Below are 128,275 nucleotides of genomic sequence, written 5' to 3' on the forward strand. Positions count from 1 at the left end.
CCCTCCTGACCGTCCCAAAGCAGACGGTCGGGGGGCATCAACCCTGCCGTTTTGCCGAAGAAGAGGAAAAAGGGTACGAAGGAGAAGAAGACAGAAGAGGAAAGATGGGGTTAGGGGCGTACCTGGAGGTCACCGACATCGGTGTTGACAGGCGAACGAGAGAGAGAGAGAGTCGCGGGTGAGGGGGGTTCGTCGGACAGGAGCTCACCGGAGGTCTGCTGGCCGGAAAAAGGGTGAGAGCGGGAGAGAGGATCGGGCGAGGGTGAGAGCACGGGGAGAGAGAAGAGGTGGGGGACTGAGAGAGAAACAACTAGAGTGAGGGAGCTGCGGGAGAGAGGGAAGGGTTTTCGAATGAAAACCCCTTCCCTCCTCATGCTTTAAATAAGCATGGGGGAGACATGTACCCAGTTCAGGTCCGGACCCGACCCGGGTCGAACCCAAATTAAATTTTTTTCAATGGATTTTATATATACCATATTATATAAATATAATAAATAAATTAAAATATATATGCGCACGCATATATACTCATACCAATTATTTCACATGAAAAAATTGTCCATCTCGAGAGACCGAAATTTTTTGGTAAGAAAAGGAAACCTTTCATCGTTTGTTTGAAAAGATGAGAAAAAGTGTACATTTTCTTTCGCACCTTCACTTTCCCACTTTCCAAACGCGCGAGGTGGCAAAAGTTTGAGGGTCACTTGGCAAACGCAAACAAAATATGCTGATCTGTGTGCGTTTGAAAATTATCACGTTGGTTATTATTGCTCTCTGAGAAAGCCGCCCTCTTGGCCTCTTCGTTAAACGAAGAAGAAGACGAAATTTCTAGGGTTTCTGGTTTTCCTTCGCTTTAGTTTTCTCCTTCCTTGGATGGTAAGTACGATTCGCTCGGATCTTCGCTGGTTTGTCCGCTTCGGCAGAGAAGGAAACGGTGGGCCACCGCCGCCGCCGCCGCCGCCGCCATGAGAGCTCGCCTCGTCGTGTTCCCCGTTCTGGGGAGGAGCTGGTGCTTCGCCAGAGCGGCGGATCGCGCCACCTCGGGGCCGGGATCGGCCGGCGATCCGCTCACGCTGAGGGACCTCTGGAGGAGTATCGCGTCGAGCCGGGGCGGGGTCGGCGGGAGCACCGAGCTCGTTGTGGATTTCGTTGCCGAGAAGGTGCGGCTTTTCCTCCGTTTGAATCCTCGCTTCTATCTTTTTTCTCTTTTTCACTGTGTTCTCTTGTTTTTTTTTCCTGGTTTCTGTGGAGCTAGGGATAGGAATCTGGAGTGTTTGGTGGTTCTGGATATCGGCATTGAGTTGAAACCCTGGTCTGCTCGCATTGTGTTTCTAGAGTTTTTGAAATTGGGATATTTTGGTACTCGAGTTCGTCGCGTGATGCGTTTTTTATATGGTAGAAATCGATTTGGAGGACAATAGGAAATTTGGAGAAAACAAATTCGGATATATGTACTAAAGTCATCATAAGATCATAGATTGTGATGCATTAGAGTGCGGGAATCGAGAATGAATGCCAATGTCGATTTATCATGAGAACTTGTAAACGTTTGTTGGGAATAATCTCCATGAACATGTAAAAAAGGAAACCTTTTTTCAAGTAAATATCGAAAAGGAAACCGCGGAAAGGTGAAAATTCAAGATGCAGTTTTTTTTTTTTGTAAATTGCGATTTTATGAAAAGGTGATTGGAGAAATAGATAGAATAATGAATTGAGAAAAATAGAACAGGACTATAAAAAAGGAGAAATATCTATATTTTTTCAAGTTAAATTTGCTATATTCTGAAAATAGCCAGGGAATTGGTATTGCTAGGAATTTCACTTGGTTTCAATCTCCTAATGAAACTCTACTTGAAGGCGATATCCTGTTGTGTATTATCTAACAGACAGAACTAAAGAGCATCTGAATTGAGGTCCTGATACCGAGAGGGACAAGTTGCACAATAGTATTACTGAAACTCTCCCCAAGTGGTAACAGCGGTTAGCCTTAAATTTCTTTAGTTTCTGCTGGTGATGTCTTTCTCCCATCCATAGCACAAAGATATGGCTTAATGTAGCATCTCACAATCAATAACAAGTGTTTTTTTGCTTCCAATCATTAAACATAGAGGAGCATAAAACAAACCCTTATTGTTAGATCTACCGCTTTATGAAATTGTCATGTTGCATATCTCTGCTCATCTTCTCAACACCCAGCTGACCTCATATGAAAACGATTGAACGGAGTCACTTCCCTGGCACTTCTTTCCACACGTTTGTAGATCTATCATTCCCAAGCACATTCTTGAAAAAAAAAGGCTTTCACAATATGTGTAAATAAATATAAGGTTAAAGACCAGTTACATATGTCAAAAATAATCAACCCAAAGGCAGTTACTTGTTTGGTTGTGTGTTTCTATATGCCTGTGCTTATTTCCTTGGAGGTGAGTTTGATATTAGTTTATGGAGTTTGTTTTTAGATTTATGAATTTAAAGGATGCACAACATTTATGCAGATGCACAGTGACAACAGCTTTAAACGGCATAATTAGGGCTGGGAAGCAAGCCAAGCCGCTCATGGTTTAGCTCACCATGAACTCGTTCGTGTTCGGTTCATGTAGCTAGTGAGTCGAGGCACGAGCAGCACAAACAAAGGGTGCTCGTCTCGGTTCAGCTCGTGTAAGCTTGTATGATTATAATATATAAAATTTTAGTGTAACATCTGTCATAAAAAGGTATCTTTGTGTTGTTGGTAAGGATAAACAAGGGGTCTGCAGTTCAAATCTCACTGCTTTCATTGTAATATACATGTTTTTTTTTAACGAGCCAGCTCGTGGCTCAGCTCATTGACGCAAGCTCGGCTCGTCTAGCTATGAACACGAGCCGAGCTCGAGCTGACTTAAATGGTGAATGAACCGAGACTAAACAGGCCAGCCTCGGCTCGTTTACCAGCCCTAGGCATAATAATGGCAACCAACATCTTGTGAGAAATTGAGAACTTCTATGTTCCTTGAATTTTTATCAGCAAAATATCAGTTGAGATAAATAATTTTAAAAACTAGAGAAAATATATGTAAAACAAATAATTAGTAAATATATAAAAATATCAAAATGTATTTCAATCCCGTTCCCCCGGTATGGAGCCACCGTCGAAGTCCAATATACAACTGATAAAAACATAGAAATGATGAAATTGTTAGATTAAAAGGATATCGTGATATTATGTTATTTTGGCCATTTGAACAGCTGACAAAAATGTCACAGGATTTTCATGTTATTAAAAAAAAGTCACAGCATTTATTATTCTGTGCAGATTGCATGTCTTTTTTTTAAGCCATCCATTTCTCTTGCCTAGAAAAGAAATCTACTTTGAGTTTGTTGAGTTTATTAACTTTATAAATTTGTTATAAAACAAAATACATGTGCCTTGTTTGTACATTGTAATTCATGTGATCTTGCTCCCATCTTGTTGGGAATGTAATTAGATCCTGAGTTGCTGGAGTGAAGACTATGAGTCAGAGCGTGACCCAAATAGAAGAATCAGCTGGCTGCATCCTATTTTTGGGGATGTTCAGGATGACAGAGTGGATGTCCTCTTTTGAGTATGGGTATGAAAAAGATGGTCAAAATCACACTATTTGAAGCTAAAACTCAATCAAAGTGTTCAGAAGATTTAAGAGAGAGAGAGAGAGAGAGAGAGAGAGAGAGAGAGAGAGAGAGTTGGCCGAAAACATGACTTGGTTGCTTTAAAAAAAGAAGTCAAATAAGAGATGAAGTGTACCATGTGATACATATTGGGGTAATCCCAAGCAAAATCCTAGTATATAACTTGTAAGAGCGGGCCTAAGTGCATTCCGGTGGTCCTGTACCAAGGAATAGTGGATTTGAATGGATTCTTGGACTAACTGGTTCTTACTGTACTTTAGATGGATTTATTTCTAGCCCTAGTAGATATGGGGATTGAAATTTAGGTCATATGGTGGATTCAAGTGAATTTCAATTGACCAATGGTTGGCCCAAGTAGATCTATTCGGATGTAGATCGGGATGGTTTGGTTGGAATTTGGTTAAAATCTGGTCAATTTTGGTGGGACCTGTGGTTTTGCCTTTATTTTTTTCTGAAAGTGATTGACTCACTGAGAGTTTTAAAAGGGCTTGTTGCATTTTTGAATTTTAATATTTCTACAATGTGTCATGCCTATTAGTATGAGTCTATGAGATGTTAAACAAACTTCTCTATTTACAGAAAGTTCAAGATGCATTAGCTAATACTTGGACTTGAATCTTTTTCAGTGGCAATGAATGCACGAATTTTATAAAATGCCACTATTGAACTAGTTATATGACTTTTTACTTTAATAATCTAAACTCTAAAGTCAGGGTTGGCTTTAAATATAATTATCTTTTTTGACATATCATATAAGTTAATTTGGATGATTTGTTTGTTATCAAATGGGTTTTGACATTTCTCGCTTTCCAGATGAATCGAGCATGGACTGCTCTTGGAAAAGCTCCAGTTGGAAGCACCAAGCATAAGATATATGGGTATTCTTCTTCTTGCTTCTATTCATTATATATGGCTGTTGATATCTTCTTTTCATAGTATATTTTCTTGCAGTTTTGGGCAGCGTCTATTAGCACGTGTTCAACCATCAGAACTATTTCTTAAATCAATATCTAAGGATATTACAGGGTTGGAAATTATTTTTCCAATAAGGTTAGATTCAGATTTACATATTATATGTCAGATGCTAACTTGTTAGGCACTTGTGATTATTGCATTTATTTATACTTTTTTGTGTATTACCAATTCTATTCAACCGATTGATAATATGTTTTTTGTGCATGGTACCGGTATTTGTGATTTTTGCATTTATTTATACTTTGCATATATCTATTTCGTTCAATTGCTTGATAATCTGTCCATCTGCATGATGGCTGGTTCTTGCAAGAGCAGCTTCAAAATTGCAACTTCCTTTTCTTCTCTCCCTTCTATATATGCATTTTTTCATATTAACTTGTCTTGGAGTAATTTCTAATATTGATGTTGCAAGATGATATGCAATAGCTTTGGAGCTATCTATGTTACTTGTTTCTTTTATGAGAATGTAAAATCATGACTCTGGTTCCTTCTCCAGGGATATTTATGTCAATATCTTGAGCATAGAGGTTTACTATGATAGGAAATATACTTGACATTTAATCTGGAACTTGATGTCCACTCCAAATTAAGCTTTTGAAAGATAATTAGACTTCTCAGTGGGTCTCTTTATTTTTCTTTGGGTTGTGCTTGGTCAAATATTTCAAAATCTCATAAACAAACAACTTGCATCTAAATCCAGATAAATGTTATACATCTTTTAAATGAAAAATACACAAAGGGAAGAAGCAAAAAATAGATTCCACAATGTTTCATTTCATTTTCTTGTGGTGGGTAATTGTAGAAAGCTTGCATGCAAACATGCCTAAAAGTGTACTTGCATACTCTTAACTTGTCCTGATCCTACCACATGGGTTGCATGATTAAATCTACTCAGTACACCATTATTGTAACAATTTTAACAAATCAAATTTTTCTGGTTGCAGACATAAATATATATTTATTCTTATTTAGTGGCCCTATATTTTAGATAATAAATTGTGCTATAGTACCATAATTGTCTGGATTTTCAGTTTGGATTATGTTCCAACATTCAAGTCATGCTTTTGTGAATCGCAACAATGGTTCATGCTTTGGCATGCTTCCAACCAGATGATTCGAACTTAATTGGAACATGCTCCACAAATTCTGCACTTATAACCAACAAATGAGTATTTTGTAACAATCTCATCATTATTAAAAACTATACGTTTTTTCCTAAAATAACTTGTATATCTAGAAATTTGTGTAACCTTGGATGCACATGGGTCCATTTACAAGAGTGAGAGGTGCCTGAAAAGTGAAAAATCAACATTGGAAACTAAAATGTGTAACAATAATACACCTATATTCAAGACTAGTTTTCTTTAATTGTCCTTGCAGATGTAAATTATACTAGACAAATACTAGGTCATTTAGCTTCTTTTGAGCCAATCTTTTTTTTTTCTATTCCAATTACACTCACATCCCAATGAAGAACATATTTGGCTGAGTATAACAATACTTTGAAGATTAGGAGAAAATATGCCATTCATGTTCTACCTAGGGTTGCCAGAAGCGCCCATTAGGCATGGGGAAGCATGCTTCAGAAGCATGAAACACGGTGCTTCCGAAACGTGTGGGGAAGTGCGCTTCCCACACGCTTCCCACTTGCTTCCCAATATCAAGAAATAAGCTTTCTTTTTTTGGAGGGCTTGGAGCCTTTAACAAAATTTTTTGCCCAATATCGGGAAAACTTAATTCCTATTCGCTTCCCACTCGAATCCTAGGTCGTTTCCGGTTTGCTGCTTAGGTCGCTTCCTAGGTCACTTCCCTTCTCGCTTTCGAGATGGTTCTCTGTTTGCTTCTTTGTGATCTGCGCTTTTTGCTTCCTAAAATTTTAGAAGTGTCGCTTCCCGAATCGCTTTCCGCTCCTGCTTCCTCGACTGACAACTTTGGTTCTACGTCATTGCTGCAGACATAAATGTTAACAGGTAAGTATGTCAATTACAAATTTATAGCTCTAAAGTGGAAAACTGGACATGAATAAAAGACTAAGAGCTATTTGTTAGCTAGCACAATCAATGAATCTATTTCTCATTGTCACCTGGTTTATGTTCATCTCTGGTGATAATATCCGTCAAAGTACCAAAGTCTTTACTTTCATCCTCAAACATCTCAAGTTAAAGGTGATCATAAAGAGTGACTTGTTTTAGCTATAATATTGAAATTACTTGCTTTAGTAAAATATAAAAAAAAATTAAACAAACAAGTAAACACAAAGATGCACCTATTTGCACACCCTTCTTCTGGCATGCATATTTGGCTCCAACTGCTCACTACATTGAGTTAAACCATGTATCTCAGGACTGTTTAGTAAAACACAAGAAATAATGTAAAATATATGTTAAGAGAATTAAAAAAAAAGACATAAGGCATAATGCAATAATGAAACAAGATGTAGTTGCAATGTTGTATACCTTGGAGAAGTGTGGACTATCTTGGTACTTAGGGATTCAGATCTTATGCAGCCACGTGTAGTGGATGTTCCCATCAATTGTTTATTGCTTTTCAATATGGTTTATATATTTTTTTCATCAGTACCATCAATATCCTTAATGGCTTTGGCTCTGAGCTTTCCTCTTTATCAACCATTTTTACAACATTGACAAGAGGCTCCATCACCCTCCAAAAGCTAATATTTAAAATAATCTCCTCCATCTCTTTCCGATCAACACATTCTGGACCTGCTTCATTCTTCTGATGTGTCCATTTTCTTAAGAAAAGTCCAATATTTCAGCAAAGAATGAAGCATTGTGAAATCAGTTGCAAATCTTATAGTAATAAGTCTTAGAATCTCCTTTTTGTTGGCAAATCAAGTCCTCAAATTCAAAATAGATGTATGGTTATAAATAAACCTTGTCAGTTTCTTTCCTTTTCTGTCCATGCAGCTATGCTTTTAAATTTGCATGTCTTTAAGCATTAAGTCTATGCAATACTCCGTGCATGTAGTCCAAAATAAAGTTTTCCTTCAATCTCCAGCATCTTTCTATCTGCTTGATAAAGTTTAAAATTCTGCAACAACTATTAAGGATATTTATGTTGTTTGTTATGCATAGTTAGTCTCATTTAGCAGTTTATTTTAATTTTATTTATGGAACATTGATTGACCTAGTCGAAAACTCCTGCAGCTTAAATCCACGTCTTGTGCGTAGAAGGTTACGACATGTGGCAATAAGGTGAGTGCTTAGTTTAATAAATGTTATCTGATATATGATGTATGTCGCTACTTGAGGTCCAGGTTACTTGGAGCTTTACATGATAATTTTAAAAAATATATGCATGAAAAATACATGAAAGAACATTGCAAATATGATATACTAACAAATATAAACAGGGTATTGTAATGAAATGAAGTTCTTGCAAAACACAACCCAATAGGGTTCATGCACAGGAGATAGAGTCATTCACACAACCCACATATGGGTTCACTCTGCCTTCTCGTTACTCGCCGCGATCACTCCATCGTTGGTGATCCTTAGGTAACCCCTTCCTCTTCTTCTTCGTCTTGGTCTCGTTCTTCGTCTTGTTTCGCCAGGCCGACAGGGGCGTCGCCCCTGCCGCTTGTCATTCCGTTTATGGCAGACCGGCAGGGGCGTCACCCCTGCCACCTACGTCTGTCCGGTAGGGGCGAAGCACCCATGTCACCTTTTTCCTTGGTCAGTTCGCCCCTGCCGCATTATTTCGTCGGCGGGCAGGGGCGAGGCCCCTGCCTCTTTCTTCTCTATCCGGCAGGGGCAGAGCCCCCTGCCTCCTTCCTTTTTGTCAGGCAGGGGCAGAGCCCCTGCCGTCTTATTTTGCCGGCAGGCAGGGGTGAGTCCCTCTGCCTCTTTCTTCTCTGTCAGGCAGGGGCGAAGCCCTCTGCCTCCTTCCTTTTGATCAAACAGGGGCTTCACCCCTGCCGCCTTATTTTTCTCTGCATGCAGGGGCAAGACCTCTGCCTCCAACCTTTTCGGTAGGCGAGAGCTTGCCCCTGCCTCTCCTGGACTCCTCCTGCAAGGGAGGGCACACTGCCCTCCCTTCGTCCTTTCTGGTAAAGAGAGGGTGTTGCTGCACCCTCCCCTTCCTTTCTGGTTGGGCCAGGTGCCCCCTGCCCCTGTTTCTTTTGCAGGCCGGACAGTGGGCAGAGGTTGCGCCCCTGCCCCTTACCTCTTGTTTGATTTGGCAAGCAAGGGCTGCACCCCTGCTCCTTCTCTTTTCCTTTTCGTTGTTTAACATACTGACATATTGAACCTTTCTCAGCTTGCGCAACGACGCCCTCCCGCGCCCCGTGGCTAGAGACCGTCATCACTTACGCTCGAAGACGTACTCAACACCATGACTCCCCAAGGTAGGGGAGAGTTGCACAAAAGGACAATGGACAAACTAAATTAAGTAATTAATACTAAAATAGAAAAAAGACTATATATATGTACGCTTTTAACTCAATGATGCAGTTTCGCGATCCTTTTCCTTTCTGTCATTTACTGCTTTCTGTTGCCGCCGCGTTTGATGTGCACAGGCTTTTATTTTCACATTTACTCTCCTGTCCTTACTGCTTTATGTTGTCGTCGCGCTTGATGTGCACAGGCTTGCTTTCACATTTACTTTTTGTTTTCTGTCATTTACTTTGGCCGCCACACTTTTGTGCACAGGCCATTTACTTTTTGCAACTATTTGCTTATGCATTTTATTTAGTTTCATGTATCAAACATTGCTTTTTGTTATTTACTTCTGCCTCCGCCCTCTAGTGCACAGGCTATTTGCTTTGCGCATTTACCTCCTTACACATTTGCTTAGTTGAGGTACGGTTTCGTACCTCGTGCACTGTCTTACGCATTTACTTGGCGTATTTATTGGCCGAGGGATGGTCTCGTACCTCATGTCTTGCTTACACATTTTTACGCTCATTACGCAGTTTCGCACTTTGGGGATCTATTGCACCTTATCGTCGCACTGTAATGTGCACGAGCTCGCTTTTTGCTGACTTGCACTTGTATAAGTGCAACCTTGAGCGGATACTGTTTCGCTCATTTGTTTTAAAAGATATAACTCACATGTATGCATTTCAGTTCTCTAAAAAGAAGATTTTTAGGCGTAAAACCGTTTTTCAAATGCGTACTTTTGCAAAGCAGAATTTGAAAGTCCTTCCTGTTGTGAGATCGCAACCAAGTCTCTCAAATCGACGTATTTGGGAGGTGTTTTTACTACTTCGGTTTGCATATCCGATACGACTCAGATAACCCCGATTAGGAGCATGAGCATGTGTTTGGGTGTAGTTCTGTTGAGAAACCCTTACCCCGTTTATCGAAACCAGTATCGCGAGATATGCGCAACATACAAATACTGTGATAGACGAATGAAAGATCCGTGGCTATCTCATTTTGTGCAAGTTGCATAATGATGTACCCACGGTTCGAAGGATAAATCATGTCAAAATAAGATATTTGGTTACAATGTATTCTATTTATGCTCTTTTTCGAAAGATACTGGTTTGTGCGTGGGCGCTAAAATTCTTAAGAAAAGGATTTCTTTTTGTGAATCCAACTTTCTAAATATACAGTTTTGCAAAGTAAAGTTTGAGAGCCTAGGTTGCGAAATAACAACTAAGTTCTTCCCAAGTCTGCGCATTTGAGAAAAGTGTTTTACATTTGTGGTTTGAGATTCCGATACAACTCGGATAACCTCGATTAGGGGCACGGGCATGAGTTTGGACAAGGTTTCTGTTGAGAAACCTGTATCGTAAACAATATCGCAAGACATGCACAACATGCTGATAATGCGATAAATTGGATGAGAGATCCGTGACGATCTTGTATCGTGCAATTTGCACAATGTTGTTCAAGGGGTTTAAAAGATTTGATCTTGTCAAAACTAAATATTTGTTGCATCACTTCTTTTACAAAACAATGAAATTGGGGTTTCTTTTGAGAAACCAATGCCCCTCTCATCGTAGCCATACTTTTAGACAGGTACAATGTGTTAGTACTACGATGATTGGATGAGAGGTTGTGGTAACCTCAAAGCATGCAAATAACACATTATTGGAATCACATAAAGATGATGTTCGCTTCCACAGACAAGATTCTCAAGTCGGTTTGAAAGACCAGAGCATGTCAAGTCAAACTAAATATTTGTTATTGAAAGATTTCCAATGTTCAAATCCTTCCACGCGTGAGAGCTGAGAAACAGAGAGAGAGAGAGAGAAAGGGAGAGAGAAACTGCAGAGAAAACCGATACCCTCTATTTTCACAGGGTCGGCTGCTGTATTAACCCCTTTATAATAACATACTATTACAAAGATTAGGGTACTAAAGTACCCTCATTACAAGAGAATAAATTACACAGTGCCATTAATGAGAAGGTAATGATCATGGGTCTGGATCTCCAGACCCGTGACCCGTAACAAGGGGAATACACTTCTTTTCACCCTCCCTCAAGTTGTGCATGATTTTGAACCATGAACAACTTGCCTTTTAACATCCAAAATCTGTCTTTTGTCAATCCTTTTGTAAATATATCCGCCACTTGATCTGTAGTTCGTATAAATTCAGGCTTAATCTCTTTCTCTTTTACCTTTTGTCTCACAAAATGCTGATCTATTTCAATATGTTTGGCACGACTGTGATGGATTGGATTAAAAGACATACTAATGGCACTCTGGTTGTCACACAAAAGAAGTGATCGAGAGATCGATTCTCCTACTTCTGTCAGTAAGTGTCTAATCCAACTAGCTTCAGCAGTGGCGGCTGCCATTGACCTATATTCAGCCTCTGTACTGGATCTGACAACAGCCATTTGTTTCTTACTACTCCAAGAAACCAAATTCATCCCAACAAACACACAATAGCCGGATACTGATCTGCGTTCATCTCGGTCTTCCGCCCAATCCACATCAGAATAAATAGTGATCTCATGTGCATTTTGTCCATTGGTCTTTCTCTTATATATGAGGCCATCCCCAACCGTTCCCTTCAGGTATCGAAGTATCCGTTTAACTGCTTCCATATTGATGAAGAACGCTAGGAGTGCCCAAGGGCTTGCAGTCTTTCATACCCGCTTTATTGAGAACATCAATGGTATACTTATGTTGAGTGAGAGTCATCTCTTCAGAAGTACTGTCGACTTCAACTCCAAGAAAGTATCGTAGTTTGCCAAGGTCCTTCATTTTGAACCTCTGATTCAAGAGATGCTTGACTTCTTCAATGTGCTCATTGGAATTACCAGTGATGATGATATCATCTACATATATCAACAACAGAGTAACTATGTCTTGGTTCTTAAATATAAATAAGGAGTGGTCAAGAAGAGATTTCTTAAAACCATATTTTTGTATTTCAAGCGAAAAACTATCGAACCAAGATCGAGATGCCTGCTTTAATCCATATATCGCCCTTTTTAGTCTACATACATATTTTGTAGAATTGCCTTCTGCATAACCAGTGGGTTGTTCCATGTATACTTCTTCTTTCAAATTTTCATGAAGAAAAACATTCTTCACATCAAGTTGGCTAATAGTCCATTGATGTTCAATAACTAAAGAAAGTATGACTCTGATTGTCCCCATCTTCACCACTGGACTAAAGGTTTCATCATAGTCCTGTCCTTGCTTCTGTGTAAAACCTTTGGCTACAAGTTTCACCTTGTATCGCTCTATAGTCCCATCTGGTTTATACTTTATTTTGTACACCCATTTCGAACCAACAACATTTCTGTCAGGTGGTCTTGATACGACATCCCACGTACCACATTCATGTAGAGCTTCCATCTCCTCATTCATTGCTTCAATCCATCTTCTGGAATTTGATGCTTGAGAGAACGTTGTGGGTTCATCTTCTTTATTAAGGCTGTTAGAAAGAGTTGAAAATCTAATGAGAAATTTTCATAACTGACCCACCTTTCAATTGGATGGCGAGAACAGGTGGATCTTCTAGTATCAACGATGTTGGATGTAGAGGATGTGTCCATGTCTCAATTAACTATGGTGGGCGGCTCTCTTTCTCGTCGAGTGTAGACAAGACCTTTATACCTTTTTGGATTCAAAGTTGGGTCTGTATTTTCATGGGCAATCATTTCATCAGTAGACACAAATTTCTTATCCTTTTGAGTACAATTTGAGCAAACATCACTAGCTCCGGAGAGAAGTTCATAATTCAACCAAGGATAATAAGCCTCGATTTTGGGTTTTGATTCTGAAGAACTAGTATATCGATAATCAAAATTCAATTCATCGGAGATGACATTTCTTGATATTTTGATGCCCTTGCTCACCGGATCATAGCACCTGTACCCTTTATAGTCATTAGCATAACCCACAAACCTGCACTTCAGGGCCTTGTCCTGAAACTTATGTCTCATTAAACTATCAACATGAACATAGCATAAACAACCAAACACATGCAAATCATGGTAGTTGGGATGTACACCAAAAAGAGACAAGGAGACTTGTTTTCCAAAATAGTCATGGGCAATTGATTTATCACATGAACTGCAGAATGAAAGGCCTCTGTTCATAAAATAATCGGAAGACTACTGTCATGCATCATGCTCATCGCACTCTCAACAATATGGCGATGCTTCCTTTCAGCAATCACATTCTGCTGAGGTGTGTGTGGGCAAAACACCTTTTTCCTTATCTCGTTACTTTGAAGAAAGTTAGTAAAGTCAATGGAAGAAAATTCACCTCCTCCGTCACATTGGAAACTAAAGATGTTTTCAGAAAATTGGTTTTTGACAAAGGAATGAAAGTTTCAGAACAACTTGAAAGTCTCAGATTTGTGTTTCATGAAAAATATCCAAGAATAACGAGAATAACTGTCAACAAATAAAAGATAATATATAGTCCCAGATATGGAAGCAACCGGGGCAGGCCCCCAAACATCAGAACAGATAGTCTCAAAAGGTCTTGAAGCTCTTTTATTGATAGAATGAAATGGTAAGACATGACTCTTACATAAGAGACAACTAGAACATTTGTTGTCATTGACATTTATTCCTAAACTTGACTTGGGAATGAGATTATTTGAAACAAGCTTTTCAATGAAACTACTACTGCAATGACCTAGACGACCATGTCAAAGATTTGACTTATTGATTTCAGAGACATTGAAAACACAGGTAGAATTTTCAGAAGGCAACGATGAGTGGAGCTTCAAGTTTGGGTCTGCAGAGCGAATATGTGCTGAAGGATCTTCTTGAAAGACATACATATTGCCTTGCCATTTTCCTCTAGCGAACGTCTCCTTCGTGCAGAGATCCTTGACAAGAACAGAAGATGGAGTAAATTCAACTGAGGCTTTGATATCATCAACAAGTTTAGAAACTGAAATGATGTTTTTCTTGATATTAGGAGCATAAAGAACTTTTGAAAGGTTGATAGAAGATTCAGACAAGGGTATAATGGAGTTTCCAATATGAGAGATAGAGTGGTGTGATCCATCTCCAATAACTATACTACTTCTACCAATGTAAGGAACAAGTTTTAGGAGCTTACCGGCATCACCAGTAACGTGAGTCGCTGGGCCAAAGTCCACATACCAAGTACCTTGCTCATTTTGTTTCAGATTCAATTCTGCTAAAGCTGACAACAATAACTCCTTTACTTCTCCGTTGGTCCTTATACTGTCTGTGCCTCTTTTTGCTTCAGTTTGTGTTGATTTTCCTTTATTTAGGGGATTGAACCAACAGTTAGCTTTGATATGCCGCTTTTTATTACATAGAAAGCAGGTAGGAATTGACCTCTGTCTTTGTGGATTGATATATGTGTTGGGTGTAGGCAATAATCCACGACCTCCTTGACCACTTCTCCCTTGTCCTCCTTTTCCCTTGATATCATAGCTTCCTCGTCCTCGTGCATAAGTAACCCCTGTAGCAAGAACTTCTTGTGCCCCAGTATGCATAGATGATTCTTCAGAAAATCCCTTTAGATTCATCTCATATTGTAACAATTTTGCACGCAGATCTTCAAAGTTGGGCAGATCAGGTAAACATAACAAGGAAGTAACAATCATATGATAGTCGTGTCCCAATCCACTGAGAGTTTGTGGTACCAAATCTTTATCAGTTACTGTACTTCAAACAACTGCTAGTTGATCTGTGATAACCTTCATTTTGTTCAAGTATTCCATGATGGTCATGGAATCCTTTCTTATCATTTGAAATTCTCTTTTAAGAAACATAATCCTGGCCTGAGAAACCTGTGAGTATGTCTGAACAAGTTTGTTCAAATCCTTCCACGCGTGAGAGCTAAGAAACAGAGAGAGAGAGAAAGGGAGAGAGAAACTGCAGAGAAAACCGATACCCTCTATTTTCACAGGGTCGGCTGCTGTATTAACCCCTTTATAATAACATACTATTACAAAGATTAGGGTACTAAAGTACCCTTATTACAAGAGAATAAATTACACAGTGCCATTAATGAGAAGGTAATGATCACGGGTCTGGATCTCTAGACCCGTGACCCGTAACAAGGGGAATACACTTCTTTTCAGTTATATCGTGTAACGACCCCAACTCACACCCCTTTAGAAAATGCGGATTTTTTTTAAACCGTTGCGGAAACCATCTCAGAAACCCGAGACCTTTACAGTTTCATTCCCAATTGGATGACACAACCAACCACTGGAGAAACTTACACCTATCGTCCAAACCAAACTAATTCTTTATTGAAATACTGATAAATAAGTCTATAGACAATTGCATAAAAGAACTATTTAGAGTGTAGTAATAACTAAATAAACGAAAATAAAACAAAAGTAGAGCCACGATGCCCATCTGTAATCTGTCTAGCAAGTGTGTGACACCTGTGACTTTCTCAGACGCCAGTCGCTTCACTGATTTCCTGCTTTTGCGAAAAACCATAAAAAAAGGAGGTTAAAAATTCAAAGAATTCTACGTACAGATCCCTTTAATAAAAATAAGTGAGTATAAAGAACACAAGTACAATTTTATGCAATTTTTCAGAGGAATGCACTTATGACAATTAACTAATCCAATTTAAGCATTCATGCAACATTTATTAAGTATACAAGAACCTTAATCAACAACATGTATTTCAATTTAAGTAAACAAGGTATTCCACATGCATTAAAAATTAACAATCACTCATCCAACACATATAACATTTAAGGGAAGAAGTAAAATATGCATGTCCTAATGCATAGCAGGATTATGCATGATTTATGTGCAATATATGAATACCTTATTGTCTTTCGTTAAAGTTTTACTTTTCATATGCATACCCTATTAAATGCATACAATTTAGGTTCCTCTTTTTAATTACCATCACTCGCGGATACACCCAACAGGTACAATCCTCGAGGTCAAGTTAGGTTCTCAAGGTAACATAGCACATAAATTTGTATTTTATTACTGTGTTCCAACTTAGCCTTCGACCGAATCACCTTCGGAACATTAGACTTTCACATTTAATGTCGGGGACACCCCCACGCCCACAAGTGTCACTTTTTTGGTACCTTAAATAACAGATGTGTCAAAACACACCACTCTCGGGTAAAGTGACGGACTCTCCCTAAAACCGTGACCAGGAGAAAGAACCTAAATATCGGATTCAAAGGACAAAAATAAAGCACACTGAGTTTTTGTATCCTAACAGTCTCCCCAAGACCAGATCTCTAAGATCTCCAGATGGAAGATCTCAGAATATATGTTACATTGTTCTTATTTTTTATATTTTAATTAAAGTCAATTCTTTAAGTTTACAACACCATATTCAAAGGTAAAGTGAAAACCCGCATCCTCCCTTACGGGACTCCAGCCTGTATAAACACATAGAACAGTGCAATAAAAGTAAATATGATTTTTGCGATGCCTTTAAAAATAACCAAAGAAGGAGCAAACTAATGCTCGAGGCTCTCCAGGACTACGATGATTCATTTCGATCGTCGATGCATCATATTCAAACACCATAACAACTTGCAATGTATGCAATGATGCCATCATGCTTCCAAATGCATATTTATATATGTCAATTCAACCATGTACATGATATGTCACATTCCTATGCATGTGCTCGATGTGCATGTACCTTTATGTGACCAATTCACCAACATGCTCCTATCCACGAATCATCTTAAGTTGGAAAAATGAGCATGTATATACAAAACACACATAGATTTTATATATGCCCATGCACTTAAAGCAAACTTTATCATAGAATAATGCTTAAGCATGCCACATCAAACATATAAGCACTTACAATCTTAACATGTAGTGAAATCAAAGTGCATGTACATCACACGTTCTTGAAATTTATTATGCATAGAGAGATTAAAATCCCCAATTTCACTAGTCACATAACCAGGCACCGCTTACATAAGCTGAAAAACATCACATCATTAACAGGGTATGATTCCAATAAGAGATGATCTTTGTAATTTGACTAAAGTGAGGGACTACGTTCTCTCAATGTGTGTTGCCTCAGGTGGCCCCACAGACATAGGGTATTCAATAAATACTCATACCCTAATATAATGAAAACACACTGAACTCTTTTAACGTGTTATTTTCTGCAGCCTCTTCTCCCAATATCGTGTTTCTTCTTCCTTGCACAGGTGAACGTGGAGATCATTGTATTTTAACAATTACATGTTAACAGGTATTTTGGCCTTCAAAATGGTTATTTGAGGTATGAAGGGCTACAAATCATGTGTGTGCTGGGAATGAAATGAAAGCAGACAAGAACTGGACTTTTGGATGAAAGTGGGATTCAATTCATTGATAATGTTGATCATTGCGATGCATTTTTTTTCATTCAAGTTATGGAATTACATCATCAGCTGTTTGATCTACATAATTTGAACATCACCTTGATTAGATATTTGTGTTTTTCCTTCTTTCATTTCATGATATCTATTGCATGTAGAAAAAATGTAATGGTATGCTATTACATTTCCAAAGGTGAGCTTTCATTTATTTGAAACAATACAATTGTAATTTTTCTATATCTTGTATAATCCTTGTGCTCACTCGACATACCTAGGAATGATGCTATTCACACACGGTCACTTATTTCACAAATTCTCATTCATATATATTTAGGGATCATGCTATTGGTCACCTACTTTATCTCCTTATCTTAAACATAATAAGAAAAGTTTTACTAGCTGTGTTTGGTTACCTTTAGGATCAAAATATGACTGACAATCTTGAAAATTGAAATTTCTGATACTTTTAGTTGTGATTTAGGTGGCATGCATTTTACTGAAAAGAGCTGCTCCACTATCTGGTTTCAGGGGATCAGTGTACCATAGGAGATGCTTTTATGGTTCGGTTTCAATGATTCCATTTACAGCTGTATTCACTGTGAGTATATCCTTTGTTTTTGAAGTTGATGACATACAAATACTGATAGCTATTCTAGGTGAAAATCAGATAAACCCCTGCATTTGGTTTTAAATATATTCATAAAAGCTTCCAACTTGTATGGCTACATGGAATGTTCATTGGATGTGTATATTCCATCTTAAATTTGTGATTACATAGATAAATTTTTATATAATAGCATTAAAGTTGTTAATATTAAAAGAAAGCTCTAACAAATCCGAGATAGATAGGATAATAGAGTTTTTATGTTTCAAGTTGAATTTGAATATCATGCACATCACCCATATCTTGTTAAAAAAGAAAAAAAATGTACTAAAATATAAAATATCAATTCTAGTCAGTTTGCTGACTGAATCCAGAGATTTTGGCAAATTTTGTAGTGGAGGTTCGTTATTGACAGATACAGCTTTGTATCATTTACACCTTTCTGCTTCTGAATCTACAACAATTGCATCATCTTTTGAACCATGAGCCTCCCTTCATGGGTTATGATGTCTGTGATCACTTTGTTTTTCTATCCATGCATGAAATTTGAACCTTTTGTGATATATAAGAATTAACTGAGCATGTTCTTAAAATTCTTGTAGGTTTTGCCTTTACCAAACATCCCATTCTTTTGGATATTATTCCGTGCCTATTCCCACTGGCAAGCGCTTCAGGTGTGTAATATTATTTTCTTAAATAGCAGATTTGCAGTGTGTGTCTTGTTCAATAAGTCATTCATGACTCTCTCCATGTATGGATTATTTAATTGCTACTTTTCGTTCAATATATATACACACACACGCGCGCTACTAATTGGAAATCTGTGCCTTTCATGTCATTGCTAATTTTAGTGCTTAAGTTGCTTCTCTTGTATTGGTTTATTAGCATTTGGATGGATATAGCTGGTGCCTTTTTCTTTTATATATTTATTTATCCTAGCGCATCTACTAGATGTGCATAATCTAGGTGGCATACTTATTTCTTTCATGCAAATTAAGGATATATATTGGAATCTAAAATATGTTTTCCAAACAAACTAAAGTGATTTTTTTTTAAACATCTTGGTGTTCAAAAACATCTCCAAATTTGCATTCTTGGTTAGCTCTTTATTTGAGGTTTTGATGCATAAGCAATTCTTTACTTCCTGCATCCATGGAACTTGAAACCAACCTAAAAATCAGTTAGATCAAAGTGTCATAGGTATGGGTGGTTTTCCATTTTCAGGCTCCAATTGAATAAAAATTATGAAAAAAATCACATTTAGGTTGTGATAGTAGCAGTTTGTAGCTGTCACACGGATACTCCATTTTGGCTCCCATTCCATATCCCCTTTATATACTAGTCATATTGAAAACTTTATAAAAATGGCTATCTCCGTATATGCAGCTGTATCCATGTGACAGGTTTGTAGAGATTTGATGTTTTTGAGTCAATTGGCTGCATTTCTGTTTCAATATTTGAGACCTTTATGAAATCCAACTAGAGCAAATAACACGGGATTGACTATTTTCTTTGTGAATTGTCCTCGATCTTTCTAATTCTTTGGGGTTAATTTTTTTTTCTGGACATTTGATAAAGTTTTCTGTATGATCTCATGCCTCCTAAAGGTAAGCATGTGTAGGTACTCATGAACATCCATAGTAACTAAACCAAATCAGGCCAATTTCAGAATGATTTGGCGTTTCTGTCTCTCATTCATCCACAAATGTTGATCAATCCATTCATGAGAAAAGGGTCTTTAAAGACATGTTTTGGTGGATGGTAGTGATTACAGGTGGAGAGTTGGATCTCTTAATTGTTTCACATGATGGTTTGGACCTGGGCAGCAGAATGTTGGCAGTCCCTTTGATGGGTCCGCTAACTTCTTGTATTAAGGTGAAATCACAGTCTGTTTAGCCTACTCGATCTATGCTCTTGAAGTCTACACCTGATTTATGGTTGTGATCATCAATCCGGATGTTTTGACTCCACTAGTAATGATCTAAAATGGATCACAAGTCACAACAAAGCTTGGTGTTTGAATGTGTTGATCGGTATGAGTGCATGACTTATCGTTCTTGGCTCCCAAAGGGTAAGCGAAACTTGGCATATGGCATTTTTGCAGGCTTAAGCCTGATGCCTATGTTAAAATATGTACCTAATCATTTAAATGTAATTTATATATTTTATATATATAAGGTAATACATATACATATATATTAATATATATGTATATGTATCTACTTATTATATATATAAAATATATATTTCTACTTTGTTTAAGCCGTAGGGGTAGTTTAGTCTTTTTCCCTGTTTTACGCACATTCAATTTATGAATGTGATTGTAATTTAGTTTATTTTTCTTTTTCTTTTTATTTTTTATTTCTTTTAATTCTAGTACCAAAAGGTACCTTGGGGGGCCCACTCAAATACGCGTTGGGCCCCTCCAACGGTCACATTTGTGACCGTTGGAGGGGCTCCAACGTCTATGAGTGGAGCCCCTCCAAGGCTCCTTTTTGTGGTTATAAATAGGGGCTCTCCCCTTTGTATTTCTTCATGGCTTTGAGTCAAAGCCCAAGTGTTTAATAAATTGATTCCATTGTTTTTATGCCTTTGTGCATTTGTGGGTTATTTGTGAGTTGTGCACAAGTGTTCTTATTGTGCATTCGTGGGGGGTTTATTATCAATAATATTAAGGTCTTGATCTTAGTATCTTGGTGGAGATACTTCTACAGCCTAGTGCTTGAGACAAGAAGGGTACAGTGCAGGTTTTGGCTAGTGGTGATTTGTTGGTCCAAATATTTAGCCTACAACTTGAGTAGCGAAGAAGTAGGCGAGAGGAGATGGTTGTTGCGAGATGCGAGGTTAAGGTTATGATATATGGATGTCGATGAACCGGATTTTATCCAATATTCAACCGAATTTGATTCCATTTAGTTGCATTTGGTAGGCCAAAACAATATCCGATTATAATCGGATGCGGATTTGGTTTTGATTTTTTGCTACCAAATCTGAGAAATATCTGAATTTGATGGATATCCCAATTCATTACATATAAAAAAGCGGATCTGGTATGAGCTCGTCACCATCCGAAACCAAATCCGTTTAGTCAACATCCAATTAGTCAGATCTGGTATTAGCCACATCCGATCCAAATCCGAACTGTTTGCATTCCTCTTAGGATATGACACAGGCTAAGGAAAGGTGGCTAAGTTAACTAGGTTGGTTAGCGTAAGGCTAAGTTAAGTTGGCTAGGCTAGGGTGGTTAGGTGCATTGTCTTGGCACTTGGGTTGGGCTATTAGGATAAACTATGTGCAGGCTGGGTTAGAGGTAAGGAAGTAGGTGGGTGTGATTCAGTTGGATTATGCTCAGATAACTTAGCTAGGTTGGCTTAACCAACCAGATCAGTTAGAGAGGAGGCGGTCTAGGTTAGGCTCAGTTGAGTGGGGTTAGTGTAGGCTAGTTGACTAGGTTGTGGCTGGGCTAGATAAGATTTGGCTTGGTGAAAAAGCTTCAACCTAGGGAGAGAGACGACTAGGTTTAGGTTGTCAAGGTCAAGCTAAGCTAGGTTGGGCTCAGATTGGCCGTGCTAGATTAGGCTTGGGAGATAACCCTCGTGGGATTTGAACCTGAGACCCCTCAGTTAAGATAGTATGGCCTAACCATCCAGCTTTCTCATTCAACCCCCCAAAAAAATTTATAAGCTGTTAACGACCAATGAATAAGATAGAAAAATATAAAAAAGCTTGTGCTTCTTCATTCTTTCCTATTATTAAATAATAAGTGCAATAAGTTGGAAGATAAAATATAAATAGTTTAGTGAGATGCTCAGGAACAGCTTTGTTAATATAAAAGTATTTAATGAGAAATACTTAGAAAGTTCAGAGTCTTCAATTCAAACTAGCTTTGGTTTATTCTAATTATCTTGATTTTCTGATAGAAGTAAATGGGAACTTACTAAAGCTTCAAGCCTTTCACGAACTCCAAACAACTGTCAATATATGTAGTCTACAAAAGTGTGGAGGTATCAAATATCAGTGCCAACTAAGAGAAATGGATAGTTGCAAGATCACATTATGCGTTTCAAGTCTACCATATTCTTGTTTGTCTTGCGGGCCGCAAGATTTTAGTTCCTTCAAACTTCCAGTTGTCTCATCATGTTCAGTATTTAGACAATTCATATAGTTCAATTGTCTCATCTTGCCCAGTATCAATGGCGATTGATCTAAGTGCTAGTTTCTGCGCTATGTGGAAAAAACTAGCTTGAATCATCTAGTCTTCTTTCCCATGAGCTTGTCCTGTTCCATGTATATTTCATATGTGTGACTTGTTTTGCTGGTGCTTCTTGTTTTACAGGGAAGTGCTCGGCTTCTGTTACTAGCATCAGACTGTTCAAAGGCATGGAGTTCAATTGTCAGCAAGAGTCTCAGTCATGGAACTGTAGAGAAGGTTGCCATCAATCATACGCCATTGCAGACATCTTCTTGTCCTTGGGTAAGGATATTTTCTTGCTGCCTTGACCACACAAGAACATTTTCTTTTGTCTGATGTAGTTGGGTCTTTCACCTGGATTTGGGTGCATGGGAATATGAATGAAGCCAGTTGATTCTGGGCATATCTCAAGTAGTCGTTTGACTAAGTTTCCTTCTGATTTTATTTTTAAATCTATAATTGATATATTAGGTGTTGATATTCTTAGCAGCTTACTGTGAAGTTTGCAAGATGGGTTCATTTCTTAATGGAACTATTATATTACCTAAAGCTCATTCTTATCAGCTGCTGGATGAGTTCTCTAAGTCTCTTTTTTTTTTCTGGATACGCAAGCTGGGGGGATATATGTCACACAGACAATTCACTTAGGCTTCATTTATTTCATTCCCATGTAAAGGAAATGCTTTTCATGGGAATGGGCATGGATCTCCTGCCAGCTTAGCCTTCCCATGAGAAAGCTTTCATAGGGGGGGAGGTATGAAAGGATTTGTGCATAAAAAGTGGTAGGTGGTGGGAAAAACTGGAGCCCTTCCCACCATGATGATTTGATGTTTGTTTCATTCATGGTGGGAAAAGATTACATCAGGATTGCCAGCTCAGCACTTTCCCATGAAAGTTGCATGAAGCAAACGAGCCCTTATCATGTGTATCCCATGTTGATACAACATGATACTTGGACACACCACGACACTTCATGGACACAGTCAAACTAGTGTCGTACAAAGTTAACACTGTCCTCATTTTTATCTATTTCTTTTTATGATCTTGAATGCATATTTTGTATTTTTTTACATGTTTTTTCTTTTAAAATTTGTCATCAATTGCATTACATTTCTGTTTTGATTCAATTTTTTTATTTGATATTTTAATCATAATAATTAAAAATTATTGTTCAAGAGTTTTCACTTGAGATGATATTCATGTTTTACTTCTTTCTTTATATTAAGAATTTATAATTGCACTCACATGTGTGTGCACACACACACACACACACACACACACATATATATATATATATGGGTAATGTTTGTTGTCCTCATTGGTAAGGAACCCCTTAGAGAAAAACTGTAAATTTTTTATTTTGTTGCACATTTGACCCTCCAGATGTGTACACCTAGTCACAAATATCGGTATTGGGCCTATTGGCTATATCTCGGCGAGGCCATTTCTCGCGTTATTATAGGTTTGGTGATAAATCCCAAGAAAATCTCAGGGCTTAAAAAAATATAAAAGATAATGAAAATAAGTAAGAAAATATTATGTTTATACAAAAAATACATAAATAATAAAATAAATAAGTAAAAAATACAAAAGAAAGAAGAAAAACATATTTAAAATGTAAAAAATAAATAAAAACAGTAAAACTAATTGATAATATCATGATAATATCACGAAACATGATATTATCAAATTAGCGATATTTTCAAAATATCACGATTTTTTACCTATATTATCGTTTGCTGAATTTACAGTGCTAATATTTTCAATGTTTTGAAAATATCGCCGATATCTATGACTGGATGTACATGTTTGGTTTAGTAGAAACCTGCCCTTGGATCTTGTTTTTTCAATTTGTGTCTGATTTTTTTAGGGTTGAAAAATCAATGGCCTACAATATACCGAATTTTCAACCCTCGAAAGATCATATTTTTGTGTGTGTGTATATATATATATATATAGATAGATATATGTGTGTGTGTGTGTGTAATGTTTGCTGTCCTCGTTGTTAAGGAACCCTATAGGTAAAAACTGTAAATTTTTTATTTTTTATTTTGTTGTACATATGAGCCTCCAGATGTAATGTACATGTTTGATTTAGTATAAACCTGCCCTTGGATCATGTTTTACCAAAATATACCGAATTTTCAACCCTCGAAAGATCGTATTTTTGTGTGTGTATATATATGTGTGTGTGTGTGGGTAATGTTTGCTGTCCTCGTTGTTAAGGAACCCTTTAGGTAAAAACTGTAAATTTTTTATTTTTTATTTTGTTGTACATATGAGCCTCCAGATGCAATGTACATATGTTTGATTTAATATAAACCTGCCCTTGGATCATGTTTTACCAATGTGTACGTCTGATTTTTTAAAGGCTGAAAAATCAATGGCAATATACCGAATTTTCAACCCTCAAAAGATTGTATTTTTGCATTAAGAAAATAAGATCCAAGTGTTGATTCCTACTATTTTGACCATGACACATCCATGCGGTCAGATTTGGTCAAAAGTCTCGAACCAACTTCAACCAATGAGTTCGAACTAGGGGGTTCTTATTCCTTACCCACAAAGGTAGCAAATGCTTTCCTATATATATAAACCTCCCAAATGGACATTTTATTGGATTTTTGGTATGTTTTTCAAAATTCTGACCTTACAGATGTGATCTTTATGCTTGTTTTTATATGAATCAGTTCTTGGGGCATTTGCTTCTTATGCATGGATAGGTTTTTATAAGTTTCAGACATCAACGGCATACAATTTTCATAAATTTTCAAGGCTCCAAATATCATTTATTCTATCCAAAATTTATGATCCAAGTGTCGATTTCTAGTAAAAACCAATCATGCTGAACACCTGTACTGTCAGTTTTGAAAAAAACACCAAATTTTTTTCATTTGGTAGGTTTAGGACCTATTTCACATGGATGCGGGTGCGGGGATTCGGCACTTCCAAAAACCCGGGTGCGGTGGTGCGGCAGGGGCAAAAATGTAAAAAATAATATATATATAAGGGGGTCCGGGGGTTCCCCCGACGCGGGTTTTTTCAAATTTCATTTTATATACAGCTGCACGATAGCGCACCAGGTCATGTAGATCTGAGTACAACCCCAATATGATGTTATTTGAAATCCATGTCTAAGAATAATATGTCAGATTTGGATCAGAGATCTAAACAAATCCAATCCATTTGCAGCCCTAGCATTGGATGTTGGTTTGTGAGATTTTATTTCACAAGTTTATTAGTCTTCATAGGCCACGTCGATCTGTAACAAGTTCATGCTTAAGAGCAGATCTTGGTTACTGTGGCTTCTATCTCGTCAAGGGAAGAGTTCGTCAGGAGAACAGTGAATGCTAATAGCCAGCAAGGCTACCATCATCATATTATCATTTATTATGGAGAGAGAAAATCCTTTACTAAAAAGAAGGATTAGCAAGGCTACCACCATCATTATCATTTATTATGGAGAGAGAGCAAGGCTACCACCATCATTATCATTTATTATCTATGTCACACGGACTCGGCTAGGGAGGTGCCGCACCCGAGTCGACACGCCCCGACACGGGTGCGGACACGGGTGCGGCTTCGGACTCGGTCAAGGCCGAGTCCGTCCACATTTTGGACTCGGTCAACTTTGACCGAGTCCAAAAATGTCCATTTTTAAGACAAAAAACAAAAAAAAAAACATTTTTTATATATCTTTTTTTTTAATATATAACCAGACTGTGCTGCAGTTGCACAGTCACGGACTGTGCACAGTCACTGCACACATCCTGTGACTGTGCACAGTCTGTGTGACTGTGCACAGACTGCATTGCACAGACTGTGTGCACAGTCTGTGTGACTGTTTCACAACTTATGTAAAAATATGTATAAAACACGATAAAAGGTAACCCAACCATTTGAGGTAGCTAAGTAAATGCTTTTCCAGTTTAAAAAAATACTAGTTTTACAAGTATTAGAAAAGCTAGCTTAAGAACTACCATAAAGAAATGGGAGTGCTAAATTGAAACTTTCGAAAAAATTAAGGTCATAGTTTTGGCTACTTAATTTACTGCAGACTTGAAGTTTACTATTACAAGTCAATTTAAATTATATCTGTACAATGATAATATCCTTTTATCTTATATAGTTTTGGCTACTTAATTTTAATTGTTTACTAGAATTATTGTTATATATATATAGCCGAGTCCCCGTGTCCAAAATTTTTGAAATTGCGCCGCACTCGTGTCGCACCCGCACCTGCACCCATGTGACATAGTTTATTATGGAGAGAGAAAATCCTTTACGTAAAAGAATGATTTTGAAAAGGCAGGAGCAGCAGCAGCTGTCAGCAGAATTTTTTTTAAAAAAAATTCCGCAGCCCATTTCATAGGGCAATTTTTTTTAAAAAAAAAAATCCAAAAAAAAATGGACCTAAATGATCTTGGGTGTAGTCAACGCACCCAGGATCGGGTTGACCGCACCCGATGCCGCACCTGCGTCGAGTCGCGTCGACGCGGGTGCGGCACCCTGCTAGCCGAATCCCTATGACATAGTTTAGGACCTCTTTTTCATTAGGGAGGTTTTCATTCCCATATATATATAGATAGAGAGAGAGAGAGAAAACCTACAAGATAAAAAATGTACCAACCCTACCCACTAAGAATTTTTCGGTGTTTTTTCGAAGCTCTGACCTTACAGATGTGTTCAGCATGCTTGATTTTCTAGAAATTGACACTTGGATCATGCATTTTGGATAAAAAAACAGTATTTAAAGCCTCAAAAAATTATGAAAATTGTAGACCGTTGATTTTTGAACCTTATAAAAATCTATCCATGCATCGGAATCAAATGATCCAAGTGTCAATTTTTAGTAAATTAATCATGCTGAACACATCTGCAAGGTTAGAATTTCGAAAAAAACACCAAAAATTGATGGTCCCAAGCAATCGGGTAGCTTCCCACTACCCTACATCATAGTTTTGCAAAACTCTTGTGTAGTAGCTAGTGTATCAATAATGTCTCATACCCATGTCTGTGGGACCTAGTTGGGGGATAACTCCCATAGGATTTGAAACCAAGATTCCTTCATTTGGCTGGATGACTTCTCTAAGTCTTGTATCACGGAGTCTCCGATCCTTTTGAGAAAAATCTCTCTGTTTGGGAGCCAAAATGTTTCTTCCAATGGCAGCTTATTCCCAGTGCTTGCTTATCAGAAAAGAAAAAAAACAAATTGATAGGTGTATGAAGAAACCCCATCAAATGCAAATATTTCTCTTTCAACTATACTTTGATTGTTAATATGATCTCAAGTCAAGGACTGATACTTGAAGCAATGCTATGCCTTTGATGATAAAATATCATTTGATTGTTGAACCTCGTATGTTACATGAAAGTAGGACACTGCAAGTTTGGGGTTATGGTAATGATATAGTGCACCGGATGCACCTACACCTAATATGGATTGTTGGTTGTGCTATTCTAAAATAAAAATATGCATTGCATTTGCAAGGGTTGCCGTGCTTTTGCATTTATTATGGAAGGTTTCAAAGCTTCGTGCTAATAAATGCAATGCATTTTTTTCCACAATATCATAACCGTTGGATCTTAATCCAACGGTCTACATTAAGACATTATGGAGTAGGTACGTCTGGTATATATATGTTTGTTTATTTATTTATTTATGGTGACTGCACTTGATTCTAATATGGAGTCATAGGTGTGAGCTTCATGTGGTCGATCTGACACCACACACTTTAATGGTTCGCTTATTAAGCATCATACTTTGGATTGAGTGTATCCATTGTAAAACATGATTTTTGAATCATAACATTTTGGCTCACTCTGGATGTTGAATTTTTTAAAGCTCTTAAACAACCTGCTAACTACACACAATAGGACAATACACTTTTTTTTCCGGCTAAACAGACCTTGTAGATTATATCCATGGGGCCTATTGGAGAAAAAAAATCATGAAAATAAGGAAAAAAAAAGATGGTTTCTAATAGAAAGGGACAATCGAATGTAACAAATATTTTCCGTGTGCATGCACATGCGTGTGTTGATTGTTACAACCTAATCAATTAAAAAGCTGATGATACTGATCCACGTGAAGTTAGCTAGTGCCTCTGTTAAGGGCCTAGGGCACAAGTCATGAGAAAAAGGCCCGGTTTGGTATGAAATGGACCTTCTCCTGTGGGTGCTGAAGCAAATGCACCCACGGTGGGGATTCGGTGGGGCCCGCAATTTCAATCATCCTGCAGGAGAGTACCTTTCGCCTTAAATGCCTTTCCCACAGGTTTGTGTGTAACAACTGGACATTTAAAATATGCAGGGATGACCATATTGATCTCTCATTGATGAAATTGTTGAACTGCATGTGTTTTCCTACTGTAATTCCCCCCGGCTCATACGGGCAGTGACAACACTAGATGACTCTTAACCTTGTCCTTTGACAAGGTGGTAAGGCATGCAATTTTTCACAGAATGCCAGCCTTTTGGATGGAAATTGCTCCATTTGGTAGTTTATTTCCTCTTTGAACTGATTGAAGGTAGTATTTACTTCCTAGCTTATGTGATGTAACTTCGTGCTTTGGTTAATGTGTTTTTCTTTCCTTTTTTAAATAGGTCTTGGAGCCCTCATGTGAGCTTCAGAAACTTCTCGTGCCTAGGGATGCAAATTCTAGCATCAGCAACATTACTGTTACTGCTATATGCAAAGACTATGAGTTGGACGAGATACAAGTGCTAAAATTCAGAGATTACAAGTCTGTATGATCGGTTGGTATGAGTTTATCACTGCTGGTGGAGAAAAGCCTCCGCTCCCCGGCCCCCTCCAAAATCCCCTCCTTTTTGGTTTCTTCTTTTTTTTGAGGGAGAGAGAGGTGGTGGAGGATGGGAAGATGTTTCATTGTAGGGATGGCTGGGTTTTTATTTGTTAGTGTTGGCAGGGAGACTGAAGCAGCCTTTTATGCATTATTTGTTCCTCCTGTCTCAACTGGTAAAGGATGGGAAAGTCCAACTAATGGGTAGAAAATGAAAAGTTTGGCTTGTTGGATCCTTTAAACTTTGAAACATGCTTCCAATCCTGAGGACCCCTCTGTGTGTGTGTGTGTGTGTGTGTGAAAATGGCATATGCGTCCCAAGATTTGGCACCTCAATCATTTTGAGATGCTATTACTGTTGTTGCTATAAGGCTTTTGTGAGGCTATGTGCCAAATGAGGGTCGGCTCCATATTCTAAAAGGGCCAACAGCCAAACTATCATGGATGGATCATAAAAAAAATTTGGGGCCGCTGAAAATTTGCTACACGAAATAGCACCTCAATCATTTTGAAGTTTGTCTTGGTGGAAAACAAGAAACTAGCTCTATTTCGACCGAGATGATGTGACCACCATGTGCTCTATAACCTTCTGTTTTTTTTTTCGACAAAGAAAGCTGAGGTGAGGTAGTCCCCTACCAGTTGTACAATCACACCATTGGGATTCTAGTTTGCAACGTCCCAAGACAAGGTGACGGGCACTAACTGCTAAAAAGTTTCTGCTGGTTCTTCGTTTGCTAATGCACAGCTAGAAAGTTACTGTTATGGGCGCTAATCATTCAAATAGAAAATGACAGTACTGTCCTTGCAAATTGTGTATTTTTTAAAATTTTCAATAATTTGACAAAATCCACCATATATCCAAAATCTTTGTTCGCACATGCTAACTTGTTGAGGTTTGTGTGATATATAGGTATGCTTTATGAAGTTTGCACCCTTTATATAAAAAAGATTGCCTGCTGAGCTTTGCAAATATAATAATACATTCACAAATATAGTATAATATTTATGATGATACCCCCTTTCTTAAGTACGCTCTTCATGGAGTTTCACTAATGTGTGCTGAAGTTTGCAGTCACCTGTTGCAAATGTTTCTAACGTTCACACTTTGATTCCACCTTTACAAATATAGTATGACATTCACTTTCACATTCCTGAAGAAAATTGTGAACCTTCTTTAACTAAAAACTCCTCATGTATGTCCGCAAATGTTTGTTGACATTCATGAATATCTGGTGCGAAATGTTGTTGCTCATTTGCGGACGTGCTTGTTACGTTTGCAAGATGATTCATCAACATCCTCTATATATTCGGATCTTTTGACCTCATTTACGGACTTTCTGAACATTTGCACATTTGACATGAGATTCACAAATTCTTTAAGACTTTAATGCAAATTTTTTCATTTTTTTTTGTGAATCTCTGTATGACCATTAAATGCAACACTTCATTTTTTTAAAAGCAATGCTTGTTACGTTTGCAAGATGATTCATCAACATCCTCTATATATTCGTATCTTTTGACCTCATTTACGGACTTTCTGAACATTTGACATGAGATTCACAAATTCTTTCAAGACTTTAATGTAAATTTTTTCATTTTTTTTGTGAATCTCTGTATGACCATTAAATGCAACACTTCATTTTTTAAAAGCAATGATTCACATTTTAGGGTTATTTTTTAATAAAGGAGAGTTTTTGTGGTCTCCAACCCATTTTCTCCCAAATGTCTCCCCCAGTAAAAATTTTTGACAATTATTTTTTGGCAAAATTCTTCGACGCTACTGTTTGCTCTTCGTCATGTGGCAACACTTCATCAGTGAATATTTTAGCGTCATGAGAATCATTGGTGGTGAGATATTTCGGTAAGCATATCTTTAATGGCTAAATAAGTTATTTTTTCAAAAAATTGGCATGAATTAGTTATTTTTTGAAACATTGGCATGAATCAATAATTTTGTAAAAGAATTGCATGGTTATCAAGTTATGTTTGCATGTTCAATAGTTTATTTCTTTTTTTTTTGTTTAATTCATTTTCATGTGAGTTTTCATTTCTTGCTTTGTTTACTTAATTTGATAAGATACTCATTTTCATGTGGTTGTTTATCTGATGTGGTCATAAGCTTTACACAATAGAAATTTTGTATTTAGTGCATCCACTCCACTTAGGCATTGTTACATTTTTTTTCTTTTTCTGATATATATGCTTCTGTATGGTGTTGACTCTTATATTTTGATTTCTTAGATCTGATACTTAAGTGGTGATTGGGATGAATGTGATATAATTAAAAAATAGGATTTTGATGTTTAGTCTACAGTATCAAGGTCATGATTTCTTTGAATTGATATTCAAGTGGTTCTTATATCAATGTATCAGATGTCCTTGTGATGTTGCTCATCATGCAAAATACTTATATGTTGGATGCCCTTAGCTGCAGTTGTTCCTATTTGGTTTTTTAGTGTTTTGTTTTGCAAAAATAATTTTGTTATTAAATTTTTTTCTTAATGCATAACTTTGTTGTTGTTTTGGATATAATTATGTTCTCAGTTGTACCCAAGTACATCATTTCTTCAATAAAAAATCAAATAGCAATGTACTTGAAAACAGTTTCAACTTTGCTCCTAATTTTTTTTTTAAAGGCTTCATGCATTTGTGACCATTAAAGGATATTTATATGGATGCTCTACGGGATTGAAGAGACTATCATGGAAGCAACAACACATAGTGATGAAATAAAGTAAACAGAGGAACATAGACATTACACATTGGTTGATTCATCCTATTATGGAGTACGAAGGAGGTTTGACACGTGGATAGAGAAGAAACCTCGTCTATGGCCAAAAGTATGAGTGTCTTAGCATCACTAAGAAAAAGCCCAAAAAAATATCTATATAAAAGGTTGATGAGTTTGTAACCCAAATCTTGTCTCTCATACCGAAAGCATCAAATGAAAGGGATCCATGTGCGCAATCAACAATGAAGAAGTTGGAGTCATTGACTGAGTATAAGGTAGTTACTAACCTCAATGCTCGACTAGAGGAAGCAGAAGACATGACCACCTGCAGTGGCAGTGGTGAGATGAAGAGAGAGAGAGTATGAACACCGTAAGGGTAAGAAGGGCGGAGGAGGTACATCAGTAAGGAGAGGATGCCAAGGTTGAGGTGGAGAATATTGATGGTCTTCAGCCGAAAGAGGAAAGTGAGGGTCCTTTTTCATAGGAGGATCTTCAATAAAAAGAGAAGGCTAAGGTGGAGGGTATGCAAGATGAGTAAATGTGGGCTGATGTGGAGAGATCAGAAAAGGATCCTCAGATGGAGCATGTATGGAATGATGCATAGAGATAGAATAAGGATCCTCAAGAATCTGAAGAGGTGGAAGATCAACCCTTGGAAGAGCAAGTGCATACTCTGAGGAAGAGGTCATAGTGACATGTACTTTCTTTATTTGTTATTATATGTAATATAATTGTAAGATGTTTATAATCAATTAGTTTGAATATAAACCTACATTCATTAATATAATTGTAGGATGTCATAGTCTCTTAGATTCTATAGTGTAGTTATGAAATCCGGCAACCAACATGTTTGAGTTCTTTGATTTTGAGATGATCACCTTGAAAGATGTGACACACATCTTTGAATTGAAGTGCCATGAGGAGCCAGTGAATCTACCTCAGTTTGCAAAGTCCAAGAGTCTGTGTCAAATATATTTGGGAGAAAACGAGGCTTCATTCGAAGGTAAAAGGTTAAACTTTCCATGGTTGAGAAACAATTATAACAAGGCGAGAAAAATGAATGGAAAGTTAGCTTGTGTTGGAGGGAATGTTGGTCATAGAGTAAACAAGGAGTTGAAGGCATTCTTGATATACCTCTTTGGTACTTGTTTATTCATCGACACTACTGAAAAGTTGATCCATGCATTATATGTGCAATTGCTGCAAGATCTGGATCGTGTCAGTAAATATGCATGGAGAGCAACTTCACTTGCACACCTGAATGCAACTTTGAGTCAAGTAAATCATGGAAGAAAAAACTTGATCAGCATATTGGTGTTGTTAGAGGTACGGTATTGATTTGATTTGACTAATATAAAAACATGATTTTATTATCTTTATGTACTAATTTTTGTATTGATTCTTGCAGGTTTGGATATGGTAGCACATATCCATTACAAGGCCCCTTGGACGTAACCCATTCTCTCAATTTTCATGTATTTCTATATGGAGTAAGTCACGTATTGGAGAAAACTTAAATATAGAGGAAGAGAAGAAGGGGATTGATGAAAGATGCATGGGTCCTCAGTTGGTAAGGGCCATTTGCATTGCAAAGTTGTGTGTGTTGTTTGAAGCACATATAAGTATATGTGAAAGAAGTGATTACATTTTTAAAAAAAATGCAATATATGACTCTAACTATGAATGAAACCTCAGTTTGTAATTAACGTGGTGTCCCTACGGAGATGATGTAATGGAGGAGGCTGTGGTTGTCCAAGGCATGAACCTCACGAGGAAGAATATTTGGTTGCATAACATGAATGAAGTTGAACATCAAATGGCCAACTGAGTAGTCTGGCAGTTTGGTTATGCTCAACAACTTTGTCACCCTTCTACAGTTAGCAAAAGTGTGTCAGCCTGTTTGAAGGATTGGAAGAAAGATTAGCCCACATTGTTCTCTTTCAAACTTGAAAATGGGCACGGCAACGATGATGACATCGGCTTGCATTCCATGAGACTCCATCACCAGGCAAACGTAGCTGCTGACAACCAGCAATTGTTAAGCAATTCCAACACAAAGAGGAGTATTGAGATGATAATGCACTTATACAATTATCAACTCTGTTTACAAATTTATTTTTATTAGAAATATATTACGTCGTACACTTATATATATATATTGATTACAAATTAAAGGAAAATAAGCAAATAAGGGCAATGAGACTGAAACTTAGAAGTATTGCAAATGGAAAGGATACAGATTTAGCTCTTGTAAGAGCTAAAACCTGTAGGCTGATTTAGCTCTTGTAAGAGCTAAAATCTGTAGGCTACATGATCTGCTTGAAGCAAAAGATGTCATTATACGTAATCCATAAGAGCTTTTGTGAACTTAGAGAGCGCTGCTTTCTAGTAAGGATAGGGAGCTTTCTAGCAAGGACAAGGAGATCTCTAGCATGAATAGGGAGCTTGAGCAGTTAAGAGCATGAGGACAACAGTTGAAACATCCACAAAAGTCACAAGCCCTAGATTTCTTGCAATTGTGATAAAATTCACAAACAGTTTTCTGTTGTATAGATATATTCACAAACAATTATAATTTGTATATTATTTTGTTTGTATAAACTTTTTTTTCATTGTTTGAATGTATATATTATGAATGTGTGAATATATATATAAATTTAATAGTTTTTTATTATAAATATATGGATGTATATACAAATTGTAATAGAGTTGTTTTTATTGTTAATATATGGATGTATATACAAATTATAATAATTTTTTTTACTGTAAATATGTGAATGTTTGAATGTATATATTGTGGTTGTGTGGATGTATATACCAATTGTAAGAAATATATATATATATATATTGTGAATGTGTTGATGTATATATAAATTGTAACAAGTGATATTATTGTGAATGTGTAGATGTATATACAAATTGTAACAGGTGATAATTACTATGAATGTGGATGTATATACAAATTATAATAGGAATGTAACCTCAGGACATTCGTACATCAGCTTTGTGAACCTCAAGACATTCGCAACCTAAAATTTCTAGACCTTATCAATTGGATGACATTCTCGCATTAGAGTGTGTGAACCTCAAGACAATCACAACTTTTAAGAAGTTCGCATACAATCAGCACATATTTGTGAATCAAAAGCTATATTTGTAAAGGTTGGCACAAATTTGTGAAGGTGGACACATATTGTCAAACTTTGAGGGTTGCAAAGGTCAGGACATTCGCATAGCATATTTACGAACTCCAGCATGTATTTGTTGTTGTCATGTTCAATTTTAAGATATTTTATACTTAAAGGATATACACATTAAATTAACACATGAAGGTCAGGATGTTCACATCGCATATTTGTGAGTCATTTTTAATAGAAAGGAAGTTTGCATACAATCAACACATATTTGTGAACCTACAACCATATTTGCTAAGGTGAAAATGTATTGGCGAAGGTAGACATATATTATCATTCTTCGAGAATTATGAAGGTCAGGACATTCACATTGCATATTTGTGAACTCCAACATGTATTTGTGGGTGTCATTTTTAACTTTGAGTTATTGTATACTTAAAAAAAATCTACATGTAATTAACACATGAAGGTCGAGATGATCGCATCGCATATTTGTGAGTCATTTTTAACAAAAATATATTTGTGAAGGTGAACACATGTTTGCGAAGGTGGATAAATATTTGTGAAAGTGGATAGAGAATGTCCTCTATTTCGCATTAGCTGCAGGTTGTCCTCCATATGTAAAGCATGACCCATATTTGTGAATCTACATTGTTTTGCATGATGCTATATGTGAACATCATTGGTCTTATTAAGGTAACCTACTCTTATCAAGCTAACCATTTCCATAAACTAACTATACAGTAAATTTTATGTAAAGAAGGTAATATACAATAAAAATTCATTTGTAATCACAGGTTAATGTAGTGTAAATACAATTTGTATGTTAAGTAAAAAAAACTTTTTATAATTTGTATATACATCCACACGTTCACAGTAAAAAAAAATTGTTACGATTTGTTTATACATATTCACAATAAAAAAACACTATTATAATATGAATATATATCTATAAATTCATAATAAAATTTTTGTTATAATTTATATATACATTCAAGCATGCAAACAAAAGTTTATACAAAGTATCCTTGCTAGAGAACTCCTCAAACCCTTGTGCTCTCGTGCTGTAGTAGAACCTGAAACCATAAGGTAACTACACAATGAATTTTATATAAATAAGGTAATATACAATAAAAATTCATTTGTAATCACAAGTTAATGTCAGTGTCAAATTTATAAAACATTTGATTACATATCAAAAATGGCTCAGACAATCCCACATTTCCTTCATTTCAGCTTTCTCATTAAGGTCCTCTGGTAGCTCCTCTTATACTTTCTTTTGTTTGTCATCCTTTGTCTTTTGTTTAGCCTCTGGACCTTTTGTAATTTTTCGCTTCGCTTCATTTGCTTTTGTTTTATGCTTTGGTCATTTTTGCTTCTTTGCCTTCTCTTCTGCCTTCTTTTGGGTTTCCTCTTTTTGTAATCCCTTCTTCTTTAATTTGTCATAGTATTTGTGCATATAATTTTTGCAGAACATTACATCAGACTGAAAATAAGGTTATTAACAAATAATTAATTAACTTATATCTAAAAAATACAACAAAATAGGACATATAAATATATAATTGTATAAATTTGAGTTTCATGTTTTTGCCCAAGTATTACATGTACAGTAGAACAAGTATATCACAATCAATCATGTAACAATCATATACAAAGTCAAAAGCATATAGATGTACATATTGAGTTAACAAACATATGCAAAGTAATTACTCGTTATTGAAGAATATCATCCACGGGACATGCCACCCAATCAGAGGAAGCGTTGTAGCCAACGTTCTCTATAAAAAATAAACATGAAACCCAATATTAATTATACCTAATATGAGAGAAAAATAGAGATATTATTGAATAAGTAATGAATTTATAGTAGATCAATGATGTTGTCGTCTGCATTTGTTGTGGTCCTCAAGGAATTATACAACCTAAACTTCTTGGCTTTCATACTCATCTCCCAAAGAACCCAATGACAATTGCCCAAATTGAGAGGAATTAAGATCTGCAATATAAATCGAGTTGAATATAAAAGCACACATCGTATGTGGTGTAAACATAAATGTAAGTATACAATGTTAGTCAACAGATACCTTGTCACATTCCTTAAAAGGATACAAGTTTTAGTTCTCCAAGAAAGAACGAGGTCCTTCTCACAAAGTGTCACTTTTAACCATCTGTTGTGAACATTGTTAAATAATTACCTTTTCCTAGTTGATAGAAAAATATGAGGACTATCGCTTTCGAGACTCATCGAGAAATATGAGGTAAGGTAAATGGTTTTGGGGAGTTGAGTTCTTGTTATCACGTCTAGTGCATGATTATCAACATTCTTTGTATGAATCTTTCTAAATTATACATAATCAGCATATGTGATATGTTCATATTAGCTTCAAATTAGTCAACATACAAACATAACAAACAAACAAACATGCAAACCTAACACTTACAACATTGGTCAATAGTGTTCATTCGAAAATCATGTTCAGACTGCTCAACAAAGTATCCATGTGACAAGTTGTCATCAACCTTGTTTTCATGGTCAATTGTAATTGAATATAAACATGTACATGTAGCATCACTAATTATATACCCACATAACTTGTTTTATTATACATCTTATCACAACTGGATTTGTGTATGAAGGTGGGTTTTTTTTTTCCCTTTATACTATCATGTTTTCCTTTAAGTGGCATATCGTGAAAGATCTAAGATATACATAAAAGACATAAGACTCGATAAATACATAGAAGCAATGTGGTTCAACCATTCTTAACAAATACACACACATAGAAAATCACATATAAACACAAACTCATTTCACGACAAAAGGTACTCAAACATATTATTATGAGTGCTTCCACATGTTGTGACCAACCTCACCACATACAATGCACTTGTATGACACAATATAATTTTGTGATATTTTTTTGTCTCTTCACCTTAGGTCGCTTTGGTGGATGCATTACCTTTGGTGGATAGACTAGAATAAGAGTAAATGTGTTGTGTGGAACATTATCAACTTTAAAATACATGTAATAATCCTCTGGTAACTTGCCCTCGTACAAAATGCATGCAATTATATGTTTGCATGGAATCTCACTAACTTGTCATTGTTCACAAGAGCATCCCATATTCTCAAGATCAATATTTAACTGTGAGATCAGCCACGGACCTCGTATAGATATTAGTGACAATGTACAATAACCACACATAGTTGTTGTATCTTTTTCTTCAGTGCCTCTACTTTTTCTCTTACCTTAAGCACAACAACGTCTAACATTTTCTGCTTGATATTCTTTCTTTTCTCAAACAATGTCATCAGCATGAGACAAAGTCTTGCCATAAGAGACACTAGGGATTTTTCACGTATGGGGAGAATCTACAAATTGAAGCACTCTACTATATTAGAGGTCAAATACCCATATTTTTTTTTTCTGAAAAGTGAGATATAGCCCAAATTGTGGTTTCATGCCAGTGGCAATATAATCATATGTGATAGTATTTTGTGATTTTTTTCAAGAAAATAGTTATATTGTGGTTTCGTAGTTGCTCCGGTTGTGCTCCTCTAAACTACATTGAGTGGTGAATCAAATTTCTTAGAAAAGTTTTATGTTAAGTGCTTCATGCAATATCCAACATGACATTTAGGAAAGGTGTGGGAGATGACATACTTTAGCTTAAGGTGCCTGTCTGAGATAATAGTCAATTGTATTCTCTGTCTAAACTCAGCAAAATGTATGAATTTATACTTCAGATGCTCAAAAAACTAAGCCCATAACTTTTTGAACTCTTTATCTACAATGACAAATGCTACCGAAAATATCTTATCACAATGATCAATATTATGAGCCGACAACAATATACTTATGTATTTTTCTTTTAAGAATGTATTATCTACCATAAAAACTGGGGAGCACCATTTTAAAAAGCCATCGATGGATAGATGAAAGGATCATAACAGGTACTTAAATCGATCTCTTTTATCAATCTCAATGATCCTTACCATTCCTAGGTTTCTCATTATTAAATAATCTAAATAGGCAGAAAACATCTTGAAGGACTCTTCATATAAACCATATAGCTCTTCCTTTGTGTGTTCTCGTGTATGTCATGTTTGTTTGTGACTAATTGCCACACTTTTCTTGCAACTTATGTCATAAATAAATTTTCTTAGAGTCATCTTTTGGGTTATTATGCATGTGTTTGCGACTAAAACTTGTAAACTACGCAACAAGCACTTTTTTCACTCAAAATTGCCCAATGATCCGCCACAAATATGCTCTATTTCATACTTATTCACTTGAAAGAACAATGCTTTGTTCACCTTTGTGTAATGGATTTTTCATGGGCAATCACCCATAGTCGATGGGTTCTTTCTCGTGCATACAACAATCACTCTATTATTGCAGCTCCTCATGAATTTTACTTTATAGTTATTTCTGATCACATAATCATTTAAAAACTCACAATAATCCTTTAAATCATTAAACCTTTGAGCAACAACAATGTCACCATCATTTGACCTTGTTAGCTACTGGAAAGATTCTTCATTAAGTTTTTTGTTTTGCAACTCGTCAATTAACTGAGATGTCTCTACTTTAATGATCTTCAATTTCTCTTTATTATATCAGAATGCATTACGATAACCTATTCAACCACGTCTCATGAGTATAAAAATAAAAAATAATTTTACTGCTCAATAAATATTCATATACAACATACCAAGGGTTCAACTTTTCAATTGTCATTTGTGCTTCATTTTCATCCACCATTAATTATCTCATGTCATCAGTGTCTTAATCCTCTCATATCGTTTCTAAGTCATCCTCATTCAAGTTGGTATAGTCATCAACATGATATGATTTTCCACTGTCAATATGATTACAGATATGACTAATTGATTGTTCGAATGCACAAACTAAATAAAATTTTTTGGATTTTTTACTTCATTTGCTTTCATAAATGCAACATTTCTGCAATTTTAAATTTCACCATTAACCATAAAAATCACCTGTATCTCAAGAATGAATTACAGAGTCCAACAACTTGTCCTAATTATGTCATACGCCTTGAAAGGCTGGATGTTATCCAAATTACTACAGTGAATATCAATAACTCTGGTTTGCTAACATAATTTTTCATCCTCTGTAGTGATCCTCTCTTCATGTAGAACGTCAATTGTTTATAAAAGTTCTTCATTGCCTGCACGTTGAACATCTATATCCCTTCTTGGTTCGAGCAACTACATGCCCTCTACATGCATGTTAAGAACACCAATATCACCGACTATTTGGGACAGTTAGATGTATGCTAAAAGATTGAGTTCAATAGATGGTTTCAAAGTAAGTGCTCCTTGTTTAAGTTTGCAAACATCCAAGTAAGCATCACCATTAAATAATATTGCTTCTACATCATCATTGTCTAAAACATCTATCCATATTTGTTTGATATCTGCGGTTGGAAATTAACTATATAGGAGGCTCAATAACTCTTCTATATATCCGGTTTTATGAGATATCAAAGTCATAAATTTTTTAAAGTTATTATTTTTTAAAAGCACTATAAAACTCCAATTAGGGTAATGAGTGTTATGGTATTGTACTTTGACCCTTTTAGAAACCATTATTAACTGTCTACACCAACCACACAACAGATCATTCATCTAGTGAAAATAGCATGTGACAAAGAGGTAATCCATATATCATTAATGCATTTAATTAACAAAACTACCTATAACAACCACTTAAAAAAACAACTACCTACAAAACCCTAATGCCTATTGATTGTTTGTACACATACAACCCTAACCCCATCAAACTAATTGAATGCTTGCCCTATTATCCTAAGACAAAACTATAAAATATTAATTAAAGGACAAGAAAACAAACATAAATCATCTATAACACTAACATATATATATATATATATATATATATATATATATATATATATATATATATATATATATACCTAAACATAATAAACCCTAAACAAAAAATTCAATGTCAAATATTAAATAAAACACTGGCAAACATATATAAATCATCTACAACAACAACCAAACATAAATACTATAAAGTCGTATTATATATATCTACAAAAAAAATAACTTAAGAATGCAAGAAAATATATATATATATATATATATATATATATATATATATATATATATATATATATATATATATATATATATATATATATATATATATATATATATATATATATATATATATGAAACTCACTTTTTAACCTAACCAGGATATAGGAAAGTTACCATAAGGATGTCACAACCTCGTCGGAATGCTGCAAGATTATTTCATAGGAATTGTCGTAAAGGGGTGAATGTCAACATACATTTGAAAATGTATGTGAAGAGTATTTAATTAAATGAGGTTCGCAAGTTTTCTTTGTAAAGGTCGTGCTATATTTGTGAGGGTCCTACTATATTTGTGAAGCTCTAATCAGAGTGCGAACATTTGCAATAGGTATTTGTGAATGTCAGCATACATTTGCAGACGTACATGAAGAGTATTTAGTTAAAAAAGGTTCACAGGTTTTCTTCGCGAAGGTCATCTTATATTTGTAAATGTTGTATTGTATTTGCACAAGACGAATCAAAGTGCGAACATCGGAAACACTCGCAACAGGTGACTGCAAACATTGGCACACATTTGTGGAACTCTCCGAGGAGGAATTACTTAAGGGAGGTTCGCATGGTATCTTAGCGAAGGTTGTACTATATTTGTGAAGATAGTGCTATATTTATGAAACTCCACAGGTGATCTTTTTATTAAAGGTTGTGAACTTTCTACAACATATCTATATATCACGTGAACGTCAACAGGTTTGCATGTTCAAAGGGCAAAAATGTCCTACAAAAGTCAAGAATCAAAGATTTTGGATATGCGGTGAATTTAATCAAATTATTGGGCATTTCGGGAAGCACGCCATGTTGCAAGGACAATATGATCATTTTTCGTGATTCAAATGTAGGGCTGAGGTAATGTTCCACTAGAGTTAGTTTCTCTTAGTTGATCATACTTAGGCGTGATAGTAGATAAACGGTTTCTGTTATTTTGAACTTTTCAATTACCTGTTTCTATTTTAAAAAAATATGTAGATTGGATTTTCTAAGAGTTGGAAAAATCAACGGCCTACAATATGCCAAACTTTTACAACTCAAAACATCATGTTTTTATGTTGAAAAATATGATTCAATTCTTGGTTCACTGTTTTAAGAGAGAGGGCGGGTATTATATTAACTATTATTGAATTAATTGCGTAAGGCCAACTGAATGAACAACTGCTCTACTCATTCCCATTGTCATATCCCATTTGGTGAATCGCATTGTTGAAATTTGATCAAATTTGACCCCATAGATGGATTGAGCATGGTCAATTTGATATGCTTAAAACTCTTGGATTGCACCTTTTTGACAAGAAAAAATATGATTTTCTAAAACAACAAATTTTAGCATTTTTAGCCATGTCTGGTAATTCAAATTGTGATATTCACTAAATAAATCATGTACATCTCTTATATGGGTCATATTTGATCAAGACAACTTGCATTGATGAGATCCCAAGATTGGCGTATGACAATAGGAATGATATAGGAGATGAGTGGTACTGAAACGCCGAGTGAGCAGCCTCCATAAAGTGTCAAAGATAGTCTTGAACCCTGCTCAGCTATTCTCTTTTTCCAAATCCTACCTGGTTATTGTCGTCTCTTCCCTCCATAATTGGATTTGAGATTGGTTTAGTGGCATCATCAATCTCTATTACATAGGGATCGTCAAAAAAAAGTTTAGACAAAACCCAAAAAATGGGTATCTCCATCTTTCTTTTTCCCCCTCCTACATTACACTTATATGCATACCTAGCCACTACCTCTCTCTCTCTCTCTCTCTCTCTCTCTCTCTCTCTCTCTCTCTCTCTCTGCTTGGTTAGGTGCAGACTAACGGAAAATCAGTAGTATAAAAACAACCAAACAATTCTAACTGCTAAAATGTATTGAAGATATATATATACATATATATCTTTTATTGTATTTAAACTAGAATACCATTCAGGGTTTTTTCAGTCATTTTGGCATGTAATAGGTGTAAGTCCACTAGGAACTTATAACTTTTATCTTTATTTTTATTTTTATTTTTTATTTATTTTGTTACCTGTAGTAAAAAGTGAACAATATTGACTTGTCATAATAGTGAAGAATCGGGTCATATTAGGTCATTTTATCTCAAGTTCAAAGGAAAAGGACAAAAAAGTGGCATCAGCGGGAGCGTCTCATAAAAAAAAGTGAAATCAATGAATATTCAAAATCTATTGGAACGATGTTCTCTCAAATCATGGAAGCCCTTCATATACTAATCAAAATTGTTCTTTTTCCGGTATCGCAGTCTCAACATCATCACCTCTCGATAAGGTTTTATGGCTTTTAGAATATTCTAGAGTCTCATTTCATATGACTCCATATTTTTCTTTACTTTTCAAGTGTTACACTAATTCATCGCAAAAAAATATTTTTACCGTTGATGAATTCTCGCTTAGCATAAAAAGCATTGGAAGTTTTGAAAGTACTTTAAAATTTTCTATTTCAAAAGTTAGACTTATCCCAAAATTAAATATAAATATGTATTCTGTTTCATAAATTACAGATCACGAGTGTAATTTCTTATTCTCATCCAAAAAGGATCTCCTCTGGGAAACATATTGGGAAAGGACGTAGAACAAGAGACATTTACTACATAGTTCATCTTATTATCCCAAAAAGCAATTTTTTTTATAATGTTCAAAATCTCAATTTAGCTTTATGGCAACAAATATTGGGACATCTTAGTTTGTCAAAATTATCTCATGTACCTCATTTAAGCAAATTTTGTAATGAAAAATTCTATTGTATTATTGGCAAAATGAAGGTTCTTTCTTTTTCAAAAAGATCATTTTCTTTTAAACAATTTAAATTAGTGCACTCGGATGTATGGATACCTTCTCTTACTTTATCTGAGGTGGTTTCTCATACTATGTAATATTTGTTGATAATTATACAAGATACTCTCATAGATATACTTATGCACAAAAATGAGTTTTTTGAGAACTTTAAAAAATACAATAATTTTATCAAAAGTCAATTTGAAACAAATGTTTATCTTCCCCTCTGACTCTGTGGAAGAATTTATGTCAAATGATTTCAAAAAATATTTTAAAAATAATAAAATTATTAATAAAAAATCATGTACCTATACTCCTCAACAAAATGGATTAACTGAGAGAAAACATAGGAATATAATTGAAACTATTAGAAGTCTTTTAATTGCAAAAGATGTTTCAAAATATTTTTGGGTTGAAGCATCTGTATATTTCATCAACCAACTTTTGTCATCTAAACTTCAAAACATCTCTCCTTATAAATTTTTTTTCAAAATTTGTCCTAATTATCTTAGATTATGACCTTTTGGATATAAGTGTTTTGTTCTCACCAACAAAATTGATAAACTCTCTCCTAAAGCCATATTGTGTGCTTTCTTTGGATATGGAGAAACTCGGAAAGGGTTTAGATGTTTTGATTTCAAAAATTGACAAACTATATATATTACTCTACCTTAGAAAATCAACAATTCGAATGAGTAAGAAGTTCATATAGGACGGAAGGATAAGATATTGGGGCACCCTTTTAAAAAGCCATCGATGGATGGATGAAAGGATAAAAAAATATACTTAAATCGATCTCTTTTATCAATCTCAATTATTTCTACCATTCTTAGGTTTCTCATCATTAAATAATCCAAATAAGCATAAAATATCTTGAAGGACTCTTCGTATAAACCATATAGTTTTTCATTCGTGTGTTCTCATCTATGTCATGTTTGTTTGTAACTAAACTCCACACCTTCCTCGTGACTTATGTCATAAATATTTTTTCTTGGAGTCATCTTCTGGATATTGTGCATGTGTTTGATAATGATAGTCAACAAAATGTCTTAAAAAGATACTCTACTTTAGAAAATCAACAATTCAAAGGAGTAAGAAGTTCATATAGGACTTCTAGATCCCTTAATAGATTCTTCTCATATGAATTTTTTTCACAACAATATAGGGTGTGTTTATCTAAAATTTGGGCCTATTTTGAATCTACCATATATAAACAAGCAAAAGAATATCCCAAATAGGTAAAAATTATAAACGAAGAATTAGGAACACTCGAAAAATATATGACTGAGGAAGTATCTATTTTTCTAAAGATAAGAAAACTATAAGTTGTAAATAAATGTATAAAGTCAAAACTAAGAGTGATGGGACCCTAGAAAGAAACAAGGTCAGGTTAATTGTCAAAGGGTATGTACAAGAATACAAGATAGACTACGATGAGACATTTGCACCAATAGTTAGGATGATTTCAATTAGAACCCTTATTTTTGTTGTTACTATTAAAGGTTGGCCTATATATCAAATGGATGTAAAATATACACTTTTAAATAAAAATTTAAAAGAAAAAATGTATATGGATTCACCTCTTGGATATGAAATCTCCTCTGATAAGGTACTTCAATTGAAAAAATCTCTTTATGGTTTGAAAAGGGCACTCGGCCTGGTATGATCGCTTTAGTTCAGTTATACCAAATTTTGGTTTTAAATCTTGTTATATCGATACTGCTATGTTTACTAAGAAATCTGATGCATGAATTGTTATGTTTCTCCTTTATGTTGATGATATGATCATTGCAGGTGAACACAAACATAGAGTAAAATATATTAAATGTATCCTTAAAAAAATATTTTGAAATAATTGATCTTAGATTTCTTAGATTTTTTCTTGAAATTGAGGTTGCCTACTCTCCTATAGGATACTTGTTTTCTCAAACTAAGTTTGTGAATCAGGCATTACTGATGAAAAATGGTAGACACCTACAGTTATTATTGTCAAGATGAAGATTGATGATGGGACACCTCTAGATCATCCTATTTCATATCTCCAAATGATTGATGACCTTACTTATTTAAGCATTATTAGGCTTTATATTGCGCATGCAGTTCATACTACTAGCTAATTCCAACATTATCTCACCATAGTTCACATAAGTGTTGTGATGAGAATTGTTACATATTTACAAACCTCTAGAGGTCTTTTGTTATCATCATCTTCCTCTCTTGAGTTGATTGCTTATTCTAACTCAAATTGGAGAGGAGATCCAAATGATCAACGTTCAAGTATTAGTTTTTGTATTTTTGTAAGTGATTCTTTGATGTCATGAAAGTGCAAAAAAATAACAAAAAGTATTTTTATCATCCACTGAAGCCGAGTATCGTGCAATGGCTACGACAACATCAGAGATTGCAAAGATTATTTAAAGATATAGGTGTTTATCTTTAGACACCTTCTAGACTGTGTTGTGATAATAAGAGTGCAATATACATAACTAATCATACATTTTATGAAAGAACTAAGCATATTAAAATAGATTGTCACTATATGCGTGAAGAATTTCTGAAGCACATCATCATTCTACCTTATATTACTTCTAAGTATCAATTAAGACTTCTTCACCAAAGCGCTTCAATCACCTCAATTTTATTTTTTTCGTGACAAACTTTTTTATGATCACACTATAAGTTTAAAGGACTATTAAAATACATTGTTTAAAGGGCACTTCTCTTTTTCATCTTTTTCATTTTATTTCCCAAATTAGCTTAAAGGAATTCATAGATCATAACATGGAAGAACACATAGAGTCAGGCTGACTCTTTCTTCCTCCATATCATGTATTTTTGAAGTACAGATTAGTTATATCATCCTCAAGGAATTTTACATATTATATATATATGAACTGAACTACCCATAAAGAGTGTTTCAGTCATTTAAACTTGTAATAGGTGTCAGTCCACCAAGGACCCACTTGTCTTTTACTTTCTTTTTATTTTTATTTATTTATTTATTTTATTGAATGTTGTAAAAGGTTTGTCCAACTAGCCGTTGGACCAGCCCCATCTAGCTGTTGGACCATCCCCAACGGCTAAAAATCTGCTAGTTGAGCCAGGCCCTTGAGCATGGGACTCCTTTGTATGGATTTATGCTTGTTGCCAAGCATATTTGAATAAAGACATTATTTTACTTGTGTTCTTGATCTCTTTTTGAGAGATTGTGTGCTAGTCCTTAGTGGCTCCTTGTATTTGGCCCATCAGAGGCTTTTGTACTTGTGTGTGCACCTTTGTAGCCACTTTTTGAAATTGTATTTGTGCAATTGTTGGTTCATTCCTTCAACCACATGCATGGTCAAAATAGCACCTAAGAAAAAGGTTTGATGTAAGCAAAAGCTTAAAGCACAAAAAAGAGAACTTTCTATACCCCTGCTTAACTTGAAGTATACATAGGCCAGGACAAATAACACCTTTACAAAACATGTTACAATTTCCCCAGATAACTGAAGAACAAAAATGACGACGAGTATAGCCTTCACACAACATTGTGGTGAACCACATTGGTGAAGAAGCATCAGCGTCTCGCCAGCCACAAGCTGCAAGCATGTCAACGTCAAAATAACAAAGGGAGTAAATGCAAATACAGATAAATGAAAGAAATATATAAAAAATAAAACCTACTACACATTATCTAGAAAAGTCTTTTGCTCAGAAGATACTACGACCAACTTATGACAGGCATGAAGGCCAGGTCCGTGTCCCGGTCACCTATCTAAGATAGAGAATCTTCACAAACTGGATCGGTGAAGGATTCATAATATCCTGGGATCTGGGATGCAAGCCCATGGGTAATCCATGCCTCACAACCAAAAATTAGACTCGCAGGACCATTCGAATTCCCTTGGTTAACTAATTCCAGCGAATTTCCAGATCTTTCCATATCTCAACCTTTGACACCACACAAACCATTCTTCCTAAAGAAAAGACATCCCAAAACACTGCATGAATCTCTCTCTCTCTCTCTCTCTCTCTCTCTCTCTCTCTCTCTCTCTCTCTCTCTCTCTCTCTCTCTCTCATCCAGGCCAGGGGGTCCCAGGATTTGCTGGTACTACAAAGAGGTGAATCGCATTCAGCAGACAAGAACAGACACATCCCAGACCAAAACCAAAGCTCACATGGGAACAAGAATATACTACATGAACAGAAAATCACATTATTATATGTGAATGGTACTCCCAACCCAAAATTCAAGCTCATATGGAAACATCAATATACTACATAAACACGAAAGCATATAATAGGATGTGAATGCTACCTGCGAATACATGAAACAGCATTGTTCCTGATGTAGTCATCAAAAATCTAAAACTTCTGCTCATTACCAGCAAACCTGGAGGCCTGTTCTGTTGCATGATGTGTGCATCTTCAATTCCTAGTCAGTCTCGGCCAATTTTAACAGGAAACCTAAGGAAATGAAACGATATTAAATTTTTACATAAGAACAATACTAATCAAACTAAGTAGCTCGCTTCTTTCATTACTATGGTTATCTTTTGACCTAAACCAAGGTGAGAGAAAGAGAGAGTCAAAAACATGGCAAGAATGAAGAAATGCAATGAAGTTTTAGGCAATCTAATCTGAGTTCCAATGTAAAGGAAAAACTTTGAAAAAGAAAGGATCTGTTAATATTAATGTCCAATTGTGTTGTCAAATCTGACGTTTTGATGCATCACAGCTCCAATCAAAGTGTGGAGTTATCTTTGCATGAAATAATAACTAAAAATATGATGCTTGTATTAGCAAAAGCAATGAGCGAAAGGAAAATAACATATTACCTAGTTTTCATCTTCCACATACTTTAAGCCTTATCTTTCCTGCGTCAATAACTAGAACAGTTTCATGTAAAATTGAAGACAATCGATAGACTTCAATAAAAAGCACTTATTAATACAAAAAAGTTGCTTCTTAAAGGACCTTGGCCAAGGCATTTGATGCCAAAAGAGTTCCCTTAAATCCTTTTTCTGCAGGCTGAAACTCCATCTTATGTTCCAAAAGTTCATCTGAATGTCATCACAATTTAAAGATGTTAAAAAGATAAATAACCATTGAAGATCATAAATAAAAAATAAGTCATTTCAATGCTCATGCAAAAGAAAAGTGCCTGCAATATCGCGATTCTCATGGATTTCGGTGTCTGTGACCCACAGGACATCTCCAGGCAGTATGTTCATATCAGCTAATGTAGCAGAGTCGTTTTCAATTTCCATAGAACCCTTGTGTAGTTTCTGATTCTCCTTCACAATCTGCAAACCTTTTCCCAGTCACTGAAATGCATAATAAATTAAAGAAATAAATTTTATTCGTGACATTAGTGAATTAACTGTGCGCCAAGATAGGTATCATTAAGAATTAATTCCACTTTTTTGGCTCCATCACACAATAACCTGCATTAAGAACATCCAGCCATCCAGCTGGGAAAATCACCACACGCAATACCATGATATCTTGTATGCCAACAGCTGGATATACAAAACAACCAATAGAATCTTCAGCATCTCTGGCGGAAACAATCATGGTTGCTGCAGCACTTTGCAATTTCTTCACACCTTTTGGTGACAAAAAAAACTTGCTGCATTAAAACCTCAAACACAAAAGCAACACTCCAAGAAGTTACATCTCTCACATTAATATCATTTCTCTCTGTCCTTATCTTTACTACTTTAAGCCATATCTTTTCTTAAACCTTCATTATCTTCCTGTGTTCATTTAAACATTTTTCAGATAAGAAAGATGCGACCAACAATTGAAATTGCAATATGCTCACCCCTAAGTAACCTAATATAGCCAATAAAAAATATCCTCCATAAATTATAATACAAGGTTACTAACATTTAAGTCAGTTTTATAACACTAATATGCGGCACGTGTATAATCATCAACTATTTTGGATCAAGTACACATATCAGTGATGGTGCTGGTAAAAGGAAACAACAGCCTACCAGGCTACCACAACAATGACAATATGGCTGAACTGACTCATAGAAGATGACGTACAGATAACTCTGTCATAGCATGCCCGGATATAATTCTCATCTAAATGTTCAATAAACTACAAAAGAAAGAAATGTCATGTAAAGCACGGAACAACAATTGATGCAAAAACACTCCACGGCCATTTTGTTTGATAAATAGAAAGAGAAACTGATAAGAAAGAAATACATAATAAAGTCATCAATCAAATGCTAAACCCGATACTGGGCTATTTGATGGCAGACTCAATAAAGTATACAATAGGGCATCTAAAAGTAAAGAATTGTGATTACAGAATCATCGATTTCTTGCACATAGTAGAACCCATGATGTGGACCAATCAATCATGGGATGGTCTTCATATGACATTTTGGTAGGCTACGTCACAGGGATACTCTATTTTAACTCCTGCATTTTATCTTGTTATGTACTATTCACAATGAAAAACAATAAAAATTGGTTGTATCCCCGTATCCAGTGGTGTATCCATGTGGCGTAGTTGGTGGATGTATTTCTGAATGAAATGCCAGTACCACCACAGATCTGGGTTCTCAGCTTTTCAAGTTTGACAACATAGATAATTGTGCATATGGAAGCTACATTAGCACTGTACTGCAAAAGATCACTCGAACGCAAGAAAGCAACATACCCCAAATGACTCCCATATCATCATTTTCAGCTGGTAGATGGATGTGAATCCTGAGACTTTGAAATTGGTTGACCCACCACTTGAGGCCCTCCTAGAACGCTTTGAGGTACGGCGATCGCGTTCAGAAATGGCCCCAGAAGCTGTCAAAATTGATCTTGGAGGCTCTTTGCCATGGACAAGATGGACACGGATATCTTCATTGCAATAATTAAGCTTCTGCATTAAGTCACAACTTTCTCTTTCACCAATGCAATCTTCACATATCTGCTCAAGTTACAAGAGATGGCAAGTCAAACAGCAGCCTAATATTGTAAAATGTTCAAAATTTTAGTGCATCCTTTAACATCATGAAAACAGGGTCTTCTCATGCTCCCTTACCTCAGGAAAAGTCCTAATAATGGGTTTCGGTGGATCCAGTTCAGGATTGGCTTGATCATTTGAAGTGACCATCTGTATGTTGGATCTGTTCATCTGACCAGAATCAGCAACCAAATCTATCTCAGCGGTAATACCTTTCCCTTCTGGAACTAGCCACTCCTCACAGAGTAGATTCCAATCACTTTCAGTGATCACCACTAAACCATCTGTCTGGAGTAAAGAAAAAGAACAGGATCACTAAAATTGGCAAAAAGCTTGGGTATGTATTATAAGAAGGAAAACACAAGTTTAAGTTCATGCAAATCATACAAATGAAATAACTAACAACAGGATGCATCAATCTCAGATACATGATCACAGAGTTCATACACCATAAACTAACTGGAAGATGGCATCATGCACTTCATTAAAATGCACAAGATGTTGCAGGCCATAGAAACCGCTAATCATAGTCACAAGATATTGGAGATAATTTGGATTAAATGCAATTTGATCGTGATAAGTTCATCAGATGTGAAAATCCTGACAAGAATGTACAAAGTTCAACTTATTTGTTGGACAAATCTGTGGCTGCACCATTCCTAGGGGGTGGGCAATGGTCCAGGCCTAAGCCCCAGGCCAGAATTTTGTTATTGCGGAGTGTTTTCCTATTTGGCAAGTAAAACTCTCTTTTTCTAATGAGAAAAGCTGGGGGATTAAGGACCCCATTCTTTGTATTGATCAAATAAAAATCGGTTACAGTCGACCTTCCCAGTCTGGGAGCCATTCCAGGGGTTAATGTTTCCAATACAAATATTTACTTTTACTACTTTATCAACGAAATATAACCTAATGCTGGAAAAGGATTCACAAAAGCAATTTTCCCAATAAAAGCTCCGTGGCATCATATTGAGAAGATCAAGTCTGCATCTACCCTCCAAGGACGATCTCGCCTGAAGCTAGGCACCGCTTGCAGTTTTGAGTGGATAATGAGATGAGAACCTCCAGGAACATCCTCCATGAGCTGGCTCAAAGGAGAGATTTCTGGATACAAAAGGCCTTCATGAGCCTGTATACCCCCAATGTACAGAAAATCCACCTCATAAGAGCAGCAAAAGCAATTAACATACTGTTGCTATGGTATAAAAAGCAAATGAAGTCAGCATGACTTTAGCTGGGCCCTAAGACATGGTCGTACTAGCAACTCTCCTGCAGCGAAAATCTTCATGAATGGGAGACTTTCTCAGCCAGATTTCCTTCAAAAAAAATCTGCACGTGATCTCCAAATTTCCTGCCTAGCTACAGCAGCAAAGACATCTTTTCCCTCATGCAAAATCCTATTTCTCAATGACCAAATTTTCCATATAAATAGTTGGAAAATTATTTCCCAACACTTCAAAGCCATCCTATTATGATGTAGGTAAAAACACCATAACGGCTCTGAAATAAAGGTTCTACAATTAATCTTCTTTTGCCAAATCTTCATACTATCACCAAAATGGAAGCAACCATAGAAGACTTGAAAGAATATATGATTGTGCTTCTCTTCTTGCCTTTTGCACAAGCAGCATCTATTTGCATTGCAATCCCAAACTTTTGGAGCCTATCCACTGTGAGTAGCTTTCCATTAGCTGCAAGATATACCATCCATTGTGCTCCAGGAATAAAGCCTTTTCCAAAATCAGGTTACTCCAATTTTGTTGGAAGGCATCTTGCCTCACTGAACGCCAATTGCCAAATCGTCTTCCTCAAAACATCATTCAGTTTGGTTCTATCATCTGACTAATATATGCCAATATTTTCATTAAGCTGAAGGGGACGAACATCATTCAAGGTCAGCATCATTGAAAGGAAATCTGGGTCATAGCACCAAGCAATAAAGTTGAAAGCCCTGTTCCACTATAGAGTTTCTAAGATTTCTAATACAACTTTTCTTATAATCCTAGAGGTGAGAAAGCAGTAGAGCACCCATTAAGGATCAGTTCAGAATTTCAAAGTTCTTCAGTTTCCAAGCACTGCTGACACATGATCACTATGGCCAACCCCCCCACCCCCCGTAGAATCTCCTCCACGCTGCTGACCCAACATAAGTGTTGGTGACAGTCTAAAGTCTCCATTTGTGCAAGTATTTGCTCCTAATAAAATCATCCACAAAGAGTTTTTGCTGCACACTAAGGCTAGTCTTCCCAAGCAAGCTAGACTAATGCTTGTTAATTTCCTGAGAGCCACATCGCCCTCTAATTTTGGATTACAAAGAACATCCCAGCTAACATGGTGGGGGGGTGCTTACCACTCGTGCCTTCTTACCACAAAAACTATCTGAAGATACCTTCAAGATCGTGAATGGTGCAACAAGGAAATCCAAAGGCTAACAGCCAAAAAATGGAGATGATGCTAAAAATACTCTTAATAAGTAAAAGTCTACCTGTATGAGAGAAACTGTGATTTCCAAAAATTTGATCCTGTTCAGAACTTTCAAAATCACAGACAAGCACATGTTAGGATTCAAATTCCCATGGAATAAAGAGAGGCCTAAATACTGCATTGCCAGCTTGCTAAGATTCCAACCCATTAACTCCTTATAAGTGATTGCTTCTTTACCAGACATATTCGAAGGAATGATAACAGATTTACTGTAAATTGGTTCTCATGCATGTGCTCTTCACAAAATCTTCAAGTAACCTGATTTTTTGCAGATATCCATGAGTAGCGCTAGGGAACAACAGAACATCATCTGCAAAGAAAAGATGAAAAACAATGCTCCAAAGCAAGGAAAATCAATGTACCCAATTTCACCCTCTCCTTATGCCATAAGGAGGCGTCTAGAGAGTTTCTCCATCAACACCAAGAAAAAATAAGAAAAGATGGCATCTCCCTGTCTAAAACCATGTGAACCATAAAATTTATTACCAAGGCTGCCATTAATGACTATGGAGAAGGAAGGTGTGGAAAGTTGGAAACACAGGTTATTAATTTCTACTTTTCAAGTGTTTGATTCTTTTATCATGGCCAATTAAGAAAAAGAAATGGTTACTCATAACAGGAAATGTGCAGAGTAGCAGTGATTGGGATACTTGAGCACTAATAAAAGTAACAAATTACAAGTAAACCATTCATTCAAGTCCTTGTGCGGGTTAGACTGTCCACTTAAACCTTCCAACTAAGCTAGCATGAACATGTTAAGAATACAAAACATTTCTCCCATGTAATTTCTAGTGCCTATAGAAGGATTATATACAATTATTTCAGCATCACTCACAATGTCCAAAACTAAAACTTTACCGGACTCTAGGTCACATAGATACAGGTCTCCTATAATAATAAAATACAAATTATGAACATAAATAAGTATATTCATCAAAAACACATACGAGGCACATGAAAAAAAAAATAAGAAATTCATCACAATACATTTTAACTCAACAGAAGTAGAAGCAAGAACACTTGAATCAACAGAACAATCAATATATGAAACCCATACATGTAACCTATTAAGATCAAAAAAGTATGCTGACTTACATTTGAGACCTGCTGGACAACTTCACCTCGTTTGTTAATCAGATCAAAAGGCCTCAGAAGCAAACGTGAGTGCTGAAAGATAAAGAACGAGAAAAAGTCAGACCCTTTTCCCAGCAATACCATGGCAATGACAACTTCCAGATTCAGCTAAACCATAGAAATAAAGAGTATAAATGGCATAGTTGGCAAACTAGTGACTTGGGCTGGGATCGCCCAACCCTTGACTCGCGAGTCAGCGGGTTGACTTAATTGTCACAAAGTGGCACGAAACCTGAGACACAACCGAAAGACAAACAAAAAATAACTAATGCACAAACATAATTTATTTAACCAAAAAAGAAAATAACATATTTATACATTCACAAGAACACCAAAAAATAAAATAAATAATTTTTATTAATAACAAAATTAAAAAAATTATAAATGAACCTCACTACAAAACACTAAAACACACCATATATCTATCATCTCTCACCTATAGAACAAAAGGATGAGTAACATATAGACGAAGACATATAGGCATGTTAGAGTTAGTTCTAACAGCTAGTTTGACTAGTCAAACTAGCTGTTAGAAAAAATCCCACCAGCTAGTTTGACTATTTAAACTAGCCATTAATGCAAATCCCAACGGCTAGTTGCATTAATGGCTAGTTTGAATAGTCAAACTAGCTGGTGAACGGCTAGTTGGTCATTCAAAAAATGACCAAGAAAAAAAGAAATACAAAATACAAAAATAAATTATTTAGTTATTTCAATAATGACCAAAAAACCTAATGTAACATAAAGTATACCATAAACATACTTACTAATCTAATAGGTATACCTACAGTATACATTTCCTAAAATACATAAAAGGTATACCTAAAGTATACCTTGAATACAACTCAAATTAAATGTACAAGAATGCACATCAAAAGAAAAAAAGAAAGAAAGAAATTACCTAAAGTACACTTAGGTGTACTTTGGTATATACAAGACAAATACAACATATGGAGATGCTACATATATCTTAACACCTCCCCTCAAACTTGTGAGGGATCACTGAAGGTTTGCCAAAACAAGATAAAAATGGGTCTTTAATTGTCTCCATAAATGATCTTCAAGATGAGAAATTCAAGTTTTAAGGCCTTTCCAAAGAAAAAACATTAATCATCATTAGAGTTCCAAGCACTCGAATCTTCAATTTCCACGAAGCTTTGACTCAATCCACAACTTCTCTAAGTTTCTGACTTGAGAAAGCAACAACTACAACAAAGGGATTATAACATAAATATATATATATATATATATTATAAACAAAATAAATAGTTATGATATTGGATATAATATATACATATGGAGAGAAGATTGTCAAGCATACCCAAAACACACCAAAATACAACATATAAAAAATACAACAATCATTTTAAAACACAATCATTTAAACAATTCACGAGAAAAAAAATTATTTCAAAATATTTCAAAAACATTTACAATAATCATTGAAACAAGAGTTAATAGCAAATAATTTAAATCATGAATATCAAAGAAAAAGACACTAGAAAACTTAATTCAAAATATTTCAAAAATAATCAAGAGGTAAGATAATCTATCAAATAAGAACCACCAAATATTAAGATAACCTTGAAACCATTTCTCAAAAACCCAATAAGTCAAATATCCATATTCACGAAATCAACTTATCTCCAAAGATAGTAACAGAATATCAAATTCCTAGAGACCAAAATAATCATATATCAACATAGACTATCAAGAGGCAATCATGCTCAAACATTTCAATAGCCTAGGTAGACATCAATATAAATCATCAATAATTCTAAACAACTAAATCAGATTGTTTATAAGTAACAATCATATTAGACTAAGACAACAATGTCTCAAAGAAATGTGAAAGCTCAAAGGATCACAATAATCTAAATTTCAATAAAAATAACAATATCGATATGAAATATTCAATATATATCAATATATGCAAACAAAGCATACTACAATGCATAATGCATGCTAATGGAGTCTTCAAAAAATAACCATTTCTCATAAGAGGGCAAAAGGGAAGCAGAAAAGATTAGAAAATACATTAAGAGATTTTAGAAATCCCCAATACAACAAATTTTAATATCATAAGAGACAAGTTTTTCACAAATTCCAACAAGGCTTTATAAAAACAATAATTTGATTACCACAAGCAATCACCTCTCTGACCTCCAACTCAATAACCTCAAAATCCAAGTGTATCAGCACATAGGATAAGAGATCAAATACAAATGTAAGCAATAACCAAACTAGTGACCATGCACCAGCCATACCGACTATCTAAGCTGATAATAAACACCAGCCACAACCACATGAGGTGCACACCTCACCTCACAAATAGTTGTAAAGCTGTAAACAACACCATCAGCTACAACGAGTTCGTATAACTCACCACACATGGTTGTAAAATTGATAAAACAAGATCCCTTGTCTAAAGAAAAAATTCACTCAAATAAGAGGGGAGAGGGGAAAACAAGAGAGAGAGAAAATATTGTAACGAAAACAAACTAATGTCAACAAGAAGATAAGAAAGATAATTAGAAAAATAATATTTAAATCAAGACAAAAAGAATAAATTTTGTAATATTGTGAGATTTAATTCATAGGAGCCATTATGGTCATAAGTAAATAATAGTTTAGCCATCTCAGATAAAGATCAATACAAGCATCCAACATAATAACAACAAGGGGCAAAGAAGCAAATTAGTGATACTCCAATACACTCATAAAACCAGAGAGCAAACTGTCAGTTAGAGCTAAACCGAGTGCCAATACTACATTCATAAACAGGCAATCTAAACCGACAAAACAACGAGGTGCACACAACTCACCCCCAACAATCAAACATATCTGGCTCCACAACAATGAGGTGCACACAACCACCTCAAAAGACCAAAAAAAAGAGATGATGCATCAAATAAGATATTGTGATGGACTAAACCAAAGCCAAAGGAAGGCAACAAGAAAACCTCAAAAAATACTTTCCAAAAGAAGATTATAAACGACTCAATCAAATCAAATCCAGCAAAGGAAGTTTGAAACCTCGAAAGAAATAAGGTGCAATCATATGAAAATAAGATAAAAACATATCACTAAAATCCTCATGAGAAGCCACAAATATTGTGAGAAATCAGATGTGGGAGTCACCTTACTATCGTAGCAAGAGATAGAGAGAGAGGTAAGAGGGAAGAGAGAAAAAAAAATGTTGGGCGGCAATAGGATCTTCTCCCCTTTCCATTGATATTTATATGTTGTACAAGTGGTACAATACAGTACAGTGGTACAATACAGTACAGTATGCTGTACAAGTGGTACAATACAGTACAGTGGTACAATACAGTACAGTGGTACAATACAGTACATGAAATATATCCATTTACATATACATATTTAACAGCCTCCCTCAAGTTGAGGATGATCTTCAATCATGCTCAACTTGCCCTTAAGTAACCAAAATTGATGACTAACCAATCCTTTGGTGAAGATGTCTGCCACTTGGTCTTCTGATCTGACATACGAAGCCTCAATTTCTTCTGTTTCAATCTTTTGTCTAACAAAATGCTGATCAATCTCAATGTGCTTCGTGCGACAATGATGAATAGGGTTAAAAGAAATATTAATGGCACTTTGATTATCACATAAAAGCAAAGAGGAAGAGATGGGTTCATTCAACTCTTGAAGAAGATGCCGTACCCAAGTGACATCAGCTGTCCCTGCTGCCATTGCCCTGTACTCTGCCTCAGTGCTGGATTTAGCAATGGCCTTTTGTTTCTTACTACTCCAAGTGACAATATTTGGGCCAATGAAAACACAATATCCTGAAACTGACCTACGCTCATCAGGGTCCCCACCCCAATCTGCATCACAATATGTAAGTAAACGGTGTCCTGTAGTGAAGCTTTCATCTTTGTGATAGAGCAATCCATCTTCAATAGTCCCTTTCAGATATCTGAGAATACGCATAATACATTCCATATGACAATCAGTGGGAGCATGCATAAACTGAGATGCTTGATTTACAGCATAAGCAATGTCCGGTCTTGTAAATGTAAGATATTGCAACATACCAACAATGCGGCGATATAAAGTGGAATCATGATATAATTGGCCTTCTTTTGCACTAAACTTATGATTTAAGACAGATGGGGTGCTGAGAGGTTTACAATGAATCATACCAGTGGTGTGAAGAATGTCAAGAGTATACTTGTGTTGACTTAGAGTGAATCGATCATCTTGCCTATCGACTTCAACTCCCAAGAAGTATCGCAATGGGCCTAAGTCCTTCATCTTAAATTTGGCCATGAGTAAAGACTTGACCAAGGCAATATGTGCATCATCACTCCCAGTGATAATGATGTCATCAACATATATAAGAACCCAAGTAGTAACATGATCATTCTTATACATAAATAAAGAATGATCAAGTATACTCTTAGAAAAGCCATGCTGCTGAATTTCCATGGAGAAACTCTCAAACCAAGACCGAGATGCATGTTTTAAACCATAAAGAGACCTTCTCAATTTACAAACCCATGTAGCCGCATCATGTTCACTATATCCAGGAGGTTGCTCCATATACACCTCTTCCTTCAAGTCCCCATGTAGGAACGCATTCTTGACATCCAACTGGCTAAGAGACCAACCATGCTGAAGTGCCAAAGTGAGGATCACACGAATGGTGCCAATTTTGACAACAGGGCTAAAAGTTTCCTCATAATCTTGCCCATATTGTTGTGTGAATCCGCGTGCAACAAGGCGAGCTTTATATCTTTCAATGCTACCATCTGGTTTACGCTTGATCTTGTAAACCCATTTGGAACCAACAACATTTCTATCAACAGGTCGAGGAACAATATCCCATGTATGACATTCATGAAGTGCTGCCATTTCTTCGTTCATAGCTTCAACCCAAGCTCGAGAATGGGCTGCCTGATGGAAAGTAGACGGCTCTTTCTCTTTGGCCACATTGGTTAGAAACAACTGAAAGTCAAGAGAAAAATTGTTGTAACTAACCCAACGATGGATAGGATGCCTTTCACGTGTGGATCGTCGAAGAGGGGGAGCCTCGTGAGATGGAGTTGGAGGGGCTCCTCGACGGGCATAAACCAAACCTGAAAACCGTGAAGGTGCATCCTGGATGATGGAGTTATCTGCTTAAAACTGAATTGGTTCATCAACAACAGGATCTCTGATAGAGTCATATAGCAAAGTATCACAAAGTCATGGATCATAAGTAGTTTGCTCATATACCTGAGAAGTATCACAAGTGCTGAAATGGTCATCATCAAAAACAACATTTCTAGACACCTTAATCTTACCCAAAATAGGATCATAACATCTATATCCTTTATACCCATCGGCATATCCCAGAAATCTGCACTGAACTGCTCTGTCCTGAAACTTGTTACGTAAAGAATGATCCACATGGGCATAACAAATGCATCCGAAAGCATGCAAATCATCATAAGAAGGGTGAGAACCGTGAAGCAAATAATAAGGAGACTGATCTCCTAATAATTCCATAGGCAACCTGTTAATGATATGCACTGCAGTGTGAAAGGCCTCAGTCCAAAGAGAGAAAGAAATATCAATATTGTGCATCATACTTAACGCGGTTTCAACAATATGCCGATGCTTACGTTCTGCTACTCCATTCTGTTGTGGAGTGTAAGGACAAGAGGAGTTACGTGTGATGCCATGGTCCTTTAAATATTCACTAAAATCATGAGATATGTATTCTCCACCACCATCACACTGGAAATAAGTGATATTTGAATTGAAAAGGTTCTGAACAAGAGCATGGAATTGTTTGAAAAGTTTGAACACTTCAGATTTAGATTTCATAAAGTAAATCCAAGTGTAACGAGTGAAAGAGTCAAAAATAACACATAATAACGAGAGCCAGATAGAGATGAAACAGGACCTGGGCCCCAAACATCAGAGTGAATAATTTCAAATGGCTTGGAAGCTCTTTTATTGATACTTTGAAAGGGAAGTACATGACTCTTGCAGACATTACAACTAGGACACTTATGATCTAATTTGACTTTGGGAATAAAACCCTGAGAAGACAATTTGTCAAGGAGCCCTTGACTACAATGACCTAACCGACGATGCCAAGAAACTGGCTTATTACATTGCATAACAGAAGAAGACTGACTCAAATAAGCAGGAAAAGATGGAGTCACGGTAGATGACGTCTTCAAAGTCCCGGGGGCTGCTTCGAAGACGTACATGTTTTCGCGTCGTTCACCCTTAGAGAGCATCTTCTTGGTTCAAAGGTCCTTAAGACAAACAGAAGACGGAGTAAATTCCATGGATGAATTTGTTTCATCAACCAATTTAGAAACAGATAAAATGTTTTTCTCAATGGCAGGAGTGAGTAAGACATTTTTCAATGGTAGTGTAGATTGTGACAAAGAGAGAGATGCATTTCCAGTATGAGAAATAGGGTGGTGGGAACCATCTCCCGTGACAATAGTGCCAGTGCCAATATAAGGAACCATGTTGGAAAGTTTACCTGCATCAGAAGTAACATGTGCTGCTGCTCCAGAATCAATATACCAAACTCCATCATCATACTGACGCAAATTCATGTTGTTAAATGCAGTCATCAGAATTTGTTGCACATCATGTGGCAACCCTGCACTCTGTCCCTGATCAGTACCCTGATATGCTCGAAAATTTCCCTGCGGCTGCCCCTGAAACTGTCTAACATTCATCTGTCCAGCTCTTGGTCCTGGCCTCCCTGCCTTGTTGCGATTCTGTGGGTTGTGCCAACAATCTGCTTTCACATGGCCACGCTTGTTGCAATGGAAGCAAGTAGGGACACGGGTACCTCTAGTGGCAGGTGGAGCAGTAGGAGTAGGAAGGAGTCCTCCACGGCCCATATGAGCAGCAGGTGGACGAAATGAGGTAGACCCAGATGTAAACATGACAGGATGAGGATCATCAATAAGATGATCTTGAGTCAAACTAACTTCATACTGTAGGAGTTTGGCCTGTAAATCCTCAAAGCATGGAAGTGTAGAGGCAACCTGTAATGTAGTGCAAAATATACGATATTGGGGCCCAAGGCTTCCCAATACCTGCTGAACAACATCTCTGTCAGAAACAGGATATCCAATAGCGGTCAACTGATCAATGATAATTTTGATATCCCCTAGAAATTCAGTAATGGTCTTAGTTCCCTTTCGCATAGATTGGAACTGCCATTTCAGTTGAAGTGCAGGTGATTCAGAAACCTGTGAATAAGAGTGAGCAAGATGTCTTCATAGTTCTGCAGCAGTAAAATGGTCAGAGATAGTTTGTAATATACGATCAGATAACGTGGCAGTCAAATAGGCAACCACAGATTGGTCCTTCTGAAACCAAACATCATACGAAGGATTTGGAATAGCAATGCAACTCACCTTCCCATCATTACCAGTTACCTCTTGCGTAATAGTCATAGGTGGGGCGGGTGATCCCCCATCCAGATGCCCGGAAAGACCATGACTTCGGATAAACGGCAAAATTTGGCGTTTCCAAAGTAAGTAGTTATCATGAGTTAATTTGTGAGAAACAAGTTGAGAAAGAAATCCGGGGCTGATTTTAGAATCCATAAGGAAGAAGATCAAGGATGAATCAAACAGCACGACAGAAATTCGTAGGTTGTACGGACAGAACCGTACGGACAGAAATTTTTGAGTTTTGGAAATCACGATTTTTCAGTTAATCGTGCAGAATGTACGATTTATCAACTATATTGCAAGAAATAGATAAGAAATCACAAGAAGTTTGAGAAAAGAGACACTTTTGAGAAATGAGGGTTCCCAAATTTGGGGAAAACAGAAATTAGGGTTGATAAAATTGGGGATAACAGAATATGTAAGAAGGAAAAGATGCACGATATGAGGAAATGAAGAAACGACGTCGAAATATAGTGATTCAACGGAGAAACAACAGAGAAAAGATGGAAAAAACACTTTCCTTGAGAACGCCCAAAAACGCACGTCAAGGTCCTTAGGGGCCTTCCAGATGATCGTGATTACCACGCCCTTGGCTCTGATACCATGTGAGAAATCAGATGTGGGAGTCACCTTACTATCGTAGCAAGAGATAGAGAGAGAGGGAAGAGAGAAAAAAAAATGCTGGGCGGCAATAGGATCTTCTCCCCTTTCCATTGATATTTATATGTTGTACAAGTGGTACAATACAGTACAGTGGTACAATACAGTATAGTATGCTGTACAAGTGGTACAATACAGTACAGTGGTACAATACAGTACAGTGGTACAATACAGTACATGAAATATATCCATTTACATATACATATTTAACAAATATGACATACAAAAGTCCCACAATAATATGTAATAAATTTTCACAAGACATAGAACCTTATAAGCAAGGGAAATGAAAGGCAACGAAAGAAGGAAATAGTCAACAAACAAGGCCATTAATACAAAAGAGCATATTATTTGATATTTACACAGAGAAACCACCTCCAAGATCAGAGACCTAGTTGTGCCGGTTCTTCCTGCCGTACTTATGGTCGTTGTCCTAGCAGCATAAAACTCTATGGGCTTACCCCTTGCCCCGAGGGAGTCACGAAGAGCACATACTTAAAACATTAATTTTAATGAAATAGAAGGTGGGCACTGTTAAAATGTATCTCCTAAAAATCATTATCATTATTGTAAATATAAATATATATATTTATATACATAGAGATATATTTACATATAATATATTATATGTACATATATCTCTATATATATAAATATATATATTTATATACTTTTACCCGAAAGGGTATTTTCATCATTTCCTATTTTGCGCATATTCCCCTTTTTGGAATATGTTGTAACTTTCTTTTTATTTTTGTAATTTCTTTTTTCTTTTTTTTATTTTTCACATTTTTTAATGTGCATTGGGGGTCCCCCAATAGAGTCCTTGGGGGCCCCCAACGGTCACAAATGTGACCGTTGGGGGCTCCCAACGACTCCTTTGGGAGCCCCCTTTGCACCTTCTTGCATTTGTATAAATAGGGGTGTTCCCCCCTTGTATTTCTAAAGCTTGAGAGTCTCAAGCATCCGGTTCTTTCTATGAAATACATGCCTTAGTGCATGTTTATTATTTTTACGCTTTTTGCGTACTTTGTTCAAGTGTTGTGAGAGTGCCTTCGTGCACATCTTTTCTATATTATTTGTGTTCGTATACGTATTGTCTTATCATAGACATTTTCACATGGTATCAGAGCAAGGTTGATTATTGAAGATCGTGGGATTCTCCTTTTTTCGAGTGCCTCGAAAAACTTGCCTTTCGATCTTTGAAGTTTGAAGTGGTGGATCTTTCTTCTTATATATTTTAGAAGAATCTTGTGCAAAGTTGGTGTTGAAAATATTGTGTTGGTACGCTTTTTCCTCTACCTCTTTACTCTCTAATGGGCGAAAAAGAGTCCCATTTTGCTCTTGGTTTCAAATTGAATGGGTCCAACTATCATGTTTGGGCCGGAAATATGGAGGCTCATATAAAAGGGAAGGGTCTATGGGGATATGTACTTGGTACAATTCCGGAACCGGAACCCAAGATTACTGTGGTAAATGGAAGCGAAATCAAGGTTCTTGAGGGAGAAGAAAGAACCAAAGCCCTTGAAGAATACTCCAAGAAGCACGATGAATGGAAAACGAAGAATTTCAAGATTCTTTCATGGTTTTTCTCATCCGTGGAGACTAAGATCAATGCCAACATTATTAAATTCAAAAAGGCATCGGAAGCTTAGCATTATCTTGAAAAAATGTACACATCAAGGGATCTCTCTCATAAATACTACCTTCAAAAGAAGGCTATTTCCCTTACCCAAGGTGAAATGACGATTAGGGAATACTTTGCCGATCTTTCCTCTATTTGGGATGAGCTTGCAATGCTTGAACCAAAATGGAGTGGGGAGGCAATTGAGCTTCGTCACAAGCAACTTGAAGAAGATTGGTTCTTCAACTTTTTGAATGGGCTAAGGCCCGAATTTGAGCAAATAAGGTCATCTCTTCTTTCCTCCTTTTCTACTCTTCTCTTGAAGATGTTCTCACCAAACTAAGTGGTGAAGAGACTCGTATGAATTTATGTAAACAAGGACCAAATGTTCTTGCGGTTCCTTGTAGTATTGAAGAAAATAGTGAGGTTAATGCCGTATCAAGACCCGGAAACAATATAAGAACCTATCGTCCCCCTCACTTTAAATTTCAAAATCAAGGAGAAAATGGTGGACAAAGAGGGAAAAGAGACTATAGCAAAACTATTTGTCATTTTTGTAAAGAACCGGGGCATATCAAACCCGTTTGTTCCAAGGGGAAGAAGCTCCTAGCCTTGGCTACCACCGGTGTACCACAGAAGGAGGCATCTTCAAGTGGGACCCTCTCTATAAGTCAAATAGTGGAAGCTCTTCAACCTCTCCTCAAGGGATCTACCTCCGGTGCGGCTGTGCCCACTTCTTCTTCTCCAGGTAAAATCTCTTGGCTTTTGGACTCTGGTGCATCCTTTCATATGTCCCCAAACATTTTTTCACTCTCCGATTACTCTAAAAATGGTTCCCCATCTTATGTCTCCACTGCGGATGGAACCTCTCTTGAAATTAAAGGAATAGGTAATTTTGAAACTCAAGAGTTCTTTATTCCAAAAATCAGATTTATACCTAAACTAAACTTAAATCTCCTCTCTGTTTCTCAACTCACGGACCATGGCTGTGATATTAAATTCTCTTGTGATAAATGTTTAATACAGGATCGTCAGTCCGGGAAATTGATTGGGGAAGGCTTTAGAAGGGGAGATTTATATTATATGGAATCTCTTCAAGTTCCAAAAGTTTTGTGTAATGTTGCCCGACATAAAGATATAAATGTGTGGCACAAAAGACTTGGTCATCCTAATATCACCAAGTTATCATACTTACATTTTGCAAAAGACCTATGTAAAAGCTCATTTTCTTGTAATGACTGTATTCTTGAATAAATGCGAAGTTTACCTTTTGAGCAAAGAACTATGTTCTCTTCTAAAACTTTCGAAATTGTTCATTCGGATGTTTGGGAACCTGCACCTGTTGTTTCAAAAGGAGGTTTTTCTTATTACATAATATTTGTGGATGATTTTTCCAGATAATCGTGGATATATTTTCTTAAGTTTAAACATGAAGTGTTTTCATGTTTTAAAATTTTTCATTCAATGATTAAGAATCGATTCAACAGTAACATAAAGATTTTTAGAAGTGACTATGGAGGAGAATATCTCTTCAATCAATTTAAAGTATATCTTGAGGATCAAGGTATTGTTCACCAAAGGTCCTGTCCTAAGACACCTCAACAGAATGGGTTAGCTGAAAGAAAACATAGGCACATTATCGAGACCACTAGCACTCTCCTTATATCTCAAAATATTCCTAAAATTTTTTGGGTTGAAGCAGCTCTTGCTTCTGTTTATTTGATAAATCGCTTACCATCTAGGTTATTAGGTAAAATATCTCCCTTCGAGGTATTAGATAAGATCGAACCTGATTATAATAGGTTAAGAGTCTTTGGATGTAAGTGTTTCATACTTACGAATAAGAATGACAAACTCTCTGCCAAGGCTATTCCTTGTGCCTTTCTTGGTTATTCCAAAACTCAAAAAGGTTTTCGTTGTTATAACCTTCGAGATGATAAACTATATGTCTCTAGAAACGTAACCTTTTTAGAAAATGAAAGTGGTTTTGAAAAAAATGTTTCTCAACAAGAAAATTTTGATTACTCCTTCTTATTCGACTTATTGTCTAGTAATGATGATCTAGTGATGATGATGTATCATTAAACCATGATGAGGAAAATGATGGAGACATTGGTGAACATAATTCCCCCAATGAACCAGAAAGTAGAGTTCCAAGTGATCCTATAACCTACTCTCGTAGAAACCAAGACACCTTTAGAAGTGCTATTGATCAATATAGTGAGCTTTCCACCTCTCTTGACCATAGAAGATCTGAAAGGAATAGAAGACCTCCAAATCGTTTTGTCTCTTTTGATTCTTTTTCACCTCAATATAGGGTTTGTCTAAGTGCCATTCATTCTTATTTTGAGCCAAGAAATTTTGAAGAAGCAAAAAAATGTATAGACTGGCAAGAGGCCATGCAAAGTGAACTTGATGCTCTTAAAAGGGCCGAAACTTGAGATTTTCAATCTCTACCTATAGGAAAGAAAACTATAGGTTGTCGATGGGTCTTTAAAGTTAAAACCAAGAGCGATGGTCCCCTAGAAAGGTATAAAGCTCGCTTAGTTGCTAAAGGATATGGGCAAGAGTATGGAATTGATTACGAAGAAACCTTTGCCCCTGTTGCTCGGATGGTTACGGTTTGTATCTATTAAAAATTGGAACATTTTTCAAATGGATGTTAAAAATGTCTTCTTAAATGGTGATCTCAACGAAGAAGTATATATGGATGCCCCACCAGGCATGATAATTCCTAAAGATAAAGTTCTCCGTCTTCGTAAGGCTCTCTATGGTTTAAAATAGGCACCCAAAGCCTGGTATGATAGGTTTACCAGTGTAATGCTGGAAAATGGATTTTCCTCATGTTATATTGATACTGCTTTGTTTACTAGAAAATCTAATGCAGGGATTGTAATTTTATTGCTCTATGTTGATGATATGTTAATCACAGGTGATGATATTCAAGGAGTCAAGGGTATTAAGTCTGTCTTGACTTCAAAATTTGAGATGTCATATTTGGGTTTTCTGACATATTTTCTTGGAATTGAGGTTGCCTATTCGCAACGTGGTTATTTTCTATCTCAGTCTAAACTTGCTTGTGAGATTATTGACAGATCCGGGATTTCTGATGACAAAGTATGCGAAACTCCTGAAGTTGTGGGAGCAAAAATGAAAATTGACGATGGTATTCCCTTAACTGATCCTACCCCTTACAGGCAGTTGGTAGGTTCGTTAATGTATCTTAGTATTACTCGACCTGACTTGTCACATGTTATACACATCGCCAGTTAGTTTCAGCACGCTCCCACAACCGTTCATATGAGTGATGTTCTTCGTATCATCAGATACTTGAAGGGCACAGTAAATAAGGGAGTATTTCTATCTTCTTCTGATTTAAAATTACTTGCTTATACTGACTCAGATTGGGGAGGTCACCCTAGTAACCGTCACTCCACCACTGGTTTTTGTATTTTCTTAGATGAATCTTTGATTTCATGGCAATGTAAAAAGCAACAGAAGGTCTCTCTGTCATCCACTGAAGCCGAATACAGAGCCATGGCGTCCACTACAATGGAAATTGTATGGATTCGACGTCTTTTGGAAGATATGGGAGTAGTTGTCAAAGAACCAACAAAGCTATGCTGTGACAATAAGAGTGCAATCTACATTGCCAAGAACCACACCTTTCACGAGCGAACAAAGCATATAGAGATGGATTGTCATTATGTCCGAGAAGAATACTTGAAGAAGGTCATTGATCTACCATATGTGACATTTGAGTATCAACTTGCCGACTTCTTCACAAAAGCTCTATGTTCGCCCAGATTTCATTTCCTTCTTGACAAACTTGCGGTTATCACACCGTAAGTTTGACGGGGGGTGTTAAAATGTATCTCCTAAAAATCATTATCATTATTGTAAATATAAATATATATATTTATATACATAGAGATATATTTACATATAATATATTATATGTACATATATCTCTATATATATATAAATATATATATTTATATACTTTTACCTGAAAAGGTATTTTCGTCATTTCCTGTTTTGCGCATATTCCCTTTTTGGAATATGTTGTAACTTTCTTTTTATTTTTTATTTTTGTAATTTCTTTTTTCTTTTTTTTATTTTTCACATTTTTTAATGTGCATTGGGGGTCCCCCAATAGAGTCCTTGAGGGCCCCCAACGGTCACAAATGTGACCGTTGGGGGCTCCCAACGACTCCTTTGGGAGCCCCCTTTGCACCTTCTTGCATTTATATAAATAGGGGTGTTCCCCCCTTGTATTTCTAAAGCTTGAGAGTCTCAAGCATCCGGTTCTTTCTATGAAATACATGCCTTAGTGCATGTTTATTATTTTTACGCTTTTTGCGTACTTTGTTCAAGTGTTGTGAGAGTGCCTTCATGCACATCTTTTCTATATTATTTGTGTTCGTATGCGTATTGTCTTATCATAGACATTTTCACAGGCACACATAAAGCCACTAAGGGTAGGAGAGCATACACAAATAAAAATATATTAATTTTATTAATCTCACAAAATATGTATGAAGAAAGACTGTAATGACCCCAACTTATCCTCGTAAAAAGTGAATTTTTTTTTAACAATTGCAGAAACAAAACCCAAGGATTCGGGGTCTCACAGATTTAATCTATACCAAACCACAAGAGATAGTGCATTGAATCAACGAAGATATAATCAATAGAATAAATGTCATATAGCTAAAATAAATAAAAGGTCTATCACAATGAGTCACTCTCTTAAGAACCCAGAAGATGTCATGCAAAACTCGCAGGCTCCATATAGCAAGTCACCCCATCACTAAGCTCTCAGTTCTGAAAAAAACAATTTTGAAAGACGGGGTAAGAGCCAAAGTCCTTTATACGAATTCCTCTAAAATCCAAACAGAAAGGAAAGAGTATAAACCAAATTCATGCATATTTTCATAGGAATATAACAACAATTTACAGGATCAACTTATCATTCAAGCATTTAAAACAGGTATCATGCAATTAACAAATATCATGCGAGACAGAATAAGCATGAATGCACGAACTAATCCGAAACAGTAAAAATGCATGATTTAATGCACATGCAAGAATATAACTTATTAAGTTATTATCAGAGTTGCTTTTGTATATATGTCCCTATTAAATGCACACAATTTTAGTTTTCACTTTTCCTTAAACACACGGATACTCAAAACGGGCACAACATTCCTGAAGTCGAAATTAGGTTTTCAGTTGTACCTTAACACACAAATTGTATTTTATTACTGGGTTCCACACTTGTTCCTTGACCGATATTAGGATTCTTTGTCTTCCATCGGAACATTAAGAATCTCCACCTAATTTTGGTAAATAAAAATCATCAACCATTAATGTCACTTTCTTGGTATACTAATAACTACAATTGAGTCAACAACAACACTCCAAAGCAAAGTGTCTGAAATCTTCCTAAAACCATGGCCGGAAGGTGAACCACCCACATTAGGTTCAGGGGCACAATCGTATCCTCACGGTCCCCAATGACCGCTATCCAAGATTCTCACACTGTAAAAGGGACATCAAGGAAGAGATAATTATACTGTTTGACCTCTTTTACCATTTAAAATAATTTAAAGTTATTTACACAAGAACAGTTTTGTCAATCCGCATGCAAAACCCAACTCGGGCCCTGGCCCGCCACATATTTTTTTAACAGTGCAATTAATTTTGAAAAACAAATAATTTCATAAAATAAATTTTGCAATGCATAAATAAATTTAATAATATTGAAGCAACACCTGCTTGTGACCCACATGGCCTGCAATGGTTCACATCTAACCACAAAAGCATCTCAAAGTGATTTATGCATCTTATACAAAATTTTAGTGAACATGCAACACACTGGTTTCAAAACGTGTCCACAATCCACATTCAATCACACAACAAGAATGCACATAATACCAATTGCATACGCATGCGAAGAGTCTTGCAACGCATATTATCGTGATCAATTTCATGCATAAACTCCCAAATATGCACGTGATCATATTTTTGCAAACATCAAAATAACATAAAAAATTTCATGTGTATGATATGCACATTTATGCCAATGATATTCAATTGAGTGAGCATACATGGCCAATCAAAATATGAAGTCAGATGCATATAATCCTGCAGCCAACACAAATGTGAGCCACTCAACCTTGGTCCACAAAGTGTAAACTTGTTCACACCACTCATTGTAGAATCTGGTATTCGCACATGACTCAGAGCATAGCAAAACATGAAATCTGGTTCATGTATAAAATCGTGCACATTGAAATCTGGTTCATGTGCAAAACCGTGTGTATATATATATATATATATATATATATATATATATATATATATATATCATCCGGCACCATGACGTGCTGTCAGCCGCATGTCACTGCTATGCTAAAGCAAGCAACAGCATGCTATACTGCAGAAAGTGCACACTAATGTGTTGTGAACAGTGCATAATGGTTGCACAAAGGTGCAGCACTGCTGCCCCCAACAGCTCGCACAAACCAACCAATATGGAGCAGATAATAGGTTTGGCAGCATAAAAAACAAATAGTTTTGATATACAATCAGCAAAACAGTTCAACATAGCAATAAATATCCGAATTTGATGACAAGCTTCATGACGGCATGCAGTTTGGTTTTATGACAATCAGCATAGCAATGCTAAAGAACAACAGATTTTTATAAGACGAACAACAGATTTTTATAAGACAAACCCAAAGCTGATGACAGACACATTAGAACTGAAAAAAAAATCAAATTTGTTACCAGTCCGCAACTTTCAAATATATACATTCTGATATGCTGCTAAACAAATAAACAGGTAAATACAAATCTGATGACAGTCAAAACTTTGAACAAAATATTCAGTTTTGAATTCAGTCATTAAGACATAATCAGATTTATTTATAAAGTGAATTCGAACTCATGATGGTCGGCCAGAAATCGGACAATGATATGACCGAAAAATATGTTCAATAACAGTCCACAGTGAAGCATATCAAATCTGATTATTTTTATCACAGGCCATAAATTCAGCCTGTAAACAAATTATGATGATCATCAAGAAAAACACATTTATATCTGTCACACGATTTCAAATCTGATTATCAGTCAATGTTATGAGTTTAATAACGGTTCACATAGAAGTGTCAAAACAGATACTGAAATCAAACTGATGACGGTCACATATGACAGTCGGCCAGAAAATAAAGTTAGTTCAATAACGGTATGACAACTTCTCAAAAAGGAACTTAAAGCAGTCGACATGTTGACATCAAAACTATTTTGATGCTAATCCGAATGACAGCATCAAGATAGTCATGATGTCAAACAGCATACACCCAAAAATCGTGTATGAAAATAAGTGATCATATCTCCTGTTTGATCATAACCAACCCAAAACAGTCTTGAACAAAGGAATTGGGAGGGCCGAATATATATTCATCAAGGGAACAAACTCATTCAAAAATAAACATGTTATATATGTCGATATTCTCCTTGAACAAGAAAACTAAAAACATGCCAAGATCGGTAGGGCCAATATATATATATATATATATATATATATATATATATATATATATATATATATATATATATATATAACTCCGCATGTGTATAACTGTTTAGTTATACACTGCCGGTCCCAAGCCCGGATAAAGGAGGAGGGTTGCGGTAGGCCTGTGACAGCCAGCATAAAAACTTTGTCATACCCTATGAAAATGAACCAATATGAGAATTTCGTTGGGGCGTTCCCTACTGAGCGACGCGTTGTACTCTCTAGGTCCGGAGGCAGTGATAAATGGGCAAGGGTTGCTAGGTCATCGCCCAGAAGCGACGCGTCACACCGGCGCCCGGGTGTGGTGTCAAATAGGCAAGGGTTCCCTCACTTTGTTGGACGGGTGGGGGTAAAGAAGTTAGTCCAAGACCATAAAATTAGGTTAGCCACTTGGAACATAGGCGCTTTAACTGGTAAGTTAGTAGAGTTAGTAGATGTTATGTGTAGGAGAAAGATTGATATTTTATGTCTTCAAGAGACCAAATGGGTAGGTGAGAAAGCAAAAGTGATAGAACCTTGGGGATATAAGATTTGGTATACAGGAATAAATAGGAATAGGAATGGAGTAGGGATTGTTATGAGTCGTCAGTTTATAGATAATGTAGTTGAGGTCCGTAGGAAGGGTGATAGAATTTTACTTATTAAATTAGTATTAGGTACGGATATTATTAATATTATTAGTGTTTATGCACCTCAAGTAGGTTTAGATGATTCCATTAAGCATCAATTTTGGGAAGATTTAGATGGAGCAGTACAAGGGATATCTTATGGAGAAAAGCTTTTCATCGGCGGTGACCTTAATGGACATGTAGGCATTAGTAGGGATGGATTTGAGAGTATCCATGGAGGCTATGGTATAGGAGAAAGAAATGAAAGTGGAGAAAGGATTTTAGATTTTTGTTTGTCCTATGATATGATCTTAACAAACACTTGGTTTAGGAAGAGGGAGTCTCACCTAATAACATTTAAAAGTGGGGTTAATACGAGTCAGATAGATTTTTTCCTACTTAGAAAAAGAGATAGGGGTTGTTGCATCGATTGTAAGGTTATACCGGGAGAAAGTGTAGCTACACAACATAGTCTTAATTTTAGATCTTAGAATTAGACAATGCCGCAAAAGGGATAGACATAGGATAGATCCTAGAATTAAGTTGTAGGCACTGAAAGGAGCTAAACAATGAATGTTTGTAGAGCAGGTAGTTAAGGAAGTTGATTGGTGTCTCGAGGAGGATTCAGAATCAATGTGGAATAAGATAGCGGGTGACATGAGAAAAGTGGCTAAGGAGGTATTGGGTGAGTCTAAAGGCGGTGCACCACTAGGTAAGGATACATCATGGTGGAACGAGGATGTCAAATTAGCTATTAAGGTTAAAAGAGAGTGTTATAGAAATCTAAGAGTCGTGATAATGAGAATTTGGAGAAGTATATGATAGCAAAGAAGGAAGCTAAAAAAGTAGTTCGAAACGCGAGGGCTAAGGTATATAAGGAGGTTTATGACAAGTTGGATACCAAAGAAGGTGAGAAGGATATTTATAGGCTTGCAAAGATGAGAGATAGGAAATCGAAGGATTTGGGTATGGTTAGATGTATCAAAGATGAAACGCAAAGGGTTTTAGTCAAAGATGAGGAGATTAAGGAGAGATGGAAAAATTATTTTGATAAGCTATTTAATGATAGTCATGGTCAAGATCTTGGAGACTTCTCAATTCCTTTTCATGAGATAAATCATGACTTCATGCGCAAGATTCAAAAGAAAGAAATTGCAGAGGCTTTGAAGAAAATGAAATCAAGAAGGGCAGTTGGCCCAGATGGTATACCTATCGAGGCTTGGAAATGCTTGGGAGAGAAAGGTTTAGAATGGTTGACAAATCTTTTTAACTTGATTTGGCGAACAAATAAGATGCCTAATGAGTGGAGGAAGAGTACTTTGGTGCCTTTATAGAAGAATAAGGGTGATATACAAGATTGCACAAACTATCGTGGTATAAAACTCATGAGTCATACTATGAAACTTTGGGAGAGGGTGATTGAGTCTAGGTTGAGGAAGGTTGTCATGATATCGAAGAATCAATTTGGTTTTATGCCTGGAAGATCAACTATGGAAGCTATACATCTTCTTAGACAACTTATTGAAAGATATAGAGAGAGGAACAAAGATTTGCATATGGTTTTTATTGATTTAGAGAAGGCATACGATAGAGTACCTAGGGGCGTTCTCTGGTGGACAATGATGAAGAAAGGTGTTTCTCTCAAGTACATTAGTATAATTAAAGATATGTATGAAGGAGTAGTAACCAATGTCCGCACTTGTGGAGGGGTGACAACCAATTTTCCGATAACAGTTGGGTTACATCAAGGATCTACTTTAAGCCCTTTCCTATTTGCGATAGTGATGGATGAGCTTACGAGATCAATTCAAGAAAATGTTCCGTGGTGTTTGTTGTTTGCTGATGATATTGTTTTGATTGATGAGTCTAGAGCTGGGGTTAATGCTAAGTTAGAATTATGGAGACAGACATTGGAAGCTAGAGGTTTTAAGTTGAGTAAGAGTAAGACTGAATATATGGAATGTCGGTTTAGTAAGCAACGAAGTAGTGATGGGAGTGTAGTGAAGCTTGGTGAGCAAGAAATACCGGTGAATGATTATTTCAAATATTTGGGATCCATCATTCAAAAATATGGAGAAATTGATGGAGATGTAAATCATAGGATAAAGGTTGGGTGGATGAAATGGAAAAGTGCAACTGGAGTGTTGTGCGATCGTAGAATGCCATTGCGGTTGAAGGGAAAGTTTTATAGGACGACTATTAGACCCGCTTTACTATATGGTACGGAATGTTGGGCTGCCAAGAGACATCATATTCAAAAAATGAGTGTAGCTGAAATGCGGATGCTTAGATGGATGTGTGGAAATACAATAAAAGATAAGATTCGGAACGAGGAGATACGTAAGAAGGTAGGTGTTGCACCCATTGAAAATAAGATGTGAGAGAATCGTTTACGGTGGTTTGGACATATTCGACGAAGGCCTAATGATGCTCCAGTTAGAAGGACGGAGAAATGGGAAAATATATTAGTTAAAAGAGGTCGGGGTAGGCCTAGGAAGACTTGGATGGAGATGATAGGAAAGGATATGAATGCTTTGAACCTCACCGAGGACATGGCATTGGATAGAAATGATTGGAGGAAAAGGATTCATGTGGAAGACCCAAAATGAATTTCTTTTTTGGTTCATATCGCTGACCCCAATTGTTTTGGGATGAAGGCGTAGTTGTTGTTGTTGTCGTATATATATATATATATATATACACACAACATAGAGAGAGAACTAGATGCAGAAAATCGGCATTATGTGTGTAAACTCAAGAACACTAATGTTAAATCCATAAAATCGTTGGTATGGATACATCAACCAAAGACATACAAAATCACAATTCAAAACATAGTTTTAAACCTGTTTTTAGATTCGATTTGATTTTTCCATTGAAAATTTACATGAATCGGATTTAAACCCATTTCTCCCCGTTCTAATCTAGAGAGAAACTCGTACGTTAGTTTGGAAAAGAAAAGAAACTGAAAAAATCATTGGATGTTGGACATGGGAGGTGAATCTTCTTCTTCTTTTTCTTCTTTTTCTTCTTCTTCTTCTTCTTCTTCTTATTTCTCTTTTTTTTCCTCTCTCTTTTCTCACTCTCTCTCCCATGAGTTGGGCTCCTTCTCTCTAGAATAACGATTCTAGAGAGAAAGGGAAATCCAGCCCCTTTTATAATCTTTCTAAAAAAATTTATTTTTATTTTCTTATTACATTTTTTTGTTTTATGTAATAAGAAAAAAAAATATGTAATAAAAAATAAAAAAATGAAATCAAGAAGGGCAGTTAGACCAGATGGTATACCTATTGAAGCTTGGAAATGCTTGGGAGAGAAAGGTTTAGAATGGTTGACAAATCTTTTTAACAATATTTGGCGGACAAATAAGATGCCTAATGAGTGGAGGAAGAGTACTTTGGTGCCTCTATATAAGAATAAGGGTGATATACAAGATTGCACAAACTATCGTGGTATAAAACTCATGAGTCATACTATGAAACTTTGGGAGAGGGTGATTGAGTCTAGGTTGAGGAAGGTTGTCATGATATCAAATAATCAATTTGGTTTTATGCCTGGAAGATCAACTATGGAAGCTATACATCTTCTTAGACAACTTATTGAAAGATATAGAGAGAGGAACAAAGATTTGCATATGGTTTTTATTGATTTAGAGAAGGCATACGATAGAGTACCTAGGGACGTTCTCTGGTGGACAATGATGAAGAAAGGTGTTTCTCTCAAGTACATTAGTATAATTAAAGATATGTATGAAGGAGTAGTAACCAATGTCCGCACTTGTGGAGGGGTGACAACCAATTTTCCGATAACGGTTGGGTTACATCAAGGATCTGCTTTAAGCCCTTTCCTATTTGCGATAGTGATGGATGAGCTTACGAGATCAATTCAAGAAAATGTGTCATGGTGTATGTTGTTTGTTGATGATATTGTTTTGATTGATGAGTCTAAAGTTGGGGTTAATGCTAAGTTAGAATTATGGAGACAGACATTGGAAGCAAGAGGTTTTAAGTTGAGTAAGAGTAAGACAGAATACATGGAATGTTGGTTTAGTAAGCAACGAAGTAGTGATGGGAGTGTAGTGAAGCTTGGTGAGCAAGAAATACCGGTGGATGATTGTTTCAAATATTTGGGATCTATCATTCAAAAGTATGGAGAAATTGATGGAGATGTAAATCATAGGATAAAGGTTGGGTGGATGAAATGGAAAAGTGCAACTGGAGTGTTGTGCGATCGTAAAATGCCATTGCGGTTGAAGGGAAAGTTTTATAGGACGACTATTAGGCTCGCTTTACTATATGGTACGGAATGTTGGGCTGCCAAGAGACATCATATTCAAAAAATGAGTGTAGCTGAGATGTGTATGCTGAGATGGATGTGTGGAAATACAATAAAAGATAAGATTCAGAACGAGGAGATACGTAAGAAAGTAGGCGTTGCACCCATTGAAAATAAGATGAGAGAGAATCGTTTATGGTGGTTTGGACATATTCGGCGAAGGCCTAATGATGCTTCAGTTAGAAGGATGAAGAAATGGGAAAATATATTAGTTAAAAGAGGTCGGGGTAGACCTAGGAAGACATGGATGGAGGTGATAGGAAAGGATATGAATGCTTTAAACCTCACCGAGGACATGGCATTGTATAGAAATGATTGGAGGAGAAGAATTCATGTGGAAGACCCAGAATGATTTTCTTTTTTGGTTCATATCGCCGACCCCAATTGTTTTGGGATGAAGGCGTAGTTGTTGTTGTTGTTGTATTTTTTTGGTTTTATCTCCTCTTATCTAGAGGACTCCTCTAGAGGGGGACGCCCCCTCTAGAGGTCTCTCTCATAGAGGGTAGAGTTCTGCCAAAGGTACGACTCTACCTCTCTAACCACTCTACTTTATTCTTTGTTTTTTTTTATGATATTTTTGTGTATTGTCGCACATGTAATCGCTATGCACGATCCAATAAGATATAATACTATATATATGAACTACATTCTCGATGAAGCGATTGTAATTACCTACTGACCTACTCCTACTTGATATGACCGAATTTGATGACATATTGGGGATAGTTTAGTTATTTAAATATCAGGCGAATGTCCTTTGTAGTCAAGAGAAAGTAGACTTGGACCTACCCAGATTATCGTAGGTTGAGTTTTAGCCTCTACAGACCTATGACAAAGACTAAAATTGTATCGGTACTAAGAGTCCAGAAGTACCATAATTTTTGTCTTCGTGTAAGCACTTACAAGAAATTTCGAGGACGAAATTCTTTTTAGGAGGAAAGGATGTAATAACCGCAAATTTTATGCAGTTATATAGAAATTTTATATATATATTTTGTAATTAACGTGATTTGGGCCTAGGATCCGTTACCTGGATCCAAAAGAAATATATAAATGGGTATTAAAGTATATATATAATAATAATACTAAATAAATAAATAACTAAGATTAATTGTTATAAGAAAATAATAATAAATAAATTTGTCGAATCCACAGTTAGACCCAAATGGATCCAACCCATGGATCCACAGTTATTTGCGCGACCCAGATCCACATTTCTAAACATCCGGATCCAAATCACGATCGGATCCAGAGTCGCGGGTCGCGGTTCGAACCCAGACCCGGCCCGCACCTTGCGTAATGAGAAAAAAAAGGAAGAAAAGGCAACTCGATATGGGTTGTCCGATAAAAACAAAAAAAGGAAAGTTAGGGTTCAGTGTGAACCTTAACTGATATCGCATGGGAGGGAATGGGTCGGAGAGCAGCCGTCGGGGGTCGCCTCTTGTTAAAAGGAGGAGAGGACCTCGCCTCTCTCCCTCCTGCTCTCGCATCCCTCTCTGCTTCACACTCACCGTCTCTCATCTCCCTTTTTCCTCCCGCTGCCTCATCTCTCACTCTCTTCCCGGTTGACGACTTCGACCACCTGTTGCTGTTGTCGCCAGCAACCAATGTCGTCGGTGACCTCCTTCTCGCAACAACGTCAGCCATCTCTTCCTCTGCTGCATCTCGGCAGACCTCTGCAAACATCCCTGCCCCTCCCAATCTCGATAGTCACGACAGCACCGACGGGGTTCATCCAAGCGTCCATTGCACCGCAACAACCTCCAATCGTCGGAGAAAGGTAGGATCGGTAATTTTTCTTGTGGGTTATTGACTGGGTTTGGGTGTGCTTGGGTTGGTCAAGGAAAAAAAATATTCGAATGATGAAGCCCACTGATAACCTAAACCGAGAACCCAATTTCTTGGATTTGGGGGTTTCTTGTTTTAGATTCATAGGATTGTTTCTTGAATGCAGAATGAGGTTAAGGAAAAAGAGGTTTGTTGGTGTTCTTGATTTCCTTCGTCTGTTATAGCTAAAGTATTTATGAAACGAGTTGGTTGGCATTCTTGATTTTCTTCATTTCAGCATTCTTGGAGTTTTTCTCTCCATCTGGGTGTATTGTATTTTGTGTTAATTTTGTTGAGTAGTCTGGATTCTTTGAGGTAAAGGTTGGCAATATGAACTTATGGTTGAATTTGACCATAAAGTGAAGTTGGTCATGCTTTATTTCGTCTTTACTTGGGAATGGTTAAAAGATGGGGATATGTTAAACAATTGAATAAGATCCACAATAGAAGACAATTCTATGTTTTTTTAACACTAATTGGGATGCCTGCAAGGGTAAGAGATTGGAACCTTAGATCGTTCAATCTTTAGTTTATGTCAGGTTATGAGATCTGTTGTATAGAGTAAATCTTGGCCATGATACTCTTATTCTTGATTCCGAGGTCAATGTAGTGATGGCATTGCCAAGCAGCCTGTCTAGCGGGAAAATAAACATTTTGATCATACTATGCGGATTTTTCAGATTGCAGCGCATTCTACCTTGTGTCCCCGTTTTATTTTCCTCGGTAACTGATGCAATTCTATGGTGCAAGAACTTCTATAGCCACCGTAAACGTTACATTTTTTTGTCATTACAAATATAGTCTGGATTTGGGGTCTAGTTATCTTGGAACAAAAAGATTCCCATGAGCCATTGCTACAATGGATGTACAGCCTTCTGATTGAGGCTGTGCAATAGCACATTCTGATGATTGAGATGAGGGGATGCAATTTTACTTTTCGGGCAGTAAGGAGTCCTTTAAAGAAAATGTTCAGTCAGTGATCTGACCTATCCATTCCATTTATGTTTGTTACGCTACCTGAAATGATGTTTCAAATATACCATAAGTGGCTAATTGAAAAAGGTAGAATCATAGCCACATTACACAATCAGTTTGGATCTTATCTGCTTTAGGAAAACATAGGCATAATTTCCTACAATTGATGTTTGTTCGTGGAGACCCTCGTCAACCTTGCCACTTCCCTGTCCATATCCTCATCAGCCATTATCTTTTGCATTCGACTCTTTGGTTGTATGCATACAACCTTATTGTATGCATACAACCTTATCTATATGTGGCATGCTGCAATTTATGGTTTAAATATCTGGTGTGACAGGGGGTTGATCTGATGACTTATCTGACTCAACCCAGTTGACCCTCCTACTAGGTCAATTTCTTTTTAGGTTTTAGTTATACATGATTAACATCCGAACTCATGACGATAGGAATGGACTTTATTTGTTTTATTTGTGCAAGAACCCATTCCTCATGTTAATTTTCTTTACAATAGAGAATGCTATATGTTTCAATTACAAATATTTGCTAATTTAGGTTCTGATGTTGCTTTTACATTAAATCTCTACTTTATCAATGCCACAGTTTCACAGTTAAGCTCTTTTTATGACAGTGAAGCTTATACACCACACTAAATAGTTAATAATGGAAAAATCCTGAAGGAGGATGCATATCTGACTTGGAGATTCAGATATGGCAAATGCCACGAACATAAAAACAATGTAAACATATGGTTTATATGATGTTTTGTTGACAGTTTAAATACTTGAGTAATATGTTATTTTGTGGATTGTATCAAATCGGATTTCCTATTAGTTTGTTGACGGTGATTACAGTTGATTATATGATATTTTGTTGTGTTCTATCACCAAATCTGATTTTTTTATATTATTATATTGATTGATATCCAAGATAACTATACATCATTTTACTGACTATATCAAATATGTTTCAATGTTGGTTTAATAACTAATATCAAATCTGAATACATATGTTTTTGTTACCTATTATCATGCTTAATTTCGAGTTCTTTTATTACCTATTATTAGACTTGAGTTCGAAGTTATTTTATTTCCCATCATCAGTATTGACTTCAAGTAGTTATGTTGGCTGTGATCAGATCTGAGTACATGTGACAGTCTAATAAGCTTCTTCCTCATAATTTTTTAAACTGGACATTCTTTGATGATAAATGCATATTAAGTTGCATAGTTACTTGGCTCTAAGTACATATTAAAATGCATAAATTCTGATATTCGAAGGGCATACTTTTTGGAAGGTTCTGATTAAGCTGCACCCTTGCTTATGTTAAAATGTCTATTGAGTTGCTTATTCTCTAATGTTTAACTTTATGTTAAGGTGTATAAACTTTCTAACGATCAATGGCCTAGCACACTACATACTTTCTGAAATTATCAAATGCTAATAAAGACACCAGAGCACTATGAGAGGGTGTTTGGGAACTCCTGCCTAATGGGCAATATGGGATTGAATACCCGATGCGGGTACTTGGGTTATTAGCTTGTGTTCTACGGCAATAAAACTGATGAAAACTTAATCTTAAATGTTGTGTGCCCGACTGGTTTAAAAGTACCGGGGCATTGGTGCTTGACGGTTTAAAGGTACCGAAGCATTATGGGTGATAATCATGACACTTATAGGAAATTTAAATTTAATTTCTGTAGCCTGACTGGTTTAAAGGTATCGGGGTTTGTGTGCTTGACTGGTTTAAAGGCATCGGAGCACTCTAAGTGGGTTTATACAATCAATATGAAAAATGATTAAGTTGGTTTATACACCTTGATAAAATGACTAAGGTTGGGAATCTACTATAATGGTAGTAGAAGGTTTGGGAAAAATGTCTCTATACCCTGGGAAGTTAATTAAATGAAAAGATCAACTCACTCAGTTCTTAGGCTTACCTTGGAGAGGGTAGGTGGTACAAAACTCCGAGGACATGTGTTTTGGTTTCGAGCGTAAAGCGACTCGTTGGTCCCAGTCCTCGGAGTTGGGAGACCCAGACTACCAAATGTGTCTTAGGTGGTAGTTTCATGTTCTTCTGCAGAAGTTAGGGATGCATCCTATTTTGGTTTTGACCTTTGGGAGGTTCTCTCGGTCACTGGCCGCTCCCTTAAGATTTACAGTTTCGGTTAGAACGTTCGAGTTGATAACACACCCATGAATAATAAACCCCCGAATGTTCTCTTCCGTTACGGGTGATTCGGCCCGCATGTACCCGAGAGATAAATAAAGATAAACATTGATTAGAACATTTTAGGTGTCACACAGAGTAAATTTCTAGATTTATAGCTTCATAACTCTTTCAGAATATAGTTTTGTACTTTTAGCATACTTTAGAAATTGTAACATGTGAGATATTTGAATCATGTTGATGTGTAGCTAAATGTTATTCATGCTAATGTTGTGGTTGTAAGATTAAATTATATACATGTTATTGTTGTTGTGTAGTTTCTTTATTTAATCATGTATATGTTGAAAATCATACATGGCACCCACATCACATACTTGACACATGATATACCTGCAAGAAAAATTACAGTAATTCCTACTTAGACGGTTGTAGTTTGATTCCTATAATTTTACCATTTTTCAGGTAAAGAGTAGAGTTATGAGCGGTTGCGGGATGAGGCATCGGATCGAGATTTTGGATTTACGGTTCTAGGCATCGCTTGGGTTTATTGTAATTGAATGGTTCATATCATTTAAAACTCTGATAATTTTCATCGATATTGAAATGAAATAAATGTTTTGGGTTTGCTCTCCACTGTAATGTTCCGGAATGCTTAACCCTATATTGTTTCTTGTTTCCGCTGTTTACAAAAAAAAAATCACATAAATTTGGGTTAAAAATTTCGGGGTGTTACAGTGACGCCCCCTCTAGAGAACCCATCTAGGTAGAGTTCTACTTTATGTAGAACTCCACCTTATCTAATAAATAAATTCAAATTTTAATTTATTAATTATTTAATATTTAATTATTAAATAATTTATTTTAAGAATATTCCAAAGGGTGTCGCCCCCTCCGGAAGTCCTTTCGTGATAGAATTCTACCCAACTTAACCTTTAAATTGATTCAAAAGTTTTAAATTGGTCATATTTGAATTTTGGATCCAGATCTGGATTCAAAATCCAAATCCATATCCAAAATTAATATGGATCAAACCTGGAACTTTAAACAAAAAATCCATATCATACATTATCAAATAAGGCCACTAAAGACCTCACACAAGATAATTTAAGAGTATGAATACATGCAAATTCCAAATACCAAGAAATATTCATGCTCAAGGAAACTAAATCACTCAAGTACATATTAAAAAAAGTTAATTCAAACATAAGAATCACACTAGATCTCATAGAAACATATGCATGCATATCTCACCAAAACATTTCACAAAAAAAAATACATACTATAAATTATATAAAAACATTTAATAAGACTTTAAATCAACACTAATAAAAATACAATGAAATCCAAGAAATGAACAATGCTCAAATAAGTTTGAAAAAGACAAATTTAAAACCTCTTTTTAAAAATAACACCCAAGAAGATATACCAAAACAATTTCAAAGAGTTCAAACATTTGCTTATTAACAAGCATAAAACAAGAAAGTTCCAAAAAAAACTTAAAAATTAACAAACAATTTTAATAATTTTTCAAATATATGATAAATGAGTGTTTTCTCATTCATAAGACATGAGATAAACAATACAAGCAAAAGTAACTATATACATATAAATTAACATACATAGTGGATCATGATTTCCCTTGAATCCAAGTCATACATCAATAACGAGTCCTTCACAAAGAACAAACTCAAACCAAAGAATCCCACGATCCAAAGAGACAAAATACCAAAAAAGTTTTCTTGACTCTGATACCATGCCACGAAGTGGAAGAGAATCTGAGACACAACCTAAAGACACAAAAAAGTAACTAAAGCACAAACATAATTTATTTAACCAAAAAAGGAAGTAACATATTTATACATTCACAAGAACACCAAGAAATAAAATAAATACTTTTTATTGATAACAAAATAAATAAATATTACAAATGAACATCACTATAAAACACTCAAACACACATCATACGTACATTCATCCTCTCTCACCTATACAATAAAAAGATGAGTAACATATAGAGAAGACATAACGGCCCGTTGACTAGTCAAACTCAAACTAGTTGTTATAGCAAATCCCAAGGGCTAGTTTGATTATTCAAACTAGCCATTAATGCAAATTCTAACGGCTAGTTTGGCTAGTTGGTCATTCCAAAAATGACCAAGAAAAAAAGAAAAACAAAATACAAAAATAAAACATTTAGTTATTTTAATAATGACCAAAAAAAAACTAATCTAACATAAAGTATACCATAAGTATACTTAATAATCTAATAGATATACCTAGAGTATACCTATCCTAAAATACATAAAAGGTATACCTAAGATATATCTTGAATACAACTCAAGCGCATTTGTCTTAGCCCTATAGAAAAACACAGGATTCTTAATCACAATGTTCCTATTTTGGTAATTGAAACGGCTTATAATTCTACAAGAATACACATCAAAAGAAAGAGAAAATACATACACTTAGGTGTACTTTGGTATATACAACACAAATACAACAACATAGGGAAATGCTACATATATAGGACTATATTTTATAGTGTAAGCACATGAATAAGACATGGAAATAACTAAACTTTAAGTTGTAATATGTCAACAGTTAAGCTACAAAAACATATAATTATACATGATCATTAACATTTTTCATTAAACTAACAAGTGTCTTTGTATAAGAATTGTACATTAAAATCATAAAATGCATGATAAAAAGTTTATAATAGGCATTAGGATCAATAACCTGAATCGGTGATCTATCTGGGGGGGGGGGCAGGTTCTCAAATGCATCCCAACTAAAAGCATTACCAAGAGGGGAAAAAATACAAGACATGAAGGCATAATTAACAATGAAGAAATACTGGGAAAACATGTATAACACTGAATTTTTCAATAAAGAGAGTGGAAAAAACATGAGACCTAGATGCTGTAAACAACCTCACAACATATGTGCATTGAACAAAAATCAATGAACAGAAAGTGAACACTAACCTTTTCACACTTGAGGGAATTAATAGTAACCTCCAAACTTTCAGGCTCTGTAGAAGAAACATTTCTTCCACTTACTGTCAGATAAGATCTCCATTTGCTCAGCCACGCAGAAGGTACCAGGTAATATTTACAGCCAGGAAAGACTGCAGCACCTTTACCCAGGTATAACTGTTCATGATTTTGACGCTGCTTCATCTTGGTCGCCCTGCAGCATGTGAGAGAGAGAGAGTAAGTCCTGCCATTGCATCAGCAAGCCATTCACTGAATCAAAATAACAGTATTACCTAAGTTGAATTTCAGAGAATGCCTCCTCAGACTGCTTCAAACTGCATACAGCACAGGTTTCTGAATCCAAAGGAAAGGCAACATGATGTGAAAGATCATCACCCTTCACCTTTTGCACATTTTCAAGGAAGAAAAACCAAAGATTCTCAGGAACCAAGACACGCTTTGCTCCAGGAGCTTGCTCAGGCAAGAGTCCTCCATGTGGACATACAAGCAAAGTTGTAGGATCACCATCTGCATCACACGGAGTATCTGCATTTTTTCTTCGTAGCCACTGCACCAACCTATTAAAAGAAATTAGGTAAGGAGGGAAGGGAGGAGCAGCAGGAGAGAAAAAGTGATTAATAAACTAGACCAGGACTGCAATGGAAGTTCAAACCTAGAAAATGTGCTACAGAGCCACAAATTTCAGATAACAGATGCAAATGGATGAAAAAGATGGAGAAAAGGTGCAAGACAACGCAAAGATCACACAAAAGAAACAATATACCAATTCCTAGACACAAAATATAGATTTCCTTCAAAAGATTGTCCATTAAGTACTTCCTCTGCTAACTCTTTCATGGAAGCTCTTCGATCCCTGTAACCATCGGCTGAAATCATAGTCTTTGCCACTTCTTTGAGACAATCGATGCAACAGTCTCTACCAGACAGTATTGGACCACCTCCATGCTGGATGCAGAGTCGATCATGAGAGAAGTTAGAGTCAGCAAGCAGATGAACAGGCAACACAAAAGACCATTAGTGATTTAAGTTTAGAAAATTGGTGTACATTGTCACATGGTTTGGCAAACACATTATAGAAAACAGAGAAAAAAACGGATGTAGAGCAAACTAATTTCAACGGAACTTTTTAATCATAACTAGACAGATGTGATGAAATTGGACAAATTAATAGCAAGAATTAAGGAAAGCAAACTACATGAACTGAGACAAAACCATAACAATTTTAATCATTCACTTATATATTAATTGAAAGGAAGGCAATCAACAAGGCTATTTCTCATAATAAAGTTCTCTGATATAGAAAAATAACATATTAATATTAAAAACTACTTGCAATTTTAACATGTTTTCTTCCATATTCTTATAGCTTCTCATTTCTCAAACAAAGATTTCTCCATTTTAAAACTTTCCATATCTGTTAACATGTAAAGGCTGTGTAACATGGGCTCTTCTAAAAGGTCAACGCACCTGTGTCGCACCCACATTCGTGGGAGTGCGACACTTGGAAGCAGCTTCTGCAGTGCCAGGTGTGGTCAACTGCACCGGGGTTCATTTCTGTCCAAAACTGGACTCGGTTAACCTTAATCGATTCCAGTTTTATGTATAATATATACTTAAATACACAATATATATATGCACCTCTGCACCCATGTTTTTCGAAACTGCCGTGTCGCACCCACATCTGCACCCACACTTATGTGACAGTGTAAAGGAGAAATAAAGTATACTTGCAAAAGCATGAACATAGAATACACATTCTTCACCTAATGAACACATAAAGTAGTCAGCTGGATTATAGACATGTGTAGCTATCACAGAGAATATCTTGATTCAAATTATAAATAACCAACTTTGAACTTTTAGAACAATATCCCCAGAGCTATTTTGAAAGGACAAAAAAAGGGTTAGTCAAAATGATAAAGACAATAATGCAAGTCTTTGGCTGCAAAAGGAGAACCCCTGCACAAAAGGAGCTCTCAATGAAAATGTGACTGCCTGATCAGCCACTGCATTTTGAAAACTTACAAAATCCTAGTTCTGTATAATGAGTCTATTCATAACCTTGGTTTAACCAATAGAAACAAAACTCATATATGACCTGTAGAAAACCAAACCAAGGTAAAAGCAACATAACTGCTCAATTTTTTCAAATTTAACTTTGTGGTCAATTCCAGCATCTAAGGGTCCTTGTAATAGCAGCCTAATACTATTATGTTTTCTTCCATTCCATGACATACGATCCTCATGAACAAATTAGCTGCATCAGCAAAAGAGGCACACCATGTCCAACATAATCCCGTGTGACAGAGAGAGGAAGAAAGACGAGAACATGGATGAGAAATGATCAGGGCTGAGAGAACAATAAGCAATGCAAGTCATGCTCTTGAAAATAAGGCCATGTTCCACATTAAAAGATTGAAGGAAAAGAAATTTCCCAATGTCGCTGAAACAGCACTAATTGCACTAATCTCCTCATTTATCCACTAGAAGCCAATGATACAATGAGAAGAATTACAAGGAAAAAATTTGTCAATAAAATGTGTCTCCTGTCACACTGAGCTTCTGGCAAATTCATCAGTAATATAGTAGAATACAAGGTTGCCAGACTAGGAAGTGGAAGCTGGAAACCATACAGGAAGCGGAAGCGAGAAGCGATGCATTTTAAAATGTATAAGAAGCGGGAATCGAGGAATAAAAAAAGCAATATAAGAATTGAATGGGAATTGAAATGCAACGCAAATAAAAACTAAAATAAAAGTGGTTAATCTTAAATTTCATGATTTTTTAGTGTAAGAATTAAACTTTTAATAAAATTTAAATATGATGATTGCCAATTAAGAGAAAACACATGGAAGTGAGTGAGAAGCGTGAGACAAAACACATAAAAACATGAAAAGTAGAGTGAAAAAACATATAAGAAGAATAAAAAAAGCATGTGGAAAGAATAGGAGAAGCGTGGGAGAATCGAGATTCCCATCAAGTTCTGGAAGCGAGGAGTATTGTGCTTTCGAAGCAAGTTTCTGTGAAGTGCACCTCTCACCTATCTAAGAAGATTCCGGTAACTCTGGTAGAATACCATAAAATAAGCCTAAAATGCAGGAAACTAGGAGATTGGGAGTACAAGTGTAGATATATGACCATCTATATAACATGGGCACTCGCGTTGACATTGCTGGGTGCGGCACCCGACACGGCTGGGTGCAGGTTAACAAGTGTCGGGTAGTCAACCTCGTATCTGACCATTTTTGTCCAAATTTTTACTTGATCAACTTTGGCCAAATCCAAAATTGTCCATATTTGGAAAAAAACACTTTATAACCTAAAAACTTAAAGTTGTGTGTGTAATGAAATCAAGAAGCCTCCACACACTTCATACAAGAGGCATAAAGCAAATCCTCGAAGAGAGGGGTGTAACGCCCCAAAATTTCAAACTTGCGAACCTTTCAGAAAACAGGCAAGAGACTAAAAAAAAATCTCTTTTCTTTCAGAGTTTGTTATTATAATCAACGGAAGATAATTCTTTTGTTAATTTAGAAAGGCAAGTTGACAATTTTGAGCACATTAGCTAAAATAACCAAAAAGTATAAAATTCGGATATCCAAAGAAAAATCCGTGACAAAACCCAAAAACGTCCAAGATGCGAGCTAAGAGCAAGAAAAGGGAATCTTGAAGTTATCTTGCAATCGCGACATCGCCCGTAGTGTACCTAATCATCACCTGTACCCATAGAATGGGTTAGTTTCGCAAAAAACTAATAGGTGCACAAGAGAGACTACAGGAAACTGAATTAAGAGCATTTAATTCAGCATGCTAAGCAGTTTAAAGCAGATCAGCAGTTAAACAGGTAAGCAATTCAAAGCTCGATTGAACAAAACGTATGTTTGATTAAACTTTTGTCTTCGCAAGAGTTTATACAGAGTCATAAAACGGGTTTAGCAAAAGACTATAAGAAATGTTATCTTCTACTTGATTCGACACGGATGAATAGACATAATAAAACATTGCTCTATCTTGTTTTCGTTCCTAGAACGGGGTCTCTGCATTTAATCATTATCAGGTCATCGTTTGTCGCTCTCACTACTTCTAACAAACCCTTTGTCCTGAACAACCTTAATTTATTTTCATCTCTCAAGGCCTTACACAGCCAATTGTCACCTGTTATGACTCGCTTAAGACGTCATACTTTCTCAGAAAAAACCACTCTTCTATAGAAGGTCCAAAACATGATTTTATATCATGATAAAAAATCAACAAAGATATGATTCTCACATCTGATTCCAGCATATAATCATACTATAACAGAACGCCAAATCTATAAATTCATAACTGGTTATAACAATCAATCTCAGAAGATCATCACAGCTCACCATAACCCTTTATGATAATCAAAAATCACAAGTTCCACGTCGGATCGCTTGGTCTGGAAAATGTACGACCCCATAAGGAATTACCATCCTAGATGGTATACCTGGTCTTGGACAATACACTTCCTCACAGGAGTTCACCGTCTTTGCGGCTACCCGCTCTTAGACAGTATACGTGTAATACCTGAAAAATTTAAGTGATTCTATATGATTTGGGCCTGGGATCCAAATTTCGGATCTAGGACCCATAAAGGGATCTTTACTAATAAATTTACCTCGTAAATCTTTTATGTATGTATAAGTGCAATAATTTTTAATTAATTAAATAATTCGAGGGATAACTATTTACGATAGTGCATAGATGGGTCCGGGATCCACCTTTCGGATCCATATATATATATATATATATATATATATATATATATATATATATATAATCATAAAAAAATAAAAAAAGCAGTAAATAGTTTAGACGGATCCACTCTTATAACCAGCCCGGATCCAAATTGGGATTTGGATCCCGAGTAGCAGAGTTCGGACCCGATATCCGAAAAATAGAATCAATGAATTTTAGAGGATTTGGGCCTCAGGTCTGTTACCCTTATTGGATCCATAAAAGAATCCGTAAATAACCCACCATGGGGTGTTAAATTATACTTATTATATTAATTTTTAATTAAATGAATAATTAATAGTATTAAAAATAAAATAAATCTGGTACAGGGTTGGACCCGCAGTTGGACCCACGAGGATCCAACTGTGGATCCACAAGTGCAGGCAATCCAGATCCGGGCGAATGCTGGATTCGGAGCCGCGGGTCGCGAGCTCGGACCCGAGTTCGGTTTTTAAAGGGCGTTAAACAGGAATCGTGCCTAGGGCACGATTCTTGCTTTCAAGAACCAGAAAGAAAGAGGGGCAGGGGGATTACGCAGAGCGTAACCAACCCCGCGCCTCTCGGCAAGAGGGGAGGGGGGTTTGGGCAATAAAGGGGGAGTGGAGAGGGTCTCTCTCTCTCTCTCTCTCTCTCTCTCTCTCTCTCTCTCTCTCTCTCTCTCTCTCTCTCTCTCTCTCTCTCTCTCTCTTTGTGTCGGTGTGCGCACGCCGAAGGGCAAAACGCCATCGTCAGGCAACGTGGGCTACCGGCTGCCATTGAAGGCCACGAAGAGCAACCCTGTCACGAGGAGCATCAACCGCGGCTCGGTACTCGCGTCTCCAGCCTCCGATCGGCGAAAAACCCACAGAAAACAGCTATGGTTCTTCATTGAGTCTTGGTGAGGGATCGAACAGGGGTTCGATTCCGTGTATGGTTTCGAGATGAGAAAACCCGGGGGTTTCGGTAGTGACGACATCCGATTTGGGGATTTTGCTGTCAACCCCATTTCGGAACCCAAGTTAATGGTTGGGGGTCTATTTTTTTCAGTTAAGAGTTTCCGATTTGGGGGTTTTCAGTTTTACGATTTGAGGGGAGATTATCTTTCAATTTCGTGAAAATCCAAATACACTATGGGGTGTTGGGGGTTTGGGGTAATACCAATACCCAGGTTTCGGATTTGTTTCTTTCTACGTATTAGATGCATTGGTTCGGTTAGAATAGGCATGAAAAGATTTTTTTGAGCTGATGTTGTTGATGTGTAGTGTGGTAATGAGATACATAAATTTCTGGTTATAAGTCTTTGTCGGATATGCATGTTTTGTGAGACAAAAGAATATGGAAGGTGTGATGATAATAATACAAGAGCAATCTGCTGTGATTATTGTTTTGAGTCAAATCTGTGTTTTTATGTTTTGGATTCAGTTTATTTGTTTTTAATTGATTTATGTTCAGAAATTTAGATCCTTGCTCACATGGGTTAAAATCATAAGTAATAAAAAAAAACACAGAAATGAAGTTTCCCTGCATTCTAATATATGCCAGATTGTGCTCACTTTTGTGTTCCCTGGTGCTTGCATTCTAATACATGTCTGAATGGCCTAAATGAGTTTTGCATGATTATTGGACATCTGTCTATGCCTATGTTTTTTTTGTTCTTCCTTTTTTATGATGGTTTGAATAATATTTTTGCCTGTTAAGAGAAGTCTAAATGCATAAATCTGATCCAAATTAATATGCTTGTTTTATGCTTTCCCCTACAAAGTGATCGTTGAAAGAGATGCCATAAAAAAAAATGTCAGTGTGGCATGCACTCATGTAGTGTAAATCCAATATTTAACTTGTGATTTCTGTTTTAAATATAATGTATAGAAATCAAATTTCGGTTACACATGGTCAAATAAGTCGTGCATTTTCTGCATGTGTGGATCATTTCAGTATTGAATAGAAAATGATATTACTGTCATGAAACTGCATATGTGTGGCAGGCTTTGGTGCCAAACGGAAAATAAACTGCCTGTTATGAAACTATGGGGGTGTGTTGGCTGGACCGATGCTGTAACAGGCATAGCAACAGCCCGATGCATGTTGGAACACGCTCAATAGCATACATATGTTCGTCATGACTAATGCTGCTCATGATACGGTTCACTCCATGATAGGTTAATGTATGTGCTCATAAGTGTTGCCCAGTGATATGTATATGTGATTGACCTTGTTAAGCATTTAGTCATTAACATGAGCATGTGTTGTCATATAATTGTCAGGTTATTGATATTTGGCAATTTATGTAAGCATGTATACTTGATGAAAATATGTAAATTATGTGCACATGCACACACTCAAAGGAGATATCATTGGTAGTGGGGATGCATATGATTGATGAATAACATGCTTGTAATTGGGTTTATGTTTGCATGAGTGCTCATGCATTTGGCATTTTGGCTTGGTGTTATAAATAAAACACTACTTTTGTTTTGTTATGTGATGCATCGATGGCCTAAATGGACCATCACCGGCCTGGAGAGCCATGGGTTTGGTTTTTTTTTCACTTATGTTTTTAACTGCATCACTTAAACCACATAAGTTGGTATGGCACACTGCTACACTGTTCTAGTTGTTCTAACGAACTGGAGTCTCGTAAGGGTCCTTGCAAGGGAGGATGCGGGTTTTCACTTTACTTTTGCATATGGTGTCGTAAACTTAATGAATTTAAATAAAAACATAATAAAGAACAGTGTAATATATGTTCTGGGATCTTCCATCTGGAGAATGAAAATCTTAGAGGTACGGTTTTGGGGAGATTGTGACGATACAAAAACTACGTGTACTGTAATTTTGTCCCCCGAACCCGATATTGAAGTTTTTTCTCCTACCCACGGCTTTAGGGAGAGTCCGTAACTTTACTCGGGAGTGGTGTGTTGGTCACAGTTGTGAGTTTGTTTGGTACCAAGAAAGTGACACTTGTGGGCGTGGGTGTCCCTTGTGTCCCCGACAATAGATGTGGAGGTCTAATGTTCTGAAAGTGATTCGGTCGAGGGCTAAGTTGGAACCCAGTAATAAAATATGTGCTAAGCTACCCTGAGAATCTACTTGACCTCTGAGATTTTACCTGTTTGGTGTATCCGCGGGCGATGGAAATTAAAAAGAGGAATTTAAAGTTGTTGCATTTAATAGGGCATGCATATGGAAAAGAAAAACTTAAATGATAGATAACAAAAAGGAATCATGCATTGTATATAATTATGCATTTTTCTGTTATGCACTAGATCATGCATAATTGAATTGTTCTATAAATCATGATAGAATGGTGGGTGTATGTTATTTACTTTCTGAAAGCATGCTACAAGGTTTGGTTATTTAGTTTCGATATATGGTATTGCTTTACTGTTCTCGACTGGTGAGTATATGCAATCTGTCGCATGCGTGAATTGTTAAACACTGCAAATTTTTATATCTGCGCTCACTCAAATCATTCCATGAAATCTTATCCATGTTCTTTGTCTCACCTGGTTTCTTTAGAAGTAGATGTGCTCAGAATTTCGGTTCTGACACCCTACTTTGTTGGTTTTTCACAGAATATGGTGAACAGTGAGGTAGGACTGGCTACTGGGAATGGATGAGAGTCCTACTTGGGTTTGACAGTTTCAGCAGGGGACAGAGTGGCTCTTTCTTCAATCCTTCTTGTTTTTTCAGTTACTTTATTTTCAGTCGAATAAAACATTGTCTCTACAATTTACTCTTATTCATAAATAAAGAAATTGTTTTGGTTCTTATGGATGATGGTTGCAAGTTCGTTTATGGTGTTTGGGCTATCCGGTTGGAATTGGAACCTGTAACGACCCCGAGTCTCTGAGAAGTTTTCCGCACTGTTATAAAAATAATATTCCGCATTTTCAATGGGTATGAGTTGGGGTCGTTACAGTACATCCTCACAGAGAAACTACCACTCTATCCGATTACCAGATCTTGATCATAAACACCCTCACAGAGAATCCTTTGAAAACGTGGTCCTCAACAAATACAATATTCAATGAAAATTATTGTGATACATGCATCAACACACATGACCGCTCTCAGGGTCCGATAGCCACTATTATAATTACAAGATCATTGTCCGATCACCTGGTCTAGGAAATATACAACTTCACAAGGAATTACCGCCCTAGATGGTATACCTGGTCTTGAACAATACACTTCATCACAGGAGTTCACCGAATTTACGGTTACCCGCTCTTGGATAGGGTACATCCTCACAGAAAATCTACTGCTCTAGCCAAGTCACCTGATCTTGATCATACACACCCTCGCAGATAATCCTTTGGAGATCAGGTACTCAACAGATACCATACTCAGTGATACATGCATCAATACAATCGACTGCTCCGAACAATTGACCGCTCTTGGGGTCAGTAGACACCAACATGGGCACAAGCATATATACCAGCAATATGCATCGTATCACTTCGCATGGCAAATCAAAACATAAGATCACGCATTCCTCCAATAAGGTTCTATGAACCATGAACATTTATCGCATCCTTTTAACATTTCTTATCACGTGGCATATTAATCACATCATATAGAAGCATATTATGCTATGCATCGTATCATTGCCACAAGGAACATTGCATTCCTCAAATAGGACCTCAAAGCATGTATAAACAAAGCTTGAGTTCTATACATATGAGAACACGCAGATTACATAATATGAATCAACTAAACATCAACATAAATAAACTCCTACGTAGTTCAATAAATTTACATAGGATTCAAGTTATATGCACAAATATTCAGATCATTGCATCATCATATGCATTCACAATTCTTATCTCAAAGCACATCGCATTCGACCTTTCTAGCGTGTAATTCACAGACATATCTTCAAGACATTTTAATCAAATATTTAATCATGTTATAAAGGTATGATATATTCACACAAACAATCATAATGCAATCTTCTACAATACAACTATGTAGGCATGACGTGTCATTTACCTGCATAAGCATCATAATCATAAGAATCTCGGAGACACCAAAGTCATACGAAATTTCATCGATAAGCTTTTACCTGATAAAAAATACGTATCTAAAACACACGAAAGTCTTATAACCCATCAAACAGTGTGAACAGACAATATGTTTCGATATTACTGGTCTGCGAGTACGAGCAGACAAATTGTAGAAACAACTAAGGCTAGTTCGGGCACCTATTATTCTATGTATTTTTAATAACCCGAATAGCTAGTTGAGTCTGCTTCTAAGGGGACGGGTTTAGCCAAGAGAGAATTCCCCAAAGGCAAGTACTTGGCAACGGATGCATCCAACTTCTGCAAAAGTCCATGGGATCTACCACCTAGGATAATGTCTGGTAGTCCCTTCCTCTAACTCTAATGACTGGGAAGGCCGGATCTTTGCCCGTGGTGTGGTTATTAACAACTTGTCCATTGGAGTGTGTTGTTAAAATGTAAACTGTAATATATATATTATTTAATATTATTATATTTTCTTTATTATTTTCTTTTTCTATTTTTCTTTATTTTCTTTTTTAGCATCTAGTTCAATAGAAACTAGATATTTGATCCAGTCAAGTTCCTGTTGGAACTTGACTGTGCAAATAGCTATTGGACTGTAGTCCAACAGCTATAATAATAAATGTTGTTGGACTGTAGTCCAACAGCTATAATAATAAATGTTGTTGGACTGTAGTCCAACAGCTATATTAAGAGACGTTGGAATCCAACGTCTCTTTTGGAGAGCTCAAAATGAGCTCTCCTCTCTCCCACTTTTTTGTATATATAGGGGTGAACCCCTTCAATGTAAATAACTATGCTTCTTAAGCATTTTGTTCATGAATAAAGTATTATTTATTTTTCAAGTGTTCTTCCTTTTATACCCTTTCAAGGGTCATGCTTGTAGTGTCTCCAATAGACACTTGTTTGTGAGTTATTTGTGCATTTGTTGAAGACCACCATTTCATTACATGGTATCAGAGCTACGAAATCCTTAGATCTTGAAGTGCTTCCGCCTCGATTTCCGTGCCACATTTACAAAAGGTGTTTCATCACCTTGTTCTTGGCTCAAGAAGATTTGTTTGAAGAAAGGCGAACTTGTGCTACAAAAATTTTTTGGTTTTGTATCCTCTTTTATTCCTTTGTCTATGCTTTTTCTTTTCTTTTTATTTTTCTCTCTCTCTCCTCCTATTTATTCCTCTCTTACCCTTGTAAAAGATGGATGACAATGATAAGATCACCATCATTTTTGTTGATGACTTTTCTAGACATACTTGGATTTATTTTCTTAAACATAAATCTGATGTCTTTGCTAACTTCCAAATATTTCATAAAATGATTAAAAATAAGTTTCAAAACGATATTTTCGTTTTTCGCACTGATTCAGGGGAGAGTTTATGTCCAACGAATTCAAAGACTATCTCAATTTACATGGTATTACATATCAAAGATCATGTCCACACACTCCACAACAGAATGACCTAGCCGAACGCAAACATCGGCACATTATGGAAACTACTAGGACATTGTTAATTGCAAATCAAGTTCCAAAAAGTTTTTGGGCTGAAGCGGTCCTAACTGCCACCTACCTCATTAATAGGATGCCATCTTCCTCATTAAAGAATACAACTCCAATAGAAAAGCTTGTTAATTTAACTCCAAATTATTCTAGATTAAGAGTCTTTGGATGCAAATGTTTTGTTTTCACCAACAGAAATGACAAACTCTTTCCTCGTGCAATCCCATGTGCCTTTTTAGGATATGCCGATAATCAAAAAGGCTACAGGTATTTCGATTTTCAAAATGACAAATTATATGTGTCAAGAAATGTATCTTTTTTGGAAAAAGAAAGCTTCTTTGAATTTGAAAAATCCAAGGATGTCATTGAATACTCGTTTTTAATTGATCCAACTTCAAAATCCAATGAATGTGATGTTGGATGTGACCTTGACAATGATCAAAGTCCTATTGTTGTTGAAAATGATGATAATGAAGAGCAAATCCATAGGGATGTTAGTCTACAATATTCAAGACGTAGAGAACAAAATCTTCCATGTGCATTACAAAAATACTCTGAAGTCTCACCTAGAAGAACGTCTAGAATCTCTAAACCTCCAGAAAAATTTGTGTCTTATGAATCTTTTTCACCCACGTATAGGGTCGCCATTACATTAATACAATCATATGTTGAACCATCATCCTATTCTCAAGCAAAAAATCATATAGAATGGATAGAAGCCATGAAAATAGAATTGGATGCACTAGAAAAGGCCAATACTTGGACGATACAAGATATTCCTCCGGGTAAGAAACCTATAGGTTGTAGGTGGGTATACAAAGTCAAAACCAAAAGTGATGGGATCCTGAAAAGATATAAGGCCCGTTTAGTAGCAAAAGGATATGCTCAAGAGTATGGCATCGATTATGAAGAAACATTTGCTCCTGTGGCCCGTATGACCACTGTTAGAACTTTAATAGCCTTGGCCTCCATTAGAACATGGCCTATCTTTCAATTAGATGTCAAAAATGCTTTCCTGAATGGGAATCTCGTTGAAGAAGTATACATGGAAGCCCCACCTGGTATTAGTATCCCTAAGGGTAAAGCTCTTCGTCTAGAAAAAGCTCTTTATGGTCTTAAACAGACTCCAAAAGCCTGATATAACCGATTTAGTCATGTTATGCTTGATAATGGTTTTCAACCTTGTTTAACTGACATTGCTTTGTATGTTAAGAAATCTGATGCAGGCATCATTATTCTTCTTCTCTATGTGGACGATATGATCATCACCGGAGGCGACAAACAGGGAGTTGCAAATATCAAATCTCTTCTTAAAACTCACTTTGAAATGACTGACTTAGGTTTATTAAGATATTTTTTAGGCATTGAAGTTGCTTATTCCCCTCGGGGGTATTTGATATCTCAATCTAAATTTGCTCTTGATATCGTTTCCAGGTCTGGAATTACAGATGATAAGAAAGTAGACACTCCAGAAGTTGTCAATGTTAAAATGAAAATTGATGATGGAGAACTTCTTGATGATCCTACTCCGTATAGACAACTCGTTGGAGCTCTTTCTTATCTTTCCATTACTAGGCCAGATATAACTCATGTGGTTCATACAGCCAGTCAGTTTCAGCATGCTCCCACCTCCGTGCATATGGGAGCCATTTTGCGTATTATTAGATACTTAAAATCCTCTCTTTCACGAGGACTCTTCTTGCCTGCTTCATCTTCATTAAATTTAATTGCATATACTGATGCTGACTGGGGAGGTGATCCCAATAATAGACACTCAACTACTGGTTTTTGTGTGTTCCTAGGTGAAACCTTAATTTCGTGGAGGTGCAAGAAGCAGCAGAAAGTCTCTCTTTCCTCCACCGAAGCTGAATACAGAGCCATAACAACCACCACTATAGAGGTTGTTTGGCTCAGACGCTTGCTAGCGGATATGGGAGCTAAAGCAACGCAAAGCTTCAAAGATGTGCTGTGACAACAAAAGTGCGATCTACATTGCAAGCAACCGGACATTTCATGAGCGCACTAAACACATTGAGATGGACTGTCACTATGTCAGAGAGGAATACTTACATGGAACCATTGATCTGCCATATGTTACATCAGAATATCAATTAGCAGACTTCTTCACCAAGCCTCTCGCTGCTCCCAGATTTCACTTCCTCTTAGACAAACTTTTGCTCATTGTACCGTAAGTTTGAGGGGGAGTGTTAAAATGTAAATTGTAATATATATATATATATATTATTTAATATTATTATATTTTCTTTTATTATTTTCTTTTTCTATTTTTCTTTATTTTCTTTTTAAGCATCTAGTTCAATAGAAACTAGATATTTGATCCAGTCAAGTTCCTGTTGGAACTTGACTGTGCAAATAGCTATTGGACTGTAGTCCAACAGCTATAATAAATGTTGTTGGACTGTAGTCCAACAGCTATAATAATAAATGTTGTTGGACTGTAGTCCAACAGCTATATTAAGAGACGTTGGAATCCAACGTCTCTTTTGGAGAGCTCAAAATGAGCTCTCCTCTCTCCCACTTTTTTGTATATATAAGGGTGAACCCCTTCAATGTAAATAACTATGCTTCTTAAGCATTTTGTTCATGAATAAAGTATTATTTATTTTTCAAGTGTTCTTCCTTTTATACCCTTTCAAGGGTCATGCTTGTAGTATCTCCAATAGACACTTGTTTGTGAGTTATCTGTGCATTTGTTGAAGACAACCATTTCATTACATGTGTACCGCTATGTCCTCTCCCTTGAAAGACTACAATAAGTGAATGAGTGCGCCAGGAGTAAATTAACTGACGACTCATTCTATATGCTCTGGTCTTTTGACCAAATGAGCATCTTACCAACGAAGGTGATCCCATTTTTATGTGTTTACAGCATTGTGCATTTAGCATTATTCGAGGTCACGACCGTCTCATCCGATCATCGCAGTACTAGCGTGTAATGCACGACTACAAGTACTCTAGGATGAAAGGGGTATAGTTCCTCATTAGGAGCCTCAACAAAAGTGTTTCACAAAGATGTAATGTTTCTCAAACTTTACTTTTGACATTATTTATCTTTTGAAACAGCCATCAGCTTGTGCCAACATTTGGCATGCGATTTTCTAGAATCTCATCCGCTATCGTGGTATCTACATGTCTCACATGACTCGATATCGGCCTCGATGGACGAGATACGAGTTTATCAACAGAACCTCCACTAAGAAGTTTGCTCAACCCCAATTCGAGGTTACCCAAGATATGTCGGGTAGACGAACAGAACCAGTCAATACACATTCTTCAAAATACTTCGATTTGGCCAGTCTTTGATGCTTTCGCGCAGCTCCCTAAATTATCAAGTCTACTTTGCAAGATTGCTCACTCGAAAAGCTAGGATCCCTGCTAGGGATCCCTCTCCTTAGACGAGGATGTATCGTTAAGCTCCTGACTCAACTCTTGTCGCAAGAGGGAGAGTGGTAAATGCCTCTTGCATCCTCCACGAGGATGCCTTTTATAGAACATACTATGAGCGAAAACTTGAGCATCATCTGCAATGGCAAGGCAATAACGAAACATTTGCAAAAGCAGGAGCCTGGGCGCAAAGCGCGACGGCAAAGTAAAGACATGACAGAAGGTAAAGGACAAGGATCGTAAAACCGCGTCCTTGAGTTAAATGCGTACTCGTGTATATATATATATATATATATATGTCTTTTTTAGTTAATTGAACGCAATTCAATTATCCAAGTCCTCCGTGCAATCTCCCCCTACCTTGGAGAGTTGCAAGCTTGTTGGCGTCTGCGGGTGTAAGCGATTAACGGCTCGGGACGCGGGGCGCGAGCGGGATCCATCGTATGAGCTGCAAAAGCGAGACGTCAACATGCTACCTCAATCGCAAAGGTAGAGAGGACAGGCGCATTGTCGTTGTCCTGACGTGAAAGAAGGAGAACGTGCAAGAAACAGGGGCAGGGGCTGCGAGCCCCTGCTGACCCGCTGTCAACAAGAACAGGGAGGCAGGGTGTTGCAACCCTGCCTGCCGATTGTTCAGACAGAGGCAGGGGTTGCGCCCCTGCCTGACGAAGGCAAGGAGAGAGGAGGGGCTTCGCCCTTGCCTGTCGGAAAGTACAAAGGCAGGGAGCTTCGCTCCTGCCTGCCGAAAATTGGCGATGGCAAGGGTGATGCCCCTGCCCTAAAGAAAAGGGTGCAGGGAGGAGGCTCAGTCCCTCCCCTACCCAAACCAAGGGAGGAAAGGGGTCTCGGTCCATCCCCAGCGAAATAGGGAAGCAGGGAGGGAGCTGACCCCTTCCCTGCGCAATAAACAAGCAGGGAGGGGCTCGACCCCTCCCCCTGTGTAGCTCGAAGGCAGGGAGGGCTCGAGCCTCTCCCTGAAACAAACAGAGGCAGGGAGGGTCGAACCCTCCCCTGAGCAATCAAAAAGGAGACAGAGAGGGCTCGACACTCCCTATGAAAAAGAAGAGACAGGGCGGGGTCTCGACCCTCACTGGTGAAAACAAAAGGGCAGGCAGGGGGCCCAAAACCCCCTGCCAAGACCCTTCTCACAGGCAGCAGGGGTACCCCTGCCGACCTGTCAGCAAAGTGAGCAAGGAGGAGGTTGGGCCCCTCCCCTGCTAAAGGTGGTGCAGGGATGGGGTTCGACCCCTCCCTTGGCCGCAGGGAGCACAGGGAGGGCTCGGCCCCTCCCCTGCCAAAAGGAGACGCAGGGAGGGGGCTCGACCCCTCCCCTGCAAACAGAGGCATTGGGAGGAGGTTGGGCCCCTCCCTCGCAAAACACATCGCAGGGAGGGGGCTCTACCCCTCCGCTGCGATTTAAGGTAGCAAGGAGGGGGCTTTGCCCCTCCCTTGCGATTGAGGGAGGCAGGGAGGTGGCTCAGCCCCTCCCTGCGCAAACGAAGAAGTGAGGGAGAGAGAGTTAGAGAGAAACCTGAGGGGAGTCGTTGGCGTCGAGTGATGGTCGTCGAGAAGCAAGGCAGCGGAAAAAGGGGGAGGGTTCGGGGGTTAAAGCTCGAACCAGGGGGCTCCGACGAGTTGAGGTCGCAGAAGGTGGTGTTCACCGACAGTATAGAGAGCACGAGAGAGAGAGAAAACTCGGGGAGAGTGAGAGAGAACGGGGAAATGAGAGGGGCTGATCGGCGATGCTGCCGAAAAATAGAGAGGGGGAGCGGCGATCGCTGCCAGGTGGAGGGCGGTGGTCGATGTGTGGGAGAGGGGCTCATTGATTGTCCCTCCCCCTGCGTGTTTTATCTTTAAAACACACAGGCGATGGGCGGTGGGCGATGAGGCGGTGCTCGACCGCCTGTCTCCTTTTGGATCCGGGTCAGGTCCAAATCTGGATCTGACCCGGGTCCAACATTTTTTTTTTCGAGGGTTTTACAAGGGGAGTGAGGAGCTCCAAATATAGCTGTTGGAAGCTCCCAACGGCTAGAATTCTAGTCGTTGAGGAGCCCCCAACGGCTATATTGTCAAGGACAATAATGCCCTTTACAATATAACAAATGCTACAAATATAAAAATAAGAAATAGAAAAATACAGTTTAACCCCTAATGGGATGTTCCTATTACAAGGGTCGAAAGACCAAAATACCCCTAGAGGGCTCAACAAATTACAATCACAAAAATAATATATATATACACACACAAGAAGCATATTCTAACTGTCTCTGTGTGTATATAGAATATAAATTTGCTACAGTCGTTTGTAAATGCAATCTAATAGAAAACACCACATTTTTTACAAATTTTCCATTTCTTTTGTAAATTTAACCTTACAAATGTGATGTATATAATTTCTTTAGTAGAAAATAGGTTTTAAATCATTTTTTTTTACAAAATGTAAGTAGGTTTTTCAAGGGCTTTAAAAATCAATTACCCACAATGTACCAAAATTCATGACTCATAAAAGCTTATATTTACATCAAAAAAATTATTCATAGAGCAATGTCTAGCAAACAAACCATGTTAAATAAAGTTAAACACATCTATGAGGTCAGATTGAGTGGATAGAACTTGCACTAGAATATATATATACGTAGGGGTGGCAATCGGGTCGGGTTGGCGGGTTGGCGGGTCAGCATACCTCAACCCGAACCCGACCCGTTTATTAAACGGGTCGGCTGTGGCAAACCCGACCCGTTTAATAAACGGGTAACCCGACACGACCCGCCAACCCATTTAATAAATGGGTTGGGTCGGGTAAACGGGTTTTCAGGTTCGCGGGTCAGGTTGGCAGGTCGGGTTGGCGGGTTGACAGATCGGGTTGGCAGGTAGGCGGGTCGGGTTGACGGGTCGGGTTGGCGGGTTGACCCACCCGCCTAACCCGTTTATTAAACGGGTCAGCCGGGATGGCGGGTTGGCATACCCCCAACCCGAACCCGACCTGTTTAATAAACGGGTTACGCGGGTCGACCCGTTTATTAAACGGGTTGGCGGGTCGTGTCAGAAATTGCCACCCCTATATATACGCAACCCCGCACCCAAGTTTTTTGAAATTTCTGTGTCGCACCCGCATCCACACCAGCACCTATGTGACATAGCTGACCATATTGGAAAGAAACACCTAAAAGTTGCAACTATAAAGTTAATCCAACAGATAATATTCAGCAACCAGATTAATAACAAATAAGCAACGCATCAAGTTAGCGAATGGAGGAAAAACAAAAAAAAAATACACCTTTAGGGACAAGTTTTTCCAGGCTTGATCAGAGATCCGCTTCATGACTCCAATTTTTGATAAAGGTACTCTTTGGTGGGAACATTGAATCATGTTGTTGTCAATTTGACTGCATTGAAGGAATAAGCCAATGAAGTCAATTTGACTGCATTGAAGGAATAAGCCAATGAAAAATGTAAAAAACTACACATATTGCTTTTAATAACACAGGAAACGAAGTACTTAGAAGGATGAAACTGGTATGTTAATTTACTTAATATTTTTAAGTTTCATTCATTTAGAATCTATAAACCAAACCTAAAACTAAAATGCTTCACTTACGTAGGTCTAAGATTTTCAGCCCACTGGCGAAGCCAATCAGTTGAAATCCAGAAGTATGGATCATTAAGAGAATTAACAGGTGCCATGGAGAGAATTGTCCTCACTTCATTTTGACGTTCTTTTACTTCCAGCAGTTGAGTTTGCTTTTTCAGCTGATAATCCTTGCATGCATTAGCATGCAATTTATTTAGTTCCCCAATCTCTTCAGAAAGATGTAGCGGAAGGAATTCCATGTTGACTCCACCAGTCAACTTTCCCTCCATGTCCAAGCCATCAAGAGGATTTCTTCTTGTATACATCAACATGTAGGCATCTGCTGATGAATATATCTCCAGGTTGTCTGCAATGCAGCTATCCAATTTTGGAGGTTGAGCAATATCCCTGGGAGATCCATTGTCCTTTAAATCTACTCTGGCACGAGAACTTGAGGATCCCTCTTCAAAAGGATGATCTCCTAACTTTGAGACATGTTCATCATCAAATTGCCACCAACACCCACTAAACTTATCTTTAATATGTGCCACATAATGGCCGCTGTTAACAGCTGTTCCCTTGTGAATTAGTATGGCAGAAAGATCATACATCAGAGCATCTGACTGAACAGAACACAACCTTAGTCCCATCTCCAACTGCTTTGGAAAGCTAAAGTTTGACACAACCTTCTTCTTTGTAGTAGTCTGAAAAGAGAAGGGGCTTAGAAAGGTGAAGAATTCAAACACGGGAATATTATCAATACAGTAAATACTGATGACACAATGGGTACAACACTTTTACTTCCCAGAGAGGAGCACATAAATTGTAAGAGAATAACACCACCTAGAACTTGAGGTATTAGAAACAAAAAGTACCTTTGGATGAAAGACATAACGCTTAAGCTGGAAATTAAGAACAGCTGGAAGTGTCTGTAGCTTGATGCAACGGGTGGCATCAACCCGACTTCCACATGACTCACAGAAATATTGATTTTCACCAGTTAGTTCTTCCATACTCAAATAATCATCCAAACTCTCATCTAAATTATTGAATCCTTTAATGTTTAACTCAAGTTCATAAAAATCTTCAATCTTCGATGAAGCTGCTGAATCTTTCCCACACATGGAACACCTTCACACATTCATTAGTATATCATTCAGACATATTCGGCAGAATTATGAACTATGTGAAATCAAATATTGCTTCTTGAGTAAGATATAGAACTTAATAAATGACAGAAGTAACAACCATGAACCGCCTTAACATTCTGTGAACTTAAAACAACAGCTAATAAGAAGAAAAAAATATGGACATAAAAATCAGGTAAAATAGGTTGATTTTACCAACATGACCCAATTCATGGATACAGCCAACATGTTTTGGTAAATTAATTTTAGGGAAAAAATGGCAAAAATTGGTAAGAATCAATATTTTTAAAGTTTTTACATTATTGATTCTTCCACAGTTTCCAAAAATTGATCCTTTAGAGATCTAAAAATTTAAGATCTCTAAAATTTTCACACTAAAAAACACAAAGCATAAGAACTTCATATTTCACAACCCAGCCATTTGAAGTTTGACTAAAGATAGCAATTTTTAACACCTTTGCCCATGGATGTCACTAGCGTCTTTATCGCGCTCTAAGCCTCTAATGCAAGTATCTCTTGATGGTTGCATCAAAGAATGACCATCTAAAAAGCCAATGGATCAAAATTTTAAAAAGTTGCAGGTTTGTAGTTATTTGAGTGATCTTTTATGAATAATTAATGAGGTAAGATTTGGACGTACAAGAGGTAAAGATATTTGCAATGCAGTGTTGCGATCTTTAAAGTCTCTGTTTTTCATTTTCTGTCATAGTGACCAGCACTTGACATTGTCATATAGTCAACAAAGGCTGTGTTGACAGCTACTTGAAAATTTAACATAACAGAGCCATGATCTTATCAACTTGAGGATGAATACTGTTTTCTATTTGACCAATGCAACAATTTATCTCATAGATCTTTGATGCACAACTCATGCAGGATCCTTTCATACATGACGGCTGAGGTGTTCTATAGTTATTACAATAGTACCGCTTGCTCATATCCTTGTTGCTAATGCCACCATGTTGGAGATATTTTTCTTCCAACCATTCAACGTGACCAAAATTATAGCATCCTTGAATTCAAAAAGAGATCAAGAGCTTTTATTCTACCATGTTAAGTGTTAGAAATCACGTCTGAGGGCATTGTTGGTATTTGTTTTTACATATTATTGTTGTAATATGTTTCATATCCCCAAATGGGTATTTTTGTAATTTCTCATGTAATCTTAATATGTTTACATACAAAGAGGGACGCCCCAGCCTGGGTACGACCTCAACTTGTTTCTCCTATCTTTTTTCTTTTCTCTCTTTTCTTTGTGTAACAGGGAATACAGACTGAGGAAAGCTGCAGCTTTTACATGGTATCAGAGCAAGTCAAGGCAATCAATGTCAGGTCGTGATTTACATTCATTCCTTCTCTCTTTTCATTCTAATCGGAATCTGGTCACATTAGACCAGATCTCATCGTTTTTTATTATTCCTCTCTCAAATTGTTTCTTATTCCTCTCTAAAATCCAAAACTGGTCATGTCAGACCAGGTTCTTTTCTTTCCTTTTCTCGTTCTTGTTTTCTTTTCACATCAAATCAGATCTGATCAGGTAAGATCAGATCTGATTCTTCTTTGTCTCGTTTTCTTCCCATTGATTTTAGTCTTTTGTAAGATTAAATCTGGTCACATCAGACCAGATTTAGATTTTTTCAAATCTCGCTACATTAGATCAGATCTAGATCTTTATTTTTTCTTAAATCCAATCTCGTTTTGTCTGATCAGATCAGATCTTGATCCCTTGCTTTCTTTAAATTCAATATCTTTCATTGTGTTCAATCTCCAAGCTCTGCTTTTTCTCCAGATCTGATCAATCGTCTTCATTCAAAAAAAAAGAGAATTCCTGTTCTTTACCTTTCACATTTTCACTATCAAATTTTGACCCAACAAGACCAAATCTCGATTTTGGTTCAGATCAGGTAGTCATCAGACTACACACATATCTATGAATTCACAGGCTAAAAAAATAAAAATAAAATAAAATAAAACTGTGTGATCAGTTTCAGATTTTGGAGTTCTTTATATTCGTATTCTAAATTTGGGTTGTTATCCTTCCTATTTTCAATGTCTTCCTCTCATTCTCTCACTTCTTCATTCCTAAACCAACTTGTTTATGAAAAGTTGGACGAATCTAATTTCATAACCTAGAAAAAGCAGATTCAGTCATGACCTGATGGAACACCTCGATGGATCCACAGCTACACCCTTGGAATTCATGCTCGTTACCAAGGAAAAATCAAAGGAAAAAGAAAAGGAGATAGAAGGTGATTCCGAACAGGTTATCTATATCAAGAATCTGGATTATATCACCTGGTTAAAAAATGATCAGATGGTTATAGCTTTTATCATAGCAACTCTTTCCAGACAGGTTATTTTACATACTCCAACAGGCGTTACAGCGAGGGAATTTTGGAAAGTTCTTCATAGATGGTATGAGCAGATTTTCACTCCCAAGGTATATCATCTCAAGTCTGAATTTGGATCATTGAAGAGAAAACGATAGTGTAGCAAATTTTCTAGATTGAGTGAAATATATCATGAATCAGTTGGCAGCTATAGGGAGTCCTGTGACAGATGAAGATGTATAAAGCCAGACACTTTGTGGATTGGGTGATGAGTATAACATGTTTAAAGCGATGTATATGGGTCTCAAGAAAAGAGGTAATTTTGACAAGCTTAGGTCCATGTTACTTGAGTTTGAATCAAATTGTGGTATCTCAACAAAGGAGGACTCCCATCCTAATCATGAGGTAATGATTTTTGTCACCTCAAATCGTGGACGAGAAAGATGCTGAAATCAATATGATAGCCGAAATTCAGGGATCCTTCCTAATCCCCATACTTCCAACAAGAATGACAATCGACAAAACAAAATATGTAAGACGTCTGGAAAGCGGGGACATTCGTGCACAAACTGATATTGAAGATATGTTCCAACAAATCGTCCACCCACATTTACTTATCTAGCCCGTTTTTGTCAGTTTGCACCACAAACCAGCGGTATGAGAGGGGGACGAGGTTCACGACCAGCATCCTTCAATGCTCCCTCGGGCTGCATCCTCTTTTATTTCAAGACATAATCAGGATATGGATTCTTTGAGTGCCTCATTAAAATCCTCACGGTTCCCCTTGGTCAGCAAGAGCATATCAGCAGCCCACAACACCTATGAGCTCACCATGGCCTGTCCCTTCAGATCAGCCCACTTGGACAGCCTCTTCCACTTCTCAAACTCCACAGTCGAGTGCTTGATTTTTAGATTCAGGTGTTTCTCATCATATCACAAGTGATGCAGGTAAACTCACACATCTTGTTCCATATCACGGTAATGGAAGAATAGTCACTAGTGATGGAAAAGCACATTCCATTACTCACATTGGAACTGTCACCATTAATACTCCTCATGGTCCCTTTTATCTTCCACATACTTTTCTTGTTCCTAATATTAAACGTAACCTTGATTTTGTCTCTCAACTTTCTGATCAATCTAACTCTTGTAATTCTTTCCCTTCTTCTTCCGTCTATGTGAAGGACCTTCACACGAAATGGAATATTGTTGAAGGGAAGAGATGTGGAAGGTTGTTAGTCCTCGATGAAGCTCCAGTAGGTTGTCCGCAAATTCTCATGTTGGATGAAGTTATCGTCAATAATGATGTCTTACCATGGCATAAGTGATTAGTTAATTGTAAGTCCTCTTTCCTTGAAATTTTATGTAATAAAGGGCTTATTCCTTTAAAGAATAAGTCCATGGTTTGTTCCATGTCAGGTGTTCAGTGTTAGGTCTCTAAGAGCCATGAGTTCCTTTTTGATGTTTCTAATAAAAGAGCTTATTTCCTCTTGAGTTAATACATTTTGATGTTTGGGGTCCTGCACCTGTGATGCCCTTGTTTAAATCTCGTTTCTATGTCATATTCGTCGATGATTTTTCTCATTATAATTGGATCAATTTTTTGAAAACCACATATCAAGTATTATCCGTTTTTCAAAAGTTCAAAACTCTTATCGAAAATCGGCTTTCCCGTAAAATATTATGTTTTTGTAGTGATGGTGGTGGTGAATATGTGTTTGTGGCATTTTTCAATAATCTAGATGATCATGGAATCAAACGTGAGTTATCTTTGTCCATGGACTTCTTAGCAAAATGAGGTGGCTGAGCAAAAGCACCGGCACATTTTCAAAACAGCACTCACCCTTATGGAAGAATCCAAGATTCAGCCAAGCCTATGGACTGAGGCCTTTAACCCAACTACTTTTTTTACAGCTGCTTTTTTTATTAACCGCATGCCTCTTACTCCCCTTGGAGGATTTTGCTTTTACTTTATGCTCCACAGACAGCAGATTACTCTCTTCTACGTACCTTTGGCAGTAGATGCTTGGTACATATGCATAATTCCTTACGTGATAAATTTTCAATCAAGGCGCAGGTATGCATATTTGTTGGATATGATGATGTATATAAAGGGTATCGATGCTTCAACCCTATCACTGGTAAATTGATTGTTTTGAGGCGTGTTACTTTTCATGAAAATGAATTTGATGTTACCAGCAATGACAGCAGCTATCCCAGCCCAATCCACCCACATGAGTGACCCTCGTTTTTTTGGCCATCATGTATTCCACCAAGTCCAAAAAAATCAGCAGTCAATGGACAGCAAAGTGATGTTATATCATCTACTACATGTGTTGATTACTGAAGATGTCAATCAGTCCCAATCACATGCATCCTTCAACTTCTATCCAAAAACATATTACAAGTGTCACCATAGTACCCCAGAGGAAGGTGCTGACTAATTTTCTCATGTTGGTCAGATTCCTTCTGCTGCACCTTCACCTACCTTGTCAGAATCTACTCCTACTGCAGCTGAACCTGTAGATGCAATCCAATTGAATCAGTCTAGAAGATTTGCACGGATTCGACACCCACTTCAGCGTTGGGTGAGTTATGATTTTTTTTCTACTGAAATTTCATACATTTGCCGCATCCATTGACTCTAGTCAAGAGCCCAAATTTTATCATCATGCTAAGTGGATTGAGACCATGAATGAGGAGATTTCAGCCCTTCATGAGTGTGATACTTGGGAAGTAGTGCCAAGGCCCAATAATAAGAACGTTGTTAGGTGTTGGTGGGTCTATAAAATTAAATACAGGGCTGATGGCAGCATTGACCGATATAAAGTCAGGTTAGTGGCAAAAGGCTATACACAAGAACATAGCCTTGATTTTGATGAGACATTTAGTCTTGTTGTTCGAATGGGCACTATTTGTGTGGTGTTGTCTCTTGCCACTACGTACGGTTGGACTCTTAGTCAGATGGATGTGAAGAATGCATTTCATGGCACATTACATGAAGAAGTGTACATGGAGACCCCTCCTAGATACCCTGAGCTCGATACCAAAACTACGGTACTTCGCTTAAGAAAGGCCGGTTTGAAGCAGGCATCTCCTGCATAGTTTGAGACTTTTAGTGTTGTTGTTCAATCTTTAGGCTCTGTTCGAAGTCAATGTGATTACTCCTTATTTGTTCATTTCGATCAATTTCACATCACTATCATTCTTGTATAAGTAGATGGTCTTGTTCGAAGTCCATGCTTAAGAAGCAGTTTCATATGAAGGATTTAGGTCCTTTAAGGTACTTTTTTTAAATAGAGGTTGATCAAACAAGTAGCTCTCTCATTTTATCTCTGTGAAAATATGCTCTAGATATTCTTTCAGGTTTTGGGATAACCGATTGAAACTCAGTTCCCACTCCCATTACTGTCATTGTGAAATTAGTTGATGATGACCCACAAGATCCTCTTCTCCCTTATCCAGAGCAATTCAGAAGTCTCATTGGTGCTCTTGATACCAACCAAGCCTCCAAATTTATGCAATCACCCCGTCTCAGTCACATGGAAGCGGCTAAAAGAATTCTGTGTTATTTAAAGGGCACAATAAGTGATGGACTGGTTTATAAACGGCCTTCTTCCAAACCTCATGATCGTTTGGCACTTGTCATTCTAGCCTACTCCGATGTCGACTGGGCTAGTGATCATTCCTCCAAGTGATCCGTGACCGGCTATGTAGTCTTTCTTGGAAGCATCTTGTTTCTTTGTTTAGTCGACAACAGAAAACTGTTGCATGATCTAGCACTGAAGCGGAGTATCACGGCATGGCAACCGTAACTGCAGAAATTCTATGGACTCAACATTTTCTAGTCAATCTACATCAAAAATTATCCCAATCACTTCTCTTTTGTGATAATAGAAGTGCAATCGCTATTCGTACCAATCTCGTACATGGCAAAATAAAACATGCAGAGATTGATCAACATTTCATCCGTGAAAAAGTTGAAAGTAAAGAGATCCATCTGATGTTTCTCCGAGGTGAAGACCAAGTAGCGGATCTTTTCACAAAGTCGCTCTCTGGCAAAATAAAACATGTGGAGATTGATCAACATTTTGTCAGTGAAAAAGTTGAAAGTAAAGAGATCCATCCGATGTTTCTCCGAGGTGAAGACCAAGTAGCAGATCTTTTCACAAAGTTGCTCTCTTCTTTGCATCATTGGTTTCTTAAGAGAAAATTGTCCATGGTCATTCAAGACCCATGCACAGTTTGAGGGTGGTTGTTAGAAATCATGTTTGAGGGCATTGTTGTTATTTGTTTTTACATATTATTGTTGTAATATGTTTTATATCGCCAAAGGGTATTTTTGTATTTTCTCATGTAATCTTAATATGTTTATATACAAAGAAGGACGCCCGAGTCTGGGTGCAACCTCAACTTTCTTCTCCTATGTTTTTTCTTTTCTCTTTCCTTAGTGTAACAGGGAACGCAGACCGAGCAAAGTTGCAGCTTTTACATTAAGGAGGCACTAATTATTCAAAAATTACCCATCTTTGTACATATTCACTTTATTGTTTTTTTTAGTATTTTAAAAAAATAAATTTCTAATTAAAATAGAATTTTGTCCAATTTGATTTTCTTCCTACTTTTCTCAATCTGATCCAACCTAGACCACTCCAAATTTCGGATCTAATTCAAGTTTTACAAAACCTGCAAATGGTTAATTCCATTACTTACCATCTAGCATTGCAAGTATATGCATGTGTGCTTGAGTGAAAGGGAGAGTTTCCAACTCTAAATTTCTATTGCACAATTATAATTTACAAAGTCAAGACCCTCAATACATTATAAGATATACTTATAGCCATGCTAATGGTAAATTATAGAAACAAGCAACAAAACAAAAGCTTATGGCGAGAGGAAAAAAACACACAGCATTGACCATGTTTGATATAGGTTGGACAATGTCAATGAAGCATGATGTGGACCCATTGTCCATATTCACAACACAAGCACATGGGGCCAGCTGAAGCACCTGTTCAGCACTGATGCTACTAAACCATCCAATATGTTCTATCAACCAAAGAGGAATAACAGACTACTAAATATATAGGTAAAGGAACTCTAAATGGCAAGCATATAGTTCACATGCAATTCTCAAATATCATATTTGATATTTACATCATTTGACCATATCCTCACTTGGATAAAAAATGTTGTGAGTAGGCAAAATTCAAAATTCAGCAACCAGTTAGCAAGTCCAAGTGATCCGTTGCTTAAACAAAAACACACAGAATATGCAGAATGAACAATTCTCTTGTAAAGTAAAGAAAAAATAAAGACCCGCCAATGTAATGAATTTTGCAATAACTGGATAAAGATATTAATAGTTTAGATATACACTTCAGATAAAAATCTTTTGAATACAAAACATATCAACCCACATGAGACGGCAATTATCTATGATAATGCTGTCCCTGTTGCAACTAGTGAGGAGGCCAACACCAAATTCTACTGTACTCCAAAGAAGCATTGTGCACATATCCATCAAAAAATGGTTTATTTGTTCAATTTTTTCTTAATTGTGTCACACTTGGCAAAAGGAAAAACTAAGATATGCTAATAATTAATTATTTGAATAGGAAAATAAAGAAGATTTGTACACATAAATGATGTCATCTTACAGTTTTCTTACCGAGTAACATGAGATAAACTTCCACGAAACAAGTCCTGTACTAGTGTTCTAGCCTTTGGAATATTTGAGGAAAGAAGGCACTGTTCCAGTAAGGAAAGCAGTAAGGTAAGGAACTCATGACTGTCTTGCTGCAGTCCATTGTCAAGCTCCAACGTCTTAATGAAAGGAGCTGAATCAATAAAAGCCTTGTTACTGAAATACAATTGTGCAAATAAGCGAGAAAGTTGATCTAGGACAGGATGTTGCTTCAAAAGATCTGGCTCCAGAGAGAAAAGCCCATTTCTGAAAGATGTGTTCATGTAGAGGCATTGAAGTATGCTATTAGCGTAGCAAGTAGCACCCAGATTAGTCAAACCTGCAGGCGACTCATTTGGAGAACGAAATTCATCAGTTGGATCTGGACCCAGACAAGCAATTATTTCTGAAGTCTTCTGCCATAAACCAGACTTCCTATGTCCATTAACTGGAGGTACAAGTCCACAAAAGCAATTAGGAGAATCTTTTGAATTTATACGACATCCCTGACAAACCGGCTTCCAGATCATGTACAGCTGATTAATGTCCTCTTCTGTCACTTCACCAGTTGAATGGATTTTCCTAGACAGAAGAAAAACGCAGTCAAGTTGTAAGATCAAGTTAATATAGCATAAGCAAATACAGTTCTAGCATACCTCAATGTTTCAGAAGAACTGTCACCAACATCACCATGCCTCGGTTTCTTATTCTTGCTCCGAGTAGTAGCCCCACTCATTGTCACACCAACTTAAAAGCAATGGACAAACTCTGTACATCTAAGGCTCATTTAATAACACCACCGGTTTCAGACAAAAGCAATAGCGCATGTAGATAATGGAGTTTCTCCATTGAGAGATGATAAAATCTAATTAAAAGTATAACGACCTCTCTCTTGAGATGGTATTCCAATGTCACAACAATTTTCAGATATGAAAACAATCAACAAGAAGACAAAGCCAAAGAGGGAATGTAAATGTATGATATACAAAAGGTAAAGACAGAATTCACAATGTGATGATAAATGGCTCAAAGAACACAAACAATAGGATCCTTGATTATAAATAACTGGATCTACCAGATTGAAGCCAGCTAGTACAAGGCTGGTAAATTACACCCGTATATTTTCAAAAGACCATAGCATGTTCTGAGAACTGGAAAAAGGTCCTCTAACTTTCTTCGTCAAAGCAACTGCAAAAAAGAAGGATAAAAACAGAGAGATTATTCTACAGAAATTTTTAAAACTAACTAAAAGGGTAGTCATTATTATGTTGGCTTGAAGGGAATAGATCACTTTTTTGAAATCAATGCAGCTGAATATTTGTGATGACATGTCAAAATTATCCACAAAGATTGTTCAAATGAAACGAAAAGAATATAATAATAATAATAAGAGGGGAAGTATGGCAACTCAAAAACTCTACATAAGATTGATGTTTGGACAAAGAAACAAACATGTGAAAAGACCAAAAATCATGAATATGAGGCAGGGGAGTCATTGAACCAGCTCAGGAAAATACTCTGTTAAATGCTATAGTATACTTTCATATACACGTGCCTACACATGCACACAAACATGATATTTGGGAAGTAGCTCCAACGGGCATAGTTATGCAGTGAAAACAAATTACCTGAACATCAAATTGTACTCTTTTCAGTCAACATAAAGAAAAGAAAAATGCAACAGTTTGCTCGACAAAACTCTATGACATAACAACATCAACCTCTCTTAGTTTCTATATACAATTCAATGCTAAACTACAGAAGAAATTGCTGCAACCTTTGCCTGAGCTTAAAATTCTCTCTCAAAACTGAGATGTAATCCAATAATTCAAACAGATGAACGAAGAACAGAGTGTAAACTATGCTAAAAGCAAGGCTGCATCTAAAAATGAACAAGCAGAACCGACACCGATAAGAGAGAAATCAATTTAAGCAGCAGAGCACTCGATTGAAAACCCTAACGAGCACAAAAGGATGATTCCCATCAAAATATCAGCAAGCAAAATACACTTTACTGCGCCAGAAATCTGTCTCTGAAACCAGAAAAAAAAAAGTAGAAGGTAAATAAGCGGTAAGCAAAGAAACCACGTAATCCAATACATCAAGGCTCTGTTTGGGAGCCTTGCATTGAGATGGAAACGTCATTTCCATGTGTTGTTGAGGATGAAGTTGTCAAAAACATCCTCTTGCGAATGGTACGTCATTCCCAATGCAGCTTTTGGCAACCCCACTGCTCCATAACAGCAGAGAGCACTAGAGCATTGTGGGAAACCACAACGCACCTCCGATCCGAGGCACCCAAACAGACCCCAAATTGCATCAGGAAAACCACATTATCGGATCACCACCACCACAGTTCCGACAAATCCAAACTTCTACCTTTCTTTAGTTCCATTAGCCACTCTTCCTACCCTAGACAAATCCTTTCTTTATGTAACAAAAGAGAAGCGCAAAAATAAGCGAAGTAAAGCGGAAAGATACACGACCGATGCAAGAAGCACGGTTCAATTCCCATCTCCAAACCAAGGAAAACAAATGCTTGGAAAACAAGAACATTCTAGGGCAGAGTACGGAGAGATGAACAAACAAAACAACCACCAAAAATAAATAAAAAAGAATATACAGGATCAACAATTTCCCCCTTCTCCTCTTCTCGCGAAGAGAGGGAGAGAGAGAGAGCTCACTGGTTCGTGGTTGGAGGGATGGGAAAAGAGAGAGGGCGGGTTCTGCGTCACCGTGTCTGGGGCTCCACCCGTTGGTGGTCTCTCTTGTGTCTTTTCGATTATTGTGGTTGCGTGCGGAGACGCTGCCTCGGTTTTTAAAGGGGACAGGAGGCCGAGGCTTTTAGCTACCTCTCTAGCCTTCTTGAACGGTCTGCCCTCAACAACTTTGGTTTCCTTCGTTTGTTTTATTTATTCAGCATTTACTCATTTATTGTCTTGGACCAGATATAAGACTACATTTGTTTTCCCGTCTCTTAACTTCCATTTATGTAAAAAAAATAAATCATTCCTGCATGTTTGGTTGCATCTCATGTGATCCAGAATCACGTGATTTGAAGGCATATGATTCCAAATCACAAGGTGAAATATGTGATTTCAAATAGCATTGCTTTTCTCATGCCTCGTTTTCAAATGTTTGGTGAGCTATGAAAATGAGATTCATTCTAACATTATTCTAACATTTGTTAGAAAGCCCGGTATCATTAGATGTTGCCAAACATACCCTTTGTAATATCTCGCAAATTTCCATCTATTTTTTATTTTATAAATATATTCTTATTTAAATAATTATACTTTTGATGTCTAAATTAATATAATATATATAAGGTATTGATAATAAGAGCTGACGTTGAGTATGGACATACATATGGATCTTGGACTCGTTGTCGAGTTCCATGATCCATATGGGTGTGGATAAATAAGTTAAAATAATAAATAAATTTAACCAAAATAAATATATATATATAATAATATATATTATATATACTTTTTTTTAGTTAGAATTTTGTTTAGAAGAAAATTTTATTTCCTTATGAAGGTTGAACCGATAGAGAGAGAGAGAGCAACGAGTGGGGAGGCAGGGTGCTCATTGTTTCTTCTTTCCCTTTTTTCTTCATTGTCTGTATCGGCAAAGGTACGGGTCTCTCTCCCTTGATTTGATAGGTGAGAAATCTAGTATGAGTCAATGAAAAATATAGGTTTAAGAAATAAATTTTTCTAACCTTCTTTAGGATGTGTGTTTTGATCCCATGCGTGAGTGACAAAAGGGGAAAAATAAAATTGGTTTTGATAAAAAGTTTTTTGTTTCATTAAATCATGTTTGCTTTTGAAGTATCATAAGGTCCAGATATCAATTTGTAGGATTTGTATTTTTTTTATCTAGGCATGTACAAATGTTTAATCTCAACATGATCCGGTTTGTGATGGTTCTTGATTGATAATTTGGCCTAAATAGGAAATCTGGTATTTTATTTTTCTGTGAAAGTTCTATAGCTAACATCCCACTATTATTTCACAACTCAATTAAAATCAACATCAAATAATTTAGTAATAGTTTACGAACGAGTGCGAATGAAATTTAAATAGTTGTCCAAACGATATCCTGGGAAATACAAAAATTAATGGTTCTTGGTGCCAATACATAATTTGCGTCCGTTGTCAATTTATCAGAAAAACAAATGTCGTGTTAGAAAATTTGTGACATGGGTTTGTAACAGTTTTCAATCTCATTTGTTGAATAAGAAGCCATTTACACTAGTTTAAGAGTGTAATGACCCCAAAGTGACCCTAAAAAAATTTGTGGTTTTTTTAAAAAATATATTATTTTAAAACATTGTGAAAGGATATCTCAGGGACTTGGGGCATATTACAAATTTAATATACACAACCCAACATACATCTCACACGTAGAATAAATTAAACCATAAAATTATATTTAATTACATTTAATATAATAATCCCCATTGAGGGTTAAATAAGTTTGCAAAACAATAAACTCTATAAGAATTATGGACACCATATCATACCCCTGGCTTGTTACAACAAACTGGTTCATTCATCACATGTTCTCAAAGTTCAAGACAGTCATCAGTGGCATCTTAACACATAATTTATATTTTATTAATTGGGTCTCACACATGATCCTCCATTGAAATCATAAATCAACATCCTCAATCATAACATTAGGAATCAACACCTAATATCAGGATGTCAAGGATATCAATATCTATTAACGCCACTTTTTTTATATACAGAGTCTAACAACACCGCCTTCAACCAAAGTGACAAGAGTTTTCTACAACCATAGCCGGGAACATGAACCACTTATCGAGTTTTTATAAAAACAATGCATACGATGCTTAATATCCTCACGGTCTCCTATGACTGTCATTCGAAATTTTCACCATTTCATAAGACCACCAAGAAAAATAATAATATATTATTTGGTCTCTTTTATCATTATTGATCAATTAAGGGTTATTTTCACAAAAACTATTATGCAAATCAACATGCATTAATACCTTTGGTCTTTGCCCTGTCAATTTTAACAGTGTAATTAATTAAAAAATAATATAAAACAATTTTGTAATGCATTTAAAATTTGTTATTTCTTGAGCAACATATGCACCTGGCTTTCAAAGACCCATCAGTGGTTGACACATGACCACTACACAATTTAATGAAATTTAAACAAAATTGCAACTTTCAATGAACACTAATCACACACAAATATACCAATTTGTGTTCACAATTCACAAAAACAATGCATATTAATAGCACACAAACAAATACATATTGTAGCATGCAATTCAAATTTATCATATTAACCCCCAAATCCATATTTTTAAGATTGACCAGATTCAACACCTATTAAGCTCATATTCAACTACATATAAAAAACTAAGCAGAGAAATCAAATTATAGGAAACAATCATATTTTTATAGATTAAGTTTTGACATAGGTTTAATAGAATTTCAGATTTTGTTTAAAAAATGATTAAAATTTCAGGGTGTTACAACTCGCGCATGGAGATCCGAAGGTGTTTATAACTAATGGCACCATTACCAAATGTTTCCACACACACATACATGTATATATTAAATTTTGACTTTTTTATACATATAAATCTACAAAGCCTTACCCTTGGGAAATATACGGTGTTCATGCCGCAACTTTTTTCAAGGGTTGAGAGAAATGTTGTCATAATTGGTATCTTCCTTTTTTCAAAAAGATTTAGGAAATAGGAAAAATTCAATTCTGAACTGAATCGAATCGGCCAATTTTTAACTAGTAGATGATGTGTCAAAAAAACATTTAAATAGTATTAAATTAATGCTTAAAAATAAGTAGAATCAGGTTGATTTTGTACCAAATTTTGGCAGATACAATGTAAAGTGGTTGATTCGCAATGATACTGACAACATTGGTTGATAGGGTTCATTATATTTTTGAGTAGAGCATTGTAATATAAGGGTCTGGGAGGTTTTACAGATGCCATGAAGGTAGAATGCAACTAGAAGGTTATGATGAGAGTTGAAGCCTCATTATTTATACTAGTATATTGTTTCATAGAGTAATCTGGTATCCTTTTCAACACATCGAAGATATTAAAGCAAATTAACTAACTCATTGTTTCTTATCTGTTTCACTTGAATGGACAATGAGATCGGATCCAGTCCCTGTTTGTAACAAAAAAGAGGGCTATCTTCTCCTTGCAAGTTGTTTCCAACTTAAGTTTTCTTATTTAAAGCTCTGAATATTTTTCGTAGAGAAATAATATACAGAGAAGCCATACTAGGATTTGTTGTGATGTAGATAGGCCCCACTAAGTGGACTTGGGCCTCCATCTCCAAAATTTCTTTCTCCTCTCAAGCACCTGCCTGTAAGATACTTTTTTCGTTTTGTCTTGCAATATTTTGTTGTCAAAAGCAGTGTGACAAATGTCACGAGATTTACGAAAATCTCGTGAGAAATTGCCTGAAAGTTTAAAACGACAATTTCTCGCAAGATTTTCAAAATACCATGAGATTTATGGAAAAAACATAAATACCGTGATTTAAACATGATATTTACGTTTTAAATGGCTATTTATAGAAAAAAATTTATGTATCTTATTTTTAAATATTTTTATTAATATATTTTATAAAAATAAATTTTATAATTTATTTTTTTATTCCAAGTTTTTGCCAAAAAATGCGAGAATTATGGATTTTTTTTATTTTCTTGAGAGTTTTTGAAAAATAAGAAATTGTCGATAAAAACATTTGTCACTATGGTCTTAAGATATAAAAAAAGCAGATAGGTGCAGTAATAGCAAGTATTGGAATCCTTAAGCAAGGAAGATATCCGATAGCCTCTTTTGAGATTACTAAATTGGCAAAAAAATAAAAAAACTCACTCTCTTAAGGAACCAATTACAGGGTTCGTTTGCTTGCACATTTTATGTGTGCAAATGATTTGCTTAGGAACCTGAAAATGGCAATGTGATTCCAAATTCATAATATTGCACAAGAGAAACGAAATTGCATTAGATAAGTTACGGGAACGTTTGCAATGATATACCAACGGGGGCTCTGCCTGCCTGGTAGGAAAAGTTAGTGCACGTCACCTTGTGTATAAACGTTGTAGGTTCTCTGAACACCTCAAATTTTTAAAAAAATTGTAAACATTTCTTTTTTGCCAATGACTCTCATTTTCTGAATAGTTGAGTCAGTTTTAATCTAAATTTGAATTATTTCTCAAATTCACTGGAATCAAAATTTATTTCCTATATTTGACTAAATTTCGGACCTAGATTCAATGTCAAAATCCAATTATGAGCCTTGTTATCCATTTCTTCAAAATGAAATTATAAAAATACAAAAAAAAATTTAATTACTTAGACAGTCCATCCGGTATCCGTTTGGATCCATTGCTCTGTATTTCTTGATTTGAAGTCCAAAACTCAAATATTGCCTGAAAACGCGAATTAAAACCCATTTTTTGAAGATTTTTTTAAAGAATAAATCTTGAATTCTCATAAAACCCTTCTTTTGTAAATATTTTTTAAATTTTGCAAAAATAGTTTAAGGTCATTTATTTTCTCATATTTTAAATTTTTTATTTCAAAAACATGAACAAATATAGAAAATACTAAGAAAATAACAAAAAATTTCAAAATAGAAAAAGAAAATACGAAAAAAACAGTTGAGAAGCCCCTATTTGTAAAAGTGGTTTTAGTGAAAACCATTTTTTAGAAATTTTTTACAAAGGAGCCACAGTTTTTAAAAACTTCAAAATAAAAAGGGACCCAATTTGAAAGATGTCTAACAGTCTCCCGTTATAAAAAGAGACCGCAGGGGGCATCGATATTCATCGTGTTTCACCCCCATACATTCTCCTTCACGAACCCATTTCACCATCGCATTTTCTTCCGATCTCTTCTTTATCCTATGCCTCTATCTCAGATCGCCCCTTCACCTTCCTTTTTCTTCCACCGCTTCTCATTTCCCCTACTGGGTCTTCTCATTGATCGAAGTTTGATCTCAGTAACAACAGTTGAAGGTAAGTAGTCTTCCCTTCCCTTTATCTTTTGTATTCTTTTTACGTTTTCGTATTGCATCTTTTTTTTTATCCTTCGTGATCTTCTTCCTCTTTGTTTCATTTCATCCAGTTCTTATTTTCTTTCTTCCTTCCTAGTTATTTCCATTAAAGCATCCCTATAACATCGATTTGCTTATAGCAAAATTGGTTTACAAATGTGTGATATTAAGGGAATGGTATCATTCCAACATCTCTTTTCTGTTTTTCTTTTCTTTTCTTTCCTTTTTTGAATATACGATTAGTTAGTATCCCCCTTCGTATCTCTGGTTTTCTTGCATATATGATTTTCAATTTTCCCTGAATAATCGGTTTTTGTTGATCCCCTATTGATTTCTGAATTCCTTTTTTGTTTTGATCGTCCGTTAATCTGATTTTTTTTAATGTTGGTAATATGTGGCATCGCATATAGCATATGTGTGTTGTCCTCTTTCATCTGATTCATCGCTATCCTTGTACTGCATGGAACAACGTGATTTATGTATCATACCCATGCCCTGCGTCTTCAGTTTAGATCTTGTTTTATCCCGTAGCATATCTTTACTATGCTTAGTCCTTAGCATTCTAAGTTCATTTTATATTCACTATCGTAATTCATCCCCTGATCCGCTATTGAAGTCATGTATCATCAACTTTCCCTGCATTTTTTTTTACATATCATTGTTCTCATCTCATCCCACGATCCTGGTTTTGTTATTAGTTTTGTAAAGTTATTTTAACTCGGTTTATCAAACCTGATGCATCATTTCCTCTTGGTTTATTTTCCTTATTCCCTTTATCGATTCATGTTTTATTTACATCTTTTCTTTTTATCATTTATAATAGATGTTATGCTTAAATATAGGCTCCCACTATTGTTAGTTGATCAGATACTGAGTCTGCAAGCTCTCTAGCTTGAGATCGGTGTCGATCACTGATCGCCTCCCCCCTGATTCATTTTATCAAAATGATTATTCTTCTTATTTACTATCGTATTCTGTTATGATTTCTTCTTCATCTTTTTTTCATTGGTTCAGAGGGGTAATCGTTACAGCAAGAGCCACCTGGGGATACCCTGATTGAGATCCTCTGTGTTTGGATTGTTGCCCTTTCACTTTGGTCACAATGCAGTATTATCAACGTTTTTACAAAATTTCGATGCCTACCATGATGCGCTCATTATGTTAAAAAAAAGGAGGTGGATTCATATTTAATTTTCTCAAAAAGAGAACCAGATTCTAATCCATTTCTCTGAGGCAAAATGCTAGTTCTCCCACATGTGATTTTACCATAAAGCTTGGATGTCGGTTTCTGTATATCTTGCTTAAACACATTGTGCTTTATCACAATTAGTTCTAAATTAAACTCAATCATGATGGGTTCATCCAGGAGGTATGATCTGACTTTTTTTTGGATCCTCATGGTTTTGGTAACTCGGTTCCTCTTCTATCGAGCATTTATGCTTGATTGGTTGGGAATTGTTCACTTAATCTAAAGGAAATTCTCGCTTTTTTAGGTTGTAAAGTATCTGCTGTAAAGGCAGGTTGTTACAGAGGAACCTCTGAAATTCATTAAGGGTAAAGGACCTTTGAAGAGAGAACGTATGGCTGATGTCATCGAGGCCTTGACTGGTGTGTATCTTTGAGTAAGGGTGGAAGTAGCATCAGCATATTGATAGGGCTTTTGAGAGGATCACTTCTTTGGTTTCGAGCAAACAGTAGGAGTTGCGTTCTCAGCTCCTTCAGGCAAAGTTAGAAGCTACTCGGGTGGGTAAATGGCTTATTGTGAACTTGCAATCCACCAAGGAATTCGGTTCTCACATGGTTTATGATGATACCTCCGAGGGCAAAAAGGTTTGCATTTATCGTGATCTGGTGAATATCCCTGTTGTTCTAGTCATTGACCCCATCACAAGGCAAAAGATGCATTCATGGGTTGGCATGGTTGAATTAGAGCGTTCGTTAGAAGACCTTCTTCCATGCATAGGTAAAGGTCCTAAGGATCATCATATTGCTCACCCCTACAACATGTTTACCTGCTAATACTTCCAGCTCCATCATCTCCACTACTCCATGTGCCACATTCACATCCATCTCATACTTCATCAAATGCATAACACATAACACCACCCTTATCACACCTCCCCTGCATATCCTCACTATAGCAACCATTTTCAAAACTACTTACACCTTCCATCCACAGCATCCACCTAATGTAAGCTACAACAATAGTTGTCACCCTTTCATCTCACAGCACTCACCTGCTGCAAATTGCACTGCTCATAATTACCACCTGTTAGCATCACATCACTATAGCACATCACCTCTTGCCACTGTTACACAAACATTCAAACTTCACCCTTTCACACCCTCACCACTTCACTTATTACATAGCACTTTCATCCTAGCTACACAACATCATATGCTATAAACATCCATTGTTCGCGTCATCCCTATACCTTTATCACTCACTCACCAGCTCCTCACCATTCTAGCACACCATGTCCACTCCTTCATAGGAGCATACGCATGCTACTTGCAACTTTCACATATATACCTACTACCACTCATTCCCCCGTTTCACCTATACTATTGGGCTCTTCACCAATCACGTGTAACAACCCCTCACTACACTTACCTCACTATAATTTCACCCTTTGCACAACATCCACCTAACCATGCCTTGTGCATGGTTGGTGTGCCTCACCTTCTGTCGCCACCATGTTGTGCCACACCTTCGTCACTACCCAACACATGCAATTCTACCTGCCACGTTGGCTACCTGAAATACCACACTTTGCATCTCTCATGTGCATACCATCTTACCCGCTCCCAGCATCGCCTGCATTGTCTTCACAAACCAACTATGCTGTTGCATTTTTAATCAGCTACTTGCTCCTTTCTACTAAATCCAACTGTTCCATCATTTTCTCTACCTACACACATTCAAAACCTCCTACACACTTGCATATCCACTACACAATTACACTAACACTCTGTTGTAACTTTATTTCATCTTTTTCACGTATTTTCTCTACAAACCACTGTGTGCCCTCCTCTCAGCATCATCATACCTCCTTATAGCATTCTTGCACTACATATCAGTGCATCATCTTATAGTTTCATTGCACCTCTGCAACCAAAGCAAAAAGTTGTTCAGCCTAGGCATTACTTGTTGCATAGATAGTCGGCCCAACATACACTCTTCAATTAGCACAAGCATTTATACTTAGAGTAATACACATGCATTCTATCCATTAGCTTAGGTGTTACATCTTCATTATATCTTAGGTTTTATACATGCATTTTTTTAGTCAACCTAAGCATATCATTTAGGCTATGTAAGCGCATCTTTTTAGGTAGCCTAAGCATATCACTTTCGCATTTGCATAGCATCTCATTTGACATTTTATCTCATATTAGTGTGTCCCTTGCATATTACATGCATATTACCATTATATTTGCATTTCCATGAGCACATATAGCATGCGTTCTAGTTCCAAAACAAACCCTTAGCTTTCCTTTTCATATTTTACGCTTTGCCTTATGCTAACTCTGTTTTTGCAGAAGAATGTGTAAGAAATGTTGGTTTCCTTCCTATATTAGAAATTTATCATTTCAATTTCAATTTAAAGTTGTAATAATTAGATATTAATGAGATTTTTACATTTTCTGCACTAGATTAGAATGCATGAGCATGTATATTTTCTATAAATGCTTGTTTCATATCATTTTCTCTTTTATTTCAAAAATTCACGAATGGGAACACGAATGACACGTGCACCATTTTATGAGAGGTAATTAATCCTAAGCAAATGACTCACATTGATGGTCATACTCAAAATGTGGGCAATGCTTAGGATTCTTATCTTTTATGGAATAACATTGGATCCACACAGGATCTTTTTAAAAAATCATCATATTTTATGACTTTTTTCTCATTTATTAGAATTTAACTTAAAATTAACTTAAAACATATATCAATGGCCATAGTCGAGATATATTGAGAGTTAATTTCATTTCAAACTATATAAAGGCACCAAAATGTGTTTTATTCTTTATTTGAATTTAAATATAGATTGTCTTATAATACATTTTATGACCACAGTGAGAGATGTATTATATTTTCAATCTTATTTTAATTCACTTAAATAATGAAATATGCTTTTCAAAATTCTATTTTTAAACATTCTTTTAATTCATTTCAGCATTTAGGGTAGAATTACATTATTTTTTTAAAGTATTTCAAGTTATTTTCAAAATCCAAATAATGTTGAGACAATTCTTCAAATATCTTCTTCATTTATCAAATATATCTTAAATTCTTATTCAAAATTCATTTTCCTATTTTCAATTCTATCTTGTTTTTAAAATTCAATATTCCAATTTCAAAGTTCAATTTAACTTTGAAATTTCAAATTCATCTCTAAATTCAAAACTCAACTTCTTATTTCAAATCAAATTTTAAAGTTCAATTCAACTTTGAAATTCTAAATTCATTTTCAAGATTTAATTTCAAAATCAATTCAATATTCCCGATTGATTTTTTAAAGTTCAAATCAACTTTAAAATCCCAGATTCATCTTCTGGTTTTAAAATCAAGTTTATTATTTATTTTTCAAAATCTCTAAAATTTCATCTAAAGATTGAGTCTTAATTCTCAATTTAATTCATTTATCCAAAATCAGGGTTTTGAGATTGATTCTGAATCTCAACAATTAAGTTTTTTTTAAATTCAAGTCCACTTTCAAATTCAATCAGGATTTCTCAAATCCAAATCCATCTTCAAGTTCTATCTGAATTTCTTCAATCCAAATCCAAATTATATATGGGTTCTAGAATCCAGATCCATCTTCTAATTCCATATTGGAATCCAGATTTCAAATCCAATTCCATCTTGTATTCTAGATTTAAAATTCAATTCCACATTGGATTCTAGATTTCAGATTCAATTTCAAACAGGATTCTAGATTTCGAATCCAATTCCATCTAGAATTCCAAATTTCAAATCCCATTCCATCTTGGATTCAGATTTTCAAATCTGGATTCCAATTCCAACTCTATTTTAAATTTTACTTTCTCAAAGTCTAAATTCAATTTCCAAAATAAAAAAATTCTATTTCAAGTTATGAATTCAAAACTCAAAACCAAAGATCCCTTTTCAAAATCGATTCTTGAAAATCGATCCAAATTCAAAGTTCATCTTGATTTTAAAATTTCATTCTTACTTCAAATTTTCTAAATTTCAATTCTCTTTTTCTCTTCATCCAAGATTTATTTTCCAAATTCTGATTATTCCGAGACTTAGAATTTCAAAGTCTTTTCTTCCATATTCATTTCTCAAAGTTCTAAGTTAGATTCAAAGTCTAACTTTTTCAAATCAATTTCAATCTTTCAAAGCATTTCTTGAGGTATCTTCAAATTATTTCAAAATCACTTGAAAAATCCCAAATATTCTAAATCATTTTTCTCAAAAGCATACATCTCTGCATTTGCATTGCACAAGCATGATTCTTTGTGCATTTAGACTTAGAATAAATTCTTAGACAATATTTAAGCAAAGCAAAATGCATAAAATTCGATCCTTGGTTCGATTATCCTTGGTAAAGGCGCCAGGAACGGTTGAACCTCGTACCGAAGAGCTAATCCCGTCTCTTCATTTTCTCATAAACTTTAAAAAACAGAGGCGAGTAATTTCAAAATATTTTCAAAATTAAGGTCAAGTGAGACCTTTGCAAAAGAGTTCCTCTCTCTTTCTTTCTTTTTCTCTTCTCTCTTATTTTCTATCTTTTATTTCTCTTTAAAAGGGAATAGAGACTATAAAGGAAAAGAGAGAACCAAGAGAAATTTTTTTGCAATAATCAGAGGTTCAAAACCCAATGGTATAGTTGTGTAACTGGTAGGGGTCTGCCTAACCCCAACTTACCTTTCCAAAGAGAACAAACAATGTTTGTAATGTTATGTGATTCTTGGAATTTCTCAATTTCTCGTGGTTGCAGGTCACGATCACAACACTTTCCCGTGTTTAGTTAATCACAAGAAAGTGCGAGCTATGAGTGTGATTCTCACATGAAAATACTTTACCTTCATTCATGTCAAAGTTGTCACAGGACTTGTTGGATTCTTCGTTGTGATCACTTGTCCCACCGACTATAGGCAAACACGACATTTACACAAAAAAAACATTCTCATGATTGTTTACCAATGCGATGATGAATTGAACAACCATGCAACAATGTTGGTCGGCAATCAAGCTTGTAGTTGATATGATAAAATCTTCGAGTAGCAATAACTAGCGTCTCTATCACGATGTGCTCCCCGAGTTGATCGCCTAGTGACAGTTGGAATCCCATAATCGCTGATGAAATCCAATATTGTTTTTTGAAATGACAATGACAGTGTCATGACCCCTACCAGTTATATAACTATTCCAATGGGTTTTGAACCTGCAACGTCCCAACACAAGGTGACATGCACTAGTTGCTCCTACCAGACGAGCGGAGCCCTGTTGGTGATTGTATCGTGATTTGATACCAATGTATGCAAGAAATCTATGTCACCAATATTCATTATGATGCTACTATTGAGAAATAGGAAAATAATGAAAAAAAATATGCAGTACAAATATTCATTTACAAAAAAAATATCACGAGCCAACTTGCACAATCCTTAAAATGAGTATTTATATGGAACAAAAGAAAACCTTAATTACAATGGATTCAAGATGAATCCATTATCTTGCAAATATCCAAATCTAAATAAAAACTCAAATAAAAGCTTAAAATAATGATTGGACACATATGGATCTTTTGGACTCGACTTGCACGATGTTGCACTATTGTACCCTTGTTGTCAGCCAATTTTGACCGTTGGTGCAGTCTCATGATCCTTCATTACTCAGCCCTCCAAACTAAGGGTGGGCAACAAGCCAGGCAACCTGATGGGCCAAGCGGACCTTGCCCACAATTGGCCAGATTTGGGTTAAGGTTTTAGGCTCAAGCCCGTCAGCTATCATGCTGAAACCCATACATGGGTCGGATCGAAGTCGGCCTGTGGCTATTAGGCTGACTAATCGAGCTTGGGCTATTGAGCCAACTTGACAAGCTTGAACTGTTTATTGTTTTTTATTAATATAAAAACTAAAAAAACAAATAATTACATAACAACAATGATAATTATTAAATTCCTAATTAATTGCACTAATTTTATAAAAAACTAGAAAGATATTTAGTTAGGTACATAAAAACTTGTTAATTATTTATTATTTACCTGATTAGTTGGGTTTGGGACCCACTTCATATTGCCTCATTGAGCCAATGGGTCTGGTCATGGGTTTCTCTTCAAAACTGAGGCCATTAAGAACTAGTCCTCACTTAAAGCCTAGCAAGCCAAGCTCTAAACAGGCCCGGTTCAGATTGGTGCCCACCCCTACTCCCAACCTCCAATGTTGTGAGTATCAATTTGAATTAATTTTTGAAATGATTACGACAAACAATTGATTAGATTTTAAAAGTAAATCAAGCTGAATAAACCATTTTTGCTAATTTTAATAATAAAAAAACAAATAAAAGTCTAAATAAATATATTAAATATTATAAATTATTAAGGATATTAAAATCTAAAATGTTGGTCAAGGTCTGAATTGACTAGGCTAATGCTACATGAAAAGGGAGACTCTCACCCAAACATTTGTGAACAAGTGATTGGTAGAAAAATGGTTTGTTCTATTTTCTTGTTATTTATCATACTTTCCATTGTTTTAAATTTTGGTGGTGCTCGACCACTTTCAGTTAGGCACAAGACAAAAAATGACTACGCTCGTGCCACCCATTAAGGAGACGCTAACCTAGAAATTTTGTGGATAGTGGCAAATAAAAACTTAGTCACACATATATATTTTTTTGTGGAAGGGGGTTGCACAACCATTTTTTGGACAACCATTAGTCAATGAATGGCTTCAACTAGAAGCGACCAATCTATTGCTAACAAAATGTACTTTATGTACCTTCCATGAGAATGAATATTTTAGTCATAGCAATTTTTGCTAAAAAATGCTTTGAAATTCATTTTTTAGTTGACAATGCCACTATTGAGAAAGATGAAAAAGTAAAGCTCAATGGTCGTTGTGATGTTGACCATGGTCTATTTCGTTTGAATGTAACTTCTTATTTAAGTAATGTAATGAATGTTTCTGCTTATATTGATTGTGCACTCAATGTATATGCATATTTATGACACATAA

General features: G+C 36.5%; 2 protein-coding genes across 6 annotated transcripts; one reads left to right on the plus strand and one right to left on the minus strand.

The window, feature by feature from the left end:
• The first annotated feature begins 776 nt into the window (after nt 1–776).
• On the plus strand, nt 777–29,229 carry LOC149827540 (uncharacterized). Its single transcript, XM_090019447.1, has 8 exons — nt 777–1,160; nt 4,459–4,523; nt 4,597–4,695; nt 7,788–7,835; nt 17,889–17,958; nt 18,567–18,638; nt 22,301–22,438; nt 28,763–29,229. Exons 1-8 carry the CDS (start codon nt 966–968, stop codon nt 28,910–28,912), a joined length of 837 nt encoding a protein of 278 aa, XP_089875573.1. The 5' UTR covers nt 777–965; the 3' UTR covers nt 28,913–29,229.
• A 17,914-nt stretch (nt 29,230–47,143) lies between these two features.
• On the minus strand, nt 47,144–114,754 carry LOC149827541 (ubiquitin carboxyl-terminal hydrolase 26-like). Of its 5 annotated transcripts, none has more exons than XR_016434915.1 (17): nt 114,658–114,754; nt 112,630–113,161; nt 111,959–112,555; nt 103,685–103,940; nt 102,837–103,513; nt 102,516–102,624; nt 85,332–85,513; nt 84,841–85,125; nt 84,557–84,761; nt 54,299–54,370; nt 50,801–51,010; nt 50,423–50,686; nt 48,905–49,046; nt 48,718–48,803; nt 48,579–48,617; nt 48,059–48,207; nt 47,144–47,339 (listed from the first exon to the last, which is right to left on the minus strand). XR_016434915.1 is itself a non-coding variant. In XM_090019450.1 (14 exons), the coding sequence occupies exons 2-14, from the start codon at nt 112,707–112,709 to the stop codon at nt 48,709–48,711; spliced, it is 3,174 nt and encodes a 1,057-aa protein (XP_089875576.1). In that variant the 5' UTR covers nt 112,710–113,161; nt 114,658–114,754. The 5 variants fall into 5 exon arrangements, 2 of the variants coding, with proteins under 2 accessions (XP_089875576.1, XP_089875577.1); XR_016434914.1 differs by having other exon boundaries at nt 48,579–48,629; XM_090019450.1 differs by lacking the exons at nt 47,144–47,339; nt 48,059–48,207; nt 48,579–48,617 and having other exon boundaries at nt 48,709–48,803.
• Nucleotides 114,755–128,275: the final 13,521 nt, after the last annotated feature.

Source organism: Nuphar pumila, chromosome 10 (genome assembly GCF_984573655.1).
Source record: "Nuphar pumila chromosome 10, dmNupPumi1.hap1.1, whole genome shotgun sequence".
NCBI lineage: Eukaryota > Viridiplantae > Streptophyta > Magnoliopsida > Nymphaeales > Nymphaeaceae > Nuphar > Nuphar pumila.

What these genes read in the sequence shown, in the direction of transcription:
- LOC149827541 (XM_090019450.1), bottom strand. Translation starts at nt 112,709, where the DNA reads ATGAGTGGGGCTACTACTCGGAGCAAGAATAAGAAACCGAGGCATGGT. An exon ending in ATTCCCTCAAGTGTGAAAAG is followed by an intron (nt 54,371 to 84,556) that starts GTTAGTGTTCAC and finishes TTTATCTTTCAG; the next exon opens with CACTCACGTTTGCTTCTGAG. An exon ending in TGAGAATCGCGATATTGCAG is followed by an intron (nt 48,804 to 48,904) that starts GCACTTTTCTTT and finishes GATGACATTCAG; the next exon opens with ATGAACTTTTGGAACATAAG.
- LOC149827540 (XM_090019447.1), top strand. Translation starts at nt 966, where the DNA reads ATGAGAGCTCGCCTCGTCGTGTTCCCCGTTCTGGGGAGGAGCTGGTGC. An exon ending in TGGATTTCGTTGCCGAGAAG is followed by an intron (nt 1,161 to 4,458) that starts GTGCGGCTTTTC and finishes CTCGCTTTCCAG; the next exon opens with ATGAATCGAGCATGGACTGC. An exon ending in CCCACTGGCAAGCGCTTCAG is followed by an intron (nt 18,639 to 22,300) that starts GTGTGTAATATT and finishes CTTGTTTTACAG; the next exon opens with GGAAGTGCTCGGCTTCTGTT.